The 123226-nt window shown below is 51.7% G+C and overlaps 2 protein-coding genes, 1 long non-coding RNA gene and 1 pseudogene across 6 annotated transcripts; 2 read left to right on the top strand and 2 right to left on the bottom strand.

The window, feature by feature from the left end:
• Nucleotides 1-25616: 25616 nt before the first annotated feature.
• On the top strand, nt 25617-46052 carry LOC116951190 (sodium- and chloride-dependent creatine transporter 1-like). Of its 3 annotated transcripts, XM_076073466.1 has the most exons (15): nt 25618-26136; nt 31066-31336; nt 34147-34278; nt 34802-35105; nt 35427-35559; nt 36291-36425; nt 37988-38091; nt 38558-38682; nt 39597-39709; nt 40792-40929; nt 41354-41456; nt 41766-41866; nt 42382-42552; nt 44941-45087; nt 45920-46052. In XM_076073466.1, the coding sequence occupies exons 1-14, from the start codon at nt 26050-26052 to the stop codon at nt 45037-45039; spliced, it is 2016 nt and encodes a 671-aa protein (XP_075929581.1). In that variant the 5' UTR covers nt 25618-26049; the 3' UTR covers nt 45040-45087; nt 45920-46052. The 3 variants fall into 3 exon arrangements, with proteins under 3 accessions (XP_075929582.1, XP_075929581.1, XP_032825559.1); XM_076073467.1 differs by lacking the exon at nt 45920-46052 and having other exon boundaries at nt 25617-26136; nt 41766-41937; nt 44941-45669; XM_032969668.2 differs by lacking the exon at nt 45920-46052 and having other exon boundaries at nt 44941-45669.
• On the bottom strand, nt 45739-52793 carry LOC116951160 (cytochrome P450 2B2-like; annotated as a pseudogene).
• Nucleotides 52794-55075: 2282 nt separating this feature from the next.
• CFTR (CF transmembrane conductance regulator) lies at nt 55076-121178 on the bottom strand. Of its 2 annotated transcripts, XR_012946558.1 has the most exons (30): nt 120799-121178; nt 114087-114191; nt 100396-100482; nt 88880-88990; nt 88026-88137; nt 86440-86652; nt 83626-83715; nt 81868-82031; nt 81600-81725; nt 80745-80991; nt 79606-79698; nt 78729-78893; nt 77864-78055; nt 77111-77205; nt 76072-76158; nt 75284-75974; nt 75013-75141; nt 74715-74752; nt 67173-67414; nt 66647-66726; nt 66147-66297; nt 65069-65296; nt 64552-64652; nt 64120-64311; nt 63268-63423; nt 62873-62962; nt 61954-62126; nt 61129-61234; nt 57715-60353; nt 55076-57638 (listed from the first exon to the last, which is right to left on the bottom strand). XR_012946558.1 is itself a non-coding variant. In XM_032969871.2 (29 exons), exons 2-29 carry the CDS (start codon nt 114119-114121, stop codon nt 60147-60149), a joined length of 4401 nt encoding a protein of 1466 aa, XP_032825762.2. In that variant the 5' UTR covers nt 114122-114191; nt 120799-121178; the 3' UTR covers nt 55076-60146. The 2 variants fall into 2 exon arrangements, 1 of the variants encoding a protein (XP_032825762.2); XM_032969871.2 differs by having other exon boundaries at nt 55076-60353.
• LOC142930606 (uncharacterized) lies at nt 105133-110329 on the top strand. The gene is made up of 2 exons (XR_012946559.1): nt 105133-107046; nt 109092-110329. It is a non-coding gene; the product is annotated as an uncharacterized LOC142930606 (long non-coding RNA).
• Nucleotides 121179-123226: the final 2048 nt, after the last annotated feature.

Raw genomic sequence — 123226 nt, 5'->3', positions numbered from 1 at the left:
AAATATGACCTTGGGTGCACGAAATTGTTGCGTCACCACATTGACACGGGTGACAATGCCCCGGTACGCCAGAATCCTTTTCGGTTAAGTCCGGCCGAAAAAGATCATGTCAAATCGGCAGTGGATGACATGCTGGCTGCAGACATTATAGCCCCTTCCACCAGTCCATGGGGAGCACCCATAGTGCTTGTCAAAAAGCACGATGGGTCCTTGCGATTCTGTGTGGATTTTCGCCGCCTTAATAAGATCTCCGTGGCCGACGTGTATCCACTTCCCCGGATGGACGAATCTCTGGATGCTCTGGCTGGCGCACGTTTTTTTTCTACGTTGGACTTGTTATCCGGATTCTGGCAACTCCCATTGGATGATGAGTCCAAGCCAAAGACTGCGTTTCGCACACCACACGGCCTATTCCAATTTAACCGGTAACCTATGGGATTACACTCCACTCCGGCGACATTTCAGCACCTTATGGAACTGGTTTTGGCTGGCTTACAGTGGAACGTCTGTTTGATCTATCTGGATGACGTCATCGTGTTCAGCAAGACATTTGACGAACACCTTTTGCGCTTGCGCGCCGTGTTCCTCAAAATGCATGCTGCGAATTTGAAATTTAAGCCGCAAAAGTGCCACCTGCTACGGGAATCCGTACGCTATTTGGGGCACATCGTCAGCCGCTCGGGCATATCCACCGATCCCGCAAAGACGCAGTGTGTCAACTCCTGGCCAACCCCCACCTCGGTGGCTGAGGTCAGGAGTTTCATTGGATTTGCGTCTTATTACCGGCGGTTCGTCGCGGATTTCGTGACCATTGCTAAGCCCTTACACGCTCTGATGGCGAAGGGAGTGAAATTTCACTGTGGCCAGGAGGAGGAGGTCGCTTTTTGTTCCCTTCGCGACGCTCTTGTGCGGGCCCCTCCATTGAGCTACCCCGATTTTTCGGAACCCTTCCTGCTCGATGCAGACGCCAGCAATACGGGCATTGGGGGTGTGCTCTCACAGGTGATCTGTGGTGTGAAACGCGTCGTGGGTTATGGCAGTAGGGTTTTGTCTCCGGCGGAACAGAGATACTGCGTCACGCGTCGGGAACTCTTGCCTATTGTATTTTTTATGCAACAGTATCGCCCATACCTGTACGGTCGGCATTTCACTGTCCGTACGGACCATGCGGCATTACAATATGCCTTGCGGGTGACGCAGCCTTCGGGGCAATTGTCCCGATGGCTCGAAATCCTTCAGGATTATGATTTCACGACCACATATCGGAAGGGTGCTCGGCACACTAATGCGGATGCGCTGTCTCGCCTTACTGCCCGCCTCAGATTGCGCTTGTCTCAGGGGATCGGGGCGTTGTAAGCCGCCAGAGGATAGCCCCCCCCTTAGATATCCCGGTTCTCGCTGCTGCCACTGAGGACCCCTTGTCTGAGGGTCCTGTCGGGGAGGGAGGTGCGGACTCCTTGCTGGGGTTGTCCGTTGCGGAATGGGGGCGCCTCCAGATGGAGGACGCATCCCTCCTCGCGTTGCGTCGTCGCGCAGGGGGTTCCGTGCGGGGGGTCGCGGGGATTGATTCGTACGGGCTGCTCCAGGGGCTCCTAATGCATTGGGATGTGAGGGCCTGCCGTCACAGGCTTGTGGTGCCATCCGCTTTGCGGGGTAAGGCCGTTTGGGCTGCACACGAGCGGCTTTTGCACCTGGGGACCCACAAGACCCTTGCCGTGCTCCAGCTGGATTTCTTCTGGCCGGGTATGGCAAGGGATGTGGATGACCTCCTGGGTGCATGCACTCAGTGCGCCCAACGAAAACCACCAGCGACAGGCGCCTGCCCACCGCTACAATCTATCACGGTCTCTCGGGTTAACGAACTCGTCGCACTCGATATTTTGGGGCCCTTCCCTGCGACCCCTAGGGGTAACAAGTACCTGCTGGTTGGCGTGGAATATTTCACCCGATGGCCTATGGCATGGCCTCTCGCTAACCAGTCAGCAGCAGCCGTTGCCGAGGCCTTTGTCCAGGGCTATGTCCTCGACAAGGGTGCTCCCGAACGGCTGCTGACTGACCAAGGGAAGAACTTCTCTGGCGTCCTTCTGCACGAGGTGTGTGCGCTTCTTGGTACGAAAAAGATTCGCACTTCCCCCTATCACCCACAAACCCATGGCATTGTGGAGCGGCTGCATAGGACGCTCACATCTATGTTGTGTCACCAGGTGTGTGACTCCCAGACCGATTGGGACCTTCATATTCCGGGGGTTTTGGCCGCCTATAGAATGGCTCCTCACGCGGCAACCGGCTTCTCGCCGTTCTTTTTGATGTACGGTCACGACGTTGACCCACCAATTGCGACTCAGCTCCGTGTCTCGGAAACCAGCAGAAAATCGAAATAGGCCGACCACGTTAAATTTAATATCCTGAGGTTGACCGAGGCGCGGGAGGCAGCGGCCCAAAACTCTTCCTCTCGGCAGAAGGCCAACGAGAGGTTGCGATCGCGCCAATCACGCACACATGCGTGGAAGCCAGGCGATCAAGCCTGGCTGCACTGCCCTCAGGTGCCGTTGGTGACCTCGGCGAAATTGTTGCGGCCTTGGAGGGGCCCTGTGGTTATTGTGAAGGTTATGCGGCCGCAGTGCGTTCGTATCCAGTGGGGGAAACGCCGCTGGTACGTACACCCCTCGCGTCTGAAGCCGTTTGTGGCGCCGCGCGTCCCTCCACCACATTACACAGGCCGAGCATGTGATGTGTCCGCTGACTCCCGGACGGCGTCTTCGTCACCTGCCCTTGATGCTTCGCTAACTGTTCCACCTTCAGGCGCCTCAAGAATGACGGCTTCCAGCGCACCTGCGCCACCCGGTGGGGACGGAGTTTGCCCTTCCGGGGTGACGGAAGACGGTGCACCTGCACAGCCGGTGCCCACAGCTTGGCCGACCGGACCCTCCCCCTACGATGGACCCGCAAAACGGACTCGCGCCAAAACGCGCCGCTTGTTGTAATAATGGTTCTTGTTACTCTTGTTGTTCACTGTTAAGTTTTCTTGATGCGTTGATGGGGGGGGGGGGGGGGTACAATGTATATGTGTATATAGTGTAATTTTGTATAGGTGGGTTGGGTTATTTATTGGGGTGTTCGTTCTTATGAGGCACGCACGGGTGGGGGTTTGTTGTGTTTATTGTTCGAGTATTGTTGCAGCCGGGACGGCTGCGGGTTACACGGGAGGGGGTGATGTAGGGGTGCTATGGGGAATAAACACATGGCACGGGAAGGTGTGGTTCACCCACACCTTGGTGGCTACAACAACGTCCGCTAAGACTCCAGTGGGTATAAAGTGTGGGGAGCCAGGGAGCTCGGGTCAGAGTGTGGGGCCCGAGGCTGAAGCAACCAGTGAAGAAAGAAGGCCAGCTAGGTGAGACCCTGGAACTCCTGTGACCGCTGCCCTTTTCAGGGCCGGCACAGCAAGCCAGTGGTGCGGCCCCAGAGCCCCAGAGTCAGAGTCCTTCTAAGGGCCGGTCTGGTCGGCGGGGTGCCGAGATCTGTGCCTAACCAGGGCCGGATCTGATAGCCTCCCTTAGAGCCCTACCAGGAGGAACTGGGAGCCTAGAGCTTAGGCTAGAGAGCCTGGGGTGTGTTCCTGAGTTATACGGGTGGAGGGGCCGCTACCCCTTCTAGTGTAACCCTTGTTAAGGTTTAAATACACAGTGCTGCTTCTATTCTGCCGTCTCCGTGTCCTGGAACCCACTACACTTACGTTGCAGTTTTGCTGTGCGCTTGCATTTCTTTTCCTCTCTACTCTTACTTTAATCCGGCTTATTATTTGCGTATGGGTGGATTAGAGCATTCATGTTGACTTAGGAAAACCTGATTGTTAGGCTTCGGGTCAAGTCGTATAGAAGTTATTAAAATATGTAAATACATTTCATATTAAATTAATAGACGGGTGATGGTTACATTGACGTAGCTTGTGGCAGGGTTCAATTGAAGTGGGTGTGAAGATCAATAACTTTAGCCTACCCTGTCGTTAAATTCCGACTTTGAGTTACTTTAATAGTAATGCAGAACCAATTAGCTTTTTTGACTTAACTAGATCTAGGCTAACGCAACCTCCCAGTGACCCTGGCTTTGTGTTTACGTCAGCCCCTTGCAATCCGCTGCGCTCTGCTCTCTATCTGCTCCCTCTGACCCTGGGAGGGCTCTGAACGTCAAAATCGTGTTAGTGGGTCAAGGTAAATATGACCTCCACATGCCATGCTGAGGCCTGGTTTGGTGTTTTTATTCATTATAAAAAACAATGGAAATATGTATTGAAAAATTACTTGTTAATATTAAGATGGAAAGGGGGGCATATACAACATCCGCCCTTTTAAAAATGATTGGGGGTCATTTGGCCACAGGTCATTTTTAAAATAAAGAATATATGCACTTTTCCATCATGAATCATCAATATTACTCAAGTAATTTTTCCTTACAATGCGCGCACGTCACAACTTATGATTACATTTGAAATAAGAAAATAAATACTAACAGGAAGGTAAAACAAGGGGAAATTCTTTTACTGGCTACATGTTATAGGAGAGGTCGTTATTCCATGTACCCACGTTCAATACTGTCCGCAATCGGAATACATTTTCGGGTTTGACCAGTGGTAAATTCAACAAAAATGCCAGCTGTCTGGTCTGGGAGTCCACATGTATGGGTGTGGCTGTACCCATTTTAAGGGCAATTTGTGCCTGTGTTGTACTGATTGTTTCCAGGGATGCTGATGGTAGCACATTTTTTTTAGTGTTGGAGTTACCAGATATGAAGGAATTTGTCCTTGGAGAAGATCACTGATGCTGCCGCTGGTGCTACGCAACAAGTCTTTGGATCAACCATTGAATTGGCTGTCGAGTATTCTCTTCTTCGTACAGATCTCGGATTGCGAAACCCAATTCTTGGATTGTTAAGTTAACCATGGCGGAGTGCAGGTTAACGAGAACCACGGTGTCTCTCTGTCTTTCTCATGTTACCTCTCTGCCACCTTTGTACCAAGTCATTGATAACCTGACTGACTCTTTTAGTCACGAGTGTATCATATCTCTCATGGCCAGGTATCTTAGAGTTACCTATGACCCTTCCATGCAACATCATCACATCATCGTCCCGGCTCATCGTCGTGATGGCTTTGGCCAAATGAGCACGGCTCACTGGTTCGTATCGGTAATTTATTTTATCACTCCCTTTCCATGTGAGATTGTGTGGCGTGAAGTTATGCTGTGCGTAATCAGGATCAACATACACCACGAGTTTCCGTGCGCGACTGTGGTGGTCATTTGCATTCTCCGCAGCCCTGTGCACATCTGCTGCCTCTGGGAGTCGATTTGACTCTGGGCCACGATTCCCTTCTGTGCCACGCTTCAATTCCGTGCCACGATTCGATTCTGGGTCACGATTCGATTCCGTGCTTTTGAGTGTGCTGTTTCAACACAATTCCCGATCCGTCACGGATATTCTTCTCCTCCACTTCAACACTCTGATCTCCATCCCTCCTTAGTGTGCCCGAGCACAATTTGTCATCCAAAGGCTGATGTCTGCATTCATCTGCCTCTTCCACAGTACACTCACGCACTTCCGCGACACAAGGGGTGGCATTTATATTTACCAGAAAATCAGGTTTTCCTTCCCTTCCCTGCGGTTGGTTATCATCTCCTGTCGGATCACACTTTAATACAGTTATGTTTCCCTGCTCGATAGGTGTGTCAATTACGGGAGCAACACTTGCGCTCTCCACCACATTATCAGAACTGGTGCCCGACGCATTTATTTTTTCCCAATCATTGGGACCCTCCTGGTTTACCTTGTCAACAGCAGCCTGCTTAATTTTTGTAACGGGTCCGTGATTTCCCTGCAGCTCCACGGACACCGTTCTCACTGAAAGCTCCCTCTCAACCAATGTGATTGATTCATCACGTGCCCGTGTCATTTTTTGTGTCTCAGCCCAGCTCACGCCTGTCTCCCTATTCCTCATGCTTCTACTCTCTCCTGGTAAAACTGGTGGGGGAATCGATCGAAAGTGAGCCGATTGTGTTTGATCCCTCGTGTGTCGTGGCATTGGGACCCGGCATGATTCTGCTCTCGGTCTACACACGCCGCGATTCTCGCAAATATGCGTCCCTGCACGCTGTGATCGCTCCCAGCCTGCGGGCCTTTGCCTCGCTGGTGGTGTTGTGTTTCTGCTCACGTGATTTTTATTTCCCTCTGAAACGCTGGTTACATCATCCCTCTCCCTGGATGTCGTAGAATTATTGTCTTTAGCTCTGTACAGCCAAGCTCTGTGCGCCTTATCCTCTATATGGTGTAAGGAGGCTGTTTCTGGATTCAAAACCATTCCCACAATTTCTGTAATCTCTGGACTCAAAGACCCGAAAAACATAACTTTGAACCTTTTGTCACCTTCGTGATACTGATCCACATCACCCGCGTAGTACGTTCTTTTAAACCGTAGGAGGTAATCTCGCGGATCCTCGTCTGCGCACTGGGTCATAGATTTTGCAGCATTAAATCCCTCAGACCATGTTAAATATTCTCCAAACTTCCGGCTCACTGTCAGGCTCAGCTTTTTGAAATCGTTCCGAATCTTGCATGATAGCGACTTTACCCATGGCATAGACTGCTCGTGCAAGCTGCGTTCCAATAAACTGGCTTTTTCATCCGTTTTCCTCAAACCCCTGATCATTGCTTCTGCTTCTACCGTTGCGATGTGAGTGTATATATCCCTGTTCGTGTCGTGTGGATTAAAGTAGGGAATTCTGACGAGAGCTTTATCCATCAATTTCAGAGTTTTACTACTGATTGAGTATTCGGACAGTTGATCATCGTCAGAGGCGTCTGTTCCTGAGGAGTGCTCACTCGAGCTGTCACCATCACGGTGGCGCTGCTTAACATAACTTTTGTAGTGCCTCTTGCACCTGTAACGTGAGTCAACTTTGCTCGGTGACTCCTGCTTATCCCAATGGCTCATGCTTGTGTAATGTGCGTCTTTCTGGAAGGTAATCTCTGCCATAAGTTCCACGTCGGTCGTGCCTGCGTGGAATGTGTCTACCAAGTGAGCTGTCTCTGTCATGTCGCTCGTCTCGCCCCAGCTCCGCCCTTTTTTGCTCTATCAGTACAAAATATCCTGCTGACTTAGTGTTAATATTTTTTTCCTCTCTAACTTCGAAGTTGTCAGTCCCATGTTTTCCTGTTTTCATCCGTATCTCTCCCTCCCCTCTCTCGAGCCGCGAGGGGGAATCTCTGTCAAAACCACTTTGATTGGTAGCCACACCTCCTGTGTGACCTGTCTCTGGATTACGTCCACGTGGCTCGGAGTGTGGTAAACTGTTACTCCCGTATGTGTTATGTGTATCAACATCTGGGGGTTTCGCTGGTGCAGTTAGTGCTGACTCTTTCTCTCTCACGAGGGTGTGCAGACGCTCTACCTCCTCTATTAGGGACAGTTTCTCCTTTCTTTCCCTTTCAAATTTTACCTCATTCCATAATCTTTCTCTGTCTGTCTGTGTGAGGAGATACGAGTCTAACCTCGCTATATCTGCAACTTTCACGTCACGTTTGGTTTTGCTACATTTCATCACGTCCTCAAGTAGTTTCCTCCTATGTGCCTTAACATCTTCTATATGTCTCCCCTCCCATATGTCTTCCTGCTCTGTCTGCTCTCTAGCAGTCCGTCCAGTACGTTTTAACACAAATTCACGATATTGTTTTTCCATTGATTCCATCTCCTCCTAGGAGGTCCCCTCTATATCGGTGTTATGCGTTGGGATGTCAAACTCAGAATGTTGCGGGTCATGCTGTTCTCTATTATGTAGTGCAGTTAATAGACTTAAGAGTGTATCTTAATTCTAACATCTCATGTGCAGCGTGAGTTACTCTGGAATTCCACTTCAGAGCACATATAAAAAACATTTGTATAACCGGACTTGTTAGTTCGACTTGCGCAAATAATCTTACTCCAACTGTCTTTGTCCTACACTGCTACTCTGGTATTTCCTTCAGAGTGCGTTTTTTGTTTGTTTTACACCATTTACAGTCACAGGGCAATGTTAGTTCACAAAACCTTGATTAATACAACAGTGATTCGTTCCTTAATTTAAGCATAAACTCTCTGCGAGAGATCCCGGACGAGCCCCCAATTTGTTGTATATGTGGGTGTGTGAAAATTTATGAAAAATATTGAAAATTAAATGAAATTTGCATAATTAATCCGAAATTATGTTAATTCGTGTAATTATGCGTATAACTATGCTAATTAGAGAGGTAATCCTATTAATTCATACGAGTGGGTGTGGTTGTGTTAATGATAGCCTTTATGATAATCAGGCCCCGCCTCGTTGACGAGGTGGGGTTATCAATCAGGATAACGCAATCAATCGTGTGCAGTTACGCTAGTGTCAATTCGGCCTCGTTGTCTAACGTCGTATTATTGATCAGCATAATACAATGATTCTCGCTTTACCACTCCCCGAGTGTTAATATTTTAGGTCCCAAGTTCATATCATTTGCTTTAGTTTAATGAGTGTGGATTGGTGTGTTTATATTTTAGGTTCCCGAGTTCATATCTCATCGCAAGATACAGATCTTATGCAAAAATTTCAGGAAAGAATCACACGACCACTTCTGTATTAATCAATGTATTTCTAATTAAACCTTAACTATAATATGTATGTGACTCTCAATCTCGGAACTTCAACACGGTATCCACACGGTATCAAGACAGTATCATCAACGACTGTACGATTTCACTTTGATAACACATGGACCCCGCATAAAGCGATTGCTGTTAGTGAGAGAGAGAGTCAGAACATGCCAATGCTATGCTACACAAAAGCTTATACATTATAATATGAACGATCATTATGCTTGAAATGGTCAGCACATTATCATAGGCGATTGGTTAACATGCAACGGTATTCATATAAAAAGACAATCAAACAGTTATTATTTCCAAAGGCATAAATGTAACAACAGATCCACCGGACAGAATATAAGATTACCGAAATGGCTTATGTGTGAGGGTGTGCGGCGGAACGTGTTATCTCACGGGAGATTAATTAATTCGTGAATAAGATTGTATGATCAGAAAATCGGTTTAGCACGATTCCTCCCCGGGAGCGTAGCTCCGTGGCGAAGGTGCCAAGGGTTAATTCGTATTGATGGATCGGTTGGTAACTTATGCGATTAGAAGTACAGTCCAAAACAAAATATTAAAGAGGAAAATTACGAATTTACTTATAAACGACGGACTGTTATCACACGATCGATGCTTCCACGGCCAGATGGTTCACGGACTTGAGTGTGTTTGTGTGTCATGAATTGTGTGGCGTAGTCATTGTTTGGAGTTGAGTATTTAGGTCCAGCGAACGTCAGATTGGTCGTGTAGTGGGGCATAGCGCATCATCCACTGCTGGATGACCCAAGTCGCACGTGCTCTTGCTCTGGTTTGCAGAAGCTCTTGCTTGGTGCATCGGTCGCTGTACAGCTGGACTCAATGTAGAATAAACTTTCAGCAATACTCTTTCTTTCAGCTCTTAAAATCACACTCGGTGGCGCCTCACTACCTTGCGAGTCTTGCCAACGTCAGTGGGTAGTGACGGAGCCACTTTGGCCTCTGCTCGCCGCGCCCTGCTCTGCAGCTCGCCGGCTGGCGACCTGTTGCTTTCGTTCCCGATTTGAACTGCTCCTGAGCTGACCCACTGGTCGAACTCTCTCCCATGTCGAACTGCCCCGAGTTCCGACCCCCCTGGTCGAACTCCCGAGTTCCGACCTCCGAGTCGAACTGTCTCCCGAGAGTCGACCCCCCGGTCGAACTCTGGTGAGCCGACCCCCCCCCCCACCCCCCCGGTCGAACTGAGGTTTCAATGCTCAGGATCCTCTTTTCATGCCCAAAAATCCCTTCACTCGGATCCTGCCCACAAGGCGGGGTTTCTTTCGATTTTTGCTGTGTCAGGATTTGTCCGTATGTATCTGCGTCCGTGTGTGTGTCCGTACGTGTGTCAGTGTGTGTCATTGTGTGCATCACCCACGGTATATTCCGTTGTCATACTCCTACCATAAAACCAATAAAGTAAAACAATCAAATGTTATAAATTGTCTCGAAGGCGCCTCTCTGTCTGGGTGCACAACCTGGAGGGAGGGGCGATATTTCCTCCGACTTTCACCGACGCACAAAGAAATGGTTGACAAGTTCTAAGTTAACATTTCATTTCATCAGAGTTCCACAGTTATGATTCTATATTAATCCAAGGTCTGGGTCAGCTTCCCGTTGTGGTGTTTGACTCGTGTTTCCCCAAGCGTATACACACTCCTACCCCGCGCTGCGGAGATACAAAGACGGCCGGGATCTCCCTTTCTCTCCGACCCTGGGTTTAACATCGCCCTTTGCTTATGTAGGGGTGCTATGGGGAATAAACACATGGCACGGGAAGGTGTGGTCCACCCACACCTTGGTGGCTACAACAACGTCCGCTAAGGCTCCAGTGGGTATAAAGTGCGGGGAGCCAGGGAGCTCGGGTCAGAGTGTGGGGCCCGAGGCTGAAGCAACCAGTGAAGAAATAAGGCCAGCTAGGTGAGACCCTGCAACTCCTGTGACCGCTGCCCTTTTCAGGGCTGGCACAGCAAGCCAGTGGTGCGGCCCCAGAGCCCCAGGGTCAGAGTCCTTCTAAGGGCCGGTCTGGTCGGCGGGGTGCCGAGATCTGTGCCTAACCAGGGCCGGATCTGATAGCCTCCCTTAGAGCCCTACCAGGAGGAACTGGGAGCCTAGAGCTTAGGCTAGAGAGCCTGGGGTGTGTTCCTGAGCTATACGGGTGGAGGGGCCGCTACCCCTTCTAGTGTAACCCTTGTTAAGGTTTAAATACACAGTGCTGCTTCTATTCTGCCGTCTCCGTGTCCTGGAACCCACTACAACTGGTGTCAGAAGTGGTCTTAAAATGGACACAAGGACTACAAACCGATCACAGGAACCCCAGGAGGAGGACGGCTCGCCTGGGATTGTGCCAGAGGCCGCGGCCGACGATCCTGGGATGCCCCAGACGCCCCAACAGCAGCCGCCGCTGGAGGAGTGGCCGCCGATGGAGGACGGGTTGCAGGCGGCTCACTCTCGACTGGCTGAGCTGCTGTATGCCACAGCTTCCACGCTGCGGGCGCAAAGGCGGCAGAGAGACGAACGCCGTTCAACGGCCATTCCCGCCGAAACACAGCCACCAGATTTCGGATTTGCCGCCATGACAGTGTCCGCCACGGCGATTGGAGGGTCGCAGCTCCACGTGGACGCTGTGGGCCAATCAGCGGTGGTGACGTCATCACCAACGGACGCCCGCTGTCAGGACTAATCGGCAGGCGCATCGTCATCACCTGCGCGACCGCCGATGGGTGTCCCCAGCCCCTCCAACACCGGCGGAGAGGCCGGAAATGGCGCGCGGCACCTCTCAGAGACGAAGCCATCGTTTCAACAACGCCTGCCGGTGTTGAAGGAGTTCGTTTCAGACGGCGGCGACTGGGGGGCCTTTCAACGCCGCTTTCTCGCTCATCAAGAGATGGCCGGCTGGACGGACAACGAGGCGTTGAGTGCGCTACCGGCCATGCTGGACGATGACGCCCTTGCTACGCTCATCACAGCTCCCAGATCAACGCGATCTACGCTACAGTCGGCGCTCCAGGTCCTCACCATAGTCTACGGGCCATCGTCGGACTGCCGCAAACTCTTCCACGAGCGGTGCAGGGGCCAGAAGGAGCGACCGCTGGCGTATCGCACGGCTCTCCTGGCCCTCGCAAAAGCGGCTTTCCCGCGGATGGACGGCGAAGGGGTGGACGCGATGGTGACGGAGAAGCTCCTGGCGTTGGCCCAGGAGCTACAGATCGTCATCGTCGCAGAGGACGACGCGGACATGTGCTCCTTGCGGGCAGCAAGACACATCCACGCGCACCTGATAGCGCAGCGTCGATCACCTCTCGTCCCCAAGGGCGCAGCTGCGGTGTGCGCTGGGACGCCGATCATCCCCCCCTCCGAGGAGGTCTTCGCGGCGGGTCGCCCGGTGGAGTGGAGATCCGGAGGGAGGCCGGCTCGGACAACACTGGATCGCCAGGAGCACCCCAAGGCGCTCATCACGTGCTACAACTGTGGCCGCAAGGGCCATGTGGCTGCGGAATGCCGGGCGCCTCGTCAACAACAGCCGGGACGGTCGGACGGCGCTACAGCCTACAGGCCTCCGCATCGCAACCCGGCAAGTCGCGGCACCCCACATGCTCGGCCTGTGCACACACCTGTCCCCACCTCGCGCGTTTCGGTGTACGGGCCTCGGGGTACGCCCATTCGTTTTTTGGGTGGCGGCGGGGTCGAGAGGGTGCTCGGGCCGGGGCAGTGGACGGAATTGGCCCACCGCATTGTTGCTGCGTCGGCAGGCTCGTCCGTGGTCGCGGGTCGCATTGACGGGGTCGAGGTGCGTATCCTCGTCGATACGGGAGCTTCGGCGACCATTGTATCAGACTTGATTTATAATATTCTTCCCGTTCAGAGCCGCCCCTTGCTCTCAGTCACCGTTCCGTGTTACGCAGCGAACGGGGGTTCGCTGGGTATCATAGGCCAAATTCGAGCACAAATTTGCATTGGCGATATCAAACTCTCTGGGCCGATATTAGTCTCGTCCTCGCTGGCGGTTCCGTGCTTGTTGGGGACGGACTTTTTGGGCAAAATGCCGATTAAAATTCTAATTGATCAGGGTTGCATCGAGCTTCCCTCGGGCCGACGGGTAACATTCCTGCCTTCCCCTGTCACCTCAAGGGCAGCGTGCGCATCGATACAAGCGTTCGTCACTCGGACGGTGCGTGTACCTCCTGGGGCGCAAATGCTTGTGCCCCTTCGCTTGCGTCGGCCTTTCATGCCCGGTGTTCTGGATCAGGGAATTCTGTTAGGGCCCTCGAGGGCTGGGGAAAACGGGCTGGATCTGGTGGCCGCTCAAACGCTCGTTAAGGGGAGCGATGACCCGTTTATCCTCGTCCTTAACGTTGGCGTACAGACGGCCGTCGTTCCTCAGGGAACTGTGCTCGCGCACGCGACGCCGGTCCCCGTGGTAGACACGGTTATGGGTAATGTGGGGACCGATCCTCTGGCTCAACCGCATTCTGAGGGGGACGATAGTTGGATGGACACACTATGTTCGGGCACGAGTGATCTGTCCGACTCCCAGCGTGCCGGCCTACGCACCCTTCTGACGGAATTTTCCGATGTCTTTAGTAAACACAAATATGACCTTGGGTGCACGAAATTGTTGCGTCACCACATTGACACGGGTGACAATGCCCCGGTACGCCAGAATCCTTTTCGGTTAAGTCCGGCCGAAAAAGATCATGTCAAATCGGCAGTGGATGACATGCTGGCTGCAGACATTATAGCCCCTTCCACCAGTCCATGGGGAGCACCCATAGTGCTTGTCAAAAAGCACGATGGGTCCTTGCGATTCTGTGTGGATTTTCGCCGCCTTAATAAGATCTCCGTGGCCGACGTGTATCCACTTCCCCGGATGGACGAATCTCTGGATGCTCTGGCTGGCGCACGTTTTTTTTCTACGTTGGACTTGTTATCCGGATTCTGGCAACTCCCATTGGATGATGAGTCCAAGCCAAAGACTGCGTTTCGCACACCACACGGCCTATTCCAATTTAACCGGTAACCTATGGGATTACACTCCGCTCCGGCGACATTTCAGCACCTTATGGAACTGGTTTTGGCTGGCTTACAGTGGAACGTCTGTTTGATCTATCTGGATGACGTCATCGTGTTCAGCAAGACATTTGACGAACACCTTTTGCGCTTGCGCGCCGTGTTCCTCAAAATGCGTGCTGCGAATTTGAAATTTAAGCCGCAAAAGTGCCACCTGCTACGGGAATCCGTACGCTATTTGGGGCACATCGTCAGCCGCTCGGGCATATCCACCGATCCCGCAAAGACGCAGTGTGTCAACTCCTGGCCAACCCCCACCTCGGTGGCTGAGGTCAGGAGTTTCATTGGATTTGCGTCTTATTACCGGCGGTTTGTCGCGGATTTCGTGACCATTGCTAAGCCCTTACACGCTCTGACGGCGAAGGGAGTGAAATTTCACTGTGGCCAGGAGGAGGAGGTCGCTTTTTGTTCCCTTCGCGACGCTCTCGTGCGGGCCCCTCCATTGAGCTACCCCGATTTTTCGGAACCCTTCCTGCTCGATGCAGACGCCAGCAATACGGGCATTGGGGGTGTGCTCTCACAGGTGATCTGTGGTGTGAAACGCGTCGTGGGTTATGGCAGTAGGGTTTTGTCTCCGGCGGAACAGAGATACTGCGTCACGCGTCGGGAACTCTTGCCTATTGTATTTTTTATGCAACAGTATCGCCCATACCTGTACGGTCGGCATTTCACTGTCCGTACGGACCATGCGGCATTACAATATGCCTTGCGGGTGACGCAGCCTTCGGGGCAATTGTCCCGATGGCTCGAAATCCTTCAGGATTATGATTTCACGACCACATATCGGAAGGGTGCTCGGCACACTAATGCGGATGCGCTGTCTCGCCTTACTGCCCGCCTCAGATTGCGCTTGTCTCAGGGGACCGGGGCGTTGTAAGCTGCCAGAGGATAGCCCCCCCCTTAGATATCCCGGTTCTCGCTGCTGCCACTGAGGACCCCTTGCCTGAGGGTCCTGTCGGGGAGGGAGGTGCGGACTCCTTGCTGGGGTTGTCCGTTGCGGAATGGGGGCGCCTCCAGATGGAGGACGCATCCCTCCTCGCGTTGCGTCGTCGCGCAGGGGGTTCCGTGCGGGGGGTCGCGGGGATTGATTCGTACGGGCTGCTCCAGGGGCTCCTAATGCATTGGGATGGGAGGGCCTGCCGTCACAGGCTTGTGGTGCCATCCGCTTTGCGGGGTAAGGCCGTTTGGGCCGCACACGAGCGGCTTTTGCACCTGGGGACCCACAAGACCCTTGCCGTGCTCCAGCTGGATTTCTTCTGGCCGGGTATGGCAAGGGATGTGGATGACCTCCTGGGTGCATGCACTCAGTGCGCCCAACGAAAACCACCAGCGACAGGCGCCTGCCCACCGCTACAATCTATCACGGTCTCTCGGGTTAACGAACTCGTCGCACTCGATATTTTGGGGCCCTTCCCTGCGACCCCTAGGGGTAACAAGTACCTGCTGGTTGGCGTGGAATATTTCACCCGATGGCCTATGGCATGGCCTCTCGCTAACCAGTCAGCAGCAGCCGTTGCCGAGGCCTTTGTCCAGGGCTATGTCCTCAACAAGGGTGCTCCCGAACGGCTGCTGACTGACCAAGGGAAGAACTTCTCTGGCGTCCTTCTGCACGAGGTGTGTGCGCTTCTTGGTACGAAAAAGATTCGCACTTCCCCCTATCACCCACAAACCGATGGCATGGTGGAGCGGCTGCATAGGACGCTCACATCTATGTTGTGTCACCAGGTGTGTGACTCCCAGACCGATTGGGACCTTCACATTCCGGGGGTTTTGGCCGCCTATAGAATGGCTCCTCACGCGGCAACCGGCTTCTCGCCGTTCTTTTTGATGTACGGTCACGACGTTGACCCACCAATTGCGACTCAGCTCCGCGTCTCGGAAACCAGCAGAAAATCGAAATAGGCCGACCACGTTAAATTTAATATCCTGAGGTTGACCGAGGCGCGGGAGGCAGCGGCCCAAAACTCTTCCTCTCGGCAGAAGGCCAACGAGAGGTTGCGATCGCGCCAATCACGCACACATGCGTGGAAGCCAGGCGATCAAGCCTGGCTGCACTGCCCTCAGGTGCCGTTGGTGACCTCGGCGAAATTGTTGCGGCCTTGGAGGGGCCCTGTGGTTATTGTGAAGGTTATGCGGCCGCAGTGCGTTCGTATCCAGTGGGGGAAACGCCGCTGGTACGTACACCCCTCGCGTCTGAAGCCGTTTGTGGCGCCGCGCGTCCCTCCACCACATTACACGGGCCGAGCATGTGATGTGTCCGCTGACTCCCGGACGGCGTCTTCGTCACCTGCCCTTGATGCTTCGCTAACTGTTCCACCTTCAGGCGCCTCAAGAATGACGGCTTCCAGCACGCCTGCGCCACCCGGTGGGGACGGAGTTTGCCCTTCCGGGGTGACGGAAGACGGTGCACCTGCACAGCCGGTGCCCACAGCTGGGCCGACCGGACCCTCCCCCTACGATGGACCCGCAAAATGGACTCGCGCCAAAACGCGCCGCTTGTTGTAATAATGGTTCTTGTTACTCTTGTTGTTCACTGTTAAGTTTTCTTGCTGCGTTGATGGGGGGGGGGGGGGGGGGGGTACAATGTATATGTGTATATAGTGTAATTTTGTATAGGTGGGTTGGGTTATTTATTGGGGTGTTCGTTCTTATGAGGCACCCACGGGTGGGGGTTTGTTGTGTTTATTGTTCGAGTATTGTTGCAGCCGGGACGGCTGCGGGTTACACGGGAGGGGGTGATGTAGGGGTGCTATGGGGAATAAACACATGGCACGGGAAGGTATGGTTCACCCACACCTTGGTGGCTACAACAACGTCCGCTAAGGCTCCAGTGGGTATAAAGTGTGGGGAGCCAGGGAGCTCGGGTCAGAGTGTGGGGCCCGAGGCTGAAGCAACCAGTGAAGAAAGAAGGCCAGCTAGGTGAGACCCTGGAACTCCTGTGACCGCTGCCCTTTTCAGGGCCGGCACAGCAAGCCAGTGGTGCGGCCCCAGAGCCCCAGAGTCAGAGTCCTTCTAAGGGCCGGTCTGGTCGGCGGGGTGCCGAGATCTGTGCCTAACCAGGGCCGGATCTGATAGCCTCCCTTAGAGCCCTACCAGGAGGAACTGGGAGCCTAGAGCTTAGGCTAGAGAGCCTGGGGTGTGTTCCTGAGTTATACGGGTGGAGGGGCCGCTACCCCTTCTAGTGTAACCCTTGTTAAGGTTTAAATACACAGTGCTGCTTCTATTCTGCTGTCTCCGTGTCCTGGAACCCACTACACTTACGTTGCAGTTTTGCTGTGCGCTTGCATTTCTTTTCCTCTCTACTCTTACTTTAATCCGGCTTATTATTTGCGTATGGGTGGATTAGAGCATTCATGTTGACTTAGGAAAACCTGATTGTTAGGCTTCGGGTCAAGTCGTATAGAAGTTATTAAAATATGTAAATACATTTCATATTAAATTAATAGACGGGTGATGGTTACATTGACGTAGCTTGTGGCAGGGTTCAATTGAAGTGGGTGTGAAGATCAATAAATTTAGCCTACCCTGTCGTTAAATTCCGACTTTGAGTTACTTTAATAGTAATGCAGAACCAATTAGCTTTTTTGACTTAACTAGATCTAGGCCAATGCAACCTCCCAGTGACCTTGGCTTTGTGTTCACGTCAGCCCCTTGCAATCCGCTGCACTCTGCTCTCTATCTGCTCCCTCTGACCCTGGGAGGGCTCTGAACGTCAAAATCGTGTTAGTGGGTCAAGGTAAATATGACCTCCACATGCCATGCTGAGGCCTGGTTTGGTGTTTTTATTCATTATAAAAAATAGAAATATGTATTGAAAAATTACTTGTTAATATTAAGATGGAAAGGGGGGCATATACAACAGGGGGGGGGGGTTGAGAAATGTGACGTCACATCAAATGCGCCGTCACATCAAAATGCGCAACTTTAAATAAATATAGACAAAACGTTCTACTTACTTAAATAGACTTTTTTATGAATGTTTTCTCCCATAACATCAGAGTGCAGCGCCGCATTAAATACGCACTACAATGACAATAGTTTTACGCGATTTGAAGCAAGTTTTATTTGGGGGGGGGCGGGGAGGGTGGCAGAGCTTTGTGACGTCATATTTGAGGGGGGGGGGTCTGACTTTTTTGTGACGCCGTGTGACGAAGGGGGGGGGTCAAAAATCGTCCAAGATCGCGTGACGTCATTTATGGACGGCCCCCCAACTCTGCAGTATCTCCCGCCGATGCCGACGATGCTTCCTCCTCCGTGTTTGTCAATTGGGACCCCCCACCCCTCAAATATGACGTCACAAAACTCTGCTCTGCCCCCCCCCCCAAGATAAAACATGCTTCAAATCGCTTTAAACTATCGTCATTGTAGTGCGTATTTAATGTGGCGCTGCACTCTGATGTTGTAGGAGAAAACATTTCTTAAAAAGTCTATTCAATTAAGTAGCACGTGTTGTATATATTTATTTAAAGTTGCGCATTTTGATGTGACGTCACATTTCTCAAACCCCACCCCCCCCTCGTCACACATCGTCACAAATGTCTGACCCCCCCCACTCCCCGCAAGGTGCGTGACGTCATTTATGAGGCGTTCGGGAGAGTCGTCATGGCGTCACCGCGTGCCTCGAGTTCCTGTGCACGACCGCTCTCTCTCTCTCCCCCTCTCTCTCTCCCGCTGACCTTAGCGCGCCTGTTCCATGCTTGTGTCACAAGCTGTTATTACTTGCACGTGTTTTACGCAGGCCTCGCTTTCTGAGAGCTCTGGTGATTCATTTATTATTACAGCGTGGGTGACTGCATCGAGCGCCACCCTGAATGGCCGCATTCACGACACCAACTCTCTGTTCACGAGTAACATTTCTGTCTGAACGTCACTAGTTCCGGTTAAAGCTCCGGTTGAAGTTGCAGTTAAAGTTCCCGTTTTAAACCTCTCGCATCGTCTTGACGCATATGCAAAAAGAAAAAAAATCGCTTCATAAACTACAATAAAAATGTTACCTTGATCAGGGGCGGAGCCAGGGGGGTGGTGACAGGGGTTGACATTCCGCGTATAAGTGTTACGACACTCGGTCTGGCGGACTCCGTGCAACTGCATTGTCAGAGCGTGTCCGCCAACCGATGGCGTCTAGTTCAATAGCCTGACTCTCTCTAAATCATTCTTGAAATTAAAATTTGTTGAATGTCACCCCGGACTGAAAATCCTGGCTCCGCCCCTGACCTTGACACGTTTCATAAAATGCGCCCAACACTTGCAATGTCACATTGGGAGCAGGTGACGGTGTCCCAATATCGCCATCATCAGCACGGCAACTACCACGACAGGAGCCTCGTGTAAAGGCGCAACCCTGCAAATGCTGGCGGAAGAGCGACGCTCGAGGGAGCTCTGGACGGTAGTTAGTCTAACTCCTGCATGCTCGCCGGACGTGTCGGAAGAGGTTGGCGTTACCCACACTTTAACCCACCACGCAAAAACCTGCTAATATAATAACGGTGCAGAGTACCCTGGTTGGGGATGTTAAATTAATGTCCCCCATTGTTTCAACTGCCACGCCGATAGATCGGAACTCTGTAATTGCAGCGTGCTAAGCATCCCACCGCTTGGCAGCTCCGTTCGTTTCTCAGTTTAGAAGCTAAACAGGTCAAATGTATTGATGTGAACGTTGAAAACCGGTGACCGTTGTTTTAATCAGTTTTCCCCATTCGGTAACTGGGAATGGGGGGAAAACCCCTATTTGTAACGCACAAGCTGCTTCCAGCTACACAAAAACCCTATTAGTAACACACAAGCTGCTTCCAGCTACACACAAACCCTATTAGTAACACACAAGCTGCTGCTAGTTACACAAAACCCCTATTAGTAACACACAAGCTGCTTCCAGCTACACAAAACCCCTATTAGTAACACACAAGCTGCTTCCAGCTACACAAAAACCCTATTAGTAACACACAAGCTGCTTCCAGCTACACACAAACCCTATTAGTAACACACAAGCTGCTGCTAGTTACACAAAACCCCTATTAGTAACACACAAGCTGCTTCCAGCTACACAAAACCCCTATTAGTAACACACAAGCTGCTTCCAGCTACACAAAACCCCTATTAGTAACACACAAGCTGCTTCCAGCTACACAAAACCCCTATTAGTAACGCGCAAGCTATTCCCAGCTACACAAAACCCCTATTAGTAACACACAAGCTGCTCCCAGCTACACAAAACCCCTATTAGTAACACACAAACTGCTTCCAGCTACACAAAACCCCTATTAGTAACGCGCAAGCTATTCCCAGCTACACAAAATCCCTATTAGTAACGCACAAGCTGCTTCCAGCTACACAAAAACCCTATTAGTAACACAGAAGCGGCTTCCAGCTACACAAAACCCCTATTAGTAACACACAAGCTGCTTCCAGCTACACAAAACCCCTATTAGTAACGCACAAGCTGCTTCCAGCTACACAAAACCCCTATTAGTAACACACAAGCTGCTCCCAGCTACACAAAAACCCTATTAGTAACACACAAGCTATTCCCAGCTACACAAAACCCTTATTAGTAACACACAAGCTACTCCCAGCTACACAAAACCCCTATTAGTAACACACAAGCAGCTCCCAGCTACACAAAACCCCTATTAGTAACACACAAGCTACTCCCAGCTACACAAAACCCTTATTAGTAACACACAAGCTACTCCCAGCTACACAAAACCCCTATTAGTAACACACAAGCAGCTCCCAGCTACACAAAACCCCTATTAGTAACACACAAGCAGCTCCCAGCTACACAAAAACCCCTATTAGTAACGCACAAGCAGCTCCCAGCTACACAAAACCCCTATTAGTAACACACAAGCAGCTCCCAGCTACACAAAACCCATATTAGTAACGCACAAGCAGCTCCCAGCTACACAAAACCCCTATTAGTAACGCACAAGCTATTCCCAGCTACACAAAACCCCTATTAGTAACACACAAGCAGCTCCCAGCTACACAAAACCCCTATTAGTAACACACAAGCTGCTTCCAGCTACACAAAACCCCTATTAGTAACACACAAGCTGCTTCCAGCTACACAAAACCCCTATTAGTAACACACAAGCTGCTTCCAGCTACACAAAACCCCTATTAGTAACGCACAAGCTATTCCCAGCTACACAAAACCCCTATTAGTAACACACAAGCTGCTTCCAGCTACACAAAACCCCTATTAGTAACGCACAAGCTATTCCCAGCTACACAAAACCCCTATTAGTAACACACAAGCTGCTTCCAGCTACACAAAACCCCTATTAGTAACACACAAGCTACTCCCAGCTACACAAAACCCTTATTAGTAACACACAAGCTGCTTCCAGCTACACCAAACCCCTATTAGTAACACACAAGCTGCCTCCAGCTACACAAAAACCCTATTAGTAACACACAAGCTGCTCCCAGCTACACAAAACCCCTATTAGTAACACACAAGCTACTCCCAGCTACACAAAACCCCTATTAGTAACACACAAGCTATTCCCAGCTACACAAAAACCCCTATTAGTAACGCACAAGCAGCTCCCAGCTACACAAACCCCTATTAGTAACACACAAGCTGCTTCCAGCTACACAAAACCCCTATTAGTAACACACAAGCTATTCCCAGCTACACAAAACCCCTATTAGTAACACACAAGCTACTCCCAGCTACACAAAACCCTTATTAGTAACACACAAGCTACTCCCAGCTACACAAAACCCCTATTAGTAACACACAAGCAGCTCCCAGCTACACAAAACCCCTATTAGTAACACACAAGCAGCTCCCAGCTACACAAAAACCCCTATTAGTAACGCACAAGCAGCTCCCAGCTACACAAAACCCCTATTAGTAACACACAAGCAGCTCCCAGCTACACAAAACCCATATTAGTAACGCACAAGCAGCTCCCAGCTACACAAAACCCCTATTAGTAACGCACAAGCTATTCCCAGCTACACAAAACCCCTATTAGTAACACACAAGCAGCTCCCAGCTACACAAAACCCCTATTAGTAACACACAAGCTGCTTCCAGCTACACAAAACCCCTATTAGTAACACACAAGCTGCTTCCAGCTACACAAAACCCCTATTAGTAACACACAAGCTGCTTCCAGCTACACAAAACCCCTATTAGTAACGCACAAGCTATTCCCAGCTACACAAAACCCCTATTAGTAACACACAAGCTGCTTCCAGCTACACAAAACCCCTATTAGTAACGCACAAGCTATTCCCAGCTACACAAAACCCCTATTAGTAACACACAAGCTGCTTCCAGCTACACAAAACCCCTATTAGTAACACACAAGCTACTCCCAGCTACACAAAACCCTTATTAGTAACACACAAGCTGCTTCCAGCTACACCAAACCCCTATTAGTAACACACAAGCTGCCTCCAGCTACACAAAAACCCTATTAGTAACACACAAGCTGCTCCCAGCTACACAAAACCCCTATTAGTAACACACAAGCTACTCCCAGCTACACAAAACCCCTATTAGTAACACACAAGCTATTCCCAGCTACACAAAAACCCCTATTAGTAACGCACAAGCAGCTCCCAGCTACACAAACCCCTATTAGTAACACACAAGCTGCTTCCAGCTACACAAAACCCCTATTAGTAACACACAAGCAGCTCCCAGCTACACAAAACCCCTATTAGTAACACACAAGCTACTCCCAGCTACACAAAACCCCTATTAGTAACACACAAGCAGCTCCCAGCTACACAAACCCCTATTAGTAACACACAAGCTGCTTCCAGCTACACAAAACCCCTATTAGTAACACACAAGCAGCTCCCAGCTACACAAAACCCCTATTAGTAACACACAAGCTGCTTCCAGTTACACAAAACCCCTATTAGTAACACACAAGCAGCTCCCAGCTACACAAAACCCCTATTAGTAACACACAAACTGCTCCCAGCTACACAAAAACCCTATTACTAACACACAAGCAGCTCCCAGCTACACAAAAACCCCTATTAGTAACACACAAGCAGCTCCCAGCTACACAAAACCCCTATTAGTAACGCACAAGCAGCTCCCAGCTACACAAAACCCCTATTAGTAACGCACAAGCTATTCCCAGCTACACAAAACCCCTATTAGTAACGCACAAGCTGCTCCCAGCTACACAAAACCCCTATTAGTAACACACAAGCTGCTTCCAGCTACACAAAAACCCTATTAGTAACACACAAGCTGCTTCCAGCTACACAAAACCCCTATTAGTAACACACAAGCTGCTTCCAGCTACACAAAACCCCTATTAGTAACACACAAGCTGCTTCCAGCTACACAAAACCCCTATTAGTAACGCACAAGCTATTCCCAGCTACACAAAACCCCTATTAGTAACACACAAGCTGCTTCCAGCTACACAAAACCCCTATTAGTAACGCACAAGCTATTCCCAGCTACACAAAACCCCTATTAGTAACACACAAGCTGCTTCCAGCTACACAAAACCCCTATTAGTAACGCGCAAGCTGCTCCCAGCTACACAAAAACCCTATTAGTAACACACAAGCTGCTCCCAGCTACACAAAACCCCTATTAGTAACACACAAGCTGCTTCCAGCTACACAAAAACCCTATTAGTAACACACAAGCTGCTTCCAGCTACACAAAACCCCTATTAGTAACACACATGCTATTCCCAGCTACACAAAACCCCTATTAGTAACACACAAGCAGCTCCCAGCTACACAAAACCCCTATTAGTAACGCGCAAGCTGCTCCCAGCTACACAAAAACCCTATTAGTAACACACAAGCAGCTCCCAGCTACACAAAAACCCCTATTAGTAACACACAAGCAGCTCCCAGCTACACAAAACCCCTATTAGTAACACACAAGCAGCTCCCAGCTACACAAAACCCTATTAGTAACGCACAAGCAGCTCCCAGCTACACAAAACCCCTATTAGTAACACACAAACTGCTCCCAGCTACACAAAAACCCTATTACTAACACACAAGCAGCTCCCAGCTACACAAAAACCCCTATTAGTAACACACAAGCAGCTCCCAGCTACACAAAACCCCTATTAGTAACGCACAAGCAGCTCCCAGCTACACAAAACCCCTATTAGTAACACACAAGCTATTCCCAGCTACACAAAACCCCTATTAGTAACACACAAGCAGCTCCCAGCTACACAAAACCCCTATTAGTAACGCGCAAGCTGCTCCCAGCTACACAAAACCCCTATTAGTAACACACAAGCTACTCCCAGCTACACAAAACCCCTATTAGTAACACACAAGCAGCTCCCAGCTACACAAAACCCCTATTAGTAACACAGGCTACTCCCAGCTACACAAAACCCCTATTAGTAACACACAAGCTGCTTCCAGCTACACAAAAACCCTATTAGTACCGCACAAGCAGCTCCCAGCTACATAAAACCCCTATTAGTAACACAGGCTACTCCCAGCTACACAAAGCCCCTATTAGTAACACACAGGCTACTCCCAGCTACACAAAACCCCTATTAGTACCGCACAAGCTGCTCCCAGCTACACAAAACCCCTATTAGTAACACACAAGCAGCTCCCAGCTACACAAAACCCCTATTAGTAACGCACAAGCTATTCCTAGTTACATTCTTGATTTAAAGCTTTCGTGACTGCAGGGATTCATATTCTTGGTTCTTTTGGTAAAGTCACGTAGAAGGGAAACAATAAAATAATAAAAAATATAAAACAATAAAATTATCACGACGTTTCGACTGCAACACAAGCAATCATCATCAGGTGTGAAAACCACAGCAAGAAAATTTCGTTTAATATTTTTATTATTTTATTGTTTCCCTTCTACGTGGTGAATTTACCGAAAGAACCATGCATATCGATCCCTGCAGTCACGAAAGCTTTAAATCAAAATTTGTTCCTAGTTGCACAAACTTATTTGGAAAGTCACTGACGTCACGTGATCGCCCTGCCCTCACAGACTCCAGAAACCATTTAACAAAGCACTAATTTTAAAAAAATATTAGCAAACTTCACCTATGGAGGTTTTCTATTCATTGTATAGTTTTCTCAGGAAAGTAACATGCTGTAAATTATGATTTAAAGCTTTCGTGACTGCAGGGATTCATATTCTTGGTTCTTTCGGTAAAGTCACCACGTAGAAGGGAAACAATAAAAATTATTCAAATAATGAAAAAATATATTATTGTTTCCCTTCTACGTGACTTTACCGAAAGAACCAAGAATATAACATGCTGTACTTCAGAAGAAACACAAACGGCAAACAACCATCTACGATACGATATTCTGTAAAACAATAAAAGCGAGTGGCGATATGATTATCGTGGATCTTATATCGTGCGACATATCGTGGTATCGCCATATCTCGGCGATTCTATAGTATCGATATTTACAAGGGGATTGGTCGGTCCTACCTCAGGGGGGGGGGGGGGGGGGGACATCCTAGCAGTGTCCACCACGGGTAGAGACATGGGTGGTATGTTTCATAAAACACGCTTAGTATCATATTCTCATTTCCCTGTTCACCTTTTCGCAACCACGCGACGAGTTTCACAATTCCAATCCCCAAACCGGTATTCTCCATTGAACGCACCACTGGCACCTCCTAGTCAACCGCATGTCCCTCCCATCATAAACAGCCACCGCGGCAACCTACCCCCTCCCGGTCGCGCGCGCTCGCGACACGGGATGCAGAGTTCGCCTGATAACTTTCATATAAATGGTCTTATGGTTCAATCTTGATTTGCAGCTTTCGTGACTGCAGGAATCCGTACCCTTTGGTTCTTTCGGTAAAGTCACGTGGGTAGAAAATTGTATTTTACCGACAGACTTTACCGACAGGACCAAAGTGTGCGTCTTCTGGATGTTACTGTTCGACTTGCATCCCACTGGGATTTTTTTTTGCCACACGGCGTTGAAATGCGGTGCTTTATATTTTTTCTGGAAGACTTTGCTGTTTTTGTCCCTGGATTTTTTTTCTGTTGCGCGTAGTCACTTTAAGACGTTTTTCTTGTTCATGTTTTTGTTTTGTTGCGGTTGCACCCGAGTCAAGAGCCGCATGGCTCACAGTTCTATACCAAATAAATGAAACTTAAACTAATGGCAGAAAATCATCGTGAGCAGGGGTCCTCTGGGGAGGTAACCGACTCGACACTTGGGCCAATGTGTGGCAACAAGTGGAGAAAAATGAACGCCCCCTGCCGCTAGGATCTCAAATATAATCGCCACGGCCTCTTCCGCTCCGTGACATTGTGTGTGGCTGTGTGGGTGCCTCTGTGCGTGCCCGTACGGGTATGAGATTGCGGGGTGAGAGTTACAACAGCCGTGCCCTGCTGCTGCTGCCTGCAAGGTCCTGCAAGGTCATGCCCGTCTGCTGCCCGGTGAGTGAGCGACTTGCCAGCCAGCACAGCCTCCCGCGGTGCAACACAAGGGTTGGTGGTGCTGGTGGTGGTGTCCTTCATTCATTCCCTGTCCGTGTGGTTGGTGGTGGGTACGGGGGTGGCAGGGAGCGGTGGCGCAGCGGTTAGCGCGTTGCGCTACGAACCCGGCGGTCCAAAGGTTCCCGCTCACGACCAAAAATAGCGGCGGATGTATGAACCGGGTGGTGGACGACCCCTAATATCGACTCAGCCCCAAATGAGTACCTGGTGCGGTGTGTAGTAAACATCGCCACTGGGGAGACAAAGGCGGCCGGGAGTGGTGCTGGCTACCCACCTCCTCATGTGCCACAGTGCCGGTCTTCATAGGTGCTCGCTAACAGCACTTGCCCCAAACAGTCCGCTAAGAGTACACGGGACATCTTTGTCGTCGTGGGGATGGCGCTGGTAAGGCGCGACTCGTGTTGACAAACCGGTTGTGCCGCTTGTAAACGTCGGGAAGCCCGGCAGCCGATACCGGAGGAATTTCACAGAACGAATGCGCGGATCGGGGTTACGTGAACGTACAAACGGCACGGCGGTCAAAGTCGCCGCATGCGTGCGGTTTAAAGGAGCGGCGGCTGGCAACGCCTCGTACCCGGTGCTGCTCGTGAGAGGGGACCCTCCACTCGAGGCAGCTCTAGAGAGGGTGTTTGGCCTACTCCTCCATGCTGACCAGACGCTTAGGAAGAGGTGGCAGTAGCCACATTTTACGTGCTGGACTCATCTATTGCATACTGTATATACTGCATGGTGGGTAGAGGCGGTGGAGGGGGGGGGGTGAGTTTGAGAAAGTCTGCTCCGCCGTTACAAGCTGCCGCGCCGGGAGATAGAATAGAGCCGGCGTCCTCTGCATTAATTGCAAGTTGCCATGCGCATCGCACGGGCCGTTACAGCTCCCTTGGGCTTCTCAGGGTGCTGGGCGAGGTGATGAGGCGTTGGTTGGATGACCGGGTCTTGGAGTCGAACCGGGGTCTGTCGGTATGGTACTGCACCCGCCCAATTTAGTCAATGCAGACATACACAGGATTAGCAAAAGAAGCGTGGCCGCTGATGAGACACTGAATGTGCCGAGTTTATCGACAGACGTTTATATGTGAGCGCCAAACCGGTAACCAGGTTAATCGTTTTTTTTTTCATTTTGGTTATCGGTAGTGCAATAAAAAAAGAGAAACGAACAAACTTGTAACAACAGCAACTCGGGACAGCAGCAACAGCTGCTCACGCTCACAGCTGTTTCGTGGAGTTTTGTGTTTATAAAACAAGGCATGCCTAATGACAACATAACAACGTAAGAATAGCTCTTTCGGTAAAGTCACGTTGAAGGGAAACAATAAAATAATAATAATATATATAAAACAATAAAATAATTGTTTTATATATAATGTCTTATATATAATAATTGTTTTATATATATTTTATTATTTTATTGTTTCCCTTCAACGTGACTTTACCGAAAGAGCTAAGTATATTAATTACTGCAGTCACGAAAGCTTTAAATCAAAATTTAACATTAGAATAGGTTAAGATAATAATAGGGTTTTCCCCTTTTTCCTGGCAGCAAAGCTTAATTTTTTTTACAAGGAATCACGTGTGCATTAACCACAATAGTTGTGGTCAAAATGCAAACAAAAAACACACTGATAATAAATGCATTGTCCTTGAAACTGATTTGTCGACACCAGAGACGGCTTTCTTTTGAGCCTCGTCTCAATTGGTGCTAGACCAGAGGACGCCAAAAGGCATACAGCTCAAAGACAATGCCACTATCAAATTAATGAGGGCTCTGGGTAAGCATCTACATCATTAGACCTATTATTATATTTTGGTACTCGCAAAGGAGGTCTAATGATGTAGGTGTTAAGATGTTCTACAACCAACTATATACCTTTTGCAAAAGGCATCAGGTTTGCATTAACCGGACACTTGTGGTAAAACATGCAAACAATCAACAACGTTTGTATGTGAAGTGACATCGTGGGATGTCACTGTGCGGTGCCGGCCCTAGAGGAGCACGGCGTGCGATGTAACGACATCACGGACACCACTATGGTGTGGGTGTAGTACCGGGCCTAGAGAGGAACGGCGTGCGATGTAATGACATCACAGACACCACTATGATGTGGGTGTAGTACCGGCCCTAGAGAGGCACGGCGTGCGATGTAACAACATCACGGACACCACTATGGTGTGGATGTAGTACCGGGCCTAGAGAGGAACGGCGTGCGATGTAACGACATCACGGACACCTCTATGATGTGGGTGTAGTACCGGCCCTAGAGGATCGGGTGTGAGAGTGCTGGCCGTAGGGAAGGGGTTACTGGAGGCCGTGTGGTCACATGGTCCAGGTCGAGATCCTGCTAGAGGGTTCTGGAAGGTGGTCGTGGCCAAGGGCGGAGCCGGCCACGACGCAGAGAATATAAGCCGGGTCCCCCAGAGGGGCCGGCGTTGTTGTTGTTGTTGTTCATCCTGAAGAAAACCTTCGTCTACTTTCCACGTTCTCCAAGTCTCCAACACGTGGACCTGGACCCAAGCTGTGGTCCGTAGTAGCTAGTTATGCTGTAGCTAGTGTAGTTAGCCTGGTGGTCAGTTACCCCGTGTGTTGGTGTTAAATAAATGTGTTGCCTCCAAGAGCACGTCTGCGACTCAGTTGAACCTACGACATATGTTCAAACACCAAATATCTATGTTCGTCAAAGTAAAGGTCTACAGTGCAGTGGTAATTCCTTCACTACTTTAATCTGTAGAAACAGTGATACTATACAGACGACACCTGAATAAACTGGCGAGCCTACAGCTGAGTAATTTGAGATAAATCGCGAGGATCGAGTGGCAAGAATGAATGATTCCTGGTGCTGGCGAGAGCTGCGATCCACAGGGTAGAGAGGGAACAGTTATGTCTCCTCTCAGTTGAGATGGTCAGGGCACGGAACTCGAATGCCAGAACATCGGCTTCCTAAAATCCTTCTTTACGGTGAACTCAAAGAGGCCAAAGCGTGTTCCTGTGGTGGCCAAGAACTGTGCCACAAAGACGTCCTTAAAAGCCACCTCAAGGCAGCCAATATCAATGTGTGGGACACATGGGGGGAAATGTTAGCCAACTGTAAGCAGTGGAGAAGTGGCTGCTGTAGTCGACTCAGTCAGAGGGTTGAAGGAAAAAGTAAAAAAAACTCTCGCCATCAACACCAGCAGCAACGGCACAACACGAATCCCATTCAGCGGACGAGCAGCAACTCTTGCCCACAGCATGGTTGACGCTTCAGCTCAAGGGCTGGCCTCTCATCCCACCAGCGCGTAGGAGAATGCTGCTGCTAGCTGTTCTCCACAGTCATCATCGTTCGCGATGGACAGCCAAAGAAAAGAAGAGCGAGGTGGTGAGGGACGGGGTAAGGGACGTGGTGAGCGAGGTGGTGGTGAGGCGTTAGATAACCGAGGCTGGGAGTTGAACCGGAGTCTGTTGGTTTCGTATGGCATCCGCCCAATCTAATCAATGCAAACCTACACAGGGGAGCAAAACAAGCCTGATTGCGACCGCTAATGAGACACTGCATGCTAAAACCGGTGAAGAGTGTTGCTTGTATTAAGCAAATGATGCTGTCGCCTGATGAAGCGAGTTGTAATTAGTGGCGAAACGTCGTACTCAGATTGCAAATGTTGTGGCTTGGCTCTCCAACACACCGGTGTGCTGTACGAGTGATGAATTGGCCACGTTCTGTTTAAGTTACAACCCTTACTAGTTGGCTGTTGGGTGGTGGTGGGTTTAACGACACATTTATATATTTACGCGATCTAACCCTAAAAAAAACCTGTTATAGATGATATTGGTCGTGAAAGCCTACGTGTTATTTCTACTTTGTTATCCGCGATTCTCAAATGCTGTTGGCAGACATCCCAAGTGTCTCCTGCGACTGTCTTTGTCTCTCCCCTCTCACGCCGGCGTTCCCGCACGGCGTACTGGCACACGTCCACCACTGCCTGCTGTCGTTGTCAATACCGGATACGTGTTTGGGAGAAAAAGTAATCACTCGGCAAGTCGTTGAAATATCACTTTCAACATAGATATGGCCGGGACCAGTTTTTTTCATAGGACACCCACACTGATCGCTCCGATAAAGATGTGTTCTTTTATCGATCGCAGGGGACTGATGGGCCGATTTGACCCCTGCTCAGAATTTGACCTCGCGACCTTCCTCCGACCATGGGTTGTGTGCTTGGCAGCAGCACCAGCTGGGTGGCCGTGAATAATTTACAGCTTCGGTTACATGTGGTTCCTGTTCTGTGTCAATGCAGCCTATGCTGTGTCGTTCATGGGGGTGTTTTCGCCATACTTCACCCTTCTGGTCCGTGCCCCTTTGTGAAGGGGTGCTCAGGATCGGTTCAGATAAGGCGCGCCAATGATCTTACACGAGCAAAATTCTCGATCAAGGAAATCCTCACTTCACCCACGGTCCTGCTCGGGTTGTTCAACCAACTCAGTATATTTTACGGTCGATAAAATTAGTACCGCATTGTGGCAAATTCAACAGTGGTTGTCCAATGCAGAGACTCGCCCCCGCCCTAGGAATGTGTCATTTCCACCACTGGCCTCGGGGGTGATGAGCACCTCCTCAATGCTCACTTGAGTGGGAAATCACTTTGGCTTTTGACATAAACCTGGCCATCGTGACCCCCGACGGACCGTGCATGCAAGAGGCTGCCAGTGCACCCAGCGAAAGCGAACGGCCACGAGAAGAGAGCACTCACACCCGTCACGGGTAGGCCACAAACGTATTTGCTGTACTTACTCTCACAGGTGCCTCTCTGGCCCCACAGGTGAGTATTTGACACGCGTGTCCTGCACAGTTATGGAACTGGGCGAGCAAGCGAGCGAGCGATCCGTTGTCCGTCTTTCAGGTCATGCCTCTCGCGTGCGAAACCGCTGACATCGCGGTCCACGGCGCCGCGGAGCGGCCGTCTGTGGCCTACAGCACGGCCGGCGGAGGCCGCAAGGGGCCGGGGGCGGCAGGAGGCCCAGGGAGGCCATCGGAGGTGGCGCCCGGGCAGGCGAGGCCCGGCAGAGAGAGCTGGGCGAGAAAAATGGACTTCCTGATGTCGGGCGTGGCCTACGGTGTGGGCCTGGGTAACGTATGGCGGTTCCCCTACCTCTGCTACAAGAACGGTGGAGGTGAGAGAGAGGGCCCTGCAGCTACGGCTACGTGCGGAATCGCACTCTCTGCCCTCCGTTATGCCTGGGTCGCACAGCCATCACTGTGCCTGGACCGTTGCTGTGCCTGGGCCCAGGGCCAGATTTAGGCATGAGTTAAGTAAGTTACAGCTTAGTTAGTGCCTCATATCGAGGGGCCTCTAATTTCGATAAAGTAATATGAAGTTTAACGTTTTACATAATCGGTTGAAAAATTAATTAGATATGGAAAAAAATACTCTGTCTGAAATGGTTAATTTCCTTCCATTATAATAAATATATATGGACATTCCTCGAGGAGACTTTTAAAGCTTAACATAGCTGAGGACCCAAGCAATGTCATAAAGCGGCCCTACCTGGGCCGCTGAGTGCCTGGTTGTCTGGTTGAACTGGACCTTTGCAGCGCCGGTTCTCTTGCGAATAGATGAGGAGGTCTCGGTCATAGATTCTCAGTAGCGACTGTGCCAAGGTTTTCACTATCCGTGAGATTTTGATTTAAAGCTTTCGTGACTGCAGTAATTCATATTCTTGGTTCTTTCGGTAAAGTCCCGTTGAAGGGAAACAATAAAATAAAATAATAAAAATATATAAAACTATATATTTTATTGTTTCCCTTCAACGTGACTTTACCGAAAGAACCAAGAATATCCGTGAGATGTTTACGATGGACACTGCTGACCTCTCACGATGCGGTGCGTGCACACACACGCATAATTACACGCCTGCAGCGGCACGGATAAGAGGAGGAGGAATTATTAAGTAATTTAAAGTGAACTGGAAAAAAACCAGTTTGGCGAAACTATCAGCGCACAGCTCCACAAGGTCTGGAGGAGGGCAGTAGGAGGGTGACCGCCATGCAACACTCGCAGCTCATAGCAAGAAGCGCCTGGGTTCCATCCAATCCACTTCTGGGCTTCATCCAACAGTGGATCGATCATCGCCGATGATGATGATGATGATCACCACCATCACGTAGCGTCGCAATACCGTAGTATTAAATACAGGGTGCCTAAAAAACGATGGGGCTCTGGAGATCACCTGGAGAAGATCCCAGGCATTTGTTGACAACGATGGTGAACAAGTTGAGACTCTTTGACTTTTTGAAGCTGTTCACATTACATTTGTTATCATGTTATAGTGTATTATCTGTTCTTTTTCCATTAAAAACGATAGTCCCATATAAGTGTTAAAACATTTTTAAAGCACCCTGTATAATGGTATAACATTGTGTAACATTAAAAACATCATTTAAATAATAGTGCAGGAAGATAACGTATTCTCCTAGAATGAAGAGACAGCTTCACAACGGGAACATTAATATTTGTATACTTTACAGAATGGAAAATATAGCTCTCATGCACAAACAAAATTCGTAAATGCAGTTAAATAAAGTTAAATAAAGTAAACCCTCGATATGCACGAGTTCTGGATTTCCAAGTTTCGTATATTTGCATGTTACTAATGAATACTAATTCTCTATTTGTTACTAATGTATACTAATTCCCTATATGTTACTAAATGTATACTCATTCCCTATGTGTTACTAATGCATACTAACTCCATATTTGTTACTAATGCATACTAATTCCCTATTTGTTACTAATGAATACTCATTCCCTATTTGTTACTAATGCATGCATACTCATTCCCTATTTGTTACTAATGCATAATAATTCCCTATTTATTACTAAATGTATACTAATTCCCTATTTGTTACTAATGCATACTAATTCCCTATTTGTTACTAATGCATACTAATTCTCTATTTGTTACTAATGCATACTAATTACCTATACTAATGCATACTAATTCCCTATTTGTTACTAATGAATACTAATTCCCTATTTGTTACTTATGCATACTAATTCCTTATTTGTTACTAATGCATACTAATTACCTATTTGTTACTAATGAATACCAATTCCCTATTTGTCACTAAATGCATACTAATTCCCTATTTGTTACTAAATGCATACCAATTCCCTATTTGTTACTAATGAATACCAATTCCCTATTTGTTACTAATGAATACCAATTCCCTATTTGTTACTAAATGCATACTAATTCACTATTTGTTACTAATGCATACCAATTCCCTATTTGTTACTAATGCATACTAATTCTCTATTTGTTACTAATGCATACTAATTCCCTATTTGTTACTAATGCATACTAATTCCCTATTTGTTACTAATGCATGTATACTAATTCCCTATTTGTTACTAATGCATACCAATTCCCTATTTGTTACTAATGCATACTAATTCTCTATTTGTTACTAATGCATACTAATTCCCTATTTGTTACTAATGCATACTAATTCCCTATATGTTACTAATGCATACTAATTCCCTATTTGTTACTAATGCATGCATACTAATTCCCTACTTGTTACTAAATGCATACTAATTCCCTATTTGTTACTAATGCATGCTAATTCCCTATTTGTTACTAAATGCATACTAATTCCCTAGTTGTTACTAAACGTATACTAATTCCCTATTTGTTACTAATGCATACTAATTCCCTATTTGTTACTAAATGCATACTAATTCCCTAGTTGTTACTAAATGCATACTAATTCCCTATTTGTTACTAATGCATACTAATTCCCTATATGTTACTAATGCATACTCATTCCCTATTTGTTACTAATGCATGCATACTAATTCCCTATTTGTTACTAAATCTATACTAATTCCTTACATGTTACTAAACGTATACTCATTCCTACTGTTGGCCTCTCCCTTCGTCCTCGTGTGCCCGTCGCCGCCCATCTCCCGCGTCTGCAGGGGCGTTCCTCGTGCCATACGGGCTCACGGTGGTGTGCGTGGGCATCCCTCTCTTCTTCCTCGAGGTGGCCCTGGGGCAGCTCACGCAGCAGGGCACCATCGGCGTGTGGAAGATCGTGCCGCTCTTCACCGGTACGGTCTTTGCCGAGTGCGGCGCGAGCAGAACTCGGCACGCTGTTCGGTGATAACTGTCCAGCATTGGTGCGTGGGCTCGTCTTCCGTTACGCCCCTGGGCCAGTGGTGGAAATTCACCATTCTTATGGCAGGGGCGAGTCCATTGATGGGACAACCGCTGTTGACTTTCTGAATTCCCAGCGACGTGGTGCTCGTGGTATCGATCCCGGATGTAAACTCGCGGATCTTCCGATTTGCGAGGCACTCGTGATTAAATAAAATAGGTGTTTTTCGATTAATGGTGAAACCAATGTTTTAAATCTCTATACGAGTGATTTGCACACTCTCGCATTTATACAAATTTGGTGAAAAAAGCCGCAATATATTGAAGTAATTGGTGCCCTGGCTGAGACCATAAACAAGCTGCGCTTGAGAACCCGGTTCTAATCGTCAGTTCCTGGTCCCAACTCTGGATGTGCTGTGTCAGCGCTTGACCTCTGACCCACGTGACCACCTCCGCACGATTATTACTGTGGTGCAGGCGTCGGTGTGGCGTCGATGGTGGTCGTCTTCCTCAGCGACCTCTACTACATCGTGGTCCTGGCCTGGTCCCTCTACTACCTCCTGCACAGCCTGACCACGGCCCAGCTGCCCTGGACCCACTGCCAGGGTTGGTGGGCCACGGCTGCCTGCTCCGACACGTACGCGTCGTGCCCGTCCAACGCGAGCGGCCTCCGCAACGTCTCGCTGTCCCGAGGCCTGGGCACCTCGCGTGCGGCCAGCAACGCCAGCGAGGGGGCTTCGGCGTGCCAGGACACGACCTCGCCCGCCGTGGAATTCTGGGAGTGAGTGGATGATGCACGTTGCGCTGCAGGCGGCGGTGGGCCAGAGGTCGCTCGCTGGAGGAATCTCTGACGTAGCTCTGCGGTATCCGTTTCAGTGGGCCGTTCTCTAAAGCCGCCGTTGTGCGAGAGATTCGAACGGGTTCTTAATCTTCGTAGCAGAATCGGGAATTTACAACTCTACACAGGCGGCCAGGCGTGATGCTGGCCACCCACCCCCTCGTGCGTGCGCCGTGCCGGCCTTATTAGGTGTTGCCAGCTAACAGCGTTTGCCCCAACAGCCTACTACAGGCTCCACGGGGATCTTTGTCTTTGTTCACACAGGCGGAACGTGCTGCGCGTGTCGTCAGGCATGCACGACCTGGGCTCCGTGAACTGGGAGATGCTGCTGTGCCTCTTGGCCGTCTGGCTCCTGGTCTACTTCTCCGTGTGGAAGGGGATCAAGTTCTCCGGCAAGGTGACCTGTGGTGCTTGATGCGGACGGCATGGCGTCCATGCATGGGCAGCGAGAGTGTTTGTACCGTGGAGAGAGAGAGAGAGAGGCAGTCAGTCAAGGGCAGAGGGGCGAAGCGGAAGGCATTGATTTTGGGCTTGGAACAGGGGCATGGAGTTGATGGCACAGATGGCTCGTGGAGGAGAGCTCCAAGCAATGAGGGGAGTAGTGAGAGGGGAGAGACAGGCAGCAGAGCCTGTGGAAGGCGCTGAGTTGTGCAATGTTGGGATTGGAGCGGGAGCTGGTCAGGTGAGATGCTGCACTCCCACCGCAATTGCAGGAGGGGTATTATTTGGAATGTAATGATTTTTTGTTAATTAAAACCATGCAAATTGTTTGCTCCTGCAAGTATAAAAATCGAGACGACAGAGAGGGGTCTGTGAAACGAACTGCGGCCTTGGATCGCGATAATTCACCGAATCCCCGGGGGTGAATTTCTCACCGAGTGCCGAGGGTCAGGTGACTCGGATGTGGCACCTCGCGTGCGGCCGAGTAAATGTCAGAAAACGTAGGTGCCACACGTCAGACCAAATGCTCAGGCAGGTGTTTTCACAAGTGCCTGGCACGGCTTGTAAACAACCCACCCAGTCGTACGCCGTGCCAGGCTTCGTAGGCACTGCTCGCTAACAGCACTTGCCCCGACCGTGTTGGAGGCTATATGGGGGATCTCTGTGTTTGTCGGGCGGGACCCGCAGGTGGTGTACGTGACGGGCTCCGTGCCGTACGTGCTGCTGCTGGTGCTGCTCGTGCAAGGAGTCATGCTGCCCGGCGCTCTCGACGGCATCACCTACTATCTCCAACCCGATTGGGCCAAGCTCGCCACGCCACAGGTCGGAGGTCGGCGCTTGGATCGCGGCATTGCGGCCGTGGGAACCTGCCTCTGCCAGCCCAGTGGCAGACATTGCAAATTCCACGTTTCTGTGGCAGGGGCGAGTCGATCCATAGGACAAGCACTGTTTACTTCCTCGCAAAGTGGTACTCGTCTTATCGACCCCGGCAAGGTAATGATGATGGGCCGAGTCGTGTGATGGCCCAGGATTGGCAACAATGTCCAGGTTTGTGTCCCTGGTAGGAAGCTGGAATGTGCTCTAGGAGTCTAGGACTTGAGTACAAAATTACTTGCGCAGTTCTAGAAATTGTGTTAGCTAAGATGAGGGAGTGAAGACATTAAAGCATTGTAACATTTGAAGATAACTTTAGGGGCTATCAGGACCACTCACTGGTAAGTTGATTGTCAAAGTAAAAGTAAGTCAACCAATAATCAGTGACATAACATAATGAATTATTATATTAATAACACTTATAATTACATCATTAACATCAATAACGCATTTAAAACTTTCGTGACTGCAGGGATTCATATTCTCGGTTCTTTCGGAAAAGTCACGTAGAAGGGAAACAATAAAATAATAAAAATAAAAAACAATAAAATCCTCACGCCGTTTCGACTGCAACACAAGCAATCATCATCAGGTGTGAAAACCACAGCAAGAAAATTTGAAAAAAGTGGCGGTTTCTTTTAACGTGAGCACCACGGAGAGCGATTTGGCAGTTATTCAGATGGACGAGACCATCTATGTTCGGAAAAGAGGAGGGGGGAGACGAAAATAATTGATGCGGTCTGAAAGCCTCCGTAAGCGTGAACAATCAATTAAGACCCGAAATGGTTTATCAAATCCTTCCAATGATTTCTAAGCCAGAATCCATCTTCTCGGTTTAAATTGTCTCTGTGTTTGTATATGTGGATAGCCTCATGAACGAATCTCTCATGGTAGCCAGATGGCTTGCAAAGAACCTCTGTCTTGGAGAAGTCAATGTCATGTGAGCCTACTGAATTATAACAGTGATCTGCCACGGCCGAGGTGTTGGTCCTACCGTGTTTTAGGTCTGCTTTGTGTTCACGAATGTGGTCTGAGACATGTCGTTTGGTTTCTCCAATGTAACTACTACCATAGAGGCAACTTAGTTTGTAGACGCCAGGGTACTGTATGTCCGGAATCACATATTTTACGTGACTTTACCGAAAGAACCAAGAATATCAATAACGCATTCAATCAACATGAACATACCTGAGGCACAGACCGGCAGCCATGTTACATGAGTGACACCATGTCGGCCATGTTGCATGGGGGTTGTCTTACTGTCAGCTGAATGGCTGCTGCAGTGACTCCTTGCCTAGCAACCGCTTCCATGCCCACAGTGCTGGAGCGTTGATTGGGATGCTACGTGCGCATATGCCGCAGGTGTGGTGCATCTCCCAGTCAACTCGGTCAACCCACGGCACCAGGGTCTGTTCCGTGACCTCTTGCCGGCAAACGTTTGATAATTCACGTCACCTCCGGGTGTACCTAGCTTGGCACAAGCACCGCGGCTGTTGTTGCTGCTGCTGTAGGTGTGGGTGGAGGCGAGCACGCAGGTGTTCTACTGCTATGGCGTGGGCTTCGGGGTTCTGCCCGCGCTGGGCAGCTACAACAAGTTCCACAACAACTGCTACCGGTGAGTGGTGAGGGGGCGGCCGGGAGCTTCCCGCGTTGCACCACCACCCCACGGCCAGGGCTCTCACTCCTCTCCGTCCTTCCACTTGCTCTCACCCCCCTGGCCCTTTCCTCCCCTCTGGTTGGGGCTCCCACTTGTGTCACAGACACAGGCTCAGACACACGCACATTTACACGCACATTCACACAAACACAACTCGCACATCCAGACAACAATAACAGCCGTGATCCCCCACTCTGTGACGATGACTTCACCACGGTGCTTGCGTCAGGCCAGGTACACTTTCACACACGCTGACACATGATAGAGCTGTCAGAGGTTTGTGAAGCATGTTGAGTGGCAGTAGCATTTAGCCGCTATACTGCTGCATTAAAAATGTTGCTGTGCGTGGTTGCGTTGCGCGTGGTTGTGTTGCGCGTGATGGTTACCCGATGTGTTCCCACGCTGGCGCCGGCACCAACACCAGGGACAGCATTATTCTGACGATCATCAACAGCGCCACGAGCTTCTTCTCCGGCTTTGTCGTATTCTCCTTCCTGGGCTTCATGGCGCAGGAGCAGGGCGTGGACATCAGCCATGTCGCCGAGACCGGTGCCACCACCATCACCGCCACCACCATCACCGCCACCACCGTCACCGCCACCGCCACCGCCACCGCCACCACCACAGCGCTCCTCCAGCACCACCTTCCCCTGTGGCTGCCACTCGCAGGGTCCTTGTGATCGGGTTGTCAGTCTATGTATAGAGACTCCGTCAAGAGACCGAGCTGTCAGTCTATTGTCTAGAGACCCCATCAGAGACCGGCCTGTCAGTCTATTGTCTAGAGACCCCGTGAAGAGACTGGGCTGTCAGTCTGTCTAGAGACCCCATCAGAGATCGGCCGGTCAGTCTATTGTCTAGAGACCCCATCAGAGACCGAGCTGTCAGTCTATTGTCTAGAGACCCCATCAGAGACCGGCCTGTCAGTCTATTGTCTAGAGACCCCGTGAAGAGACTGGGCTGTCAGTCTGTCTAGAGACCCCATCAGAGATCGGCCGGTCAGTCTATTGTCTAGAGACCCCATCAGAGACCGGCCTGTCAGTCTATTGTCCAGAGACTCCATCAGAGACCGGGATGTCAGTCTATTGTCTAGAGACCTCGTCAGAGACTGGGCTGTCAGTCTATTGTCTAGAGACCCCCGTCAAGAGACTGGGCTGTCAGTCTATTGTCTAGAGACCCCGTCAAGAGACTGGGCTGTCAGTCTATTGTCTAGAGACCTCGTCAAGAGACTGGGCTGTCAGTCTATTGTCTAGAGATACCGTCAGAGACCGGCCTGTCAGTCTATTGTCTAGAGACCTCGTCAAGAGACTGGGCTGTCAGTCTATTGTCTAGAGACCTTGTCAAGAGACTGGACTGTTAGTCTATTGTCTAGAGACCTCGTCAAGAGACTGGACTGTCAGTCTATTGTCAAGAGATGCCCTATATAGGTACGTGCGTGTGTATAAGTGGTGTGTGTGTGTGTGTAGGCCCCGGGCTGGTGTTTGTGGTTTACCCACGTGCTATCTCCCTGCTGCCGGTGCCTGCTCTCTGGGCCACCCTGCTCTTCATCATGCTCCTGCTGCTTGGCGTGGACAGCGAGGTGAGCTGCCGCACATAGCTCTCTCTCGCCAGGAGACATTCCTCCTACTGGGAACAACGCGTGGACCACTTTAGTTCATGTAGCCAAATCAACGGAGTTCCAGAGAAACAACATATGTTCACGTGATGGTTTATTCTCCTTGACGAGATCAGGTTGTTATTGTAGTAGGATCTGAAATGGCGTTAGAATTAAGGGAGGTTATAATGAATGTCCTACCGAGATCGCAACGCTTGGTCACATGACTACGGTTGCTCGGGGTGATGTCATCACTCCCACTGTGCAAACCAATCAGTTGTCAGGAAGACAATCCCATGCAACATGGCTGTCATTTCGTTAGTCATTTTCTGGCATTCATTTCATAATGTATATTCAATTCGTTATTTATATAATTTATATACATTTTGTCAGGAATTATGAAACTTTAATTATCGACATTGATGCTTGATTTCCGATTTATCCTAACCAAGCCTGACCGGTTCAAACATCACTGGGCGCTGATGTTAGCCATGGCCAAGCCTCCGAGTTCATAGTGCAGTCCAGTGTCACCTCTCCATCCCGATGACTGTCATAAGAATGCGGATTTCCTGTCACTGGATTTGGAGAGTAGACAGAGATGAGAGGCGCACGCACTCCCCTTTGGTATATTTTACTTTGCTGACGATCGCCGCAACGCGGGCGGCCGTAAAACATCTTCGGGCCATTTTAAAATCACCCACAGGGCGACATGGCCCCTGTCCCCTCCCATCGTTACCAAGAGGCCAGGAATCGCTTCTCAGAGGAAAGGTGTAGGAGGAATGATGTCGACATCCACCAACGGTCACGTCATGCTTGGGACCCACGGTCTTGGCGGTGCCAGCTCAGTACTCGGAGCCACTTCCAAACCTGAACGTTCATGATACACCGGGCCATTATTAGCTGGAGTAACCCAAGTACTCTGCAACTTGGTTAAAGAAGAGATGCGACAGCATTGGGGTGCTCAGCATGGAATTTTGACATTATTAAAATAATTGAACAATCGTGACTAATTTGGCCAAACCGCGAGGTTTCTTGCCCCTCTCGTCTCCCCTACTCCCGTGCCACAGTTTGCGGGGATGGAGGGGTTTGTGACGGGGCTCACGGACTTGTTCCCATCCCAGCTGAGTGGCAAGAGGCGCCGCGAGGCCTTCACGGGTCTGTGCTGCCTCGTCAGCTTCCTCCTCTCCGTCACCATGGTGACTCAGGTAGCGGGCGCCAACTTGGCAGGCTGTCTCCCTACGGCCTACACGCTCACCACGTGACCACCCTCCCTCATCCCCCACCACCCCTCCCCCATCAAGACAAAGATCTCCCGTATAGCCTTAACAGACGTTTTGGGACAAATGCTAAGCGAGCAGCTATGAAGGCCGGCAATGCGAGCGCTGTTCGCCGGGCCGTGCTAATGAGGCTCGGCGATGGTGAAGCTGTTCGGAGTCTCCTGCCCGTCATTAGGGCTGGCAGTGGCATTCGCTTCACTGGCCACGACCAGGGTTGCATCGTTAAATAAACGAGACCTCTAGGAAACATTGCGAATGAGTAAACAGGCCTATAGACAAAACACATCTACTCTTCTGCAGTGAGTACACAAGCTGAGGGCACGGATGTGTCTGCGATGTGTCTGTGCTGCAGGGTGGCATTTATGTGTTCCAGCTGTTTGACAGCTATGCAGCCAGTGGCATCTCTATGCTGTGGCTCATGGGCTGGGAGTGCATCGCTGTGGCCTGGGTTTACGGTAGCACAGGCCCACTCGCATGCTCACCCACTCACAAACTCGCACGCTCACTCACTCACAAACTCACAAACTCACCCACTCATAGACTCACCCACTCACACATTGAATCACTCACACATTGAATCACTCACCCACAGCCTACTGACACACATGGTTGCTTATTTAGTCCATGTGCTTACTCATCCACTCGCTTACCCACTCACTCATTCACTCACAACCCATCTACATACAGTACCTGCTCATACCTGTTGTCGATGTTGGTGATGTTGTTAATGTTGTCGATGTTGTTGGCATTGTTGGTATGTACAGGAGCCAATCGGTTCATGCAGGACCTGACGGCGATGCTCGGGTTCCGTCCGCACGCATGGGTGTGGTGGTGCTGGAGCGTGGTCAGCCCTGCCGTGTGCTTGGTACGCACCACAGCGGCCGCCCTCCACCCTCAAGTGGCCATGACGGCACCATGGGGCCGGTACCAGACTAGGTGCGCTTTGTACGCTTCATGAAACAAAGAAGTCTTATGGAATAGCGAAGGCTTAATGGGTTGACTTGACCGAGATGACTGGCAGATACACTACCTGGGCCGCCCACTGTACCACCTCGCCGCATTCTAGCCGCCCGGCACTCCGCTCGTTGTGAGCGTCGCTCCTCCGCCCTCCGTTACCAGACGACTGCCTCCAACTGCCCAGTAGCGTCCCTTCACGAGCCTCCTCCACAGAGGCCGATCTTGACACCGCTGGTACCGGTCATCGGAAATCCACTCAGCTCCACATCCTCCTGTAACGCATCATTCCATCTCTTCTCCAGCCCGTGCAGTGCCCATGCAGCTCACCGGTGCTGGCTAAGTACTTCGACACCCCAGACCACTCCTGACTTATCTCTGTATTGTTGCCTGCGTATGCGTTGCATGTGGGTTGCGTGCGCTTAGGGGATCTTCGTGTTCCATCTGGTGCACTACGAGCGGCTCGTGTACAACGGCCGCTACGAGTACCCCGGCTGGGCCGAGGCCCTGGGTTGGCTGCTCGCGCTCTCCTCCATGCTGTGCATCCCGGCCGTGGCACTCTACAAGCTCGCCGCCGCCAAGGGCAGCCTCGCACAGGTGGAAGGGGGGTGGGGGGTTACTCACCACTGGGTTACTCACCACTGGGTTACCCACCACTGGGTTACTCACCACTGGATTACTCACCACTGGGTTACCCACCACTGGGTTACTCACCACTGGGTTACCCACCACTGGGTTACTCACCACTGGGTTACTCACAACTGGGTTACCCACCACTGGGTTACCCACCACTGGGTTACCCACCACTGGGTTACCCACCACTGGGTTACTTACCACTGGGTTACTCACCACTGGGTTACCCACCACTGGGTTACTCACCACTGGGTTACTCACCACTGGGTTACCCACCACTGGGTTACTCACCACTGGGTTACCCACCACTGGGTTACTCACCACTGGGTTACTCACCACTGGGTTACCCACCACTGGGTTACTCACTAGCGGACCACTCTTTGGAGAAATAACGGTCTGTGCTGTGATCAATGTTGCGCTAATGTCCTGTGTGACCTTGTGTGACTGTGCTGCATGGTGACAGTGATCGGGTGTCTGTTTGATTGCGCATGTCTGTGTGTCTGTGTGATGGCGTGTGTCTGTGTGACTGTGTGAGAGGCGTGTGTCTGTGTGGTGGCATGTGTCTGTATGGAAGGATGCCCTGGAGTGTTTAATGGCACACTGAGTTAGAGAAATGCCCCTATAGTTGTTGCAATCTATGTGGTCCCCCCTCTGGGAAAGTTTCTCGCAAGGATTATTCAACATTGCCTTTCCAGGGACGCTGAGGAGAGGCTTGCGGAGCTCCAATGTGGTTTTAGACTAAGACGGTTCTGCACGGATGCCATATTCTCTGTCCGTCTGTTACAGCAGAGGTGTAGAGATTTCCAACAAGACCTACATCTCTGTTTTATTGACCTGGTCAAGACCTATGATACCATCAACAGGCCAGGGCTGTGGGCGGTTCTTCATGCTTTCGGAGTCCCTGACTGTTTACGATCATTCAGGGCCTTCATCATGGTGAGAAGGCCCGGGTAAAGCTTCGTGGTCAGGATTTGGAACCATTCCCTGTTCACCTTGGGGTACGACAGGGATGTCCTCTAGCTGCCAGATTATTTCACATCATCTTTGACGACATAGTTCGAGAAGCTTTCCATGGCTGTACCGGAGGAATTTCCATCTGGTACAAATACAATGGAAGGCTCATCGATGCCCGCGTGCAGTTGGGGATGGCTTCCTATTGGTCAACCATATTACGTATGCTAATTATCTGGTGATTGCTGCTCACTCATAGGAGTTGGAGGTGCTGCTGCTGAACCTGGAGTGTGTCACTAAGGGGTGGGGTTTTACCATTAGCACCACCAAACCTAAGCACCTGCCTGGGTATTTTGCGCCATTAAACATTCCACCCCCTCAGTTCCCCATTTGTGATGGAGCAGTTATGGAGAGAGTGGACAGTTTCCTATACCTGGGCAGTGTGCTTATGACCAGCTGCGGTTTGACAGCAGAGGTCTTGCTCCGAATCAGTCGGGCTGCATTATCTTTTCATTAGCTACATAATGCTGTGTGGAAGCTACCTGGTCTGTCGCTCCGCACGAAGCTTTGGGTTTTCTCGGTCACAATCATGTGCTCCCTTCTTTATGCTTGTGAAACGTGGACCCCTCTGATGGAACATCTGTGCCAGTGAGAAACATTCAGGCTGGCCTGCCTACGATCCATCCTGGGTTTAACCAGACTGGATTATGTGAAGAGCTCACAAATCCTTGAAAGATCTGGACACATTTCCATCAGTGAGCTCCTCCGGCAGATAAGGCTGCATTGGCTGGGTCATGTAGCCCGAATGCCTAGGCACCACATGCCCAAACAGCTTCTGTTTGGCCGCATAGAGAGGGATAAACGGGCGCGACATGGGCTGGAGAAGAGATGGACTGATGCGGTATGGGAGGATGTGGAGCTGAGTGGACTTGCCGAAGACCGGTACCAGCGGTGTCAAGATTGGCCTCTATAGAGGAGGCTCGTGAAAGATGTTACTGAGCAGTTTGAGGCAGTCACCCTCCAACAACAACTGAGGGCAGAGGAGCGATGATCATAACAACGAGCGGAGCGCCGGGCGGCAAAAATGCAGCAAGTTGGCACAGTAGGGGGTACAGCTGGTGCATCTACCAGTCATCTCAATCAGCCAACCAATGGCACCTGGGTCTGTCCCGTGACCTCCTGTTCAGGAGCCTTTGAGACGTCACGTGGCCTCAAAGTGCACTTGGCCTGGCACGGGCGCCGTGGTGACATCACCGTCACTTAGTGGCAAATGGCGGGTATTGGTATTGGTCTGTGTAACTGCGGCAGTGTCTGTTTGGCGGCGTGTGCCTGAAGTGACTCTGTGTGGTGGCGTGTGTCTGTGTGGCTGTGCGACGGCATGTCTGGTTGTGTGTGACCCAGCGCTGGCGTCACCTGACGTCGCCCGTCTCACTCGAGCTACCGCTTCACTTCCATCAGCCGCTCCCGTCGGAGCTCCCTCTGCTGCCCGCGGCTAAATAAGGCCCTGAGCTCCACGCTTGGGTCGCACTCTGCTTTAGGCTGTTCACGGTGAGCAGCCACCAGCATGAGCAATGTCACCGACAGGCCGCCTCGCTGCGTTAACCTGAACCCATTATTATCACTATTGTTACGCTCGTTTACCCAGAACGTTTCACCGAGTCCCGTGAGTAATTTTCAGGAGGGCTCCGCTAAGTTTTCGCAGGCGATGATTGCTCTGTGTATATTCAGTGGACCATGATGCTGGAACACGATGGCCTGCTCTTGCGAATTACATCACGGGGCCTTTAACATCCGCTGTCAGTGAAGCAGGTGGCACGTGGTAGTATAATCACAGTTATTACACCACAGCAATAACCAGGGCGACCAATGGATTTGAACCGCGAACCTCTGTGGCGAGCGGGGAGCGCGCTTACTCCGGGCCACGTACCGAGCAGCCGCCCCACACGTTTTGGCACCTCTTGATGCCAGCAGCGTGCATTGGTGCCACGTCCTTTTAGCTGCGTCTCTCCATGTCGCTCGGTATTTTTGCTGCATTTCCCGTGCCTCTGATTGCACGCATGTCTCTCTTCTCCAAATTGCACATTGTTATCGCGATCACGAATTAAACTATTTTGATGTTTGTACAAAAAAGAGCTCAACTGATGATTCACTCTGAAAACACACGAAGCAATTATTGTAGCAGAAACACGACCACGTTGCTGAAATGTTTCAACCCTGTTGGTCTTTACTATGCAAAACTGGTGAAAGTTAGCTTCACGCTTTCTGCAGAAGCGGCGCAGTTAGAGCGACATGGCAGTTAAAGTGGTGCGCACTATTAGAGCGGCACGGTGGAAACCTCGAAGGGCAGTGGAGCGACTGTGATGCCATTCTGGGGGGCCAGGTTGAGGCTGTCAGGCCCACGCGGGGCCACGAATGAAAACTTCTGGAGCAGAGCGACGAGGAAGAGAAAGAGCTCGGCCTTGGCGAGCTGCTCCCCCAGACACACGCGGCGGCCTGGGCATGCGACAGGTGCACACACAAAGACACCAAACACCACCACCACCATCAGCGTAACGCCCCACTCGCAGGCCGGTGCCAACTCGCCTACTACTGCTCAGGGATAGCTGCCACTGGGGGTGCCCTCGGAATGTTTGCGGAAAGATGTGAAACGTTCTGAGATGCAAGCGCCGCTATGAATGTTAGAAGATAACGACGAGTGTCGTCTCGGTCCGTCGCCCCTCTACATTGGCGAACACTGGGCGAGACCGAGATAGTAAGGGGTCAGGTTTCACTCGGCTCGGGCCTTGCTGGAGGACACGAGCTCCACTTGGCACTCGTGTGAGATAGGGGGGCGCCGTCGTGTTTTACGCGGTCCCTCCCCGTATAATCCCGGGACAAGAAACCACGAATGCGTCCCACGGCTGGGCTGACGTGTCAGAAACGTGGGACACTGAGGAAGGAAAATGGAATGGAAAAGTGCGCAACGTAGCAAGGAGGGTGCTTTGCTTTGAATTACATACAGACGGGAACTGGAACCTGTGGATTGGAGAACACGCGCACATTAGAGGCATCGCATTGTCTATTCGACAAGCGTTAGTGGGCTAGGGCAGGATGCATCGCTAGGAGGATGGACGATGGTCAACAGTAATAACAGAGTGGCAACCAAGTAATGGAATCCCTCGATAGGAATGGTGCAGACATTTTTTGTAAGGGGGAGCAACGGTTATGCAATGGTTCGTGCACTGCTGTGAACCTGGCAAACTGAGTTAAAATCCCAGCCACAGCTATGACGTCAGCAATGAGTGATGTCTGAACCGGTCCTCTCCTCCCAACTCCAGCCCGCACTGACCAGTGTGGTGAAGTATGGTCAAACAACCCCCGTGTTCAGCATCCAGCAGTGGATTGACAAAGGGGCTGTAAAGTGGCGATCATTGTCGTAATCATTATCCAATCACTCGTCACAACGTACCTGCTGAGAATGGCAGGAATGCGTCTCGCTTGCGGAACTTCCCGTCTCGGTCGAGGAAGTGCGAGGGGTTAAACTCCTCCGGGGTCTCCCACTGTGAGGGATCCTTGAGCACCGAGTCCAGCACGGCAAACACAATGGTGCCCTGTGGCATGGAGACGACAGTACGCAGACGGCAAGGAGACGGCACGGAGACGGCATGGACCCGGCAGGGAGACGGTAGGGAGACAGCACAACTGTTTCATCTGTACGGAACAGTGTTGCCCCCTCCGAAAATGTAGGGTTTTTTCCCGGAAATTCTGGTTTCCTCCCACATGTAAACACTCATTAATTGTGATAACACCTTAAAATATAGAGGACTGCAGATCTTGGATAAATTTTCCACAGGCTTAGGACATAGCTGCCGCAGCCTTCCCACTCTCCTGTGGTTCCTCCTCAGCCCTCTACGAGAGCGAACACCGAGCGGCGGTGCAAGGTGACGTAATTATTGTTACGATCGCTGGCGCCGTGGATCCCTCAACAGAGCAGGCACCGACTTGCACGGTGGCGGTGCGGGGGTGGGGGGGGCGGCACGGGGCTCCCTACCTCGGGGAGGAAGTAGCCCTGGAAGAGCGCGTCGCGCGTCGTGGCGTGCGGGAGGGCCAGCGGCACAATGCTGGCGAAGCGCTGCACCTCGTATAGAACGGCATTGGTAAACGGCAACTTCTCTCGGTCGGACAGCGAGGGCGGCCGCTCCCTCCCCGATCACGGCGAGCACCTCCTCCTGCAGCCGCCCTGCGGTGCACCACCACCCGCACACACCGGGTCGGACAGGGGCACTGCCCGTGCGGCTTAATGATTGGCGGAGCCACGCGATTTGGCTGCCCGTGTACAGTGCTGCGCCATATCCAGTCGCTTCAATTCTACTGAAGGGGAGCTGCTGATGTTTTACATCGCCCTGTGTAGTGGAGAGCACGGATAACTGAGTGAGTAGCAACAGCAGCAGCCGGGGTAACTGTGATGCTGATTTAGTTTCACTTAGTAATTTAAAAGCGCACAGTTTTTTCAACGGAGGCGCGGAAAGCCACAGACGAGCGGGAAGGCGACCTGATCCGGCTCCGATACTTGTCCAAGCTCTGTGGTCCTACGTTGGGATGTTTGGCCAATTCCTTCAATCAGTGTTTATACAAAGGGGAGAAAATCCACTTGCTTTACTGCTACTCTGGCAATCCAGGAGATGGCCACCTCGATGTCCACGGGTCGGGTAACAGGCCCCGTGCCGGGCCCGGGGCGAGCCACCCCGCGGAGTTGAGGTGCGGCGAGCATGGAGCGTGTGGTTGCTTCATGTCGTTCGCTCTGCCGCGGTGTTTACTTTGGACGTCGGGGTTCTTCATCAGCAGAAGCAGAGCCCAGTAAAGTGTGGTCGACGTGGTCTCCATGCCGGCGAAAAACAGGTTCAGCGTCACCACGAGCAGGGCCTTGTCTGTGAAGTACGTGTCTGGGTTGCCAGCCTCCTGCAAACACAAACCTCGCCAATGTCACCAACCGCACGACATCTGAACTCAATTGTTTCACGAGGCGGGCGATCCGACCCGGAACTCAATCATGAACCGGCACGAGAACGTGAGAATCGATTTTAATCGATAGATCGGTGAAGGCCTCGCAGTCGCCAATGGCCCGCGGAGGTCCCAAGGCCTTGCCTTGCGCTGCCTGGCGAGGAACGCGGCGATGAAGTCCTGCAGCTCATCCTGCTCGGGGGCATTGCGATGGACCTCGATGAAGGACGACAGGAAGGCCTTGAGTCGGCGCACATTCTCAAACAGCCTGGTGTGCGGTCCGGGAAGGTGGCGCAGAAACGTGAAGACGTTGTTTATCTGAGGAGAGACGGCGATGCACGTCACACCACAACGACCGGCTGTACTAAAAGGCTGCGCGCGAGCGGGAGGGTGCCCGGGATGCAGCGATGGACTACAGGGGGAAATAAATACAAACAATACCGGTGCTCCAAATGATGCCGTTTGGATCTACGTGGTCCGGTCAGAATCCTTGTGGGATCTAAAACCCATAATGATAGTTTAGAGCAGCGGTGGTACGGAGTTATGAATCCGGCGACCCGAGTTAAATTCCCACCCGTGGCTAACATCAATGGCGAGCGACACCTGAACAGATTTTGGATTCGCCATCACCAGTGATGTGATGTACGGTCAAACGGCCCCATTTCTGACACAGCGTGGGGAGACCCTCATCCAGCAGTTGACTGGCAACCGGCTGCAAATGAATATTGTCGGTGTGTTGTTGAATTTCAAAACCACAGACACTTACCTGATTGACAGGAATTGCTAACAACCTCACGTTTTCACTCAGCAGAGCAACCAGCTTGATGAACTCTTTGTCCTCATAGGTGAAGCGCTTCCCAAAGGACAGCGAGCAGATCACGTTCGACACCGCGCAGCTGATCATTGTTTTCGGGTCCCCAGGGCGCTCCTGAAACACAGCACAGACAGCCGTGGAAGAGCAAGCTGGTGGTACAACAAGCCCATAGCCATGGCACAGCAAGCCATAGTCATGACACAGTGAGTCACGGTACAATAAGCCCATAGCCATAGCCATGGGCTTGTTGTAAATGGCTTGCTGTGCCCATAGCCATGGCACAGCAAGCCATGTTACAACAAGCCAAAGCCATGACACAGCGAGCCAGGGACAGCACGTGGCCATCGTTTCAAGTGGTGAGGGAGGGCGACTCTGCACCTCGCATCGCCTCGAACTCGGTGGAGAGGAAGGTGGCCTCCTCCAGGATCTTCTCCTCGATGATGGAGCGTCCCATGCCGAAGTCGTGCAGCGTGCGGAGCGCGAATCGCCGCATCTGGCGCCACCGTTCCCCACGTGAAAACAGAATTCCTAGGGGGTGGGGGGCGTGCAGGTGGAGAGACGCGCTCGGCAAGCTTGGCGATGGGGGGGCCCGCGCGGAGGAGGGCCGCTCGGGATGTGTGCCCTGGGCCGCCCGTCACACGGCACCATGATGGCAATTTATAATTTAGCACGATTGGTATTTGCGCTGTTTGTTTGCCCGTGTTTTGTGCGCGCGGGGCAGTCCGTATGCATGTTGTTGAACTTCTTTCGCCCCGCATGTTGTGTTCACCGTGTTAATCCAACAACAGTGGAGGCCAGAGCAGCGACGCTCACAACAACGAGCGGAGCGTCGGCGAATAAACCGCAGCGAGCTGGCACAGTGGAAAGCGCAGGCAATGTAACTGCCAGTCATGTCGGTCAACCCATGGCACCTGGGTCTGGTTATACGGGGGGCCTTTGTCTTTGTGTGTGTATCTCTGTTCTATAGCAATACCCTGCACAACCCAGTGAGCTCCGATTGCTGCATTCCACAGCGTGGCCAAAGTTCAAGGCAACAGACATTGAGTAAAGCATCGCTGCAATGTAACCGTCGTCTGTTATGGTTGTGCTCTTTGCAGCAGTCCTCGTGACTACGACCCATACTCCTCCTCATCGTGATTACCAATCTTTTATATCCATACACAAATTAATCCACGACGCGCTGCACGCACCTGATAGGGGGCCGCCCATAAATGACGTCACGCGATTTTGGACGATTTTGACCCCCCCCCCTCGTCACAGTGTCACAAAAAGTCAGACCGCCCCTCAAATATGACGTCACAAAGCTCTGCCCCCCCCCCCAAACCATATTTCCCTTTTGAAAATAAAACATGCTTCAAATCGCTTTAAACTATTGTCATTGTAGTGCGTATTTAATGTGGCGCTGCACTCTGATGTTGTCGGAGTGTTATAACAATTAGTTTTACAGTATAACAATTCTATATTTATTTAAAGTTGTGCATTTTTACGTGACGTCACATTTCTCAACCCCCCCCCCTCGTCACACATCGTCACAATGTCTGACCCCGCCCCCCCCTAGGTGCGTGACGTCATTTATGGACGGCCCCGCTGACTATTTACGACGATCTATACCTGACTGCTGCTGCCATACCGTGCCCTTCCAACATGTGCTCGAACATGGGCATGACCGGGCGGTCCTCAAAGAGCTCGGCGTGGCCGACGAGGGCCTCCCTGATGGTTTCGTACCCGTGCAGCACCACCACGGACTGCCCCACGGACTGCACTTGGAACACGTTCCCGTACTTTTTCGCGAGCTGCAAAACAACATTCGGGGGGAATGGACGCTGGACACGAGTGTATCGCCACCGGGGATAATACCGCCACAGGCTACACGCGCGTGACAATCTGAATTACTGCCCCCCCCCCCACGGGATATCTATAAACTCTCTCGTGTCGTCACGCTCCGTGCCAAACCTCCAGTTTGCGTGCCCCATCTTGAGTCCGATCCTGAACACGTGCCTCACCCAGGGCAACTTCCGCTTTCCGATGAACATCAACTTTTGTTGTCTTTAACCAACGCTTTGAAAGGAACTTCCAAGTTGTGTCCTACTCCATCCTCTCCCACGTTCGGTCCAATTGATTTCAATTAAAATATTTCAACTGGAAAAAAAATCCCTTGGGATGGAACGTTTCGTTTGCAAAGGCGACACCCATTGCGAATACTGTCCGCTTGGCGTTTTGTGCCTTTGCTCAATAAATGTAACAAAACCCCGAGATGTTACTCCACTCGGGATTATCCAGGTGGGAAATTCCTTGACGAGTAACAATAAATAAACAGGTATATTTGTCATTCTAGATTTTAAAGTTTTCCTGATTGCAAGGATCCATACTCTTTGCTTATTTCGGTAAAGTCACGTTGGTGAAGAACATTTAAATAAATTAAATGTCAGTGGTACACAAGCACAAACAACAACACTCGACACCATCCGTGCCAATGGCACTGCGTCTCTCACGCCAGCGAAAGAGCCGATCATTGAGTTGAAGTCCAGGCTCAAGGCGGTCCCGAGCAGGGGCACGCCCCGCGGCCCGGGCGGCGCTCGACCCGGCGTGGCGGGGCCCCACTTGGCCATTATCATGGCCCGCACGACGAGGGCGACCGCCAGCGACAGCCCCGCGCCCAGGGCCAGCTTGTAGCCGGACAGCAGCATCAGCAGCAGCAGCGTGCAGAGCCCCGCCAAGCGGGCCACGTTGCGCTGGGGAGAGGCGGCCCAGCCAGGGTCGTGCCGTCTCGCCAAGCTCTGCCCCGGCTCTCGGCCCGGTTCCAACTCCGGAGCGCTGGCCATGTGAACGGAGAGTTTGGGGCCGCGTTCAGATGATGGCGAGAGCACGTCGATCGCAGAACCTTGACAACGAACAAAGGATGGAGAAATGGCGTCGAGCCTGCAGCTGATGTGCACCCAGCGATCGTGTTGTTGACGTTGCGCCCAGAAGCAGCAGCCCCCTCTACCCGGGGCGCATTCCTCCTCCCTGACCCCGAGCGACGACCCCGACCCAGCCGATGGGAACCAGCGGTGGGGCGCAACGTGGGAAGGGGCTCGACTGGGCAGCGTTTGCAGGTTTGTTGATTCCAGCCCTGCCCCTGACACGAGTGATGTTTGTGCGCTCGAGAGAGGGAGACCTCTCGCCCGCGATTGTAGCAACGAGCAACCCCGCAGCACTTACACGAGTCCACGCAACTGCTGACGAGACGCGGCAAGTGGAAGCCACTTTTGCTCGCTCACACTGATGCCGCTGGAAGACATTGCTATGCACGTGCGAAGAGACGGGGTTTGGTAAGAGGGGCGGGTGGGTTCCGCGTGAGAACACGGGATGTGGGCGGTCGGATGGATGTGTGTGAAGGAGGCGTAAATATTGCCTGCTTATTTATGTTGTATCGTGGGGGTCGGCTCGGGATGGGGGGCTATCCCTTCTGAAAGGTGAACTTGGACAAACTCCCAAACCCCCTCTCTGTAAAGGGTCCGTCCATAAATGACGTCACGCACCTAGGGAGGGGGGGGGGTCAGACGTGTGACGATGTGTGACGAGGGGGGTGGGTTGAGAAATGTGACGTCACACCAAAATGCGCAACTTTACATGAATATAGACAACACGTTCTACTTAATTAAATAGACTTTTTAATGTTTTCTCCTACAACATCAGAGTGCAGCGCCACATTAAATACGCACTACAATGACAATCGTTTAAAGCGATTTGAAGCATGTTTTTTTGGGGGGGGGCAGAGCTTTGTGACGTCATATTTGATGGGGGGCCTGACTTTTTGTGACTCCGTGTGACGAGGGGGGGGGTTTAAAAAATCGTCCAAAATCGCGTGACGTCATTTATGGACGGCCCCAAAAGGGGTCCACGGTGGTAAGGAAACCAAACGGACAGCCATCGACTCGGGGCGGAGTCTCAATCACAGCCTGGCCTCTCTCCACATTTTCAACCTCACCTCCTGAATTGTGCTGCTCGAATGGAAATAAACCACAGTGCAAGTTGTACAAAGTCTCACTTTTTGGAAAGCCGGGGCGCCAAGTTAAACATTGCCAGGGCAATGATCCAGGCAAATAGACTTCGTGTAGCGTTCGCAAAGAACAATACAAAGGAATATGCAAGGTTATCTCGGGTTACAGGGCGACGCGCTCTACGTCCACGGCAATGGAAAGTGTACTTGGTGAAGTAATATCGAGATCAACCCAATCCTTAATGCCAAATTGTTCAACGTTCCGACTTCACTGCACAGTCACGGACCCAGGCCCAGGTAAGGTCACAAAGGTCGCCAGCTCCCAGGGCTCGTTATAGGCCAGCAATGGGCAGGGAGTCGCAGAGCCGCGGGTCTTGGCCCAAGACGGGCCAAGGCGCAGGGGTCACGCGCTCACACGGCCCGAGTGTCTCGGGAACGAGAAGAGACCGAGTGGTTGGCTGCGCGCTCGGGGTGCGTTCCCAGGCGCCTTCTCTTCCTGGCACTGCACGGAGATCTGTCAGGCACCTCCACTCACCGGCACTGCACTAACACTAAAGTACTATATCGCCAAGTCAACGCGAGGCTACAACACTCGACGACCTCTTTATGCACAACGCTAAAAACCTGTAACATTTTAATGGTAAACTGAGCAACGGCACTGCGCTAAGCGAGAAAGGGTGTCCATTGTGCTTGGCTAGGCAGCGCGAGTTTCAGTTTCAGTTTTAAGTTGATTTATTTTGGTATAGCCCTGTGAGCCATTCGGCTCTTGAATCGGGTGCAACCACACTAAACAAAAAAACGAACAAGAAAAACATATGAAAGTGACTATGTGACTGTGCAAACAGAAAATCCATGAAAAAAACCAGCAAAATATTTTCTGAAAAAAACACCGTACACCAACGCTGTGTGCGAAAAATCCCAGTGGGATGCAAGTCAAACAACAACCACAATAAAACTTAGATTAAGGCCATCAGTCTAACTCCGTACTACAACAAAACAAACATGTCCAAACCAAAAAACTTTTCGAAATCACCAAAAAATAAAACCATAATTGCAACGTAACAGTGATCATGGTAGTAGGGAGGTGAAGCGCTGTCGTGTGGTGGAGCCGAGTGGCGGAGCCGAGGTGGATCTCGGTGGAGGCCAGCAGGTAGTTCCAGGCAAGGGTGAGCCGGACCACGAGTCACGATCAGTGCCGGATGAAGCTAGTGCGGGGCCTGTAGCATATGTTATAAAGGGGCCCTAAATATAAAAAAACACGTAAATATTAAAACACAAATTTGTAACTTGCATAGTAAAGTATTGTATTTTTTCACTTTCTATATAGCCAGATAATACGACAAATCGATAACCTTAAACACCCAGTCGTGCATAAAAGTTGAAGGCAGTAGAGTACAATAGTAATAGAGCAAGTGCAGAATCACTGAACCGGAATTGATAGCTTGATAGCATTTAGCGCGGTGCGCCGTTGAAAGTGCGGCTACTTTTGCTTCTAGGATAATCCGGCACAGGTCACGATATGATACTAGGCATAAACACAACGGAGGAATGCACTTGGGATTGACAAATAAGGCGATCAACATTTGTGCAATTTTGGCCCAAAACTACATCGGTTGGCATTGTCGGGGAATGTCCAGAAAGTTGGTGACGTGGGGTTCACAGTGCCCCTCCTCTGTTAGGCGTTCCGTGCACAGATCTGGGCCCATCAGGCCTTGGGATCACCACCAAGTAGCCACCGCACAGCGAAGGAGGAGGCAACGTCGGTTAAACTGTCCAGTTTTATTTTATATACAAAAAATACAAAACAGCTTTATAAAGATCAAGTTATTCAACACATATCAAACTGTAAATTAACCTTCATCCAGAGCTTGCATCAGGATTCAACACAGAAATGTCTCGTCTTGTACACAGGGTTGGAATTCAAGCAAGCCAATCCCATACCTATCAACCCATAAGGTGTACCCCGTATCCTTGTACAAGGAAATTGAGTTTCCAGGTGCATACTGCGTACAGCCGTTTCTCCCTTGTGATGGGACTTTGTAGGATGAACGTTGAGATGTATGAGAGCACGGGGTGACCAATAAGGTCTGAATTGGTCTGTAATAGGGTCGGCGCTGCTAAGGGGTTGACAGGTAAGGCCACCCCGACAGCGGAGAGACAACTCCATGGAGACCCCGCACAGCGAACCGAGTGACGTTCACGGCGTTGTAGCCACACGCACAACGCTGCATTCACTGCCGTTTGATAAAACGTCGTTTTAAAAAAAAACAGAATCGGATCACCTCAAATGTATGGAGCCTTACAAGTAACGTATACAAGGCACGATCAGGACACATTTGCATACGCACACTTTACGTCTGCTTCTCTCATTCCGCGCGTTTAAGACTTGCGAGTGAGATGGAAGGATCAAAGAGCTGCACGTGGCGAATGGTTACGTGCAGACAGCAGCTCCAATCAGCGAGCTACTTTCGAAACTGCATAACACCACAGTGTTCCATACGCCAGTGGATATTAAGGAGGGACAATGATTACCTTCAGCGACGCAGGTCGTTACTCCACTCGTATAAAGAAGCAATGCGCGAATGTGAACGTAACACGTTTCTGTTCCTACATCCTAACGTAAAACTAGTGTTGGCATTTTTAGAACTTCAGCTGTCCAGTGCAGCTGAAAATTAGAAATGAAGTCAGTTTATCAAATCTGCATTCATTTATACCACTGGCAACATACATCTCGACAACTGCGAGAACACAATCGTATTTTTCTCAATCATATTCCATTGTCGCGTCGCAGGATGCGTGTTTCCTTCGAAACTCTCGCAGACATCAGTGCACCACCCAGTTGAAGGTGATATCACTGCCACTGACGACATCAAATTGCCTCTTTTCCACGTGAAGGACAATGCAGGTTTACAGGCGTTGTACGCAAGGGATGTTCTTCACATTGCATTCAAAATATGCTTTTTTATATCTCGGCTATAATTTTGATTTAAAACTTTCGTGACTGCAGGGATTCATATTCTTGGTTCTTTCGGTAAAGTCACGTCGGAGGGAAACAATTAAATAATAAAAATATAAAACAATAAAATTCTCACGACTCAGCTATAATGTTCCAAATTAAGTTAAATAAAAATGGAGTGTGATGGTGGTTTAGCACAGCCTTTGGTAACTGGGCTGAGCCCATCAACTCACTACGCTTGAGAAGCTGGTGTCATTCAATCGAGGAGAGCTGGCCTGATTCTGCACGATTGGCTACGTATGGTACGAAAGAAGTTCAACATACATACGTACAGGACAGGATGCCGAGGTGCTTAATACAATCGGGGGGTAAGATTCCACAAGTAAATCTTCAACAAACTCAAGCATGACAATTATATCCAACAATCGTGCGAAATTGTCACACCGACACAGACGACTCAACAAACACCTGCGCGGACACAACATTGCCCTTGCAGCGCGGCCGCTAACCACGGTGTGGGTGAGATCCACGCTCGGCGTGCCACGCCGAGTCCTCGGCACGGATGGAAGAATCCATGATCAGTGAAATTCATGGGACCATTAGTCATGGGAGTAGCGATAGAAGAGCGATGGGGAGGTGACTGACGGCCAGTTAGCGAGGTTACTCACCTCTTCACAGTAACGAGTGCGTGCGGTGTGTGCGGAGTGGTCAGAGAATCCCTTCTAGTCATATGCGCTGTCTTTTCCTAACAGTGACTGAAATGTCTCATTGCTCTCATTTGCCTTTTGTCTCATCGAGCTCTTCCAACGTCGTTATGCCACTTTGCGCGACATAAAACCTAAAATACGCTTTTGTAACATTTCCCCCGTCAAGTGGCACCATTCTAGTTCCATGTCACTGCTGGCAGTCCGCGCAGGCTACAGCCCTTTCTGTTCAGACATAACAAACACTTTGTTCTTCATTACAGAACTTTAGTTCAACGCCTAAGTCGGGCACATAAGACAGCGCGAGCCACGTGTCCGCGCCGCGTGGGAACTCAGCCGCCCACGTGCTCAGCCGCCACATCTGCCCCGGCGCAGTTTAAAGTGGCGGCTTTGCGCGAGGGGGCGCACCGCACGACGGGGTCACCGGGTCGGGAACACGAAACACCGAATATGTTCATTTCGCTTGGTCATCCACGACACTGACAGACCGTGCTCGTGGCGAGACCCTCTTGTCGACAAGCAGGGGCTGAGCCACAGGAGGGGCTGGGGGGGGGGCTTAGCCCCCCCTGAAATTTTGGGAAAGTTGGTAATCGGGATAACCGGATATCCGGCTGCTGCAAAATGCTGCTGGCTGCCACCTTGTGCTGCCCTGCAGGCTGCCACCTCGTGCTGCCACCTCGTGCTGCCCTGCAGGCTGCCACCTTGTGCTGCCCTGCAGGCTGCCACCTTGTGCTGCCACCTTGTGCTGCCCTGCAGGCTGCTTGAGCGGCAGCCTTTCAAACTTATCGAACTTATTAGCCACATCAGCGGCTCCGACCTATTAATAAACTTCGCGTTCAAATCCAATAAAATTTTGTTTTATACATTTGTGGCGCCCATTGGAAAACATTACACTGGATATCTCACAATATTGAAGTCAGCCCCCCCCCAAAGTCAAAATCCTGGCTCCGCCCCTGTCGACAAGCCCTAGCCCTCGTTCTCCACTGCATAGCAAAAGGTTGCTTTAAAACTTATTTTGGGGGTGTAAATCGAGTACAATATCAGTTGCTGGTAACATTCTTTTCACCTCCTTTAAATGAGGGCTGCCACTGTTTTTCACAGTCGACCAAACCCAGACGTATTTCGCAGTCAGTCGAGGTCTATGAAACACGGTGCAGTATCCTGCAGTAAAGTTGAACAGAAGACCGGTAGCAGATATCGGCACAAATCAAATCCTGCCACACAAACGCAGATGCCAATTCCCGGATTGTGCGGCTCATACCCGGACAGATTGCACCCTTACTTTAACTGATAGCATCTGTACATGCGTGAAGACCCAACGCTCTGCAAAAGTGAACACAGTGCTCTGAGCAGTGCTCAGCTGGGAAGCAACTCGTGATTAGCGCCCTTTGAGTTCAACTCTAGCTTCCCTCTTATAGGCAGTACAGCAACAACAAAAATACAGTAAACTCACACTAACATGGTCACCGCTGATCCAGAAATCTACATAATCTGGACGAGTCAAACACAACAATTAGAAAAAACTAAGTGTCACGGGAGGCCGCCACTTACAGAACTTGCTGGCAGTAGACACTGAATTACAGGAGCAGAGACACAACGAAAAACATACGACAACAACAACCCTTCCATCACAGCTACAACCACACTCCAGCTTCATACAGCCTCAACCACGCTCCACGTGACTAAAGCTACTAACCTTACTGTGAGGCCCAACCAGGTCAAGTAGTGAACTGTTAGCCCTTGCCTCGGTCAGCCCCTCCCACTTTAAGGTAGCCACGCCCACTTATCCGCGAGCTTCACACGCACAGCGCATGGATTCGCTATTCGATGTTGCTCAGAGGGCCCAGCCGACTCTATTAACCCCGCCCAATATTCAGGTAGCCCCGCCCTTTGCCCAAATCAAGATTCATGCATGAAGCCAGAAAATTTTGAACCGGGAACAAAATCCCAATTTTCTTTGGAAACACTTAAGGACACTGGAACAGCCGAAGCCAAGATTGTCCTGGCCAAAACGGGACGGTTGATAGCCTCACATGACGATCGGCTGTTCACGCTGTGCCTGTGAGCTCCTGCTGCTGTTTTCTGCTGTCTCTGCAATTTGGGACAATCGAGCTGTTGCCGTACCTCACGAGACACCGACGAAGCACAAACTTCGTGCGCTGGTGCCGAGCGAGATCCTCCACGCGTCCTCCTCGTGCGCGCATCGCGTGCGCTGCCGCGGCACACCTTGGCCCCAGGGGTGGGGAGCCTGCGGCCCTGGGCCACGCCTGGCCCGTGACTTCATTTCATCCGGCCCGCTGCCACGTGAAGCCAACGAGTTGGCCAACGGACCACGAGCAATGTTGATCCGTCACTGCGAGCAGGTCGGCTGCGCTAATCGAACGCTGGAGGGAAAACGTGCCGATGTGTGCCAGCCCGCCTCAGGGATCCGGAGGGATCGGTATGTTTGGACCCCGGCATAGGCAACGGTTCTCCACCCGTGCGCCAGACTGCGCTGTGGACAGCCCTTGCACGCGCGTCAAACCCAGGGACTTTCACTTTTCCAGAATGGGAGACAAGTCCCATGCAGTTGTGAATGGCAGGTGTCTGCAGTCGCAATTACCACCTTCACTACTTTCGTTTGCAAACAAAATGGATGCGATGATGAAAATCTCATGAAAACATTTCTTTAGACGTTGTAGCAATTATTAACCAGAAACATTCTCCGCATTACAAACGATGTCCAACCTTATATGTTGTTAACCGCTCACACATCTGGGCTGCACACTGTGCCAGACAAACATCTCCATATAGCCTCAAATAGATTGTTAGGGCAGGTGCTCTTAGCAAGCACCTATTAAGGGCCAAGACCCGGCACTCTTCATCTGTCCAATGCTGATGCAAACACATTCCACCACGTGCTAATTAAAGCCAAGTCCACTTGGTGAAGGCCCAGGACGGTTCAAGCATTCGCCATTTTTGTTGGCTATGGTCAGGAATAAAACTTAGGTCGCCGGGTTCGTAGTGCGGTGCACTAACCACTGTGCCACCACTCCACCTGCTGGATATCCACACGCACCAACTATGCGCACACACTCACACACACAGACGCACATTTACAAAAAAAAAGCCTCCAAGTGAGGCTCGCCAACAAAACTGCGGAAATACTTTCATCTCCGCCGGTGTCGTGAGCTAGAGCCTCGTCTCTTGTATGATGTCGTCTTCGGCCAGCTCCTCCTGGAGGGAGATGTGCTTGATGGAGTGTCTGAGGGTCATGCTGCTCCTCACGGGGTGCCCCCGGAACGAGCCCGTGTCCGGCACGAACTCGCGGAACAGGGCGCTCTTCTTGAACACCACCTGTGCCGTCCCGTACTCCCTCACTTTTCCGTCCTCCAGGACCTGCGGGTGTCAAACAGAGGCGGTCTCGGGTTCAAGTACACACCGGTGGTCGCACCCGAGGGCAGTTGGACAACTACTGGACTTCTGTGAAAAAAGAGCTTTATAGCTCATCGGATTCCTCCAGTATAAATATTATAATTCTGATTGCCACCTTTTGTGTTTTTCTGTAGCCAGGCACAGGCCTGGCAAAGGAAAACGAGTCTGGTGAGGGCACCAGGAAAAGTAGACATTGCCCCGGCCGTTGCCGTTGACTTGGGCACGAAAACTAAGCTCAGCGTTGTCCGCGTTGCTTCCTTTGTGTAACCAGATTCGCAAATAAGAGAAACATCACAGAAAATGAGATCTATAATCTACGATTAATATTGCAAGAAAATAATAACAACATACAGTGCAGCCCTTTGTCAATCCAACGCTGGATGAAGGCCTCTCCATTCCATTTTGGTCATGGGAGTTGTTCTGACCATCCTTTTCCACGCTGCTTCATTCTGGATGAGTAGTAGGGGGATGCCTAGCACCGGTTCAGATATCGCTCACCACTGATATTAGCCGTGGTCAGGTATTGTCGCTGGATTCATATCTGTCCCTCCAAATAAAACATTAAATTGTGTTTTACACATCCTATCAGCCGCACAGCCTTTCTGGGAGCGCATAATTTCAGCAGCATTGGGTCAACGCAAGCAAACTCTGGACTGTGTTCGACGTCCATCGTCTGCAGCGTCAGGCCTGCTTGGACCAATGGTGATGACGACGGCGATCACGACGATCAACTACTCACAAGGATCTGATTGCAGTCGTAAATGGCGCGGATCCTGTGCTCCGAGACCAAGATGGTGCAGTCCTTAAATTCCTTGCGAATGATCCTCATCATGGTCTGTGCCGTTCTGCAGACAAAAGACGAAGCGAGCGAACACGCACACAAACGGGGGTCAGCTCTTCGTTACTCGCCAGACGGGCAACTCGCAAAGTGTGACACCTTTAATTTTAAACATTCCCAGGGAAAAAAGTCATATCGTGATCGTATTGGAACCGTTCTTGTTATTACACAACCTACTTGCAATGTTCATTCTGGATTTCATTTTAAAACACCACGTGATAATGTAGTGGCTATGAAAACGACTTGAGAGACTTTCTTGTAACATTGCAATACTGTATTTAGAAACCGTGAAATCTTGGCAGTAAAGGCCCTGATACGCACTCACTGTAACGTCTCACCGCAGAGGGGCATTACGCCACCAAATTCTCTCTCTCTCTCTCCGATTTATACAAGATCGCTTTGCTGTTGTATTTTCTTCTGATTTTCACATCGTTTTTTTCCAAACATAAAACCACCACCATCACACCCACAAACATTCCCAGAGATGGCTTTAATTGTGAAGGACCAAGGAGTATCTCCGCTAGAGCGAGCGTCGGTGCGGAGTAACGATGTGAACAGCAATATTAGGAAGCACACAATTCGACTCTTTCCCACATCTCTGCGTGCGCGTAAAACACGACAGCCTTGCGGGAGTGCATCATTTCAGCAGCAAAGCTCCGGAGCGGTTTCGACACACGCGGCGTCTCACGTACTGCACCGCGGTGGTGGGAGGGGGGGCTCACGCACATCTGGTCGAGGTTTGCCGTGGGCTCGTCCAGCAGCAGGATCCGGGCCTTGTAGAGGAGGCAGCGTACAAGCGAGAGGAGCTGCTTCTGCCCTTCGCTCAGCACCCACCCGCCCTCCACCAGCATGACGTCGAGCCCTCCGGGCAGCGCCTCCACAACGTCGCGCAACCCCGCCTGCGGCGCACCGTCGCAAGGGGCAGCACGTGCCGTCAGCGCTCTGTGGGCGAGGGTCGGCGCACCTGCGCGGCTCCGCTACCCGCCGGGCCGCACGGGCGCGGCGCGGTTGACTATGCGGTGGCGTGAAAGCGCCGGTCGCTCACGGCGGCACGGTGGCGAAGCCGTGCAGCTGGGGTTTCTAACCGGACCCGGTGGTTAATCCGAGCCGGTGCGATGCACTCTGGGCAAGGAGCGCGAGGAATGACTGCCGGCCCAGCCACGGGGAGTTCTTTAAAGCGAAAGGCAGAGGAGGCATTGTGGTTGTGGTTGCATGACATTTCATTCCGGCGCTGTAATTGTGTAGCGGTTGTGTGTAACGTTGGGAAACTCCTGTGGAAAGCGACATCACAGCTGCACAAGGCATTCTGGGTATTTCTAACATGGTGGTAATGGCATGCCATGGTGGCGTGGGCAGCCAAGTTGTGTCATTCAAGTTGATGGTCACGGCAGCGGTCAAAGCGACTGACATTTACGGGAGGTGAGCTGCATGGGTTTGTGACGTGCGGATCTCACACCGGGTTGAGAGAGCAGGTGTCCTGAAGTGGCTCGTGTATCTGGCCCAGGAGATTAAACGCTTCTGGCAGTGAGACGTTGCAACACCGACGAGACAAATGTGTACGACTAGCTGGGGAGGAACTTGTACATTTAAAGTAAGTAACTGTAGGTCGTCACTCTTGTACCGCCCGCGTGCAAAATGGACTCACCAGGTCAATGGCTTTCCATATTTCTTCATCGTTGCATCTTCCGTATGGATCCAGATTTTTCCTTAACGTTCCGGTAAATATAAATATTTTCTGCAAAAGAGAAACGAGCAACGTTTGAGTTTTGTAAAAAGCGTGAAGAGGGACAGTCACGATCCGCCCACACCGAGCCGCGCCAGGCTCCACTTTACGGGACGAGCGACGTCGTTCGGCCACGCCACCTACCCAAGGCATCTCCAGACTTGGCCGTGCAAACCCTCAACCCGGGAGGAATGTCACCGGCCGATGTTGGTGCACATGGTCGCGCTTTCTCAAAATGGATTTGACTGCCCACGACTCCCAACTGCTGCCGTGGCATCATGGCTATCGCACTCAACGCGCTTCCCGATCCTCCTCACCTGCGTGATGACCTGGAACGCCGACCTCCACGTGTAGGGTGCGACGTTACGCGCCGACAAGCCGTCGATGCGCACCTCTCCCTCCACGTCCCTCTGCAGCAGCAGGCACGCGAGCAGCGTGCTCTTCCCCGCGCCCGTGCGGCCCAGGATCGCCATCTGTGCGGAGACGCAACGACGCCGGTCACGCCTCGCGCGGCCACGCCGGTGTTCGCGAGCCCGCTTGCCGCACCGTGCTCTCCTGGCTGTCTTCGTTGCCCGGTGGGTTTGCGAGTTTCACAGATCTGTGAGCCGTCAACCCTTGCCTCCAGAGCGCCGGAGCACCACCTCGCCAGGGTCACCAACTGGACGGTTGGACCTGGTACAGTCCTCTTTTCATGTCGGCGAATGAGGCCTCCTTACATTCGGCTCTGTCCGTGGTATTTACTCACGAACTCTGTATCAGATACTCCTCCCAGTTGCATCCAGTCATTCAAATTGCTTAGAGTGTAACTTAATTCACTGTCTTCCCCGGCTCCCTGTACCAGTAAAAAACACATGTTCATGTTCAGTCTCCTATCTTATCATTACACGTCCCAGAAATGTAACTTTCCTTTCCACAATCATTCTTGCAAATGTTCTGTTTGTACTGTGCAGTCCAATCCCGGAATTGGCATTTGTCTTTGGGCGGCAGGAGTTGATTTTTGCCGAGTCCTGGTACCGGCATTGTGTGGAACTCTGTCATCACACTTAACCGCACAGTTTTGGTCATAGGCCTAGGCCGTCTTGAGAAATGCGTCTGGGTTTGGTCTACGGTGGAAATGGTGGCGGCCGTACGCCTCGCACGGCCATCGTGAAGCACGCGGCGTGGAGCACCTTCTGTCCCTGCTGGACGTTGAAGGAGATGTTCTGGAGCACGTACGGCGCTGTCGGCGAGTGCCGCATGGAGAGATTCACCACCTCCAGGTGGCCGGCACTGGGCCAGTCCGGCGGCGGCGGCGTCACCACGAAGCCACTGCTCTCCTCCGGGATGTCCATGAAGCGCAAAATCCGCTCCGTGGAACGCATCTGAGTACATCACGCGATTCACTCATTAGACACACTGCACACGCTCATCAAATATAAAGATCCCCCGGATAGCCTTAACAGACTCCTAGGGTAAGTGCTGTAAGCCGGCACTTATGAAAGCTGGCAGGGGACACGAGGAGGCGAGTGGCCAGCACCTTTGTCTCCCGAATGATGACGTTTACAGACAGCACCAGGTACTCATTACAAGTGGGGTCGAGCGGCGCTGTGGCCAGCACTCACCATGCCCTCCACCTCGATGCTGGTGTTGATGGCCCACTGGAAGGTGCTCATGATGTTCATGGCCAGCGTGAGCGCAATGGCAATGGAGCCTTCGCTGTAACCTGTGACAACATGCGGTAGCGTTATTATATTGACAAAGGCCGGCCAGTGTTGTGTTGTTGTGTACGTTGCTGCCTTACGAGCAGGTGCATGAAACCACATGCAAACCTACAACTTTAGGCATTCAAATTGCCCCCCTTTATGAACAACTGTCATTTTACTTCCAACAATGATAATAACTCTGCTCTTCAGTCCCAAAGATATTTAACAAACTACTTTAGAGGATTTGGATGCATTACATTTCCACGTGTTAAGCCACTTCGTTCAGCTGTCACTTGTGGCCTGGTAAAATAAAAAATAGTTTCGTTTAACGATCCCTGGAGTAAAACGCTACACGTAAAAACAACAAGAAGAAGAGAGTTGTGTGTGTGTGAAACGTGGGTGTCCCGAGGGAGCAGGGCGAGGGGCGAGGACTGACCCTTCACCCCCACGGAAATGAACGTCACCGCCGTGATGAACAGTGTGAAAATGATGTCGATTCGCATCTGGAACCAGCGCAAGGCGGAGAGATAGAGGAACCAGGTGGCCGTGTGGATGTCCAGGGCTTGGTGGAAGATGTTTTCAAAGTAGTCGTCTCGGCTGAAAGCCCTGATCGTCCACAGCCCTTTCAGAGTGGCGACAATGTGAGCAAAGATTGGGTTTTTGGCTGTGGAAAAAATCACACAGAACAAAACACACAGCTTAGCAGATGTGGACACACGGGGAGCAGCATTCCTTGTACTCGACATCGAGCGTCTGAGCGATCTCCCGCTCCAACGAGCAATGAGTTGGTGCTCATCTCCTTTCTTACTGCCAGAAGCCAGCGGTGGAAATTCCACATGACTAGGGCGTGGCCGAGTCGATCCAGAGTACGGCCACTGTTGACTTCTCCGCAAAGTGATATTCACTTTATCAACCCACATAGGGATGATGAGTCAACCCCCACAGCCGGGATTTCAACTCGCAACCTTCCGATTGCGAGCCCCTCGCTCTACCCTGAGTTGCCTGGCTGCTGCATCATTATCATCATAGACCCCATCCCTTCCTCTGTAGGCCCCATCTCTTCCATTTTTGGCTCCACGCCTTTCCTTTTAGGCCCCGTATCTGAGTAATTTACCCTCCTAATGCTTACGCTGTACGTGGTGAGTAAAGTTTATTGTCAATGGGTAAAATGCAACATTACCTCGAACTCGTGCCTAATTTCGATACTGTTCAACCTCTCACGCTGACGTACTGGCCATGCGCTAGCTAGCAAGGCCTTAGCAATCCACGGCAGGCTGCACCCAGGGCCGCCCATTGGGGGGGAGCCCCCAGGGCAAATCCCACCGTGTGGGCCACCCGACACCTTCAAACCAAACCGGGAGTATTAGATCTGACACGGTGACATTGGAAGCACGGGGCCCCCCAAAGCGCGGGGCCCGGGGTGGTCGCCCCGATTTTCCGTGTACCCTAGGGGCGGGTCTGGCCACGCCTTTACCTGTTCCCACCTGTAACCGCGACGCGTGCGTTCGCCTCACCTTCCGACTCCATCTGCTTGAGCTGGCGGAACGTCCTCAGGAAGTAGTGGCGCAGGACCATGCAGCTGATGCCGAGAGGCAGCGTGACGAGCATCGTCCACGGGATCATGGCGCTCACCACGGTCACCGCGCCCAGCACGATGAGAAACAGCTGCGGAGTGGGAGCGTCAGTGACCACGCATCACACCAGCTAAGGACTCATTTGAGGCTGAGACGACCTAAGGGAGGTGCAGGACTGGTTCAGATAATCGTCACGGGTGTTGGCCATGAGCGGTAATCGAACTCGGGTCGCCGGATTCGTAGCGCAGCGGGTCAACTACTCTGCAACACTGCTCCTCACTCACGCATAAAAGACAAAGATCCCCCGTGTAGCCCTAATAGAATTTTGGGGCAAGCGCTGTTAGCAAGCGCCTATGAAGACCGGCACGACACACACACACATAGACACATACAAGCACAAGTGCTCTCTCTTAGACACACACACATAGAACAGAACTCACCTGGAAGTAATCGAATATTGCCAGTGGGAGCTGATCATCGGTGATGGCCACGTCTTTTGAAAAGCGGTTGATAATGTAGCCTAGAGAAACCGAAACAAGGTTGCGTTAAAGTGGGATTCATGTTCGCGGTTCCTCCATTAACATCAGAACTGGGAGGGAAAAGGTGGCCGGGCGTTGTGCTGGCCACTCACCTCCTCGTGCCGGATTTTAATAGGTGCTCGCTAACAGCACTTGCCAAGCAATCTGTTAAGGCTTTTCGGGGGGACCTTTGTGAGTGGGTGCGTGGATGAGTGGGCACGTGAGTGCATGCGTGAGTTAAAGGGTGTATGCGTGCGTGCCTGGGTGAGCGAGTGAGTGCGTGAGTGAGTGAGTGACTGCGTGCACGATTGAGGGGGGGGGGGGGGTGAGTGGCCGCGCACGCGATTCAGTGTGCGCATCAGTGGGCGCGTCGGTGGGCGCACGAGTGCCCGCGTGGGTGAGTGAGCGAGGGGGCGAGGTGGCGAGAAGGGTAGAGGGGAGCCCGTGCCTGGCTGCTTCTCCAGGAAGAAGGAGGCGGGCGCGTGCAGGATGGCGCGCAGCATTCCGCGGCTCAGAGTGTCCGACACGCGGATCGCCGAGTGGATGAGCAGCAGCCCCCGGATGGGGTCCAGCACGAAGAAGCTGTCGGCCAGCCCCACGTAGATGTAGAAGTAGTAGTAGTTGTCCGTGAAGCTGTGGACGCCGCCCGTGCCGTTCTCGGGCCGCGTCGTGTTCACGCGGTCTTCTTGACTGGCGCGCGTTCACACGCGTCAACCGCTGTCATGACGGCCATCACTGCGTGTACACTACAGTCGTCACCGTCGATACACTCCAGTCGTCAGCGTGTGTGCATCAGGGACGTCCGGTCAGGGGAGGCAGGCGAGGCAGAGAGCCTCGCCTGTCATACTCCAATGAAAATAGCTGTTACGAAAAGTAAAAAAAAAAATGTATAATCAAATAAAATAAATATGAAGATTTTTTCCCTTGATCTGTGTTATGTCATTTTTGTACGATTCCAATAATTTTCAAAGTCAAAATCGCTAAATTTGCGGAACTCCGCTGCAAATACAGCAAGAGACGAGAGGTGAGGCAGCGACGAGCTCAGCCTCCCCTCTGATTGCGCAACCCCTCAGTAACTGGATGGAGCGTGGGCAATAAGCGCGTGCCTGTTACTATCTCAGTATGTCACCAATGTAATGTTTGTAGACCCCTTCATTTCATGTCCTCGCCTTCCATACTCCAGGTAATTTATTTCACGTATGTGTATAAATATATTTAGGCTCGCTGGTCTCGTCATGAAACTGCAATGAAAAAGCACCAGGGGAGGCAGCTTTCACATCTGCCTCACTGAGGGGGACGCGTCTAACACGGCCCCCTCAAATTTCGATTTAAAGCTTTCGTGACTGCAGGGATTCATCTTCTTGGTTCTTTCGGTAAAGTCACGTAGAATGGAAATAAAATAATAAATAATAAAACATCATTAAATAAAATTCTCACGACGTTTCGGCCACAACACAAGTAGCCTTCCTCAGGTGAAGAAACAGAACTGTCGGGAAGACAACGCTTCAATGAACACTGCTAAGCTAGGCAGCGTCTTTTAAGCTGGGTGGGAGGAGCAGAGCGCCTTGACGAAGGAGTTTACATATCGACAGAATAACTTAGCATTGAAGTAGCTGTGTTAATATGTTGGATGAGCAGGATGTTAAAGTCAGAAATTAGCATGTAACTGGGAGATTAGCATAATGTTAGTGTGAGGGATTAGCATGCAACTGTCGGAAAAAGTGGCGATTTATTTACGCCCCCCTCAGTGAGGACATGCCCCCTCAGCGAGGCCACGCCCCCCTCAGCGAGGCCACACCCTCCTCAGTGTGTGAATCTGGCTCTGACACTCGCCAGTGCCTCCCCAGCCATTGACCTCACCGCACGTCAAAGCAACATGGAAGGGAAGACCCGACACAAAGACGAGCGGTTCGCCCGGGCCGCGTCCCACGACGCTCCACTGGAATTTGAAGCTTCGATAGTAACAAAAAAAATCATTTAAAATCAATCACGATGGTTAGCACCTTACAATCGTTTTTTTTTGTATTTTAAAAACGAGTGCGTTCCATCAGTTAGTGCCGAGCCTCCATCCCTGTACGTTTTCGTTGCACGGAACCGAGTTGGAAGACATTACGACGATGCTGTTCCACCAACGCGCGGGGCCACTCGGCCGACGCGATGGTGGCTGTGCGGCGGTGTAGCTGGAGGAGCGACGTCACAGCGTCGCTGTGACGTCGTCACCCCCGTCACAGCGACGCTGACGTTGCTAGAGCGCTCCTGGCCGATAGCAAGAACTCAAGATGCTGATAAACGGTAGGCGAGGTCAAAAGGGACACGGTACCTTGGCTCTGTCCGGTCAGCATGAGGTGAAAGATCACAGGGAAAGCCGTTGTTAGGTTGCGGACATTCAAGCTCGGTGCATGAACGTCCAGAGCTCGCACCGTGCATCGGTCCCGCAGCGAGATGCGACCGATGCACGGTGAGTGTTGTGTTATAGCGGTGAGTGTTGTGTTATAGCGGTGAGTGTTGTGTTATAGCAGTGTGTGTTGTGTTATAGTGGTGTGTGTTGTGTTATAGTGGTGAGTGTTGTGTTATAGCGGTGTGTGTTGTGTTATAGTGGTGAGTGTTGTGTTATAGCGGTGTGTGTTGTGTGTTATAGTGGTGTGTGTTGTGTTATAGTGGTGTGTGTTGTGTTATAGCGGTGTGTGTTGTGTTATAGCGGTGTGTGTTGTGTGTTATAGTGGTGAGTGTTGTGTTATAGCGGTGTGTGTTATAGTGGTGTGTGTTGTGTTATAGCGGTGTGTGTTGTGTTATAGCGGTGTGTGTTGTGTTATAGCGGTGAGTGTTGTGTTATAGTGGTGTGTGTTGTGTTATAGCCGTGTGTGTTGTGTTATAGCGGTGTGTGTTGTGTTATAGCGGTGTGTGTTGTGTTATAGCGGTGTGTGTTGTGTTATAGCGGTGTGTGTTGTGTTATAGCGGTGTGTGTTGTGTTATAGCGGTGAGTGTTGTGTTATAGCGGTGTGTGTTGTGTTATAGCCGTGTGTGTTGTGTTATAGCGGTGTGTGTTGTGTTATAGCGGTGTGTGTTGTGTTATAGCGGTGTGTGTTGTGTTATAGCGGTGCGTGTTGTGTTATAGTGGTGTGTGTTGTGTTATAGCGGTGCGTGTTGTGTTATAGTGGTGTGTGTTGTGTTATAGCGGTGTGTGTTGTGTTATAGCCGTGTGTGTTGTGTTATAGCGGTGTGTGTTGTGTTATAGCGGTGTGTGTTGTGTTATAGCGGTGTGTGTTGTGTTATAGCGGTGTGTGTTGTGTTATAGCCGTGTGTGTTGTGTTATAGCGGTGTGTGTTGTGTTATAGCGGTGTGTGTTGTGTTATAGCGGTGTGTGTTGTGTTATAGCGGTGCGTGTTGTGTTATAGTGGTGTGTGTTGTGTTATAGCGGTGAGTGTTGTGTTATAGTGGTGTGTGTTGTGTTATAGCCGTGTGTGTTGTGTTATAGCGGTGTGTGTTGTGTTATAGCGGTGTGTGTTGTGTTATAGCGGTGTGTGTTGTGTTATAGCGGTGTGTGTTGTGTTATAGCGGTGTGTGTTGTGTTATAGCGGTGAGTGTTGTGTTATAGCGGTGTGTGTTGTGTTATAGCCGTGTGTGTTGTGTTATAGCGGTGTGTGTTGTGTTATAGCGGTGTGTGTTGTGTTATAGCGGTGTGTGTTGTGTTATAGCGGTGCGTGTTGTGTTATAGTGGTGTGTGTTGTGTTATAGCGGTGAGTGTTGTGTTATAGCGGTGTGTGTTGTGTTATAGCGGTGTGTGTTGTGTTATAGCGGTGCGTGTTGTGTTATAGTGGTGTGTGTTGTGTTATAGCGGTGTGTGTTGTGTTATAGCGGTGTGTGTTGTGTTATAGCGGTGTGTGTTGTGTGTTATAGTGGTGTGTGTTGTGTTATAGCGGTGCGTGTTGTGTTATAGCGGTGTGTGTTGTGTTATAGCGGTGTGTGTTGTGTGTTATAGTGGTGTGTGTTGTGTGGTATAGTGGTGTTTGTTGTGTTATAGTGGTGTGTGTTGTGTTATAGCGGTGTGTGTTGTGTTATAGCGGTGTGTGTTGTGTTATAGTGGTGCGTGTTCTGTGTTATAGCGGTGTGTGTTGTGTTATAGCGGTGAGTGTTGTGTTATAGCGGTGTGTGTTGTGTTATAGTGGTGTGTTGTGTGTTATAGTGGTGTGTGTTGTGTGTTATAGTGGTGTATGTTGTGTGTTATAGTGGTGTGCGTTGTGTGTTATAGTGGTGTGTGTTGTGTGATATAGTGGTGTGTATTGTGTTATAGTGGTATGTGTTGTGTTATAGTGGTGTGTGTTATAGTGGTGTGTGTTGTGTTATAGCGGTGTGTGTTCCAGATTATAGCGGTGCGTGTTCTGTGTTATAGCAGTGTGTGTTGTGTTATAGCGGTGCGTGTTCCACGTTATAGCAGTGCGTGTTGTGTTATACCGGTGTGTGTTGTGTTATAGCGGTGCGTGTTGTGTTATAGCAGTGCGTGTTGTGTGTTATAGCGGTGCGTGTTCCAGATCATAGCAGTGCGTGTTCCGTGTTATAGCGGTGCGTGTTCCATGTTATAGCGGTGCGTGTTCTGTGTTATAGCGGTGCGTGTTCCACGTTATAGCGGTGCGTGTTCTGTGTTATAGCGGTGCGTGTTCCACGTTATAGCGGTGCGTGTTCTGTGTTATAGCGGTGCGTGTTGTGTTATAGCGGTGCGTGTTGTGTTATAGCAGTGCGTGTTGTGTTATAGCGGTGCGTGTTCTGTGTTATAGCGGTGCGTGTTCTGTGTTATAGCAGTGCGTGTTCCACATTATAGCCGTGCGTGTTCTGTGTTATAGCGGTGCGTGTTCCAGATTATAGCGGTGCATGTTCTGCGTTATAGCGGTGCGTGTTGTGTTAGTGGTGCGTGTTCCACATTATAGTGGTGCGTGTTGTGTTAGTGGTGCGTGTTCCACGTTATAGCGGTGCGTGTTGTGTTAGTGGTGCGTGTTCCACATTATAGTGGTGCGTGTTCCAGATTATAGCGGTGCGTATTCCACGTTATAGCGGTGCGTGTTCCACGTTATAGCGGTGCGTGTTCCACGTTATAGCGGTGCGTGTTCCAGATTGTAGCGGTGCATGTTCCACGTTATAGCGGTGCGTGTTCTGTGTTATAGCGGTGCGTGTTGTGTTATAGCGGTGTGTGTTCCAGATTATAGTGGTGCGTGTTCCGTGTTATAGCGGTGCGTGTTCCGTGTTATAGCGGTGCGTGTTCCGTGTTATAGCGGTGCATGTTCTGTGTTATAGCGGTGCGTGTTGTGTTATAGCGGTGCGTGTTCCAGATTATAGCGGTGCGTGTTCCACGTTATAGCGGTGCGTGTTCCGTGTTATAGCGGTGCGTGTTCCAGGTCATAGCGGTGCGTGTTCCACATTATAGCGGTGCGTGTTGTGTTATACCGGTGCGTGTTGTGTTATAGCGGTGCATGTTGTGTTATAGCAGTGCGTGTTGTGTTATAGCGGTGCGTGTTGTGTTATAGCAGTGCGTGTTCTGTGTTATAGCGGTGCGTGTTCCAGATTATAGCGGTGCGTGTTCTGTGTTATAGCGGTGCGTGTTCCAGATTATAGCGGTGCGTGTTCTTTGTTATAGCGGTGCGTGTTCTGTGTTATAGCGGTGCGTGTTCTGTGTTATAGCGGTGCGTGTTCCACATTATAGCGGTGCGTGTTCTGTGTTATAGCGGTGCGTGTTCCAGATTATAGCGGTGCATGTTCCACATTATAGCGGTGCGTGTTGTGTTAGTGGTGCGTGTTCCAGATTATAGCGGTGCGTGTTCCACGTTATAGCGGTGCGTGTTCCATGTTATAGCGGTGCGTGTTCTGTGTTATAGCGGTGCGTGTTCCATGTTATAGTGGTGCGTGTTCTGTGTTTTAGCGGTGCGTGTTCTGTGTTATAGCGGTGCGTGTTCTGTGTTATAGCGGTGCGTGTTCTGTGTTATAGCGGTGCGTGTTCCACGTTATAGCGGTGCGTGTTCTGTGTTATAGCGGTGCGTGTTCCGCGTTATAGCGGTGCGTGTTCTGTGTTATAGCGGTGCGTGTTCTGTGTTATAGCGGTGCGTGTTCCGCGTTATAGCGGTGCGTGTTCTGTGTTATAGCGGTGCGTGTTGTGTTATACCGGTGCGTGTTCTGTGTTATAGCGGTGCATGTTCCACATTATAGCGGTGCGTGTTCTGTGTTATAGCGGTGCGTGTTCCACGTTATAGCGGTGCGTGTTCTGTGTTATAGCGGTGCGTGTTCCGCGTTATAGCGGTGCGTGTTCTGTGTTATAGCGGTGCGTGTTCTGTGTTATAGCGGTGCGTGTTCCACGTTATAGCGGTGCGTGTTCTGTGTTATAGCGGTGCGTGTTCCGCGTTATAGCGGTGCGTGTTCTGTGTTATAGCGGTGCGTGTTCTGTGTTATAGCGGTGCGTGTTCCGCGTTATAGCGGTGCGTGTTCTGTGTTATAGCGGTGCGTGTTGTGTTATACCGGTGCGTGTTCTGTGTTATAGCAGTGCATGTTCCACATTATAGCGGTGCGTGTTCTGTGTTATAGCGGTGCGTGTTCCACGTTATAGCGGTGCGTGTTCTGTGTTATAGCGGTGCGTGTTCCGCGTTATAGCGGTGCGTGTTCTGTGTTATAGCGGTGCGTGTTCTGTGTTATAGCGGTGCGTGTTCCGCGTTATAGCGGTGCGTGTTCTGTGTTATAGCGGTGCGTGTTGTGTTATACCGGTGCGTGTTCTGTGTTATAGCGGTGCATGTTCCACATTATAGCGGTGCGTGTTCTGTGTTATAGTGGTGCGTGTTCTGTGTTATAGCGGTGCGTGTTCCACGTTATAGTGGTGCGTGTTCTGTGTTATAGCGGTGCGTGTTCCACGTTATAGCGGTACGTGTTCTGTGTTATAGCGGTGCGTGTTCCACGTTATAGCGATGCGTGTTCCACGTTATAGCGGTGCGTGTTCTGTGTTATAGCGGTGCGTGTTCCACATTATAGCGGTGCGTGTTCCACGTTATAGTGGTGCGTGTTCCAGATTATAGCGGTGCGTGTTCCGCATTATAGCGGTGCGTGTTCCACGTTATAGCGGTGCGTGTTCTGTGTTATAGCGGTGCGTGTTCCACGTTATAGCGGTGCATGTTCCACGTTATAGCGGTGCGTGTTCTGTGTTATAGCGGTGCGTGTTCCACGTTATAGCGGTGCGTGTTCTGTGTTATAGCGGTGCGTGTTCAACGTTATAGCGGTGCATGTTCCACGTTATAGCGGTGCGTGTTCTGTGTTATAGCGGTGCGTGTTCTGTGTTATAGTGGTGCGTGTTCTGTGTTATAGCGGTGCGTGTTCCACGTTATAGCGATGCGTGTTCCACGTTATAGCGGTGCGTGTTCTGTGTTATAGCGGTGCATGTTCCACATTATAGCGGTGCATGTTCCACGTTATAGCGGTGCGTGTTCTGTGTTATATCGGTGCTTTACTAATGGAAGAAGCACATTATAGCAAAAACGCGTTGTGTGAACACCACACATTGAGCAAGGACTTCGCATATTACAAATAGCGTAAGGAGACCGACTGCCGGTTCCAATCGGAACGTGATGCAGTCTCTCACGGTGTAAAGTATGAATTGTTATGAACGTTATGCATCACACATCAAGTCGGTCTTCAGGCAAACCGCATGGCATGCAAGAGGCTAAGAAGTATGAGAGGTGAGCACTGGCCCACAAGGCCCAAAAACTCAAGCATCCAGCAACAAACAGCACCGTAATAGATCAGAGTGCAAACATTTTCTTGATTTGTGCGAGGCAATAATTGTAAGTGCTTGCGGGAAAAGAGAAGATGATGATGATGGGAGAGGGAATTCCTTAATGGAGCAGTGTGAGGGAAGAAGCATAAATTGGCATCTCAAAGGCACCAAATTGCGCTAATTACGAACGCGGAATCACAGCACTGCAGAAGGAAAAAGTTTCTACGGAACATGCATCACAGGACTCACCTCCGCAGGTTCCATAGTCCCACTCCGTACACCATGACCTGTGAGGAGAATATGTATCAATAGACAGGAACACGTTTTAATTATTACCACAATGGACAGTGTGTAATGGCCAAGCGGGAGTGCTGTTACATTTTTATCCATATTACATTAAAAAACAGATTCTCATGTTTTTCCGTGCAGTCATCGGTGACTGGACTGAGACGCTGCGCTGGAGAACCCGGTCGACCTCGCGGGCAGCCGTGGCGTAGCCACGCCGTGGAATGTTAGCCGTGGTTTGGTAGCCGTGGCGTGGCCGTACCTGGATCGCGAAGAGCACCAGGTTGAGGCACAGCACGATGCCAAAGAGCGTGCTGCTGCCGAAGTAGCGGCGGTACGTCGTCCAGCTCGCCAGCTCCCCCTCCTCGCCATCCACGTCCACAAAGCAGTCCTGGGGTAGCACCGCACACGCGCCACTTGCAAATGAATAATTAACTGGATATCTATTTTGCGCTGTTTGTTGCCGGCCGCTTGACGTTTTTGCGCCTCGGGACCCGTGCACGATCCACAATGAACGGCGACATTTCGCTCACCTTGATGTTGTCGTCTTCCGGAACGTCGTCGCTCTCTTCCGCCACGCTGGTGAGCGACTTCCGGGGGGGCCTCTGGGGCACGACGCTGGGCAGCAGGAAGGGGTCGCCGTGCGGGGCGTGCTGCTGGATGCGCGCCATGCGCCGCGTGTTCTCGTAGCCAGCCGACACGCCCAACATGAGGTGCAGCACCGACTTCCTGCGCTTGCTGGCGTGCAGGGGCCCCGCGCCGGCGGCGGGCAGCAGCTGCTTCCCATCCTCCGTATCCGGGATGAGCGACAGCCGGCGATCCTCGGGCTCGTGCGGGCCGGCCGTCGGGATCGCGACGACGACGGACGCCCCGGCGGAGACGACGGAGAACCGCTGGGCCTGGAACGGGAACTGCGTCCCCTGGGGCGGCTCCGCGACGCTGGCGGTGTTGGGCGGCGTCGCCACGTCACCGGAATGCGTGGAGCCACGGCGCAGCACGCCCGTGATCATGGAGCCGCGGCGATCGGAGCTGCAGCTGTCGAAGCGCTCCGCCTGCAGGATGAGCGACAGGATCTCCAGCTTGCTCTTCTGCAGCTCGGGGAACGTGCCGTAGAAGTAAACGACTCCGTCGTTCAGAATCAGAACCTTGTCCGCCCTCTGCAGGTGCTCGACTTTGGACGTCACCAGGATGCGCGTCTTCTTAGCCAGGAAGCCGTCGATGCAGCTGTTGGCAAGGATCCCGCGCGCCGAGTTAGGCGAATGATCGACAGACGCAAGTTACGCAGCAAACGGAGCGTTTAATAATTTTCCCGTAAGTTCACCTCTCGAAGACTTGCTTTTCTGTTGACACATCGAGGTAGCTGAATGGAGAGTCGAGCAAATAGAGATCTGCCTCTCTGTACACGGCCCTAGGCAGAGGACAAAAGGGGCAGCACAGTCACTCATAACATCCCATCGCCTTGGTCGTGACAAGCATCATCGTCGTCACCCCTCACACCGCGGGTCCACCCGTGGCGCATTGCCGTGCGGGGCCGATCGCGACTCTCGGTGCACCGCTCGCCACGTGACACCAACGCATGATCGCGGACAGCCTCTGGAAGGCGTCGCCCTTCTGAGGTCCCTGTGAGTGCTTCTGGAACCCACACCAGGCACCTCGCAAGCAGTGCTCGTTGCAGATAAACCAAATCGGTACATTAATTATCAGAGCTGGAATTTTTGGCCAATGAAAGAAGCAGATTTACTACGACAAGTGGTTTTAGCGTGATTGTTTGTGACTAGGCTGAGACCATCAACTCTCTGAATTTTAGAAGCCAGTTTAATCATCACAGGCCCGCTGCTTGGATTTAAACCTAGGATCTCAGAGGTGCTGGCCTGGCACCCTGGACTCAGGATCGAGCCCTGTGCACCCAGCCTCACCCAGCCTCAACCCAGCCTCATCCAGCCTCATCCATCCTCACCCATCCTCACCCAGCCTCACTCAGCCTCAACCCAGCCTCACCCAGCCTCAACCCAGCCTCATCCAGCCTCATCCATCCTCACCCATCCTCACCCAGCCTCACTCAGCCTCAACCCAGCCTCAGCCAGCCTCAACCCAGCCTCATCCAGCCTCATCCATCCTCACCCATCCTCACCCAGCCTCACTCAGCCTCAACCCAGCCTCACTCAGCCTCAACCCAGCCTCATCCAGCCTCATCCATCCTCACCCATCCTCACCCAGTCTCAACCCAGCCTCACCCAGCCTCAACCCAGCCTCAACCAGCCTCACCCAGCCTCACCCTGCCGCATCAACGGAGGCCCGAAAGTGACACGTGAGTGGATTTTTCACGACCGTACAGCGGTTTGAGAGGTGGGCGTGCGGACCTGGCAAGCGAGATGCGCGCTCTCTGCCCACCGCTGAGGTTGAAGCCACTCTCCCCAATCAGCGTCTTCTCCTTCTGAGGCAGATTCATGATTTCCTAAAGCAACAAAAGAGACCGTTCAGGAACGTCCATCCACACCCAGCACGTGGTTGCTCGGCACAGTGACCCAGCACGATGACCTGGCACGATGACTTGGCAAGATCATCCGGCAGCGACTCTCAACATTATCAGTAACAATTATACTTTGGGTTTAAAAGGCTAGGTAATTATAATAATAACCCTTTATCAATCCACTTCTGCATGATGGACTCCCTACCCGTGGTACAGCAGGTCATGCACAGCCCTACGAACCAGGCGACCTAATTCCGATTCGTGGTGGTGGGTATCGTGAAATGTCCCTGGCCGCCCACCCTTCACCAACAAGCACCAGTGTGGTGAAGTATGGATCAAGCAACTGATCAACACGACATGGGGAAGCCATCATGTATGGCCGCCACCGTTTCCACTGGAGTCCAAGCCTGGACAAGTTTCTCAGTCGGCCCAGGTCTAGACTCAAACCCGTGCGGTACCCTGCGACACCAGTACCAGATCTCGGCACGGATCAACTCTTGCCACCCCAACACCGATGCCCATTCCTGGGCTCTCCGGATCCAACCGGGATAGGTCGCGACCCTTGGGCCTTCATCCAGCAGTGGATTGATGAAGGCCCATGCAAGCGGACGGTCAGCACGGGCAGTAAATGAGCGGAGCTCACCTCTTGCAGGCCACAGGAGCGCAGCACCTGCCAGAGGAGGGCCTTGTCCAAGTGCAGGCCGAGGGTGATGTTCTCCTGCACGGAGGCGTTGATAATCCACGGCTGCTGGGAGGAGAAGGAGAGGCGGCCGCTGTGGCGCACTCGCCCGTCCCACGGCAGCAGCTCCCCCAGCATGAGCAGCAGCAGCGAGCTCTGCGCGCACAGACGAAGGTCCCCCCACGTAGCCTCAACTGACCGTTGGGGCAAGTGACGTTGGCGTTCGTTTCCTGCTGCTCTCCTGCTCGTGCGCTACCCGCCGTAGCCACGCCACCGGGCTCGCCGAGCCGTGCGCGGAACCCTTCCATATGCCGGCGGGTCTCTGTCACAGGGTTTCATTTTATAATTAGTTGTTTTTTTTACAATTCGCACCCTGGTTACAGTTGCAACGGCGGACAGATGTTTCTCGAAGGAGGGCTCGAGAGAGAGCAGGCAAGGGGCGGGAGAGGAGACCGCTGTTGGTGTTCATCATGAAGGCCGTGGGAATAAAGGCGACCGTCAGCAGCCCCCCTCGCGAGAGCCCGGACTCTTCGACAGAGGCGGCAGCTTCCAACGGATCCATGCGGAAGTTGAGAAGCAGTATTGTGCTTAGATCTTGACTTAAAGCTTTCGTTACTGCATTCATTCGTATTCTTTGGGCCTTTTGGTAAAGTCACGTAGATAGGTTCAAAGAAAATAACAAAAAACTACGACGTTTCGATCGCAACACAAGCGGTCGTCATCAGGAAAAGGGGTGTGGGGGGGGGGACAAAGTCTTCAATCTCAGTTTGTTATCATTCAGCAGAGGTGCACTGTGAGGGAGGTGAAGTGCCTGAGACGGGCGACTTACCTTGCCCGAGCCGAAGGAACCCATGACGATGAGCATCTCTCCCTTGTTCAGCTTGAAGTTGATGTCCGACAGGACGTACGACTTGTAGAAAGGCAGATCGGTGGCGGCCTTGTTGATGATTCCGTTCTTCACCTTGCTTCCTTGCTCGGGGACTATTCCATCAATCTGCGAATCGACGGCAATCATCGAGACTGCTGCATGCAACAGGGAAACAAAGTGCTGTATCGCACCACTCGCCCACACACTCGATCACCACACTGCCGAGCAGCTCACTTCTCTTTCTGCTTCTTCCCTCGCACCGCTTCACTTCGAAATTCCTTCTCTTCCATCATCATCATCATCAATCTAGATTTGAAGCTTTCGTGACTGCAGGAATCCATATTTTTTGGTTCTTTCGGTAAAGTCACGTAGGTATAAAATACAACGAAACACGACGTTTCGATCGCAACACAAGCGGTCGTCGTCAGGCGGAAACAATATAATCCAGCAGTGGAACTGCTGGACTAACGAGAGAGCGGCTACAACAAGGATATATATGTGGCAATGGGCAAGCGAAACGTCGTGATTTATTTTATTTTATTCCATCATCATCATCATCATTGTCGTCTTTTTCCCCCCAAGCCCTTAAGTAGCCTTGCTCACTTCAAGAAAAGTATTTTACACTCATCTAATACAACTGTTATAACAGTACTGTTTGTTGCTGGCCGCGAGATTCGTTGGGCCTTTGAACCCTGTGTCTAGCCCCTGCGTGAACCGCCGGGAGGTGTCAGCTGGGCCCCTCAGCCAACAATCCCTGAACGTTCCCTCCGTGTCACCAAACGGACGATCACAATCTCACCAACGATAAAGAAGACATCACCATGGTGGCGGCGCTCACCTGATCCCACGACGCCGTGATGGACACGATCTCCACCTCGGTGGTGGAGAGGTTGTAGTCGAGCGGACGGTACTCCTTCAGCAACAGGAAATCCTGAAACGAGTGCACACACCATCGAGTCCCCATTATTCTGCTGCCTCCCAGCTTCGTCCGTGGCCCCTCTGCAATTGTAAGAGATGCGATTTGCACGAACGACGAGGTTTTATATCAGGCCAATCACCATCATGATAAGTATTGTCCCTGGCTGGTTTGGCCACCCGATCGCACCGATGTTCACGCGGTGGCTGCGCGATGCAAGATGGACAATGGCCTCATCGAAGACAGACGTTCCCTCTCGCAAAGGACGTCTATCTCACGGCCACGTCACACCTCGCGAAGTCAATTATCAAAAAAAGCCGGATCAAAAGTGGAAAACGGACGCTCCACTAGTCGCTGCATGCACTCGGAGCGGAGGAGGGACCTGCATCTTTCACTCGGAGAGGAGGAGGGACCTGGATCTTTCACTTAGAGAGGAGGGACCTGGATCTTTCACTCGGAGAGGAGGAGGGACCTGGATCTTTCACTTAGAGAGGAGGAGGGACCTGGATCTTTCACTCGGAGAGGAGCAGGGACCTGGATCTTTCACTTGGAGCGGAGGAGGGACCTGGATCTTTCATTCAGAGTGGAGGAGGGACCTGGATCTTTCACTTGGAGCGGAGGAGGGACCTGGATCTTTCACTCGGAGAGGAGGAGGGACCTTGATCTTTCATTCAGAGAGGAGGAGGGACCTGGATCTTTCACTCGGAGAGGAGGAGGGACCTGGATCTTTCACTCGGAGAGGAGGAGGGACCTGGATCGTTCACTCGGAGTGGAGGAGGGACCTGGACCGTTCACTCAGAGCAGAGGAGGGACCTGGATCTTTCACTCGGAGAGGAGGAGGGACCTGGATCTTTCACTCGGAGCGGAGGAGGGACCTGGATCTTTCACTCGGAGAGGAGAAGGGACCTGGATCTTTCACTCGGAGAGGAGGAGGGACCTGGATCTTTCACTCCGAGAGGAGGAGGGACCTGGATCTTTCACTCCGAGAGGAGGAGGGACCTGGATCTTTCACTCGGAGAGGAGGAGGGACCTGGATCCTTCACTCGGAGAGGACGAGGTACCTGGATCTTTCGAATGGAGGCGGTCGCATCGACCCACATCTGTAGCGACCACGGCAGCGACCTGGTGATGGCCATGCGCAGGACGTTGAAGAAGCTGACGGAGGTGAGCACCCGGCGCAGCGTGAGCTCGTTGTACACGGCGTACGGCAGGATGGAGGCGAACACGACGAACACGCCCGAGAAGAAGAACGCCGCGCTGTTGAAGTATCTGCTGTAGGAGGCTCTGCTCGTCAGCTTCAGCTCCTGCCTGGGGGGAGTGGGGGGGGGGGTGGTGGGGGTGTGGGAGGGCCGTCACCACGAGGTCCCCGTGGTGCCCCCGCGGCATAGCCCGGCTCTTCTGCCTTTGGGGCATTACTGCCGGACCCTGGGTAAGCGCACAGGTGCCTCTGTCTTAACCCTAACAGTCCTACAGGTGCCTTCGGCTGGCTCTCTTAGCTGCAGGCATCAACACGGAACCACAAGAATGGTAAGGTGCATTAGTCTGGCTCTCTGGGTTTGTCGCATTAACGCTGTAGTACCCTAGGGACTGTGACGATGTCTGCCACTACTCTGCAGTCCATCGGTGACTGTGAGCCTCACATGGGGACATTAAATCGGTCACTCGAACGAATCGAACAGCCTGCCTCTGTTCTAGATTTGAAGCTTTCGTGACTGCAAGGATCCATACTCTTTGGCTCTATTCGGTAAAGTCGCGTAGGTAAAAAATAAAACAACATGATTTTTGTTGTTTTATTTTTTACCTACGTGACTTTACCGAACAGAACCAAAGAGTATGGAGCCTGCCTCTGGTTGCGCCGATGGCCGGACGGCCGAAGGGCACGCGCGCCGCGTCCGTGTCGGTGTGGCGCCACCTACTTGCGCAGCTCGTCGATGAGCTTCCCCATGGCCTCTTCCCAGCCGTGCACTTTGATGGCCTCGATGTTCTCGAGCACCTCCGACGTGAGGGCGATGCGCTCGTTGATCTTCCCTCCGCGCTTGTCTCTGAAAGTAAACGGACGCGCGCCGCCCCTCGCTCAATCCCCGTACAGACGGGGCGCATATGGAAATGAACCCACTTGCTGCGCTGCCACGACTCCCTGGCAGGCCAGAAGAGTTATGCCCACGGCGAACCACCACCCGTCACCTGTAGGAGTTGATCTTGTGGCCCAGCCACGCCTGGAGCAGCGTCACGATCAGCAGAATGGCGAATCCCACGAGGCAGAAGGGCCCCAGCTCTCGCCAGAGGAAGGCCAGCAAGCCCACGCACTGTATTGGTGCGATCCAGATGAAGTGGGCCTGGGTCAGGCTCTGCAGGCGACACGTGCGCGCGCGTTACCGCTGTGTGCCGGCGCGCCACTGCCACGTGGTGGTCATGCAGAATAAAACGACGACGTAAAACAGCTCAGGAATTTGTCGAAACACTGCTGGACGAAGGCCTCCCCGCGCCATGTCGCTGTTTGGCCATACATCACCACACTGGTCACAGTCTGGGGCCGATTCAGATATCATTGATGTTAGCCGTGGCCTGGAATTGAACCCAGGTCACCGGGTTAATCACAATTTACTTCATTGGGATTGCATAAAGCGATCATCGTCCCCTACTGTGAAAACCGAGCAGGACCCTCCTAAAAAGGTCTTGAGACACGGTGCGTCTTGCCTGCATAAACAAGTGGAGTGACAAATACAAAAACAGTAATGTAGTCGTGTTACAAGGGTATCGGTGATAGTACTGTGACATTTAGCGGTAGTGTAGCGGTCAGCGCGCTGCGCTACGAGCCTGGTGACCTGAGTTCGATTCCCGTTCACGGCCAACATCGGTGCTCGCTAACAGCACTTGCCGCAACAGTCTGTCAAGGCTACACGGGGATCTTTGTCTTGCTATAATTAGCGCAGCCGGTGGGCACCACCTGCGCCATCTTTGACGGCGCCTGCCCCAGCGGCCATGCCCGGCGAATGACGTCACGCGATTTTGGACGATTTTTTAACCCCCCCCCCCTTCGTCACACGGCGTCACAAAAAGTCAGACCCCCCCCCTCAAATATGACGTCACAAAGCTCTGCCCCCCCCCCCCCCCGCCAAAAAAAATAAAACGTGCTTCAAATCGCTTTAAACTATTGTCATTGTAGTGCGTATTTAATGTGGTGCTGCACTCTGATGTTGTAGGATAAAACATTTCTTAAAAAGTCTATTTAATTAAGTAGAACGTGTTGTCTATATGTATTTAAAGTTGCGCATTTTGATGTGACGTCACATTTCTCACCCCTCCCCCCCATCGTCACACATCGTCACAAATGTCTGACCCCCACCCCCTCGGTGCGTGACGTCACTTATGGACGGTACCTCTCCGGTGGAGGGGGACGGCCGCTGTTGGCGCCGCCACCCGCCTGAGTTTGATTCCCGACCGCTGAGATGGTTACAGCTGCGGTGCATTCACACGAATGGGCGGTTCTGCACCAATGAGCCGTGGGTGTTTAAGTGCGTGGATACGAGCGATATTCAAGGCATTCTGCATACGCGACAGATTTAAATGTCTGCATGTGCGTCATCGTGCGTTTTCTACGCACGTGTCGATCGATTTCATTGCTCCATCTCCGCGGTGGACGTACTCTCTGGCGCGTCTCGCCCATCAACTATTCTCGCTACCTGTTGTGTCAGTGCCTGGCTGCTCTGATTGACAGTCGGCATGACACGTCTAGCACTTGCACATTATCTAACCCCAGTACACTCCTCCTGTCTGTCCACCAGTGTCATGCCATTAGAGATGACACACTTACATAGCAAACAGGAGTTGGAGAAGGTTCCTCCATCACCATGAACATGGCAAATGGCTCACGGGAATCACAGCCATCCATCTCATGAGGATGTCACCACGACCCTGAGAGGCTAACGAAGAGGTCCATACCTCATCAAACTTGTTCAGGTTGTTCGACAGCAAGCTGACCAGCTGTCCCACGGTGATCTTATCCAAGACGCTGCTTGAGAGCTTCATGATCTGCGAGGGTACGGCGATGTTAGAACAGCGTGTGCGTGTGTGTGCCTGTCCCGTGGCGATCAATCACTGTGGTTGTGTTAGCACAAATGACGTCGATCGCGCGTCGCGTGCGGAACCAAACCCGAGCAAGGGGATCACGAAGAGATTTGTGACATACTCTTTGGTTCTTTCGGTAAAGTCACGTAGGTATCAAATGAATCGCGACGTTTCGACTGCAACACAAGCAATCATCATCAGGTGGGAAAACCACAGCAAGAAAAACATTTTACCGAAAGAACAAAAGAGTATGGATCCCTGCAGTCACGAAAACTTCAAAATCCAGATTTGTGAAACTTCCAAATCCGCCGGGGCTGGGAGGTGGCCAGCAGAGGACGCCACGGCAAAAGTGTTCCGTGAACCCGTCCCTGTGGACCTTGTCATAGCTGTCCCCTCGTAGGCGTGGGTCGTTAATCTTGACTCCACAGTTCATCCCCAGGTGCTCATTAACAACAACCCTCACGAATACAGTAGAGTGAATTCGCTAAACATCCCGATGCTGAGCACATGGCTCAAAGGGCCCAAAAAACGCCGAGCGGCCAGCAACAAACAGCTCTGTCAGCATTGTCACAGAAAGGAGGGTGAACACGTTTCTTGGATTGAGCAAGGTGAGAGAAATTTTGATTTAAATCTTTCGTGACTGCAGTAATTCATATTCTTAGCTCTTTCGGTAAAGTCACGTTGAAGGGAAACAATAAAATAATAAAATATATATAAAACAATAAAAATTCTCACGACGTTTCGACCATAACACAAACGGTCACCAACGGCAAGAAACATTTGAAAGAAGTGGCGGTTTGCATTTATTTATTTTAAACGGTGTTTTATTTATTTATTTTAAAAGTTTCCACCGCGGCCAGCGATTTGGCACTTTGTTTAGAAGGACGAGTCCATCTATGTTCTGAAAAGAAGAGGGGGGAGACGAAAAATTAATGTATGCTGTCTGAAAGCCACCGTAAGCGTGAACAATCAATTAAGACCTGAAATGGTTTATCAAATCCTTCCAATGATTGCTAAGCCAGAATCCATCTTCTCGGTTGAAATTGTCTCTGTGCTTGTATATGTGAATAGCCTCATGAACGAATCTCTCATGGTAGCCAGATGGCTTTGACTTCTTGGAGAAGTCAATGTCATGTGAGCCTACTGAATTATAACAATGATCTGCCACGGCCGACGTGATGGTCCTACCGTGTTTAAGGTCTGCTTTGTGTTCACGAATGCGGTCCGAGACATGGCGTTTGGTTTCTCCAATGTAACTACTACCACAGAGGCAACTTAGTTTGTAGACACCAGGGTACTGGTGTCTACAAACTAAGTTTGTAGACAACAGTACCCTGTTCACGCTTACGGTGGCTTTCAGACAGCATACATTAATTTTTCGTCTTCCCCCTCTTCTTTTCAGAACATAGATGGACTCGTCCTTCTAAACAAACTGCCAAATCGCTGCCCGTGGTGCTAACGTTTTAAAAAAATAAACAAATACAAACACCGTTTAAAATAAATCAATAAATGCAAACCGCCACTTCTTTCAAATGTTTCTTGCCGTTGGTTTTCACACCTGATGATGACCGTTTGTGTTATGGTCGAAACGTCGTGAGAACTTTTATTGTTTTATATATTTTTTATTATTTTATTGTTTCCCTTCAACGTGACTTTGCCGAAAGAGCTAAGAATAAGGTGAGAGAATATCGGGAGGAGGAGAGGCGACGGGCGGGATCTCTAATGCCCCTGAAAACGAACCATTCTCTACCTGGCGATGCGCGTCACAATTGATCTGGTTCATAACCGCCGGGCAGACATCAATCCAGATATCAACCCAGGTCCCGAACGAACGCCCATTGTCTGCTCTCGACTGAGTGCCGCCTCACGGGCACAGCGGGACTGGCCGCGCGCCGGCTCGCTGCCGACATTGGCCGTCTGGACGGACGAGGAGCAAGTGGCCGAGGACGGCACGACTCGGCCGACGTGGGGACGTCGGCCTGCGACGAATCAGCGCTGCCACGCCTGCTTCTCCCTTCGCAGAGATCAGACGCTCGGTTCAAGTGTGCAGCGAAAACACCGCAGAGAGGGGGTGCAATTGCCACCGTTTGCAGAGGTTTACAGCCACCAACGCTGACTGCCATAAAATCCTCACAGCTGCCTCGTGAGGTCATGCCTCAACGATAAGGTCAGTAAAACCGGAGCAAAGATCAAACATCACTAAGCCCTTTGTTACATTTATCGCTTCCCTTTGATTTTATGTTTTATTTAATTTTCTATTGTATTATTATCGTCGTCGTTAACCTTGTCGACCCCGGAGAGTGTCAAGCTTTGCAATAGCGGGCGATGATGCTATTGTGTGTGATCCCAATTGCGTAATTTGCATGCCATTTTTAGCACTGGGATGTTCGGCCAATACCGGTGACATTGCATTTGGTTTACGTGTTTGTTCTGTAGCTTTGGGAAGACATGGGAGAATCCAGGCGACATTCTCGCAGACCAGAGGGAGGACATGCAAACTCTGATACGGCTTCAAAAACACGCGTTTGCTGTGCTGCCATCTCCGGGCCACCTTGTAACCCCCTCCTCTTCCCACCCACAAATCTACTCGTGATCCACCGACCCTCGGCTCCGGGGCCATCGGGGGGGGGGGGCACACGCGTCACGCCCCCCACGCCAAGGGAGGGGGCCCGCCGCCGCCGTGCGCACCTTCTTGTAAATGAGGCAGAAGGTGGCAATCCGCACGTCCATACCCAGGTGCTGGAGCCCGAACACGGCGGGGTGCAGCAGCAGCGTTCTCACGACGAAGCACGCGCTCAGCCCCAGCGCCAGCAGCAGCGGCTCCTGCACGTCCACGGTACTCGGGTTGAAGGAGGCGATGATCTGGCCCAGGAAGAAGGGCTGCACCACCTTGGTGAATTCCTGAGGGACGCGGCGGAGGAGCGTGGCACGTCGCCAAGACTCTGCGTGAAACTCGGGCAATGTCGTTCACAGCGACATCTTTTAATTCACGATCAAATCGCGCGTTTTTATTTCTCATGTTCATTTTTTTGTAATTCAAGGTCCAGTCAGAAAGTGCGCGGGGTAATGATGACGATTACGATGTCGTTGCTGCCAAATTTGAATTTGCGGTTAACTTGATGTAAACGTGCGATTGTTATGTTATATAACAGCGTCATTCATTCGCAACGACACCGTACGACTTGCAACGTCCTAAAGGGGCACGGGACACCACGAACAGTGGACCAGTGCGGTCTGCGCTCGCTCAACAAAGTAGCAGCAGCAACAAGAACTCCACCGACTCTCTCTGCTGAAGCCTTCTCGTCGTGGCCAGCAGCAGCGGCAGGACCTCCCCATTGGCAATGAGCTCCTGAACCACAGCGCTGCTGCTGCTGCTGCTGCCACCACACGTGAGAATAGAGTGGAATCGAAACGCAGGGAATATTATAATGGCGATGATAGCAACTGATGATTAACAAATCCACATTGTGTTGTAGCCTCTTACAGACACGCTTGATTTGGTGCTCTAAATGGCATGCCCCGGTAGCGTTCCCGTTCTGCTGTAATGTGCATTGATGTACTCAAATTGTAAATGTTATGGATTCGCTCTTCAATACACCGGTGGGCTAAAGTAGTGAACTATTTTGTCTGTTGTCAACGTGACGCATTTTTTTATGATTGGCCGTGTCGGGTGGTAGAGGGTTGCGACACATTTATAAATAACGCGATCTAACCCAAAAACCTTTATTATTAACTAGCTGTACTACCTGGCTTCGCCCGGGACTTGGATTCACCACGGGCGGCCGCCTTTGTCTCCCCAGTGGCGATGTTCACATCACAACAGTTACTCGTTTGAGTCTGAGTCGACCTAGGGGAGGCCCAGAAGCGGTTCAAATAATCGTCACCGGTGGTGAGCGGGAATCGAACTCGGGTCGCCGGGTTCACAGCGCGGCGCGCTAACCGCTACACTACAATACGTTACGCTTGCACATGCGCGGGTCATGTGACATATTTGACGTCACAGCTCACTTGCCGTGCAAATGAAATATGCATTATTGAGCTCCCCCCCCCCCCCCCAAAAAAAATATATACAAAAGTCTATTTTTATAGTTTTTGCATGGTGTACAGTCTGGAAAGTACCCACATGGCAAATTTCCAGTTTGTTGCATGTTGGGAAGTACGCTAAACATTTTGAACAGACACGCGTATTCACAACTTTGCCTTTTATATATGTGTGTGGAGATAAAGATTGGTTGGTTGACACAAGCACGGTGCCAACAGGGCCCTCCGCTCACCGCGAGGAGCATGATGACTCCCAGGCCCACGAAGCGCCACAGGAAGCACCGCCGAATCGCGGTGAGCAGGTGGGGGCGGTTTTCTGACTGCGAGATTTCTCTGTCCCACTCCCTGGCGGGCGAACAGAGAGGGGAGCGTTCAAGTCGGATCATCGACCATCGTCGTCATCGGTCGTGGTCGACACAAAAGTAAGCAGTACGGAGCACCAAATCATTGCCAGCGCCGTTGTGGAAAATGCAATCAGGGGCCGTCCATAAATGACGTCACGCACCTGGGGGGGGGGGGGGGTGGTCAGACATTTGTGACGATGTGTGACGAGGAAGGGGGGGGGCTGAGAAATGTGACGTCGCATCAAAATGCGCAACTTTAGACAACGCGTTCTACTTAATTAAATAGACCTTTTTTTAATACTGTAAAAATTTTCTCCTACAACATCACAGTGCAGCGCCACATAAAATACACACTACAATGACAATAGTTTAAAGCGATTTGAAGCATGTTTATATATTTTGGGGGGGGCAGAGCTTTGTGACGTCATATTAGAGGGGGGTGTCTGATTTTTTGTGACGCCGTGTGACGAAGGGGGGGAGGGGGGGGCAAAAATCGTCCAAAATCTCGTGACGTCATTTATAAGCAGCAACATGTCTCCTCCTCATCATATCTGTCACCTCCACGTCATGTTTTACGCATCCCTGCAGCCACACAGCCTTGCCGGGAGTCAAAATATTTCCGCGGTATTGGTTCAACGCGAGCTAAAACTCTGGACCGGGTTCGACGTTCATCGTCCCATCGGCAGAGTGCGGCTCGCCCGTTGACGCCTCGTCCTCGACAAGGGGCCGAGTGCAGGGCCGACCTCTCGAGCCTCTCGGAGAGCGTGTCCGCCTGATCCTGCTGGGGAGTCCGGTGGATGTCCGAGCGCTCGATGCGGTGCTTGTAACCCTTCCTCAGCACGTGCCTGGGCCACCTGGCAGACGGACGGACCACCGCATTAGCAACAAAACGAATGAACGCGACGGAGAGCGACGGCCATCGCAACAGCTAACCGCCGCGATTTCGCCAACAAGCTCGATGCACCTTGAGGCCGCGTGAAGCGTCGAAGGGCACAGGACAAAGGCAGTAAGTTCATTTCAGCGCAACGGGTTCGTCTCGAGTCGTGAGTGGAGCCAGCCGAGGGCTCGAGGGCCCCCGCCGCGCCCCTCGCCTCTCGTCGCTGAAGCTAGGGCGGTTATGTTTGCGCTCGGTGCTCTCGAACCCGACCGCGCTAACGTCAGGGCGACGTTGAGCGGCTGTGGGTGCGTCCTGGCGGTCCGACGTGAGTGGCTCCACGCGGCGGCGTGGTGGGTGAGCCGTGCACTCGGCCACACGGCCTGCCCACTCTTACGTCGAAGAGGCGAACCAGTCTGTGTGAACTCCGTTGAATTTACGCTGTGAATGTTGATCGCGATGTCTTGGAAGCAAGGCCGTAGCCATGGAGTCAACATTGGGGGGGGGGACCAAATCTTCCAGGGGGTCTCGGGGTCCCCCCCCCCACAGAAAAAAAAAATCTAAATTTGAAAACAAATTTCCTGCCTAAAATCTTTTTTAAAAAATTCAGTAACACATAGGATGGACTTTTTTTTTACAACAATGTCTAAGAGTGAATATTGTATTACATTGCTCTGTGATGTTTTCTTTTTTACCTTTTCTTGTTTCATTGTATGTAATGGCAGAGATTAGGGATAAATAAAATACAAGAATAACCACAATCATATAAACAGAAATCCAGATATTGTGGCCGAGGTTTAGCAAATTGTTGATTTTATTTTCATAGCATAACAATTATTTTTTTAAAACATTGTTTATAGCAATATATTGGGGGGGACATTTCGAGCATATTTGAATATTGGGGGAGGGGGTGTGTCCCCCCACCCAATACATATTATAATTATGGCCGAGCTTGGAAATAATGCCAAGGTCATGACTATCGACTTGCCACATACGCGACACTGGGGCTATAGACTTTCGGTCGCTGAACTCGAGGCGAACCCGAGCTGAGAGACGGCCTTCTTCATGCTACACTGCGACTGTAGAATGACCATCCCCATGGCCAACTCAACACATCAGCTGTCGCATTGTTGTTGAGGCTTTTGCGTTTAGGGGCAAAAAAAAATCACGTTTTTAAAACGTTACACGCATCCTTCGGTGTGGCAGTGATACAGCGATTGTATCGACATTCCTGCTGTAGTGCCTAGCTGGTGAGCCAGGCTACGGCTCCTCCTCGACGCGCCACGGGAAGGGAGTTTCACAGCTTATCTGTGCGTGATCCACCAACCCCCTCGCTGCTGCCTTGACAGCGCTGGAGGATCACAGGTAGCCACGTGCAGAGTAGCCACCACCGCCACCCGGCTAAGTACACGTGGATTATACCTCCAACTCGAAACAACTCGTACCGCTCCCGCCGCGTTGGGGGGAGCGCAGCAAGGATCTGGCAGGGCCCCATCCTGGAGGAACCTCTTGACCCGGGCTCAAACCGAGAAAAACGAAAGGGCGTGGGAGAAAGGGGCGGGCGGAATGCGAGACTGAGATTGCAACTCAAGAGAGCGTGGCGGTGCGGGATGTTGCAGACACGGAGATGACATTGTCTGGCCCAAAACCTACAAACAATCATCGACATCACCATCCAGGGATGAGAGTCAATCGCTGTGTCATTTCACTGCTGCAGCCCGGCCACAAGAGCCGAGGGCCAGGCTGTCCGGTTCAACCCTGCCAAGGGCCAGGCTGTCCGGGTCAACCCCTAACCCATAGTTCCATAGTTCCATTAATTTGGTATAGCCCTGTGAGCCATTCGGCTCTTGAATCGGGTGCAACCGCAACAAACCAAAAACAAAAACATGAACAAGAAAACATCTTAAAGTGACTATGTGACTGTGCAAACAGAAAATCCAGGAAAAAAAACATCAAAATATTCCTGAAATAGCACCGTACACCAACGCTGTGTGCAAAAATCCCAGTGGGATGCACTCCTTGCGACTGCTTCACGATGGACACGTGCCGAGTTCGGTGACGAGCCGTGACCAGTGGGTGGCAGCAGAGCTCAAGGCTGCGCAGATTACAGGGGCGAGAACTCCTGAATGGGCCCTGGAAAGCCACGACGTTCTTCTCAGCGTCCAAACAGCGCGCATTGCCCGACAGGAGAGATGGACTATGGACAGGGAGACGGAAAAAGGAAATGAAACCACATCTTGAAGGGAGCACGGTGAGGCGTGCGCTTGGAATGGCACTGAGAGGCAGAAAGAGGAGCACGTGCAGTAGAGGACACACGCAGCAGGGAAATGACTATATGCAAGTGCCCCTTGGTCATGTACGGGGCATGACCTCGGTGGATTCCTGCACTACCCTGCAGGATTGCCAATGGTGACGACACAAGGCACAATCTAAAAACGAATAACCTGCACCAACACGGGAAAGCAGAGGTACTAAAGTCAACTGACTAACGTCATTCGCTTCGGAGGCAATTTGACTAAAGCGCAGAGAGGAAGGCGGAGTTCTTGCCCTGAGCGCGGCGGGATGAGGCGGAGGGGCGAAGCTCCAGCCGCACCTTTGTACCGGAGGCGATTTAGCGTCGATCTCTGCACAGAGCCAGCGGGCGTGACGCGCACGGCAGAGAGCAACGTCCCTCGAGAGGCCTCGCGCGATAGCAGGCAGGGCAGGGGCTCGTTCAGTCCGAGTGTTGTGGTTACTTTGCTGGTTACTATGCCGCCTGCTCATCCAGGAAAACCTCGACCAGTCTCTCAACTCTGTGGTGGTGGTGGTGCCAAGCTTTCGCAGTCGGGGCCGACGTTGCTGCTCTTTGCCTGTAGTCCCAATGGAGCAAGTTGCAGCGTTACTTTTTTCAGGATTGCGATGTTTCGATTTAAAGCTTTCGTGACTGCAAGGATTCATCTTCTTTGGTTCTTTCGGTAAAGTCACGTAGAATGAGAATGAAATGCGGTTCGGCTCTGATCTAAAATTGTGTTATTTTATTCTCATTCTACGTGACTTTACCGAAAGAACCAAAGAAGATTGCGATGTGGCTTGGCCAATACCAGTTACCCTGCATGTTGTTTATTTAGCTATGGGAGGAAACAGGGAGTGCCCGCAGGAAACCCGTGCAGAACTGGGTGAGAATATGCAGACTCGGCACAGACATTCGCCCCGTTCGGGAGCCGAACTCAGCTTCTTCTAGCGGCGAGACACGAGCGTTCCCACTGCAGCGCCACCCTGCCTCCCATTATCTGATGATATGCAGGGTCCAACCGGGGTGACGGCTTTCTCGTTCTCTGCGGTTCGGGTCTGATCTCAACTGCCACTTCATCCCCAAACCGGGCACATCTCCCGTGCGGTGGCGCGGTGCTTGGCATAGTGCACTCCTGGCCAATCCAAATCGAGTCCTGGCCACGCGCCTGACAAATTAACCGATTCACGGACCCCCGTGAGCCACCGAGTACGTGACTCTTGACGTGTAGACTTGGAAGGCGAGTGCGCATTGTGTGAATGCGAGGTCACTCTGTGTCCGTTACTTTGTGGCAGGACAGCGACTGGAGAACACCCCTTGCGAAAGTCCCGCTGTGAGTGAATCCAACATCACTGGGATGTTCGGGCCATCGATACGGCGAGCAAGAAAGCAAATTCAAACCAGAGAGCAGAGATATAAAATGTTACATCTGAGTTTCTATTTGGGGGTTATTATGACTACTACTACTACATGTAAACGTTAATTAATTCACCAATAACACCTTTATATATAGAGGTCCGCAGAGCACGGGTATGTGTTGGTAGTGCCCTAGGGGCAGCGTGGCTCTCGCCCCTCCTGCATGGCTGCCGTCAGTGGCGCGCGCGTGCTGACGGTGATGACGATGTCTTCCCACTTGTCGCAGCGCCAACTCCGCACTAATAACCCGTGCCCTCTGTCCAACCAGCCGGCTCACAGATTTACGATCGCAGTGATGCCAAGTGACTGCGATGCAACTCAAAGCCGGGTGCATTCATTAACTGTGGTGGTTTGAGATATTTACAAGTACGTGTGCGTGCGTGCATACAGTATATATGAGCAAGTGACGACCCATATACACACGCGTATATACAACTGAAATGTAGGTGCGTTTTGTTTTAGTTGGAACGGAAGATATTGCCGGGTTAAAATATTTCAAAATAATATTTTAAATATTTTAAAATAATATTTTAAATCCTCTCCACTTTGATCTCTGGGGCCGTCACGTGCCCGTGACGGCTTCAGTGATTTGTGTTGAGAACGTAAAACCGCTTCAATTGTTTTCCATGCGCTTTTGTTTCCTACAACTTGACTTTTACATTAAAAAAAACCTAATAATGAATATCATTACACTGTTCTGTGCAAATAGGAGTCACCGTACGCGCGTCTCGTGAAGTTGAGGTATGCGAAGACATGGCTGCCAGCTGTCGACGAGAGACCGTAAGCTTGCGTTACTCATCATCTGTATCCATTCATGTATTTACACGCCAGATATTGCCACGTTTTCTTCGAATGATATTTCACAGAATTACACTGTGTCTAAGTAACATAATAAACAAATAATATTTCATTGTTTATGTTAGCGGCGTTATTCGTGCAGGTCGTAGTTCGTGACTCCGCTGCAGGGTTTTGTAGCGAGCACCTTTTACCGCACCTGGAAACCACAGACGCGCAGGGCTGTGGCCAGAACCGGCGTCAACAATTACCCAAACTCTGCGGTCCTACATCGCAAGGCCGTAATTATAATACATATTGAGGGGAACACATCCCCCTCCCAATATTGAAATATGCTCAAAATGTCCTCCCCAATATATTTCTATAAACAGATTTATGTTTATACGATTGTGGTTATGGTTGTACTTTATTAATCCCGAATCTCTGCCATTACATACAATGAAACAAGAAAAGATAAAAAAAGAAAAAAAACAGAACAATGTAATACAACAATACACTCTTAGACATTGTTGTAAAAAATAAATAAAAAGTCCATCCTATGTGTTAGTGAATTTTTTTTTCATATTTTAGGCAGGAAATTCGTTTTCAAATTTAGACTTTTTTTCTGGGGGGGGGGGACCCCCAGACCCCCTGGAAGATTTGGTCCCCCCCAATGTTGACTCCATGGCTACGGCCTTGCTACATCGAGACGTTTGTCCAACTCCATTGGTGAGTGTGTATAGATGTGGAGGGAATCTTGAGTATACTGCGTCACTGATGATTCCTTGTTTCACTTCGCAGTGCTCATGGAAGTTCCTCCTGGACGCGCCACATTCCGCACCGATTTACAAAAGCTCACGGGCCTTGCCAGCGGAGCGCACCCCGCACTCCCCTGGGAATTGCCGAGAATTCACGGCGGCGAGCCGGACCGACCTCACGGCTCCCGTCCCTGAATTACTGCGCCACAACTCACGGTGCCACAGGCACGCGAATGAATGTCGACCGCTCGTGAAACCGCAGCCTCTAATTAAACACTGCCTTGCGATGCTGCCGCTAACCGCAGCGCACGGACACGTCGCTCCACACCACGGCCTGAGAGACGCGGAGTTGCAGAGGAGACCCCGGGGGAGCCGGCACACGGATCGCCTCTTCGCTCGACACTTGTCGAGTTGACACTCCAGCCGCGAGTAGAGTGGAGGACAGGTTCTTTGAACAGAGTCGTGTTTAAATTTTGATTTAAAGCTTTCGTGACTGTAGGGATTCATATTCTTGGTTCTTTCGGTAAAGTCACGTAGAAGGGAAACAATAAAATAATAAAAATATAGAACAATAAAATTCCAGAAGGTCTGGGGGTCCCCCCCTCCCCAGAAAAAAATGTAAATTTGAAAACGAATTTCCTGCCTAAAATATAAAAAAAATTCACTAACACATCGGAGGACTTTTTTTTTACAATAATGTCTAATAGTGTGTTGTATTACATTGCTTTGTTTTTTTTATTTTTTTACCTTTTCAAGTGTCAGTGTATGCAATGGCAGAGATTAGGGATTAATAAAGTACAACCATAACCACGATCGTATAAACATAAATATATTTTATAGCGATATATTGGGGGGGGGGACATTTTGAGCATATTTTAATATTGGGGGGGGTGTGTGTCCCCCCCTCAATATATATAATAATTACGGCCTTGATCTACACAACACGCGACACCACGAACGAACAGAGTGCAAGCCCAGGAGGGTGTTCGCTCTCTCACAGCGCACGTAACTCTCGCCGTGACCTCCACAGACTCGCTCCTCGCGCCCACGCGCAAGAGGACAATGCGGGGTGCGGTGTCCTCCGCGAGCATCTCGGACTTTAGGGCACAATCCTCTTTACAGCACAGAGATAACGCTTAGGGGCCGTCCATAAATGACGTCACGCACCTGGGGTGGGGGGGGGCAGACATTTTTGACGATGTGTGACGAAGGGGGGGGGGGTTGAGAAATGTGACGTCACGTAAAAATGCGCAACTTTAAATAAATATAGAATTGTGATAATAACACTAATCGTTATAACAACGATTTGAAGCATGTTTTATTTTCAAAATGAAAAAAACTTTGGGGGGGGGGGGGCAGAGCTTTGTGACGTCATATTTGAGGGGGGGTCTGACTTTTTGTGACGCCGTGTGACGAGGGGGGGGGGGGGGAGAGTCAAAAATCGTCCAAAATCGCGTGACGTCATTTATAGACGGCCCCTAACGCTTATACAACCCCGGAGGGTCGCCCCATCGCACTGCCTCGTTTACAGTGGAGTGTGGATCGTTAAGAAGCACCGCCACGCCACGTACGTGTGCAGTGGTACTTTTAGCAATCCACTGCTGGATGAGATCTCCCCCAAGCGGTGCGGGTCATGGGGGTCATTTGACCATACTTCACCAAACTGGTCAGTGCGCGTTGGTGAAGGTTGGGGAGCACAGGCTGGGGTTGCCACCTGTACAGGTTTTTTGCCCGGTACAATCCGGGAATCGGCATCAATATTCGGGCGACAGGACTTTGGTCGTGACGAGATCTGGAACCGGTATTGCTGTGCGGAGCTTCCTTATTGCACCAGACTGCACAATTTTCATAACGAACTAAGGCCGCTAATTCCCAGAACCACAATATTAGATACGCGGAGTTCTCCATCCCATTGATCAAACCAAAACAACTTCCTCTTGTCGTCCTGCGACCCTTAATCTGCGACATCGCGGATAAAACGAGCACGTTGATACGTCCACGACTCTCGTGCAAAACGCTGGGCTCGGCGTTTTCAAGCACTGCCAAGAGTCGCGTGTTGCAAAGTCTCCTAGAAACATCAGCAATGCGTTGGGCCTAACGCCACAGTGCGTTTCATGCGCAGCGGACCAACCCGAAGCGACACGCAACCACTCGTGATTTTATTCACGAAATTCGTAAACCAGAATGTTGGGCCCTCTACACGGGCCGGATCGCTGTGAGCGGCCGTGACGAGACGGGGTGACGGGGTCTGAAGGAAGAAACGGGCTGAGATAACGCAAGACCAGTCGTGCCAATTGGTCACATGTGTTTGGATATGTCAAATTTTACTTAGTTCACTGTTTTGCTGACATGATCATATTTTAAGGGCAGGGGCGATAGTGGGTACAACGCCCCCTCGTGACTCTGTTGGTCGACCAAACGAAGAGAACGACTCCATGAAACCCACAGGCTGAGTCTCGACGAAGAATCAAGGGCCGCCGGCAACGACACTGAGGCCACGGCCAAAGTAATAGGGCGCACCGCGTGGCCATTCTAAACACGGCCTCCGTCCCTTTCCATGAACGTCCACAACTCGGATCCCATGCCCGGCGGCATGCCTCACATCCGACGGGAATAACCGGCCACGAAACGAGCTGCGAGCCGCGTCCCGTACGGCAGTGGAAACGTTCAAAACGCCGCTCCCGTGACTTGTCCTCGATAGGGCAGGGAGAGCAGCTGGAGACGGGAGGGGTTGGCCAGCTCTTGGCTGTGCGGTGCACGGGACCGCGCAGTTCCGCTCAGTGTGTGGTCTGGCGTCGCCGTCTCGGAGCTGAGGGCTTCTGCAATTCTCACCGTTCACCGACTATGGACTCGGCGTCTCGGACGCTTTATGTAACATTTCACAAGGGAGGAACACAAAGAGGCGATCGGGGGGACATTCTTCTTCGAGACCCCCCCCCCGCCCACGTTACCCGAGGCTGGTTTCATCTCAAGAGTTTACGACGTAAACAGGCGATTGTTTACCTTGCCAGCGAACCACAATGCCCCTTTCGGCCTTGATTAATGCTCAAATAAATAAGTGGACAATTCGGACCTCACTCGTGCCAGCGCCGCCCTCGCTTCACAGGGCCACGGTGGCTCCCGGCTCCCCCCGTGGGTCGTTGGTGCCCAGGCCCCGCCGAGTAAATCTCGCAAAGCCATAACTCTGCGCGCTCGGGGCGCGTGAACGGCGCTGTCCGCGGAGGGGAGAGGTCCCTCTCACGGCACGACAACCACCACGAAGTTCCCACCCCACGCTATTCGTGCGGAAAGGGCCCTCTGAGCGTGGTGGGCACCGCCGTGGGTGCACGGGTGCCAGCAGCGGCATTAAGAGCAGCGTCGGAGTGACGTTAAATGGACTGCAAGTACAGCCACAGATTGAGTAGGCAACCACCACAGAGAGCTGCTGCTTTTAATCTGGCAACTCACGTACTCGGCCTTCGCATTCTGTGATACTTTGAACGACAAACTCTGTGATTTGGGAACTTTTTTTTTTACGACTCGTGGTGAGCTGTTGCGTAACTGTTCGCTTGTGTGCGCATGAGTTATGCTATGTCAGTGATAAAGTTGTTTGTGTTACATCTAGAAAATGTAAGTGTGTTGTACACCCACTTCCACGCAACACAGCAAAATTAGCATGTATGTATATTTAATTTATTTCGCACCCTTTTGTAGCCAACCGTGCTAATCGAAGGTGCGGCGTGTAAGGTAGGTCACGTGCCACGTGTTGTTTACGTGATGAACCTCACTGATTGGCAGTGCCGTGCGGAGATGGGTCTACGACACATTTACGCGTGGAACCCAAACAACTTTTACAATTAGTAATAACGATCGCGACAGCCTACCGCGCTTTAAAGTTACGATATGTGTCGCAATTAACAGATTCCTTCTCGTAATCGGCACTGTACACGCATCATGGGGTGTGTACAAAAATATGTTCAGACATTGAATACGGAGAGACGAGGCACGGGAAGTTCGTTACGCGTGGTGCGATCCGCCACAAGGCCACCGTGGCATTATCAACGGTCACGTGGCTGTTGATAATACCAGCCTTTGGACATTTTCCTTTGCGTCTAAATGCCTGCTTTAGACCATTAAGCCGGCACATAATCGGTTTTATCCGCATGACGTCACGGGATCTTTAACGTCCACTGTGGAGCAGACGGCGCGTAGTGTTTCATGGTTAAAACCACACCGCAGTATTAACCAGGGCGGCGTGCCGGTCTTGAACCGCGCACCTCAGTAACGAGCTGCGAACGTGCGACCACTCGGCCACGTCACCACCCCTGTTGATTGCCGCGAAGGGGGGAGGGGGGCGAGTATTGGTGCAGCGGTTGGCACACTGCGAGTTCGAGCCCTCACCGCGGCTAACATCAGTGGCAAGCATCCAGGCTCACCAACCTGCGATGACTAGCGTGGTGAAGTTCGGCTCAAAGAGTTCCCCATGCCTGACGCGGCGTGGGTCGAGAAGCCTTCATCCAGCAGTGTGTTGGCAGAGGACTGTAAATTAAGTTCCAGTACCGACTCGTCTCTCTCAGTTTTATTGCATGTGCCACTTAGCTGCGTTGCATGCTACGTGCCACTTTGTGATTGCAATTGTGACCAAAGCGATGTCACTTGTAACGCTAAATACTCCCAGCAAGAGACGAGTTTTTTTCTCAACAGGCTACCCAAGGTCAAGAGGTCATTGTGACCGCTACTGTCAATGCGACCGCACCCAGACGTCGCTTCCTGCCTCTGTGCACATCTCACTGCTACTGCTGCTGCACAGTGGAAGTGAACCCCCCCCCCCCCACACTGATCTGACCGCACGGCTTTCCATCGTCTGACTTTAGGTCTCCTCCTGGCACTCAGTCGAGATCTCAAGCGCCATGCCCTGCGGTCTGGCATCACCACCACCTGGGTTCAGGTCTTGGGTGCCACTCCCGGTGCCCGTCTCTGTGACCTGCCCCGCCTCTTCACCCCTCTACCCTGCACACGTGCACCCCTCTTGTCAATCCACTGCTGGATGAGGGCCTCATACTTCACCGCGTTCGTCAGTGCGGGCTGGTAAAGGTTGCGAGCATAGACGGATGATGGCAGTTCAGTTCAATACAACCGTACATTTTACTGAGCTGCCCTCTGCTGCCCACAGACCCTGATTTAGAGTAGAATGTTTTCCCACTTGACGCGGTAGATAGGTTCCTGAAAGTGTCGCGTTCAGCGAAAACGCGTTAAACGAGGAGTTACTGCTCTTGAATTACATTTGCACGATGATATCAACCTGCAGTCATCCCATGGGGAGACAGAGAACTGACATGAGGGTACGTCGCCGTGTACTGTATCATTCCGCTCAGCCACACAGCTCAAGAAAGTAGTACGTCGTCGTCGACCACTCAGAAACCGTGTTATAACGGACGCGTTCGGCGTTATAACGGATGCGTTCTGCGTTATAACGGACGCGTTCTGCGTTATAACGGACGCGTTCGGCGTTATAACGGATGCGTTCTGCGTTATAACGGACGCGTTCTGCGTTATAACGGACGCGTTTGGCGTTATAACGGACGCGTTCTGCGTTATAACGGACGCGTTTGGCGTTATAGCGGACGCGCTCTGTGTTATAATGGACGCGTTCGGCGTTATAACGGACGCGTTTGGCGTTATAACGGACACGCTCTGCGTTATAGCGGACGCGTTCGGCGTTATAACGGACGCGTTCGGCGTTATAACGGACGCGTTCTGCGTTATAACGGACGCGTTCTGCGTTATAACGGACGCGTTCGGCGTTATAACGGACGCGTTCGGCGTTATAACGGACGCGTTCTGCGTTATAACGGACGCGTTCGGCGTTATAACGGACGCGTTCGGCGTTATAACGGACGCGTTCTGCGTTATAACGGACGCGTTCGGCGTTATAACGGACGCGTTCGGCGTTATAACGGACGCGTTCGGCGTTATAACGGGCGCGTTCGGCGTTATAACGGGCGCGTTCCGCATTGTGCGAAAGTGTTCCCTGATAATGAAAAAAAGAACCGTGTTAGAGCGAAAACGGGTTGCGTGAACATGCGTTAAGCGAGGACTTATCGAACAGAACTCTCACCTTGGAATGAAGAACTCAACGGCTGCGAGAAGAACGCGGGACTACATTGGGATTACATTTCCAGCGCTTACCTGAAAAAAATCCGTGAGAATATCCCGGCCTTCTCAAAAGGCGAAGCCTGCATCTTCAAGTTGTGCCCTGACATCGGGGCGGTTAACCTGCACACACGCACACGCACACAAAGACAAAGATCCCCCATGTAGCCTGAACACACTTTTGGTCTAAGTTCTGTTAGCGAGCACCTATGAAGGCCGAAACGCTACACGAGGGGGTAGGTGGCCAGCACCACGCCCGACCGCCCTTGCTTCCCTAGTGGCGATGTTTATACACCGCACCAAGTACTCATTTGAGGCTGAGTCGACCTAGGGGAGGCCCAGGACCGTTTCAGATAATCGCCACTGATGTTGGCCGTGAGCGGGAATCAAACTCGAGTCGCCGGGTACGCTAACCGCTATGCTACTGCTCCCCAGATGCGGGTCCTACCTATTTGGACATACAATAACACAAGAACACAGCATTCGCTCGGGTCGTTGTGGAGAATACGCGAAACGCAACAAAAAGCGGAGCAAGGCGTCGCGTTGGCCGCTTCTCTGCCTTGTTAATGGAAGAGCAGCGGCCGCTGGCTTCGTCGGGAGCACGGAGACAGGCCACGGGGAATCAATTCCCGCCGCACCAACGGGTGGCAAGCCCTACAGGTTAGAGCTCTGGGCTATTAAACCCGTGATCTGAGTTCAATTCCCTGCCACGGCTAACTTCAGCGGTGACTGATAACGATCAGGAGTGAGGGACGCGTGAATCAATGCCGGGCTTCCGCACCTCCTTCACCAGCCCGCTCTGACCGGAGCGATGAAGTATGGTCAAACAACTCCCCCCGCCAGACGGGGCGTGGGAAGGCCTTCATACAGAAGCGGATCGATAATGGGCGATAATTATTAATGAGCGGAGTTCGGGCCGGGGCAGCGGTCACCCGCGATCTGGAATCGCCGCTCGCCACGCGCGATCGCGCGTGCACGTGGAGCCCATTAGCAAGTGGCCCGCCACTGGCATCTCACACCGCGCACACATTGAGCGCTTGCTCCTTGCAGATTGTACGGCTCGGGGTAGCAGAGCGCAGGAGGGAGGGGGCTGCAGGTCAACTGCGCTCACACACGCGGGTCTATCGGAACGGCGCAGTATCCTAAAGTAAAGTTCAACGCAAGACCGTCACCAGATCTCGGTACGAGTCCATTCCCGCCGCGCGGAGATCTGTTCCCACTCGCGACGTTCGTCCTGCCCAGTACGAGCGTACGCGTCTTGGCACTCAACACGACGTCTCTAACTTTGCGCGAGGCTTCCTAATCCAGACGTTCCTCTTGCTGTGCCTCTCGGTGTTATTCGATCGGAGCAATCGTAAATTAGGGAAGGAACGATGCATTAAGATCGTGAATTGCAAAATCATGGCCATTTTAAGACGGTAGGCTTTCGCGACCAATACTATTCATAATAAAGGTTTTTGGGTTAGATGGCGTTATTAAACAGGTCCCTGCAGGGTGGGCTGGTAAAACAAGTCTCTGCGCTATTGCTGATTTTACACCCAACAGCACGAGATTTCACTTCGTTAAAGTATTGAAAGGGGACGGACGGACACATTCATCTATTGCAGGCTGGTACACTCAGTTTACAACTTCGTTCCTACCAGTATAAATGTATAGTAACCCTCCACCACCCGACACGGCCAATCAGCAAAAAAGTGTCACGTTGACAAAAGACAAATAGTTCACTACTTTAGCCCACCGGTATGTTGAAGAGTGAATCCACAACATTTACAGTTTGAGTACGACGTTTCGCTGGTAATTACATCCAGCATCATCAGGCAATTCGTCGTGTGTTATGTTGTCGTGTAGTATATTGGCGACGTTGGCCTGAGCTCCAGAGTGCTGTGCAATCGGTATACATCCAATCCATCCTCGTGCATCGACCTGTGAGACACTGGGTGCTGAAGTCAAACCCGAGGCGAGATCACAAACGTTCGAATCACGTTGATTTGTTTTTATAAGAAGCATTTAAGAGCAGACAAATAATCGTCAGTTTTAACACTCTGCAGAGAGAGCACTGCTTATGCAGGGGTGGGGAACATTTTCCCTGCCAAGGGCCATTTGGATATTTATGTAACATCATTCGCGGGCCATACAAAATGATCAACTTAAAAATTAGCCCGTTATATTTGGTCAAACATTTAATTAACTCACCCCTAATGTGATGGCTGGAACTGCTTCTCTTTGGTGAGGCGTGTGATGTTAGCTGGCATTGATGATGTTGTTGCTACTCGCGACTGCTTTTACACGTTTGCTCCGAGATGTATTGAATTTCGAGTCCCGCCTGCGGTAGCCTTGGCAGGGCCAGACCCAAATGATTTCGCGGTGCCTTATACGGCCCGCGGGCCGGACGTTCCCCACCCCTGGCTTATAGTAATCGTGTTTACGAATGTGCGACTATATATAGTTTAACTCACGCATGCGACTTGTGCGTGACACCGATATAGCATCGTGAATTACGGCGCTCCGGAATTAAGGGGAAGTGTCTCCAACACGGCCGGGCCAAATAGGGCGCACGTGGACACCTCGCACGTGGGCATCTCGCACGTGGACACCTCGCACGTGGGCATCTCGCACGTGGGCACCTCGCACGTGGACATTTCGCACGTGGACACCTCGCACGTGGGCACCTCGCACGTGGGCATCTCGCACGTGGGCACCTCGCACGTGGAACACCTCGCACGTGCAACACCTCGCACGTGGACACCTCGCACGTGGGCACCTTGCACGTGGGCACCTCGCACGTGGGCACCTCGCACGTGGAACACCTCGCACGTGGAACACCTCTCACGTGGACACCTCGCACGTGGACACCTCGCACGTGGACACCTCGCACGTGGGACATCTCGCACGTGGGCATCTCGCACGTGGGCATCTCGCACGTGGACACCTCGCACGTGGGCATCTCGCACGTGGACACCTCGCACGTGGACACCTCGCACGTGGACACCTCGCACGTGGACACCTCGCACGTGGGCACCTCGCACGTGGGCACCTCGCACGTGGACACCTCGCACGTGGACACCTCACACGTGGGAACCTCGCACGTGGGAACCTCGCACGTGGGCACCTCGCACGTGGGCACCTCGCACGTGGACACCTCGCACGTGGACACCTCGCACGTGGGCACCTCGCCGCATGGCAACAGGAAGAGATCACGATTTATAGCAGTCGCGCGTTTATCCTGGAATCACTCATGGGCACAACCCAGGGAATAATTGTCACTCGCACATCAACTCCAACCCACGGTCCTGTCGCAGGCGAGCGAGTCGGAGATGGACACGGGTGGAGGAGTGGTCAACGCACTGCGTCATGACCCAGGCCAGCCATGTTCGATTCCCGGCCACCGCTGACATCAGTGACGAGTGGCATTTGACCTGTTCCAGGGATCCCCCTTCACGAATCTGCAATGACGAGGGTGATTAAGTTTGGTCAAACAACGCGCATTGCCTCCATGGCGTGGGGGAGGCCTTCATTGAACCCGGTCCGAATCGAAAATGATCACTTCTTGTCCGATGGGTTTGACGTGAGCCAAAATAAAACCTACATCTAGAGGTGGAATCATAAAGCGCCATATTTAATGGAGGCAGGCGTGTGCAACCGCTCCCTATTATCCACACAGGTTTAAGTCCAAATCGAACTCAACTTGTCGCAAGGGCAGTGGATGAAAGCGGCGTTGAATTGTCTGCTCACGGACATTTATTCCCCCTCCCCGGGAATCTCACGCTGTCAGCATACCGTGCGCATCGCTGTCAGCATACCGTGCGCATCGCATGCGCTGTGTTGAACACACATTGCACGCGCTATGTTGAACGCACATGGCATGCGCTGTGTGGAACACACGTGGCATGCGCTGTGTTGAACACACGTGGCATGCGCTGTGTTGAACACACGCGGCATGCGCTGTGTTGAACACACGTGGCATGCGCTGTGTTGAACGCACGTGGCATGCGCTGTGTTGAACACACATCGCATGCGCTGTGTTGAACGCACATTGCATGCGCTGTGTTGAACACACAGTACTTACTGTGATGCTCGTCCACCTATCTCCGAAAAATGCAGCCCTTTGTTCCCCAGAACGCGCGTTGTGCCATTGCGAAAAAACTCATGTTATTATTTTTTGCGGATAAGTGGACTTCATCGATATGTTCATGAAATTATCCAAACTATTTTTTTGTTCACATGGCAGAGTGGAATTGGTGTAACGTCGCGGATAATAGGAACGGAGATATTGGTCTCCACACCGCCGCCGATAAGAGGGATACCGCTGCAATAATTGGGTCCTCTGTGCCGCAATTCGATCGCGTGAATGGAGCTTGGTGTTTCCGTTGTGATTGGCGCAGAATTCAGATGAAAGCGCACGCGTTAAGTGGCAGCGTGGGGGGGAGCGTGGGGGGGCAGCTACAGACGCCGCACAGATGGGTGCGAGGAATGGCCTGTGCCCGTGACGGTGTTAACCGCGGTGTTTACCGCGGGTAACACCGCCGCGCGCGTCCCCAGCCCAGCCCTGCGAGAGCGCCGCGTCCCCCCCCTCCCCGCGCCCGCAGAGGTCGCCCCGCGGTGGTGCTGCGCGGCGCGGGGACTCGGATCCGCCGAGTCGCCAAACGCCGCCCGCGGAGCCACTTGAGGAGCGATGGTTGCCACCCGTCCCGGGCGAAGCGGGGTGCGCGAGCGTGCCCACCCGCCCACTCGCCCCCCACTCACCCACCCGCCCCGAAGAACAGAACGTGCCAGGGGAGGAGAGGAGGTGGAGCTCAGGGCGCCCTCCGTTCAGAACATTCGCAACTTGTGGAATCCGGGGGGGGGCATGGGGGCAATGGCCTTCCCGCAACCCTGCCGCCCGGATCCACAAGAGGTGAACCTTCGGAATGGCGACAAAGAACACACGAGACAGAATTCACGAGACGGACAGTTCAGATGAGACGGGATAGGTGAGTCAGCACAAACACATCAGTACGAACGAGACAGTTGCAGGCCAGATCGTACAAGCAAAAAAACATAAAACCAAGACAGAGGTCGATGAGACGATGCGGTGAAGGGAGAATTAATGGTGTGGGACAACTGGAATCAAAGTAAAAAATACGGCGAGAGATGACTGATCTGTTGATTTGAATAATCCATAAGTTCAACAACATCTCAGGGGCACGTTTCACGACACGCACAGGCTCTGAGAAGCCGAAGTGCTGCGTCCTCTGTTGGCGCCTATCGATCTCGTGGTGCCGCTGCCAATGACAATCAGCGCCGTGCTCCCTCTCTTCAATGCGCCCGTCATAAAAACGGCGAGACGCATTCACCCAAAGAAAAGTTTGCGATGCGTGCTTCCAATCGCCAAAAGCGATGTGTTGTTGCAACTCAGAAGCCAACCCGATGGAGGTGGCTGGCTCAGAGACTGCCACCGTCAGAGCCCCGAGCCAGTGCCGCTCAGACTTGGGTTTCAGCCGCCCGTGATTAAATCGGCTTCCCAAATGTAACGAGTTGATGGCTTCGGTCCAGTTACCAAGGGCACCAGCGATAGAGAAACGTGCTAGCAACGCTCACGTCTTATTGCCACGAGAAGGAAAACATTTCAGTGGCGCATGGGGGCAAATTCTCCGTGCGGGGCAGACACGAGGAAGGGCTTCCCCGGTGTGGATCGAGTGATGACCTTCATCTTCCAGGACAGTTCTCTGACACAAGGTGGTGCACTGTTCACTTCGGCAACGTCGCTCTCTCATAACGCGACACCGATAGCGCAGTGGAAAATTATATCAGAAGAACAAACTCAAGAAAAGTTGAAAACGATAATTTTCAGCACGGACACAGTGAAAATTGCACATTCTTGTGGCAGGAATTAGCACTCCACTCCCCGGTTCGCTTTGTTTTGAGACATGGCAATTTTTTTTAAAATAAACATTAAGCCTCGAGTCAGGTGGCCAGGATCAGTGTCTCATCATTTGCGCACAGGTCGTGTGTGTGCCACACTGTGCGATGACAATGCCCCACTCAGGGTTTCGTTCCCCCAGCACCCACGGCCACTACAGTGCTGGGTGCGGAGGATTTTCTTCCTCGGCGGGCAGGGCCGATGAGCGATGAATAAGAGCCTTTCTCGGGCGCCAGACAGGTGGGAGAACGATCGCGCTCGGCGTGGGCAGCGAATCTGGCCCAGCCTCCCGTGCCAGGAGCCAAGATCGCCCATCACGCTCAGACTGCACGCAAGACATTGCATGTTTCTTCTCCCGCATGATCTAATTAAGAAAATCTGAACTGTTGATATTAATTACGCAATGGACATATGTACACTGAATGTTACTCGGCACACTGAAGAGTGTATCGCGTGTGAGGGAGGGCATTATTCCAGCAAGCATTGCTTATCGAGCAACACTCTAGATCGGTTTCGGCATTCAGTGTCTCATCAGCAGAGTCTCGTCAGCAGGCTTAATTGAACCAAATGCTGCTGTTAACGGCGAGATGTTACCAGCTCTTGAACGCGGAACAAAATCCAAATGATGAACTACAAAGGCGGACGGGACGAGGCTGGAGCGCTCTTGGGCAGGACGCGTTGCCAGGCGGGACGATGGCCGAGATCCAAAATAACAACCAAGGGGTGGAACGCGTCTGGGAACACGTCGACTGAGGCGCGATGGAGCGATGAAGTCGGTTCATGTGCAGGTAACTGGGTGGATTGTCGCATCGCGGGATTGTGAGGGGGGATGCCTTAATCCAGCAGTGGATTAAACATACTTGATAACGATTCAGCAGATGGTATGTCTAGAAAGAAAATATCCTTGCCACAGCAATGTGGAATTTACACCACCGGTTAGCAGTGGCGACGAGACCAACCAATGATGGTTTGGGAATAAAGAAACCTGAACCTTCGTGTTTGTCTTCTCTACATGGAGCCTCCGTTGCTTACAGAGGCTCTGTGTATCTGGCGCATGGCTAACGAGGCATTTGTGTATCTGTGTAAGCGCCGCGCTGTGTTTAATCTGAGAATGTGGCAATGTGCGAGTTAATCAGAGGGGCACGGCGCTGTTGCGCTGGTTACCGTAGCTCTCGGGAATGCGGCAGTGGGGCATCTCAGAAGCACTTGCGCGGTGCGGACCCAGCATGCAAGCGGAGCTCAGCGCGTCCCATCGTCCGCAGAGAGGTCAAAGGTTAGGGCTGCCACATTTCCCATTGTAGCCCGAATCCGGGCATCTTCATCAGTCAGCCCAGGTCTATATCGACACTGTTCGTTAAACCGCAAGACCAGGACCAGATTTCAGCGTGCACACTTCCTGGCACCTGGACACAGATGCCAATTCCCGGTCTGGTGTCGGTCCAATCTGAACAAGTGGCCACCCTATTCGAGGTGAATTACCTTTCTTGGTTCAACAATCATTTACAGTCCTGTGTCAACGCGCAAGGCGAACAAAGACTTTCCCACGCCTCTTGGCCACGCGGTTTGTTTGATCCTACTTCACCACGCGTGTCAGGGCAGTTCTGGCGATGGGACCGCTCATGACAGGTTCAGATATCACCCCATTACTGGTGGTGTCAATGTTTGGTGGCCGTGGCTCGGAATCGACATTTCCCCATTCTGCACGCGCGTGTCTCGCCCAGCCGTCGCCGTTCACCCCCCAATGGATTTTGCGTCGTTATTACTGTTTACAGGACGGGACCTCTCTGTGGCTGCTGTAGCCCGCGCCGTCGTTCGACTCGCGAGCTCCCGGCACGGAGTGTGGGGTGCGTGGCGCGGGGTGTGGGGCGCGGGGTGTGGGGTGTGGGGTGCGTGGCGCGGGGTGTCGGGCACGGGGTGTGGGGTGCGTGGCGCGGGGTGCGGGACGCGGGGTGCGGGGCGCGCCCGCGGGCCCGGCCGCCCCGAGCAACAGCGCCTCGAGCGCAGAATGCGCCGCGCGGAGAACGCGGCCGCTGGCGGGGAACTGCGATTCACGAGGAGGGGGCTCGGGGCGCCCTCCATGGGAACCGCGGCTCCCGGGCACCCACAGTCCCCCGGGGCCCGCGCGGCGTCGCCACAACTTCACAACGCTTGGTGGGTTCATGTGGCGCCTGGACGCAACCGCGTCTCGAGATACTGCGCAGACACAGAGGGCACTTTTTTATATAGAGAGAGGTACTGATATCATGACAAAGTGTGGAGTATTTACTCAGCAAGAGTCTTTTTAACTGACTGCCAGGATAAGATGCGCTCAGCCTTAACTATAACGGGAGCTTTTGTTGCCAAATATAGCGAAGCAGGACATTACCATGTGTTGCATGGATGCTGGAAATTTTATTTTCGCGCAGGATTGCAGCAAAAGCAGCAGCAAGATGTTCAGGAGCTCGATGCCAGTGTCCAGGTCTCCTGCCCACGAGGAGAGGGCTTCAGCAGAGAGAGTTCGTGCAGCTTTGCTGTTATTCCGTTGAAGGAGGCAGACTAGATTGGCTTACGATATGGTCCGTAGTTTGGATTGCACGAGCCACAGTAGCACTACTGTGGCTCGTGTCTTTAAGTTTCCATTCATGGAGGAGATATGCGCATCGGCCTAGTGATGCTCTGATGTGGTTTGCCCGTGACTTCGAGGAATGTCAAAGCCGGGAGGTACGGTGATTTGTTGGTGTCGATTAAGGTGTCTATGATGGTATAGTACAGTATTAATCGTCTTTGAGGCTGTTACATGTTCTTGCCAAAACATACAGCGTGATGGTTCACTCTGGCCCTCTGTGAATTTCAGAGGCCACTCGTCTCAACACGGACAGGTGAATTTGCACAGATGGAAGCAAATATCGAACACTCAGCATCTGCACGGTACGGGAAAATGCCAATAACCGAGGCTACGTCGTGCGAACAGAGAACATCGCGGTTTGGCGTCGTGCTGAAGAAATGCCAACATTTGAATAATGGCCCCACGAAGAGACTGCAAAAGAAACAATAACTCCCCAGAAGTAATCCCCTAAGTCTCTCTTGAAAGAAAATGAGTGTTTCTTGGATCGCCCCAAAATTAAAACCATCAATCAAGACCACGCGTTCACAGGTCCCGCCGCAGTGCGATGGAACGGATCACGAAGGGCTGCCCGCTATTGTGCACGGACATCGATCAACGCAGCGGCTTGGGCGTGACGCTGCCGACTCCTCGTGAACGGACAGCGCCGCTCGCTCGCCCGAGTGTCCGTCGAGGGTTGGAAGGATCAGCGCACGTAGGGGTGGGATTTCGACTTACCACCTCCCGATTACGAGTCTGGAGTTATGTCACTGCCACGGCTCGCATCCACTTCGTGAAGGGAACGTCGGCAATTAACGGCGGGAGTCCGTCACTTTTAACCACTCATTCCTGGACTTGGCCAAACATCGCAATATTGGACGACAATAATCGGGCAATTGTTGGCGCCGTGTTTTTGGGGGCACCTTCCCAAAGGCCTCTCTGTGGATTCCCTCGCGTCTCCTTGCGAAAAATCGCGGGCGTCGCTAATTCCGCAGCAGCAGTTTTTTGAGACGCAATTTCCCACGAATGATGCTGCTGTATACGAAGGTAATTAGAAAAATAAATGTGGCAGGAGACGTGCCCCTGAAGAGCGACTGGGCTTGTGGAGTCGCATAAATTGGCCGCTAGAGCCCCTCACGAGAAGGGGCGCTACGTCGAGGCGGTTCCGCCGCATTCCATTCATCCAATCGGGAAGGAGGAGAGGGTGCCCAGAGGGCTTCTCGTCGAGCGCACGGTGGCCGCGATTCGTTCAGGGGTTAAATAGTTCGTGTGGTTTATCTCATCCTCCTGCGTTGAAGGAGCGCAGAGACTACAGTGGTTTACTTTGTGGCCCGTGGCCTGGGGGTTGCATGGCCACAATCTCACTCATGTGTATCCTATTTGCAATAAACAATTTATCTACGTGCGACAAGATGCCAAGGGGTTCATGTAATTTTTTTTTTCAAATCGAAGGTTGCACGTGCAATAAAATGTCTCTTAACTCGTCTAAAGACACTCGTACACCACTCTTTGATGATATCGCTCGGTCCGTTACATTAATCAACATAGGCGCATGCCTAAATACCCCCGCCTATGAAACAATATTGCGAGACACGCGTATGTTTTTTTTTTTAAATTGGCTCTCATTTACCTGTTCAGGTCGCTTCAATGAGTCGGGATTTCTTAGCGTCGTTCCGAACACAGAATTCGCGAAGCTGCCAGCAAGGCAAGAGGCGGTGCAGGGCCAACAGAGCACCTCTCCATCTCAAGGTTCTGCGCGTGTGACTCACTTGGGTGCTGACGGAGATCTTTTTTGGGGAATCTTATTTTGCTCCAGTTTATTTTTAACAGCTGGACTAGCCTCCTGAATGATGTACGTTAAATATAGGTTTACATAGCAGAACAAACCGGGGATCCGTATGTACACATTAACTCGTCTTACTTTCTGTTTATATCCAGAAGATGTCCATAAATCTCCCAACACCCAAACGTTGCAGACGGTGTCATTTCAGCTCGACGCGCGACTCGCGTGGACCCAAACCTAGGCTACAATACAACAACACGCACCAGCTACAATACAACAACACGCACTAGCTACAATACAACAACACGCACCAGCTACAATACAACAACACCTACCAGCTACAATACAACAACACGCACCAGCTACGATACAACAACACGTACCAGCTACAATACAACAACACCTACCAGCTACAATACAACAACACGCACCAGCTACAATACAACAACACGTACCAGCTACAATACAACAACACGTACCAGCTACAATGCAACAACACGTACCAGCTACAATGCAACAACACGTACCAGCTACAATACAACACGTACCAGCTACAATACAACAACACGCACCAGCTACAATATAACAACACGTACCAGCTACAATACAACAACACGTACCAGCTACAATACAACAACACGCACCAGCTACAATACAACAACACGTACCAGCTACGATACAACAACACGTACCAGCTACAAGACAATAACACGTACCAGCTACAATACAACAACACGTACCAGCTACAATACAACAACACGTACCAGCTACAATACAACAACACGTACCAGCTACGATACAACAACACGTACCAGCTACAATACAACAACACGTACCAGCTACAATATAACAACACGTACCAGCTACAATACAACAACACGTACCAGCTACAATACAACAACACGTACCAGCTACAATACAACAACACGTACCAGCTACAATACAACAACACGCACCAGCTACAATATAACAACACGTACCAGCTACAATATAACAACACGCACCAGCTACAATACAACAACACGTACCAGCTACAATACAACAACACGCACCAGCTACAATACAACAACACGTACCAGCTACAATACAACAACACGTACCAGCTACAAGACAACAACACGTACCAGGTACAATACAACAACACGCACCAGCTACAATACAACAACACGCACCAGCTACAATACAACAACACGTACCAGCTACAATACAACAACACGTACCAGCTACAATACAACAACACGCACCAGCTACAATACAACAACACGCACCAGCTACAATACAACAACACGTACCAGCTACAATACAACAACACGTACCAGCTACAATACAACAACACGTACCAGCTACAATACAACATCACGCTACAGCCCTTGAGTGTGCGACTTCCACAGCGCTGGCTACCCAGCTTCTGCAGCCAGGATTATCAGAGCCTCCTTAAATTAAAAAACCTTCCGTGTATTTTAGGCGCAGTGATTTCTCACTTCGCGAGTTTAATTCCTGGCCAAGGCTGACATCGATGGACGAGTGGAATTTAAACCGGTCCTGGGCCCTCTCTTCATCAACTCGCAATGACCAACGTGGTGAAGTATGGTCAAACAACCCTCACGACTGGCATTGTATGGCAAGGTCTATACCCAGCAGTGGATTGACACGGGGACAAAACAGATATTGTTAATTTCTCATGTATTCCGATTACATCCCTCTCTCGTTATGTAATAGGTGTGAAGCTTTCGTGACTGCAGGAATTACTCTTTGGTTCTTTCGGTAAAGTCACGCAGAAAGAAAATAAATTAAATATTAGAATACGACGTTTCGATTGCAACACAAGCAGCCGTCATCAGGTAGAACTAAACTTGAGAGAGAGACAAAACGCAGAGACCCACAGACAGACACACAAGCAGAGAGAGACAACACAGAGAGACACAGAGAGAGACACACAACATAGACACACAGACAGACACACAAGCAGAGAGAGACAACACAGAGAGACACAGAGAGAGACACACAACACAGAGACACACAGACAGACACACAAGCAGAGAGAGAGACAACACAGAGACAGAGAGAGAGACACACAACATAGACACACAGACAGACACACAAGCAGAGAGAGACAACACAGAGACACACAGAGAGAGACACACACGACATAGACATACAGACACAACACAGAGACACAGAGAGAGACACAATATAGACACACAGAGACAACACAGAGACACAGAGAGAGAGACACACAACATAGACACAGAGAGAGAGACAACACAGAGACACACAGAGAGAGGCACACAACATAGACACACAGGGACAACACTGAGACACAGAGAGAGGCACACAACATAGACACACAGAGACAACGCAGAGACACACAGAGAGGGACACACAACATAGACACACAGAGAGAGACACACAACATAGACACACAGAGAGAGGCACACAACATAGACACAGAGAGAGAGGCACACAACATAGACATACAGAGAGAGGCACACAGAGAGAGGCACACAACATAGACACAGAGAGAGACAACACAGAGACACACAGAGAGAGACACACAACATAGACACACAGAGAGAGACACACAACATAGACACACAGAGAGAGACACACAGAGAGAGGCACACAACATAGACACAGAGAGAGACAACACAGAGAGAGACACACAACATAGACACACAGAGAGAGGCACACAACATAGACACACAGAGAGAGACAACACAGAGACACACAGAGAGAGGCACACAACATAGACACGCAGAGAGAGACACACAACATAGACACACAGAGAGAAACACACAACATAGACACACAGACAGACACACACGCAGAGAGAGACAACACAGTGTATTGTGTGTACACTGCCATATGTAGCTTTAAGGACAGATCGCCAGCTGTTCCAAAACACCATTGATACACTCCTTCAAGGGGGGACTCAGAGTTACATCTGGAATTCTCACTGTGAGCACCGCACGCGTCTGTGTGTGAGATCTGAGCCTCATCGCAAGCGTCCACATCGGGCTCAATCGACAGATTCCGCGTGGAACATCTCAATCGACGATGGTGCCCATTGCTGATCACCTATCAGGTCATAGAACAACAACAATAAATAATACGCCCTGGCATGCGAACGTTTATCATTATAGGGCCTCGATTCACACACCTACACTCGATAGACCGGTCAGGAATCAAACAATGGCCATGAATCTTCGTGGGATTCTTCTAAAGTTCACAAATAATGGAATCATTCTGCTCGCAGCAGAAACGGGGGTCTTGCCTCGTCTTCCGCTTCTTCCCCGGCGCTGCTCAACTTCGGGATTCCCTCCCCGCGGCCTCTTTCCCAAAGCCCTCACAACCACCGCGCCCCCATTCAAGTAGTCGTGTTCACTCTCAACCACCGCCGCCTGACGTTTTGGGCCTTTGGGCCTTGCGCTCGGGAATTGGGTTAAATCATCGCGGAGGAGTACCTGTTTCCAGCCGTCGACGGAGGGGCTTCGGACATGAACTCATGCGGCTGATCCGGGTCGCCCGGCTGAGGTCATGGTGTCGTCAGTGGTCCGGGGGGGGGGGGCCTGTAAAATGAATAGAAATTCAATCGATGACATCGCCGTGACCCAGGCCATCCGAGGTCACAAAGCTATTTGAGTGAATTTTGCTCCACTGGCCGCTGCAGTAGCAGCAACAGCAGACCTCAAATATCGCTCGCGTTATTTATTTTGGAGCGTGCGATGGTGTGGGTGTGTTGACGTCTGGCTAGTGGGCACTGTGGTCAGAACGCTTGGCTCACAATCACATGGTCGGTCACACAATTAATGCAACGCTGGAGAGGGACACTGCAGCTGGCCTCCTCCACCGGGTTCATATCGATGCCTATCACTTTGCAGGAACGTGGAATTTCCGCCACTGGCTCAAGGCCCACCAGTGGTGGTGTGCGTCTAAACCGCGAGACGCACTGACTCATCGCATTCTCATCCGCGGCAGCGCAAATATCGGAACGCCACAACCACATACTTGGAGCGCTCCGCTGCTGCACTGTTAACCACCGATCAATCACCACTTTGCCCTCCGTTGTTTTAAAAAGAAAGTATTCGTCTCCTTCCTCCGTCTCTGACTTCATTCCTCTTTCCCTTGGCCCGACGCACGCTTCGCTCTCCCCCGCCTCCCTCCAGCACCTCTCCGCCCCCGCACGCAGCGGGTCGGCGGCCGCTCCCGCTAGAGATCGAAGTTCTCTCCCCCTGACGGCACCGCCACTTCACACCCCGAGGCACCTCTCTCCGTCACCCACAGTCGATGCTTCACGCGCCGTGCCAATCGTCGCACCCCGGCGCAAGCCAACGCACAGTCGCGGCGTTGTGTAAAACTGAAACGTATTCTCTTTGCCGCTCGTCTTTACCATCTCTTGCTATCCTCGTTGCCTCTAATCGGCCGGATTGTTTTTCTTACTTCAATTCTTGCCGACGGAATTATCTGTTGCGTCTTCGATCGTGAAATTCATTTTTACAACGACGGCGATGATCACTGCTCAACCCAGCCACGTATCTGTCCCGCGGTTGGGGTCCCCACGGAGCCGAGGCGCAAACACCCTCACCGTGGGCACGTTCTCTCAGGGCTAGGTACGAGATCACCGTGGGCACGTTCTCTAAGGGCTAGCTACAAGATGACCGTGGACACGTTCTCTAAGGGCTGTCTACGAGATCACCGCGGGCACGTTCTCTAGGTGCTAGCTACGAGATGACCGTGGGCACGTTCTCTCAGGGCTAGCTACGAGATCACCGTGGACACGTTCTCTAAGGGATGTCTACGAGATGACAGTGGGCACGTTCTCTAAGGGCTAGCTACGAGATGACCGTGGGCACGTTTTCTCAGGGCTTGCTACGAGATGACCGTGGGCACGTTCTATAAGGGCTAGCTACGAGATGACAGTGGGCACGTTCTCTCAGGGTTAGCTACGAGATGACCGATGGCACGTTCTCTCAGGGATTGCGCTCTAAGGGAACGCGCTCTAAGGGCACGTGCTCTAAGGGCACGCGCTCTAAGGGCACGCGCTCTAAGGGAACGCGCTCTAAGGGCACGCGCTCTAAGGGCACGTGCTCTTAGGGCACGCGCTCTAAGGGCACGTGCTCTAAGGGCACGCGCTCTAAGTGCACGTGCTCTAAGGGAACACGCTCTAAGGGCACGTGCTCTAAGGGCACGCGCTCTAAGGGCACGCGCTCTAAGGGCACACGCTCTAAGGGCACGTGCTCTAAGGGCACGCGCTCTGCGGACGCTCTCCGGGCACATCCGACACTGCTGTGGAATGTGCTGACAGAGGCAGCAGTGGGGTGGAAATGAACGCTTTAGTTAAATGGAAATGGATAAAAAAATTCAACACGGACATGGAAATTTAAAAAAACGGCATTCGCAGAGCGACGAGGGGTCACTTGCCTTCAACAGGGCTACTCTGTGACTACCACCACCACGTCACCAGTCCCACTCGACAGAGAGGGCCCATTGACAACTCAACTACGGCACAGTCACAGTGGGGAGCGATGGCCCAGTGGTCAGCGCGCCACACTGCGACCCCGCCGTCCAGAGTTCACGTCCAAGCCACGGCTAACATCGGTGGCGAGCGATATCTGAACCGGTCACTACCGCGCCCCCCACCTCCGCCCTTCACCAACCCACACTGACCAGTGTGATGATGAAGAAGAGCCAACCCCCCCCCCCACCCTGCCCAACACGGTTTGGGGCTGGTGTTCATCCAGCAGCGGATTGATCCAGGACTGTGAATTCACCAATCAGCTCAGCGGCGTCCCGTCAAGGACAAGACCAGCGCGAGGCGACACGGAGCGGGTGCGCAGCGAAAGCTGCGAGCTTAAAATACCCCAGCAGCATGGCGTCGGGGGCTATGAATACCTTAGAAACACGCGTAGCCAATTTCATCGTGATAAGTCAGGCATTGAAAACAGATTTCCGACAACTGCGTTCACACCGTCGCCAGTAAACAAGTCCAATCGCTTGTTCCGAACTGAGCGCGAAGGCTCACGACGGGAATGCAACGCGGAGGTGGCACAAATCCGTGTTCGTCGGCAAGAAGGATATCCCACTCTTTTTTTTTTGTCTCGCAATGGTAGTGGTAGACCGCATTCGTAGTTTCTCATCAGCGTTTGGTCGTCTGTGCAAGGGATTACGGTAAACCCATTATATTATCTCTCAAGCCAAAGTGGGGATCTACTGAGCAGTGGTTACACCTGCATTATGAGATGGGTCTGAGACCTGGGCACCTATATAGACGCCAAATAAGGGAGCGACACCAGTTCCGACTGCAGCGCTTGTGTTCTGTCCTACGTACTCACTGCACTAAGATATGTGCGAAGGACGAGATACTGGACAGGGAGGGCAATGCTGGACATTTGGAATACTGCTGAGGCAGCATCAGCTGCGATGGGGCCAGACGATCGCATTCCAAAGCAGAAGCAGCAGTAGCTCGGGGACTGGCGAACTCTACCGAGGCAGCCTCAACAAACGCACCAAAGCGCCGTGGCCCTCCTATCCCTGATTGGCAGCGCAGCAGAAAGCCAGGCTGGGGGAGATGCGGAGCGCACGGGGCGTGGACGGCGGGACGAGGCAGATCAGCGCCTTCGCTGCGTCCCACAGAGATGTGGATGCTCTGCTACTGGGGACGCGCGACCGCTCAACCCTCCGGTTCCCGGGGGAAGGATCAGTGTCGGCCGGCTTTAGTCTGTGTTTAGCCAAGATTGCTCCTGCGTCAAAAAATAACGAGAAATGTTTTTTTCCACAAAATCTGGCAGCTCGTAATAGTGTCTCAGTGAGGTCATTTAACCGACGCTCTATCCGTCCAGCACAAGCCAGCAGGGCTTGGACGTCTTGATTTATCTCCACCATGCGACTACGATATCGCACTGGCAGTGTCAGCTCGCAGTGAAACAGCATCCAGCCCGACACAGGGTGACCACCTGGCCGGGTTTGACCCGGACATTCCGGGATTTGGCATCTGAGTCTGAGTGGCAGGAATTGATTTGTACCGAGATCTGGTAGCAGTATCGCGATGATCTTTATCGCAGGATATCGCGCAGTTTTAATAACGAGCCCGGAGCTCACTGAGAAATCTGTCCGGGTTTGGTCTACGGTGGAAATAGTTCGGTGGCCCTAAGCCCGCACCCCACCTCCTCCTGGCTGCGGGGACACCTCCGCTCGGAACGGTCCCACGCATTGAGCACCGTGACTTCGTACGTGCTTCTCTTCTTTGGCTGCCAGACGGAGCCTCCTATCCACGCTTTGTTCACGGCTCTTCCAATCGGCGCTGATTACACCGTATCTTTTTGTGCAACTCATTGAAGGTTGGACTGGGTCCATCGGTTCACTTCTATACCTGTGGCCCGCGATATTCAACCTTGTTTTAAATAGCCCAAACCTCTAAATTAATTCAGAAAAAAAAACATTCAACATGTTTGGTCTGTTAAATATGAAACTCATCCACCAACTTTCGTAGTCTCAAGGGGGAAGGCGCTGCTCGGGTAACTACGCTGCTCTTTCGCCATTCCACTGTCGGATGAAGGCTTCCCCAAGATGTGGGCGTCCTGGGGATTATTCGACCATACTTCACTGCAATGGTCAGTGTAGGTTGACAAGGAAGGCAGATAACAGATACCTGGACGCGTATGAGAACATGATGTTGCTGCCCTGCCTTCTGCTGCACACTGTATTGAAGGGCCGCTGTGGAAACGCGAGCAGGGCCAGCGTGTCTCGGCTCGCGAACCGAGCAGGCATCCTTCCAAAGGGGTCGTGGAAACGCAGCATCAGGGCACGACCCGGAGCTAAAGTTTCAAGTTTATTTGGTCTCATTTTGATGATGAAACTGAGAACTGACGAGACCAGGATAAAGTATCATTTGCAACAGTGATCCGGAGCATTATCTTTTCAGTAAGAGGCGACGATTGAGTCATTTGCGGTGTAATTTTGGCATTTGGCACATTTGGAGTTTCAAAATCCATGCAGAATCAGCGTTGGTTGGGAATTCTGGCACAGGAAATGAGTGTCAAACGATGCCTGCAGTATACACTGGTATTTAAGGTATGATTGCATGGCTGGATGCATTTTGCTCCACAGACAAAGCGATTTCCATAAGAATACAGAGTCCGCTACGCTCGGAATGCCCGCGAGAAAGGGCGAGCGAGTCGCCCGCTGATGCTGCTGAATCGATGTCAACAATGCGTTCGCATTGCAAGCTGCTGGGAGTCACGACCATGCGTGCCCTATGGCACAATCCACGCCGGCGAACACCGTGAAAATTCCACGAGTTTCCATTTTGCCATTCGATGATTCCCCCCCCCCCCCATATCCCTAGAAAACAGTGGTGGTACGGCAAGCCGAGGCTGACTCACCCCGCGTGGAGCACCGTGACCCCGGGTGTGCCTCTCCCACCCTGGGACGAACAGCGGCCGTGAAAAGGAACGTTCCGCTTGAGTGAACCATGAGAGCCGCGATTCCCAACCTCTCTCGCTCCACGGCACTCACGCCCGGACTCGCTCGATCTTCGTGGCACGCCGAATCAAAAATCTCGCTGTGGGACCTTCGTCAAGCGGTGGACTGATCATGGTTGATCACGTGTGCGCTCGTGCGTCTCTTTCTCAAGCGGGACACGGAAATGTCCACGCGTCTATTTCACTGCTTTACATTGATGTCTGTGTGTCTGTGCGTCTGCCTGTTCATTATTTTATGTCATTGTCTGTGCGTTGATCAATTCGAAAATACCGTGCCGGCCGCGAAGCGCCGTGCGAGAGGATCGCCATCAAGCGCAGCGCCGCTTGCAGCCCCGGCGCGTCTCGGCGTTCTGCTGCGGAGGGCAATACTCCTTTTGTATGTGCAGTACCCTGAACTTCTTTCGCACCGTACTAAATATAGTAGGACCTTTTTCCCGAGGGTCCTGTCGCGTTTCACGGTAGCGGGAGGAGATGCACGATTCATTTGTGTTCTCCACGGCGTTTGTGCCATGCTTGGTGCACTTTGAGGCCACGCGAAGTGTCGAAGGCTCGCTCGCGGGAGGTCACGGAACAGACCCAGGTGTCATGGGTTGACTCACTGAGGTCACTGGCAGATGCACGATCCGTGTTCCCCACTGTGCCTACTTTCTCTGTTATAACCGCCCGGCGCTCCGCTCGTCGTTGTGAGCGTCGCCCCTCTGCCCTCCGTTATTGCTGGAGGGCGACTACCTCCAACACAACAACACAACAACAACAACAATAATAATGATCCACTCTTCTTTGGTTCTTTCGGTAAAATCACGTAGAATGATAATAAAATAATAAATTGATAAAATAAAATAACACAATATTCTCACTGAGAATATTATTGCGTTATCTTATTTTATCAATTTATTATTTTATTCTCATTCTACGTGACTTTACCGAAAGAACCAAAGAAGATGAATCCTTGCAATCACGAAAGCTTTAAATCGAAATGATCCACTCATTCAGCCTCCCCGCGGTCAGCACAGCCCGAGAGAAGCGCCCAGAGACAGCGGTCGCAGTTCAACTCCGCTGCCCGGCCGGGCTGCGGCTGCGGCTGCATGCCGCCTGTCCGCCTGCGTGCGTGCGAGGACGTTGCGAGCTTATTGAGCAAAGAGAGCCCGGCTCACGCCGACGTGACGCGCCACACGACGTACAGAGTCGAGTTCGTACCGAAGCATTGCACTCACGACGACAACAACAAAAATTCATGTTGTTGATTGTTTGTGTTTAACTTGTGCGTGATAATTCAACAAACGTGAGCTGAAGAAGCGACGGTCGGCTGAGTGCATCGTTTGGTTTTCAAAAAGTACTGGAATTCTTAAATCCAATGTATGATCTAATCCCCTAATATTCTTATCCCAACCTTGTTCATAATACCACCCCGATGTTGAAACGTTCTGCCGAACAGTGATATTTCGCGGCGAATAACGCACTCTGTTATGATAGTTACAACCGTTAAACGCTGTCGTATACGCAACGTTAATTAAGGTAGGTCGCGGCTAATCACGACAAAAACATTTTTTGGTTGTGTACCTCTCGTGAGCAAGGAACGTCTGAACAACGTTGGATCGAGGTGATTGTGACGCTGCATTGCCCGTGCGGTGCCGCGTGCGCGAGTGAGGTTGGACGGTCGGGCTCTCCGCTCAATCCGCGCGACGCGGCCACTGACCTTCGCCTCTCAGTTGCGCACGCGACCAGGGGTTCTCGATCGTTTGCGAGCCGCCGCCGTCACCGCGAGTTCCCGTTTGTTCATCTAAGACGACCGCTTAATGAGAGGCGCTTGCGTCCCAATCCGAAGCGAGAAAACGCGTTAGCTCCTCGCTCGTCTAAAAACGAGGTCCCGCTGGGTCTCTTCTTGCACCTCGAGTGCAGAGTTCAATGTGCGGCGGCGGCGGCGGCGACTCGCTACAGCTCAGCTCCTCGGGTGCTCGGAGCCTGCGGGGGGAAGAGGCTTATAAGGAGCCGCGGCCCAGACCCTCCCCCATCGCACGCGCACCCAGCCCCGCGTCGGCGAACTTTGCCCGCTCGCAGTTTTGGCAGCGCCTCGAGAAAGCTGACCCCACCTCCCGGCAATTCGAGCCCCGCGCGCGTAGCGCTCAGCACCCTCTCGAGCCGCAACTTTAAAAATCCCGTTCCGTAGCAGAGCACGCACCGCGTCTCCCGCTGGATTCGTAAAGAAACAGCGGCGGCATCGTCCCCGGCTCTCCTGCTCGACGCCCGGCTTCACGGCTGGGAGCCGCTGCGGCCGTGCGGTGGAACTTGAACGTCATCGCAGCCGCGCTATCTCGCTGTTAGCGCCAGCAATATATGACCACAGCAAGAGCCGGGGTTTACAACGCACGGCAAACTGCTGATGTACTTATTAACATCTCGCCCTGTTCCAAGGAGGCAGGCGAACACCGTTCTACAAGCTACGGTGCGAGCTTTAGGTCATAGAAGGACATTGGGTTTGGTGTTGCGTCAAAGTCAAAGGGGTTCCCTGTTCAAATGAACATTGAAGCACTGGTGCTCATCTCCCGATTGCAGTCCTCCAGACCCAGTGATGGAAATTCCACATTCATATGGCGGGGATGAGTCTATCCTCAGAACAAAAGCTGTTGGCTTTGCCGCAATGTGGTGCTTATTTTAGTGACACTGCAAGGATGATGGGCCAAGTCAACCCTTCAATCAGGATCTTGCGTTGAGTCGCCTGTGCGGGGTGACTCTGTGAGGAGTGGCGGCGCAGTGGTTAGCGCACTGCGCTCCGAATCTGTTTACTCGCATTCACTTCCCACTCACCACCAATATTTTAACCGGTTCGGCGTCTCACCTAGGTTCACTGAGCCTTCAATGAGTACCTGGTGTGCGTTGTGTAAACGTCAGTATTCGGGGGACAAAGGCGACCGGGCGTGGTGCTGGCCTCCCTCCCCCTCGTGTTCCGTGCTCGCTAATTGCTCTTGCCTCTACGGTGTGGTCATAGCTACATGGGGAATCTTTGTCTGGTTATACGTCTATTAAACGACCGTGGTGAGTGGCCCCGGTACATTAAACACCAAATCAAACACTGCGCTGCCCAACGCGAATGTTTCACAATTTGACTCCATTGTTCCCCAAAGCACCCAAAGGAAACGCTGTCCAGGATACCGGCTGCCACCAGGGTGTCAACCCCGGTGGGCGCGGGCAGCGTCTCGGCTCGCAGGGCTGGGACCCGCGTGGCCAGGGCGAGGCGGCGCTAAAGGTCAAAAGGACTCCATCCGATGGAGATGATTGCGCGAGGGAGGGGCGGCCGAAATGAACGCGCGCAGTGTGGCGAGGCCGGTCGGAGGAGCGCTCTGCACCCGGAGCTGGGGAGACGCCTCTCTCCGGGACGGTGTGCGACGAGGCCGCGAGTCAAGCGGCGATGTTATTGTGACATGGCGACCCCTGGCCATCACTTCGTCATCGTCACCATCAGCACCTCTGCAAGGCATTGCGTCCATCTTCGCGTCGTTAAAACATTTTCTCGCAAAATGTCCATTGGGGTGACGTGGAAAGGGCGTACTGTTCAAATAAACATCAATACACCTGTAAGGATACATCGGCACGTTTCCAAGTTGGTTTATTAGATGCACAACAAGAGCTGTGCACCTTCAACGCCGTATTTTCTCGGGTTGTTAAACACGTACGCAGCGAATTGTTACGCGCCGCGTTAAACATTCTTAATCTCTGTTTCTCACATCGTGCGCCACGTGTGTCTATTGTCGTGATGCGTTCTGACGGTGACGCTGGAGCTGCCATCAGCCGAATGTGAATTATCTTGCGAAGTTCGCTCCCCGCTCCCCACCCCCCGCACCCGGGGGGACTTTGCCCGTGAACCCTCAAGACGCAGCAGCGCCTCGCCCAGACCGCTCCCCTTCCCACGCTGCGATTCCCGAGCCCCGGGGCTGTCGGCGGCGCTCTGAGCGGCGTGAACTCGTCGCGCGGGCTAACGAGACGCGCGGTGCGGGGAGCCACGGAGGTGGAGGCGCATGGGTTCGATTATGACCTTGCGCGCAATGGCAGTGGTAGCAATCTGTTCGGGAGCTCGGTGCCAATGTCGAGGTTTGCTGGCCACGACGAGAGGGCTTCGGGCGAGAGAG

This window comes from Petromyzon marinus, chromosome 42 (assembly GCF_048934315.1).
Source record: "Petromyzon marinus isolate PM22_M1 ecotype Great Lakes invasive population chromosome 42, UKy_Petmar_22M1.pri1.0, whole genome shotgun sequence".
Taxonomy (NCBI): domain Eukaryota; kingdom Metazoa; phylum Chordata; class Hyperoartia; order Petromyzontiformes; family Petromyzontidae; genus Petromyzon; species Petromyzon marinus.
The sequence above is the reverse complement of the archived record's forward strand: the minus strand, read 5'-3'. Positions and strand labels throughout refer to the sequence as shown.

What these genes read in the sequence shown, in the direction of transcription:
- LOC116951190 (XM_076073466.1), top strand. Translation starts at nt 26,050, where the DNA reads ATGAGATTGCGGGGTGAGAGTTACAACAGCCGTGCCCTGCTGCTGCTG. An exon ending in CAGCCATGTCGCCGAGACCG is followed by an intron (nt 38,683 to 39,596) that starts GTGCCACCACCA and finishes GTGTGTGTGTAG; the next exon opens with GCCCCGGGCTGGTGTTTGTG. An exon ending in TCAGCCCTGCCGTGTGCTTG is followed by an intron (nt 41,867 to 42,381) that starts GTACGCACCACA and finishes GCGTGCGCTTAG; the next exon opens with GGGATCTTCGTGTTCCATCT.
- CFTR (XM_032969871.2), bottom strand. Translation starts at nt 114,121, where the DNA reads ATGTCCGAAGCCCCTCCGTCGACGGCTGGAAACAG. An exon ending in CAAGCAGATGGAGTCGGAAG is followed by an intron (nt 65,297 to 66,146) that starts GTGAGGCGAACG and finishes TTTTTTCCACAG; the next exon opens with CCAAAAACCCAATCTTTGCT. An exon ending in GCATCGAGGTGGAGGGCATG is followed by an intron (nt 64,312 to 64,551) that starts GTGAGTGCTGGC and finishes TGATGTACTCAG; the next exon opens with ATGCGTTCCACGGAGCGGAT.